The sequence below is a fragment of the Tachypleus tridentatus genome, chromosome 6 (genome assembly GCF_004210375.1).
Source record: "Tachypleus tridentatus isolate NWPU-2018 chromosome 6, ASM421037v1, whole genome shotgun sequence".
Classification (NCBI taxonomy): domain Eukaryota; kingdom Metazoa; phylum Arthropoda; class Merostomata; order Xiphosura; family Limulidae; genus Tachypleus; species Tachypleus tridentatus.
Window position 1 is genome coordinate 32966735 of NC_134830.1, and position 134889 is coordinate 33101623.

The 134889-nt window shown below is 34.4% G+C and overlaps 1 protein-coding gene across 3 annotated transcripts; it reads left to right on the plus strand.

The window, feature by feature from the left end:
- The first annotated feature begins 2826 nt into the window (after window positions 1-2826).
- On the plus strand, window positions 2827-112599 carry LOC143252207 (dachshund homolog 1-like). Of its 3 annotated transcripts, none has more exons than XM_076503980.1 (10): window positions 2828-3942; window positions 59380-59504; window positions 66320-66623; window positions 78427-78518; window positions 81520-81699; window positions 86047-86253; window positions 87105-87188; window positions 102905-103045; window positions 105955-106020; window positions 108666-112599. In XM_076503980.1, exons 1-10 carry the CDS (start codon window positions 3158-3160, stop codon window positions 108683-108685), a joined length of 2004 nt encoding a protein of 667 aa, XP_076360095.1. In that variant the 5' UTR covers window positions 2828-3157; the 3' UTR covers window positions 108686-112599. The 3 variants fall into 3 exon arrangements, with proteins under 3 accessions (XP_076360097.1, XP_076360095.1, XP_076360096.1); XM_076503981.1 differs by having other exon boundaries at window positions 59386-59504; XM_076503982.1 differs by lacking the exon at window positions 105955-106020 and having other exon boundaries at window positions 2827-3942.
- The last annotated feature ends 22290 nt before the right edge of the window (window positions 112600-134889 follow it).

A 134889-nucleotide genomic window follows, 5' to 3' on the forward strand; every position in this document is an offset into this window, starting at 1 on the left:
AAAGCCACAAAGGGCTATCTGCTCAGCCCACCGAGGGGAATCGAACCCTTGATTTTGGCGTTGTAAATCCGGAGACATACCGCTGTACTAGCGGGGGGCTTAATTACTACTGAGATTTCAATGTGTGTGGGTGTATATTTTTGTTGTTTCTCACACTGTGTATTCTAACAGACCAAAAATAAATTGACCGAAGATTGTACAACATGTGGGCCCCACTGGCAGTGAACAGTTAAAAAAAAAAACATGCAAGTATATGAGGGTTAAGATGGCTTTCTTTGTATGTGTAAGTATAAGATATCTATTTATGTAGAATAAAATATTTTCATTGAAACATTGTATGATCAGAAAACTAAAGCCTTAGAATAGTAATATGTTATTGACACCTTATGATCAAAGTCAGCTAACTGTTTAGATCAGAAGTCATAAATTAACGAAGTTCCTGAGTAACAGAGTGGTTACGATTAATTTATGCCATAAATCAAAACCAAAGCCTGTAGTCATAATAATGCATTGAATAATTAGATGAGTAATCTCCCTGTTAACGATAGTTTCGGCTATAATGTTTTATCATTTGGATATATCGTGCAAGACTTTCCTTATAAAAAGGTCTTTCACACATCCTTATAACATCCCAGACCCCACAATCGCAGATGGTTGAGTTTTAATACATGTGTGTGTCTGTATTAAATACTCGTTAAATACATTGAACGAGAAACGAACCAGTATTATCGTCTTTTTCTACGTGTACTATAGACGTGAAAGGAACAACCATTAACTGTAATATTTCTCTTCACTCTACTGCGGTCAGCATGGCCAGGTGGTTAATGTGGGTCGACTCGTAATCTGAGAGTCGCGGGTTCCAATCCCTCTCACATCAAACACTTCCGCCCTTTCAACCGTGGGGGCGTTATTATGTGACGGTCAATCCCACTATTCGTAGGTAAAAGAGTAGCCAAAGAGTTGGCGGTGGGTGGTGATGATTAGCTACCTTCCCTCTAGTTGGACACTGCCAAATGAGTGACTGCTAGATAACTCTCGTGTAGCCTTGTTCGAAATTACAAGAACAAATGATCATTCCACTGCACTTTATTGTTTCTTTATAATTCTGTAAACTTTCTAATTTTGTTCAGAATTTTTGTAAAAACTTATCAACCTTCAACGAAAATCAAGACACTTCCTTTTTCAACAACCAACATCACAGCGGTCTGTATTGTAGAGACAGTATAAAGATGGGTAAGCAGTTAATTAAAAGATTGTCTCATCATTGATGTTTTTATACATATGTTTTTGTTTTTCTTCTCTTTTTAGAAAGAAGAATATTGATTGCAGAACTAAGAATTTCGAAAACTAACTATTCATATGAGAAGTGTCTTCAGTTAATATTCATATGAGAAGTGTCTTCAGTTAATATACTCCTGTTTTTTACGAAATAATCTGTATTGTTCGAATACAGAAGTTCGATAATCATGATGTCAGTAACCACACGCTTCTGTCCTTATTAATCTGTGTTCTTTCGATATATACGTTGCTACTATTTGTCATTAGGCAAAAAGCTACACAAAGTGTAATCTGTGCTCTACCCACCACGGGTATCGAAACCCGGTTTCTAGTAGTATAAGTGAGCAGACGCGCCATAATGTGAGTGTTATATTATTATGGGATTAATAAGCCTACCATCGTTAATGGTTCACATTGTTTGAATATTGGCGTCAGATGATAAATCGATTCAGTATCTGTATTATTCTGTTTTTATTTGCATTATTTGAATACAGACGTCAAAAACTGTGTGATCTTTATCTGTAGTCTTCTATCTTTTGTGATCTACATTATTTCAATAGAGGTTCAAATGATCACGGGATCAGTGTGTGTTGGTTTTATTTTCGATGGAATGGTATACAATATTTGCATGTAAACGTAAATAGATTTTCCTAAACGAAACATTTTTTTTTCGTACGAATATATTTTATTTTACTTCTTTGTAAATAGGTAAGTTGCAAAAACAAAAACAAACAGTTTTCTGATGGCTGTAAATTTGAAATGAATGAGAGTGAATTCTTTTCAAAGCCAAACAAACGAACCTCCTGAAAGTTGAAATTTTATTTGTAAAAAAAATCTTATAAAACGGTAAGAGCTAAATTTAAATGTAAGCTAAATCAACTATGGGATCAAAGAAATTATAACAATAAAAAATCAGTAATTGAAATAAAGACAATATCGTTATGACAAACAGAAATAACAATAAAGAAATAATATCGTGGTCATATTTGAGTTCAAATATTTTGCCAAGAGATGTCGCTAAAGGCCTTATTAAGAAATTTTACAAGAATGCATGATTTGTTGCGTTTATAAAATTATAATTTCGATTTTATTTCTCTGATGGAACACATTATAATGTAATTCACTTTGAAGTAACAATTTTATGTTTTCTCTCTATAAATGGGTATACGGGTAAGTTTGTGTATCTGTGAACTACGTTTTTCTTATGTGTATATACATCAACTTAGAACTGCATTTATGCGATATAAAGGTCGTAGCTTACGAGAAATATGTATGTGTAAGGAAACTCATGTTTTAAAATGTGTTTGTTAAATTGTAGTTCGAGCAAAAATAAAAACATTCTCAGTGAAATGTTCCTTTCGAACCTGTAAAAATTGATTGGAAGTGAGACATATTGAGAGTAAGACTCAGTACAGTAACCAACATATAAAAGTGTCTATGACATTTTGTGTCAGATTTGCACCGTACATTACCAACTTAAAGTATGTATAAATACATTTATCTCTCTACATAAATCTCGCTATATGACGGAAAGTCTCTTGAACGAGTGCGCACATTGGTTGCAAACTGTGGGAGCGTGCCTCAGGCACATAAGGGCGTTAGCAAGCCTGTGCCGATGTCGAGGAAAGCTGTACTCCCAAGTTATAGTCTATCTGGGTGCTACAGCTTTATGCTGTGTCTTGGCGCTTAATCGCTAATTCGTGCAACGAATCAAGTTGCGTTGGCAGCCACAGGCTTTGACGTTTAAGAGCTGTGAGTGGTGGGGCACGAATGGATCAAGACTGAAGCTCGTGAGGTGTCTTTACATGCCCCAAGAAAATATTATGAGCTGCACGAGGTAAAGCTGTAAGTAAGATTGGTTAGGATATTGTATAATAAGATGGAGGTTACAGCCGGAACTGGAACTGCCTCTCTGCAAGAAGCCAAGCCTAATCCTTCAGAAAATAACATGAGATCAGAGACTTTTTGCACCGGTTCGGAAAGAGAAAGTCCACGAACTGGACATTCTTCCACTTCTCCTTCAGGACAAGGTCATCTCCACATACCAGGCGAGCCTCTCATGAGTCAGTTGAACGGAACTGGTTCTCCTGGCCAAGGGTCAGGCGCAGGCTCGTCCCCGAGTCCTCCCGGTTCCAATCTATTACCGGACCTAGCCACTCGTCAATTCACGCCTGCTTCTCTTGCCTCGACGGTGGCTGGTATGATAAGCGCAGGAGTCAAGTCGGGCGTTGAGATGAACCACACTTCTTCGGGGGTGTCTGTTCCTGGACTGCCCTGGTCCCTTATGCCTAGCAGTTACGGGTACGGCGGTAACCGACTGGAGCGACCGATACACACGGGTTCTCCGCCGGGGATTCCCGCAGATTCAGCCCACGAGTGTCGTCTGATCGATTATCGCGGAGCCAAAGTGGCCGCTTTTCGTGTGCAAAACGAATATCTTCTGTGTCTACCACAAGCTTTTGAACTGTTTCTGAAACACCTTGTCGGAGGGCTGCACACAGTTTACACCAAACTGAAACGGCTGGACATCACTCCTATTGTGTGTAACGTAGAACAGGTCAGAATCCTGCGAGGGCTGGGAGCAATCCAACCCGGCGTGAACCGTTGTAAGCTGTTGTCCTGCAAAGAGTTTGACATTCTCTACAAGGACTGCACCACAGCCAGGTAGGCCGTACTGAGCGAAAGTTCCATTGACTAGTTTTCACTTATCTATTTTTCTATTTTTAGTAGGATATTATTCCGTAGATTATTTAGTGAGGGTACATTGAACAAGCAAGAGTTTGCAATAGAAATAGCAGCTACCTACTTGTTAAACATAGATGTTAAGTAGTTACGACTGTTTTGCCTCAATAAAATGTTCGTCTTTATCCCATTCACAGTTTCAAGTTGTACGCGTTTTACTAAGTTTTTCAAATAGCTTAGTTGTACGGGAACCAATCGGCACAACTTTCACAAACAATTTAAAAAAAACATCATTGGTTCGAAGATAAATCATGTTCTTAATAAGTTTCAGTTTATACTTTTCTTTATTGAGTTATACGTTATGGTTAAAAATTGTTACACATGAACTCAAGAGTTTTCACCCTTAGTTATTTATTCTTATTTAAAATAAATTACGTGTTAAGCCTTTTCTAATAAATTATAACCTTTCAAAAGAACTGAATTATGGCAATAAAAACAGCTCTATAGTTTTAAGTGCTCCTTTGAGCTTTCAGTTGTGATATTCCAGTAATTTGTTTACTTTCTGTAAACATTTTGACAAGTGCTCTACTGTGTACAATGAAACAATGGCTTTTCTTGTAGTAGAAGTAATCAAAGAATGGTAGAATATGAAGACAAACTCATTAACTGTCACTGTAAATACTCAAAAATAGGCTTAACGTTTGTCATGGGTTCAGTAACTTAAAGCCAAGAACAACAATAAAACCTTTTCTTTATTATATTTTTAATTTTCTGTACACTTAATTATTTGTCATTTGACCTTACGTCTAGTCACTACTTATCCACCCATGTAGAATATTTTAAATTAAAAATGTGGTCACACAGAGAACGTAAGAAGAGAGACATATTTAGTTGTAATTAATGTAGAATTATATAACATAGGTATGTATTTTTTTAACTTATGCCACCAGAGTAACCGTGTTAAATCTATACAGCCTACACTTCTCTCAAGTGCTTTACAAGTATTTTTACTTTTGAACAATTTGACAACTCTATAATTTTAAATCGTACTTATTTCTCTGATTAATATTATTTTCATTCGATTTAATCTATTATTATTAGAACTCGTAAATTTCAGAATTACACAAACATATGAGATATTCTGTAGGTTATGTTGAAAGCCAGTGTTCAACAAAAAAAAAACTCACGGTAAAAAATACCGTTGTTTTCATTAGATATTTTCAAATGTCTGCAGTATGGTTGCTTTAAATGTTCATACTTGCTAGCCCCTGAAAAATGCATGTGTTTATTTTTCGAAAACAGACTATATTAAATTATCGTCAACAAAGTAAAATATGTAATGGAAAAGCACGTAGCCGTCCAACGATGAAAGTAAGAGATTATTTGTTTGTACAAAAATCCTTATTCTTGTCAAATGTTACTAAAATACAAAATATTATAACTATGTTGCTAAAGTTTTACTTCCTGAGCAACTGAAATACTATTTATTCGTAAAAATATCCAATGGACAATAAATACTGTAGTTTGGGTAACTTCGTGTAATGACTCTTATATAAACAACTTGGTATATGTAAGTTTATAAACATTGTGACAACTTTCATCACTGTAACTATGGACCTTATCTTTACATAAGAGCCACATGTAAACAGTGGTGTTGAAAGCTTTTAATAAATTAATAGCGGAATACTTAGCGAACTACTTTTCTCTTGCATATTTGATATGGAGGAGGAACATACGAATGATATAGTTGTTGAAGTGTTTTCTTAAGTGTTTATATGAGTACTTTGTGGAAAGTTTACTTGGTTTTGACTCTTTGTATCGTTTTTATTTTGTTTGTTAAACGAGTACGAACTTTGTTAAAAATTATGCCTCGCGTGTCAGTGATAGACCGTTTTCTCGGAGTACAGGCAGGGCTGAGGTGATCCTTTCTAATAAAGGGAAACAAACCTACAAGTAGTGCATAATCACTGAATCAGCCTGACACTACGAATGTATTTTTGCATAAAAAACATTCCCATGGAATACAAAAGAATAATTATTCTTTAAACCTCCAAGCGGTGAGAGTTGGCTATGATCTATCCCATGTTTACACGAGTAATGCCATTGGTTAGTGTTTAAACATGTAATGGTGAATCTTATCTTACAGACGCGATATAGGATTAATATAAACAGATCTAAAGTTACTTATCTGTTGATATACAATATAAGTATTATCACGATTCACCTTTCGGTTTGTTTAGTCCTAACTGATCGAGTATGATATTCGGTGAGGAGAGACCCATAACAAAATAACCTATGAGCAAACCCTTGTACTATACCTATTTACAAAGCCACTTGTTGAAATTAAGATTCTGTTTTTAACTCCTGATGCGTCTCCTGTTATTGTATTTATATAATAATTTATAATGTTACAGAACTTAACTACGTACAAGTAAAATAACTTGATTAATTCGTATGTGGAATAATGATTCATAACGTTATCAGAAAAATAATTTGTAAATATTGAAAATTCCACCCTAAAAACAAAACGAAATGTGATAGTTTATAAGAAAAGATAGTAAACAAATAATGAACCAAAGAGGTTGGAAGGTTCACTAAACATCGTGAAACAGATTTTACGTATTGTTTTTAAGATCTTCCCTAAGCACTTCTCATTGAGAAAATGAAAACATTAGGCTACAGTCACATAACTGGACATAATACGAGCGATTCTTCACTTTCTTTTGGAAAGGGTGCATTGTGATTATCGCAATATAGGTTAGATAGGACTTACATCGTGACGTTAGGTTTCTTTCAACACAGTGGAGGTAGGAATGTTTCGTTTTGCTTATCGATTAATCTATAAACCCTCGTTCGTTTTTCAAATATTGCAGTTATCTGAATCCCTGAGGATTTCACTTTCTTACCAAGTTCGGACGGTCTGCCTTTCAGTTCATAATTACGAACCTCAGCTATCTTTCAGCTCTGGCATCTATTAATAATTAATTTAAGTATTATAATTCTGCACAGACAACCTACTTTGAGCATATTGCACAGTTAAATAATATGCACTTCACATATGTACTTTCCACTGCATAACAGCTTAGAACTATTAGCATTACTTAATGTGTAAACTGACCCACTCTGATCGGATAGGTGTCCAAGCAAAACCTCAGTGATGAACAAATATAGATCAACAGATTTTAAACACAGTTCAACATATAACACTAGAAAACATGTATTCGTCATAAACATTTAACTTACAGATCATATCTGTTTCTGATGAAATATACGAAACTGTAGAGCCATGTTAAACGTTTAGTGTTTCAGTGAGAATGATGTAAAGGTCCTTCAAGTTTATCATTATGTAAACGAGGAGACGATAACAGGCTCAAACATAGGGTCTCTTTGTTACACTTTTACCATTAAGTCAGAGATAAATAACCTCTTACAATCATTCCAAACTGTTCCAACTACACGTGTTATATAAGGATAATAGTTTAGTTGTAGATATTTTATAATTACTTTTCCATATTACTCTAATCACGCACGTTGTATAATAGGATTTCCATACTGTGCTAAGCATACAGAGCACACTCATTTTCAAATTACAACAACAACAATTATAGTAATCATTCCATGCTATTATAACTAAACATACTCTATAATAATCATTACTTAATGTTCTAACTAATTTTTGCTTTGTAGAAGAGAATGGTTAATCTTGAGGAACAAAGTTTCAAATCTTGATTATAAAACTGCAGCCTATAATGAGTAACGCTACTTAACATTTACTTCGAATCTAATTCCAAATGTTAAATAGTTTAATTGTTTTATTTGACTAAGAAAGAAAGACAAACTGCTCCAACAAGAATATCAACACGATGCTTATATTCGTCAGAACCAGACCGGATCAGCCGACCGAGACCGGGCTTTTGAGTCACTCTATACACACGTGAAACACGTCGCTCTGCACGTGGCAGCATGCGCAAACACGCCAATAGCAGATCACTATACTAACATTGTTATGTGAAGCTAAACTGTCAGAGAGAAACTGACTTATATTAAGAATGGAACCTGACAAAAAAGAAGAAAGACAATAAAGAAACTACTTACAGAACACTCAGTGACTTGTTTATGTAGATATGCTTTGTTTTCATGTTCAGCTCTTGTTCCTCTAAAGCGTGTTCAATTTTACGCGTGTAGTTCCCCAACAATGTGGTTAAAGCTACGAAAGTCTCAGTGGCAGATGTTTTTATTGAAAGTGGAACATTTGTTGTTTGTAAAATAATTCTTGTAAAGGCATCACAAGGTGGCGTTTCTAATCGCTCATTAAAATTGTGCAGTTGACGAAAGCCATTTTTATTCTGATACTGCAGTTTCTCTCTGGTTTGGATATATTTTTAATTTAACATTGTACACTATTAGTGGACACCTGTACGTTTTGCAAGACTATAGAACTATAAATTAAGCACCCTCGCCACCCAAAAAAATTATAATTCCTAAGGCACTTTTTTCTATGGCTGTTTACCCCAACCTTCCATTCACCCAGCGGCACAGCGGTGTTTCTGTGGACTTACAACACTAGAAACCGGATTTCGATACTCGTAGTGAGCAGAGCACAGATAGTCCATTTTGGAGTTTTGACTTAATTTCAGACTATGGCCGTATACTTCTATTTGGAACAAGTACACTCTATTGTAGTTTGTTGTCGCGTATCAATACTGTTGTTTTTAATTATTTCTTACGGTCCTACCATTTATCTGTTTACTGAGCTCTTTCAGATAAGGTGTTTCATATTACATATTGTCTACGCACATTAGCAGCTGTGTTATATTTTCTCCACTATCAAATTTTCTCCATATTCGTTTTGTTAACGTTTTAATGTTTGCGATTCTTCTAGTTTTAACAATAATAAGTACTAGTTACTCGTCAATGCCATCCGTTACACGTTCTTTATTGTGTCTGTACATCTGGTAGCCAGTAATTGCCTACACACCCGAAAATCTGTCCCTAGATCGAAGGTACAGGATTAGGTTTACCTTACAAGACTTCGATTTCTTTCAGGTGTTTAGCTGCTAGGCATATTATATAATAATGGGAGAAATCAAGATCACTATTTATAAAGTTAAATGGTGTGACAATACGTTCATAGTAAGTATATCTTTCTAGGGTTATCGTTTTCTTTTGAAAGCTTAATACCGGTCTATTTTTTAACATCATCCAGATTTACCTTATAGACACCAGGGTTGGGTGGATACTCTAGTAGCTGTTACTTGGGGGCGCTTATGTTGTAAGAGGAGATTAATGAGGCGCTCTTTTCTTTTCTTTACAGGATAACTTATCACAAAAATTATGTTTTTTACAATGATATTATGCTTTGTTGATTCCTGTCGGTAGGTGGCAGTGAGGCAGGATATAAGAAAACCTGACGGATTGTTATTGGTTGTCTGGTTTGAGAGTTGGATCATATTTATCTCTCAATATACAGTAACTCAAAAGGTGTTCTGTAATTTATTAAGCCTCCAGAACACTTTACTGATTGTATTATAAAGTGTACGAATGGATTATATATTAAACCTTCTTTTATATGGAACAAATGTATTTTGATCGTGCGTTTTGCAAGAGGTGTACGTAAGCTAAACATGTCAACTAACAACGATCTTGCGTGTTTGCAAGAGGTACATTGTTTAAACACGTCAACTGACAGCAATCTTACATGTTTACAAGAGGTACATTGCCTAAACACGTCAACTGACAGCGATCTTACGTATTTACAAGAGGTTCATTGTCTAACACGTCAACTGTCAGCGTTGTTGCGTGTTTACAAAAGGTATATTGGTTAAACATGTCAACTTTAAAATTGCAAACTACATACAATGTAAGGAGTTAGAATAAGTGGTAAACAGTTTATTTTATATTTCACATCAGACAAAGCAATAACGAAAAATCGAATTTTTAAGGATAGTTCGAGTACAATTTATGGCGGCTGTTTAAAAGATGTACAAATAGAAATCAAGAAAGAAATTATATAAGTTGTTTATCTTTTCTGTTACCCCGCCTGTTGGATTGGTTCTAATTAATAACACGTGGTCTTGCCTTTTCTTCAGCTATCAAAGAATAGTACGAAGGCAACTCAATCGATCTGTCTTGCCCTGTAAAATAATAATTAGTTTTATTTTTGAGTCAATTATTTTAAGTTCATCAACTGAGCAGAAGATACTTTTTTCGTTTTTAATTAACCCTAACGATCCCTATGTTTTTTAATTGTTCTAATCACAAACTGATAGTTTCACCAATCGCTGTCAAGGTTAATTGAGTACACTGCTTCAAAGTCAAGTTAGTAATTAGTTTATATTACAAATTTCGCCTGCTAATATCTTGAACATATTCCGGAACGTCTGAGAACCGTTTACATGGTTGTAGGGGATGGGATTCGATCGTGTACTTATTAAAAAAAAACTGTAGCTGTGTTATATACAGATTAGATTTCAGATACAGTCACTACATAGTCTTATTTAGGACACTCCTGAAAACAGTAGCAGGTTAGCAGTAGAAACTAATTGCAAATTTGTATCTAATGAAAACAGTAACTAATTATTAATTAGACTTAGGTGGTCGTACAGCATACTAAACTTGTCAGTGGTTGGTATTAAATCGTCACAAATTTTCCACAAGCTCTTATATTCTTACATAAAAAAAAACATGATTTACTAATGTAAAGAACCATAGAGTGAAAATTTAACAAAATCAAGTATATATAATATGTTTTAATTAAACTGATTAACTATTTCATTAAGCCTCATTACTACATATTAATATAACATAGGTCAGTTCTCAACAAACCATAATAATTGACAGACCACCTGTTTAAGCGGAGAAAGAAAGGACTGACCGATATTGATTGAGCTGAACGTAACTGCCACTTCTAAGTTGGGCATTTTGACTCCAAAAATCAGTAGTGACTGTTAGTAAATTACAGGTCTGTTAACAAGAGCTCCACAGGCACTTGCACGTGCACAGCCCTCCGAAAAATTTATCGTTGCATTGTTGTGTTCTTCTCCCACACCCTCAAATATATTTTGATCTTTATTTTATATTTTTTACGAACCAGAAATATGAGCTTTTATGTGTAATTTTTCTGTAGAAAATTGCTGTCTGATAAGACTGAAATAAGAAGTTTAATACAGAAGTTGGGATTTTCATGAAGTGTGATTAATGTAGTTATCAAAGAACACCGTTAGGGTATCGCGTTAAACAACTTTTCATAACGCATTTCACAAAATGTAAAGACGAAGCCGAGAATTTTTTTTTTCTTAGGAATTTTCAATGAAAACAAAATAGTTTTCATGTATAAGATATTGTTGAAAATTTACATCATCAGAAAATTCGGGTTAAAAAAGTGTGAAAGAAGGGACAAGTTTTTTGTTGTTGTCGTTGTTTAGATTAAACGGGTAATTTATACGTGTATTCGGTAGCATTACAAGTTTATCCATGTAGAAAGGCTTAAGATAAAAGATATGTTGCATGCTTTAAAAGTTATTAGATGCATATCCTAACAAAGAGAGACAAAATGAAGTTTTCTAGATAATCACAACCCACGAATAAAAAACAAACAAACTAGAATTATAAAGTGAAGCATTGTTTTGGCGGCAACAATGTTTATGCAACAAATATTATTTATTTAAGACCAATATAAGTTTTATTGTTGTGCCAAATATAAGATATAAAAGATAACTAGCAAAATATTTGTTTGGACAGATGGCAGCACAATATTCCGTTTTGTCGGCTCACTTCGTCATAATTGTTCATTCTTCACTGTTGATGCATCATTTGTTGTTATGGCCTAGCGCGTTAAGGCGTGCTCTTCGTAATCTAAGGATCGCGGGTTCGCACCCGAGTCGCGCCAAAACATGCTCGCTCTCCCAGCCGTGGGGGCGTTATAATGTGACGGTCAATCCCACTATTCGTTGGTAAAAGAGTAGCCCAAGAGTTGGCGGTGGGTGGTGATGACTAGCTGCCTTCCCTCTAGTCTTACACTGCTAAATTAGGGACGGCTAACACAGATAGCCCTCGAGTTGCTTTGTGCGAAATTCCAAACACATTTGTTGCTATTTTGTCATAACGTGAAATAAAACTTTAGGAATATTTGATATGACCTTTTTACAATTAATTAAAATAATTATGTAATTTCTGCATTTTTATGCTTCTATTTAAGACAAGAATCTACTGAAGTCTTAGAATGCCATATTAACCCGCTACTGTAAGGAAATAATAAACAGAAATGATCTCTTGCGTGAATTAAAAATATTATAAATATAAGTTTGCGAGTCTCAAAAACTTTATGTTTCTTAATTCTAAATAATTAAAAGCATAATACGCGAAGTAGTAACACAGGCGGTTGGATATATTTCTACAAATCGAAAATGATAATGTATTTTAACGTTTTTCAAGTGACATTCTTAATAATAGATTTAAGCAATGTATTAAAAAAACACGAAAGTTTTGAGAAAATTATTTTTTAATAAACAATATACCCTCATTGGCACTGCGGAATATCTGAAGACTTGTAGCGCTAAAAATCCGTGTTTCGATATCTGTGATGGGCATAGCACAGATAGCTCATTGTGCAACTTTACGCTTAACTTTAAATAAATAAAACAAACGAAAATTTTAATTTAAGATTCAGAAGAAAAATTAATGACGGTTAGGAACTGAAAACAACAACAAAAAAAATAATTCTATAGACAGCTTAAAAGTGGTAGTAGGTACAAGTTCTGTTTTGGAAAGAAGCAGCAAACTTATGATGGTGGCTATCTTCTTCTAAGCTTGGTTTGGTTTGTTATGAATTTCGCGCAAAGCTACACTAGGGCTATTTGCGCTAGCCGTCCCTAATTTAGTAGTGTAAGACTAGAGGGAAGGCAGCTAGTTATCACCACCCACCGTCAACTCTTGGACTACTCTTGTACTAACGAAGAGTATGATTGACCATAACGTTATAACGCCCCCACGGCTAAAAGGGCGAGTATGTTTGTGCGACGGGAATTCGAACCCGTGACTTTCAGATTACGAGTCAAACGCCTTAACCACCTGGACATGTCAGGCTTCTACCAAGCTCGTAACTTTGTATTTAAAGTCTAAAATGTTTATTGCCTTTTTCTTTGCGTGATAAAATAACAAAATAAGATAATTCATTGATGAATGTCACATTGATATATTATTCTTTTCGGATTAATCTGATGAGCATAAACTGTCTCTGTAAGAGTATTAGTTACAAATACCAACAAATGCTTTTCTTTATTATGCTCTTCATCGCGATGTTTCCTCAATAACTTTGGACGTTTCTTATTCACACACACAGATAATTTTGTTCCATCTACTAAACATAGTTTGATCGGTATCTCTGATCTGTGTCCAGATAACGGCTTTGTTAAATAGTCAGTCTTGGAGGTAAATTTACGGGTTAGAAGACAAGTTAGTAGCAGCTTAGGCCGAGGCTTAGATGTCAATATCATTTTATAGATAAAGATGTCTTGTCCGACGGCCTTTTACTGCATTTTTCTTTTGATAGAATTCTATCTTCATCAGTGTGCATAACTTTAAAAAAAATTCAAATAAGAATGACAAACTGCATGAATTACCCTTTGCGTTCTTACAAAAAATAACCAGGCTTTAAAGATGTCTGATACGCGAGGCCGTGCAAGTCAGCGACCATATTATAGGTCTTTGTCTCTTTTGTGTGCATTGATGCATTGTCTCATGTCCTTTATGTCTATTACCGCTATTGTCATGCGTATTATCAAGAATTAAGGTCTTCGTGCTGTTTCCAAGGTGATGATAACTTGAATAATTCAAACGTCATATTTTCGGAAATATAGAAGATTTAACTATTTATATCGGAATTTTGTAAAAAGTCACATATAGATTAAATGCAAATTTGGAACTGGTGGGTTAGAGGTCAACAACACTCTCTGTTAACCCCTAGAGCAGGCCTATTTGATAGAATAACAGGATTTAACTGTCACTCTTATAGGGAACATTGGCCCCGGAGTGCGGAGCGCGTTTTAGTGGCAACTGTTTAAGCGCACTAATCACTAGACAATGACCCTGCATGGCCAGGTGATCAAGGCACTCGACTCGTAATTCGAGGGTTGCGGGCTCGAATCCCCGTCGCACCAAACATGTTCGCCCTTTCAGCCGTGTGGGCGCTATAATGTAACAGTCAATCCCACTATCCGTTGGTTAAAGAGTTGCTCAAGAGTTAGCAGTGGATGGTGATGACTAGCTGCATTTCATCTAGTCTTACACTGCTGAATTAGGGACGGCTAGCGCAGATAGCCCTCATATAACTTTGTGCGAAATTCAAGAAACAAACAGTAGACAATACCCAACCCAACATGCATCAGAAGAAGTAGACAGTCACACTCGCTGCATTTCTTCAAATTAAATTCGATATTATGCTTTTGTTTTTCTTTTGAAGGAGAATATTGAACAATTTTGATTATGATTTGATTTTTGTTTTTTACATTAGTTGCATTTCAGATAAAGTTTTGAATGTGTTAGCTACCTGTTTATTAAACAAGATAAAGTTGAATGACCGTCATTTTACTTGCATTAGAGCCTGTATGTCATATGGGCTAAATCGGCTTTCAAATACTGTGCTGGTCCGGCTTGGCCAGGTGGTTAAGGCACTCGACTCTTAATCTGAAGGTCGCGAGTTTGAATCCCCATCATATCAAACATGCTTGCCCTTTCACCTATCGGGGCGTTATAATGTAACATTCAATCTTACTATTCGTTGGTAAAAGAGTAGCCCAAGAGTTGACGGTGGATGGTGATGACTAGCTGCCTACCTTCTAGTCTTACACTGCTAAATTAGGGACGGGTAGCGCACATAGTTCTCGTGTAGCTTTGCGCGAAATTCAAAAACAAACAAAACAATATTATACCAAGCAGAAGCCTAAAACAAACACGTGATACTCTTTTTTGTCTTATATGTGATGATACAAAGCATTCGTCATATTTCGTAATTCTTTAAACATTATGATTCGAAAACTGTATGAATAAGTGTACTCAAAGGGGTTAAATAAAAACAACTTTCAATTGAAGTAAAGCATATATATATATATACGGACAAAGAGCAGAAAAATAGAAAGATGTATATTTTAACAGTAAGACAGGTAGATAGACAAATAAAATTATTCTCGCTCCATCAACATAGGCGTTTGTGTATAAGCAGCTTTTTTTTTAATTACCGCAAAGCTACACAATGGGCCACCTGCGCTTTGTCCAATGCGAGGGATCGAACATCGGAGTTTAGCGCTGTAAGTCCGTAAACTGAACGCAGATCCAATCGGGGCATGAAATAGTGTTAGATACTTGAAATGGCCCTCTTCCTCCAGTGGCTCAGTGGTATCGATACCCGTGGTAAGCAGAGCACGCAACGCAGTGCTAGCTCATTGCGTAACTTTGTTCTTAACAAGAAACAAATTAACACTAATAACAAGTTTAAAATCGAATTGCATTAAGTTCATACAATATATGATAATAAACAAGACAAGTGGGTTGTAACGGTTAAGAATGAAACATGTATGCTGATATTTAAATACATAATAATGTTCATTTTCAGCATAAAAGTAAGATTCACATACGTGGAACTTTCTAGCTTCTAAACAAATATAAGTTTTTCGGATGAAAAGAATTGTTTAATGATTTGATCAGAAATTCTTAATGAAATATCTTAACCCTAAAATTAGTGACGTAACCGCATCTCATGGAGCTCGTGGAATAAAATTATTACATGGGTCTCGTTAACCACTTTTATTCATCATTATTGTAGATTTCACAAGAGACTGGAAGGGATGGTGGTTACTGGCCCGAGGATTTAACCTGCTCAATAAAACAGATAGTTATACCCTTCCAAATTACAAACTTGTTTTTATACCGTTCATGAGATATGGGGTCCACATATTTAAATTCATGTTTTTCTCCTATTACTTGTGCAAGTAATCGACTAAATATATTGGATAAAATGACTATTTTACTTACATGAAATGCATAGAAACCCCCTGTAGCAATTAAAGTAACTAATTTATTAATGGTATTTGATTTTGCATTCTTTATGTATTACATATGTTATTAGAGAACCCATAACCATTAAATTCATGAATTCACAATCACCTATAATCAGTTTATAAAATGTGTTTAAAAATCTAGAGTCAGACTATAAATGCGTTACAGTCGGTGTACCGAATAAGAGAGACGTTCTAATATATCTATCTATCTCTAAAGCTTATCTCCAAATCTACTGTTTGAAATATTTTACTATGTACACGTTCTGGAGCATTAGTATAATGCAATTTCTATTTTGCTCTGTTGGGAATGAAGTGCACTAACTAATGCAAGTAAACACATTGAACTCTGGAACATTCTGTGTGTAGCCCTCGAACTTCAAATTTAGTATTGAGAGCGAGTTAAGATAAAAACCAAAACCAAAACCAAAACAATGTAAAGTTCGCAGTTGTGTCGCTAATTCTTCAATTTAAATATTATTCCAATGAGTTATTTAAGTTATAAAGAAATAAAGAGTATATCAAAATTATGTATGGCTATTACGTCTCAAGTCTTTGTTAACGTAGATAATATAAACGAATACATTTTTCTAGACGTAAATGTTAGGCATTAGTGCTATCATGTCATTGTAGGTGAGACGTGATGCTAAGAGGAAGTGAAAAGAATATTATATTTTAAAATGAACTGACTATTTTCATTTTCCTCTATACCCTGTCAAACACTAGTTCGAAATTTTCATCAATATCTCCTCTGATCAGGACATGATTTTATTAAAATAACGGTGAGATTCATTTGTCTCTTAACCGAGTAATTATAGGTGTTTGAAATTAAAAATTGTCTTTTTCGTTCAGTTTCAATTGCTGGTTGTTTATAGTTTACTTGTTTATGTTAACAGCCTGACGGTTTTGTCTAATGTTTATTTGCTTCTGTTTACGAAGTAGTTCCAGTTCGATCAGATTTCTAGTAGTTCCACACTCAGTATCTTCCACTATTTGTTCTGGACAATTTTCATATTTCTAACGTGAATAATTTTTGTTTAATATATTGGACAGCTGACCATTCAGTATCGACGAAACTATACCATGCTTTTTTCCATTTTCTCTGTAGGTGAACTACTATGTGACAATCCTTACTTTATTTGAAGTTTACCAATAAAATGAAATGGAACATTGAGTTGATACAACTCCCCCTTGCGGCGCATTCTTTCATTAGTGCTAGCTCTGACCACCCATCTAGGCAAGTATACCTTCATAACACAAAAGCCTCATGGTGAATAGAATGTCTCAACTACAAGTTTGCTTAAATGGCTCGTTGTTTTCCGATGTTGGGGGGTAGGGAGGGATGACGTGATATTACACCCGTCAAAGTTAACCATGTCTGGAGCATGTATGGCTCATCTACAAGCCTCCGCCTTCTGTCCACGCCTCCAACCCGAGATCGTGACTTCTTTTGCTTTCGGACAACGTGCTTAGCTGGGCCGTTGAAGGAGAAACTTATTCTGAAGATGCCAGAGAGATGCCCTGTAGCTTTCGGTTATTATAAGTTCAAAGATTGTCAGATCTTTCAGGTGCAAATTCAGAGACATCTTAGCTATATAAATATATGCTAAGCACATACGAATGATTAACAAAAAACACAGGGAACAGTTTGTGATTAGGTAGATTTATAATTTCAAAACATAAAACGTTATTTACGATGAAAACGAAAAAAGAAACATCTCAACTGTGTTTAAACTAATACGTGTTTCAGGAAAATAATATTCTAAATAATGTATTCAGATAAACCGTCACAACAAGTTATGTAACTAATATTGAAACAATATTGGAATCACACAATTAATTGCAAGCTTTCCTCACAAAACATTTAGGTTCTTGTACCTAGGGCCTCCCACTGGCACAGCGGTATGTCTGCGGACTTGCCACGCTAGAAACTGGGTTTTTATATTCGTGCTGGGCAGAACACAGATAGCCCATTGTGTGACTTTGGGCTTAACTTCCAATAAACAAATAAAAAACTTATATCTTGGAGTTACGATTAGAACAGAAACACCTTTCTCGAATAATGAATCAAGTTTAGTTCAAGGTACCAGAATGACGTGCAAATATTGGCCTCACGTATTGAGCAACATGTGTATAAGTATATACAGATATATTCAGAGCTGAAACGTCCACAAAATCTCTTTGTTCAGATTGAAAGATTCAAACAACCGAAAATTCTGACGATTAAGATCTACATTCTCAGACTTGTAAATGCAGGTGAGATGCAGGAGAGAAGAATGGGCACGCGCTACTCCATATTGAATAGTTTTTCACTACAAATAATTTCTCTCCTCGTTCGCCTGTCATTTCTCCCTCACACTTGTGTCTCACCTTCCACCATTTATAAGGCTAGAAGCACATGGTGAATTCATTTGTATCCATTTCTTATTCAGGAGATATGGTGTCTACCCATTTCTTATTCAGGGGATATGGTGTCTACCCATTTGTAATTCAGGAGATATAGTGTTTACCAATTTCTTATTCAGAGGATATGATGTCTATCCGTTTGTAATTCAGGGGATATGATGTCTATCCATTTGTAATTCAGGGGATATGGTGTCTACCCATTTCTTATTAAGGGAATATGATGTCTATCCATTTGTAATTCAGGAGATATGATGTTTATCCACTTCTCACTCAAGGGATACACTGTCTACCCATTTATAATTCAGGAGATATGACGTTTGCTCACTTCTCACTCAGAAGACATGTGTGTACAGATGAGGAGATAAGGTGTTTTTTTTTTCATTCCTCATTTGAGAAATATGGAGCATATAATTTTGGATTTACCGTGCTTATAATCCGACTAAACCTCAACCACTTTAAATAATAATTTTCCTCTATTCCATTCTGATTTCTTTACCTTTACAGCACTCGGAGACTTGCGTTTTACTAAGAAAAATAATATTTTATTGTGTATTAAAAGTTTTTCTTAAGCAAGTATCATACAACCGAAAAACTAAAGACAACTTTATCATTCTCACTTTCCACACACGCAACCATACTAACATTATGGTAATCCTAGCACTTATGTATTGTATTTATTATAACGTTGAGTGTACTTTTTATTCATCTTAAATTTCTTATCATTTTTATTGACCACTTAGGCCTTCAGCACTAAAAATCGGGTTGTGATACCTGCTATGCTGAATAATAAACAGATGAACCATTTAGAGAAAGTCTCTGCAATTGAAACATTAAATATTAAATTAAAAACACTAAATACTTTAAGCTAGCATCCTTGATACAAATAAAATATATAAAGCGTGTAAATACAAGTTGCACAGATTTTAAAACCTGTCATGATTCGCAGTAACAACAACGAATCATTGAATACTTACCACATTAATACTTATTATATTAAAAAAGTAATAAATTAATGGTAATTTATAAAAAAGCGATATTCCATGTCCCAAACTGTTCGTGAAATTATCTCCTCGTGTTCGATCTATTTGTTTGTTTTGGAATTTCGTGCAAAGCTACACAAGGGCTATCTGCACTAGTCGTCCCTAATTTAGCAGTGTAGGACAAGAGGGAAGGCAGCCAGTCATCACCACTCACCGCCAACTCTTGGGCTACTCTTTTACCAACGAATAGTGAGATTAACCGTTAAATTATAACGCCCCTACGGCTGAAAGGGTGAGCATGTTTGACGCGACGGGGATTCGAACCTGCGACCCTCAGAGTACGAGTCGAAGGCCTTAACTCACCTGGCCATGCCGGGCCAGTTCCATCTATTGGTCATGATTAAACACTTTTGTTTGACACCACAATCCCCCTTGTAACAAGCAAAAGACCAAAGTCAATTATAAACCACATTTACTGACAGCTTAACAGACCTCCACTAAACGGCTTTCCAGGCTATTTTTAAACAGACCGAAACTACAAAAACACATGCAAAGACAGACAAGTGGGGTTGACTTCCAATTTCTCTTTATCGTGAAATTATTTGTATATGTCTAGTTGATTGGAAACTTTAAACCTTTGTTTGTTATAATTTTTACCGTACCAGGATACATGCCCAACTTAGTCTTTTCTGAAACTTTTAACTTCACTCTGTGAACGAAGGTATTGGCTTAAAGTTGGGATTTCAGATCTATTTTACAGTCCTGAGCGCTTACCTTGAAGTACACTGAAGGTTTAACACTTACCTTGTAGCACACTGAAGGTTTAACACTTACCTTGTAGCACACTGAAGGTTTAACACTTACCTTGTAGCACACTGAAGGTTTAACACTTACCTTGTAGTACATTGAAGGTTTAACACTTACCTTGAAGCACACTGAAGGTTTAAAACTCACCTTATGATACACGGAACTTTTAAAGCTGAACTTTTAGTACACTGAAAATTTCTTTCTCCGAAATGTTTCCGTCAGTTCCAGTTATTGTTAGCTACTGCAAGTATAAGTTTATTAGTAATGTTGTTTTCCTGATAGCAGTAACAGCAACAGCTAGTAGTAGCAGCTAATAAAGGTTGCTTGCTCATCAGAAAAACACGAGAAATATCACGAGAGCTCATGAGAGTTTCTAATATACAATGTAATTTGACTACAACCAATCCGGTTGGTCTTTCTGGATTTTGAGACGCTCACAAGTTTCAGGATGTGTACCATTAGGAAAACGTTCAGAAAAACAACATTGGTAAAAGATTAATGATGAACTGTTTGTTTATTTTTATTGTTATTTTCCACTTACTTTAATGATTAACTTCATGTTTTTTACTTACCAAAAGATGACTGGAAAGCTCCCACCTCAAATCTATCGATCGATCAATATATCGCTGATAGAAACATTAAATGTACACTGGTGATTAAATGGTGAGATGACGAACTCATAACTCTAAAATCTGTGGTTCGAGTTCCCCGTGTCCCCGTTGATAAACAGAGCAGAGACAGCTCATTGTGTAACTTTGTGATTGTTTTCGTATATATTATTAAGAAACATCATGGCGCGCGTATCGCCCAGTCCCACCATCTATCGTAAATGAAATGGTAATTTCTATTCGTTATTAATGGGATCAGTAACAGATATTTTCGGCCCGGCATGGCCAGGTAGGTTAAGGCGTTCGACTCGTAATCCGAGGGTCGCGGGTTCGAATCTCGATCACACCAAACATGCTCGCCCTTTCAGCCGTGAAGACGTTATAATTTGACGATCAATCCCACTATTCATTGGTAAAAGAGTAGCCGAAGAGTTGGCAGTGGGTGGTGATGACTAGCTGCCTTCCCTCTAGTTTTACACTGCTAAATTAGGGACGGCTAACGCAGATAGCCCTTGAGTAGCTTTGTGCGAAATTCAAAAGACAAACAAACAAACAGATATTTATTCCGTATGAGAAAAAAGGAGTCCGTCCTTGATGTAAGTAGCAGACCAAAAAGGTGTAGCAAAGTTTTGGTACTATCGCCTAATGTTTCAAAGATAGAGTATTTCCGTGACCATTCTTAATTATGAAAACAGTTTCTGATTCGGAAATCCTTTATTAAAAGTAACCATATTTTTTTACGTTTTCGTACGGACTTATATAAATCTACGTAGAACGTATTGTCCAAAGACACCTTGTTTTTATTTAAACATTTGCCTTTATTAAGTAGTTATAGTTTGAAATATTGAGCACCTGGGGTTAGGGAACAGCTATCTGAAAACAAAAAGAAAATTCAATAAAGTAACAAGTTACCTATCTCATCCTCGATATTCTATATTGAAAAAAACACACAATTTATTCGTATTATTCATAGACATAGAGAAGTGTGTGCGTCTGTAAGCATATGACAACGACAAGGAAACTACGGCGAGTCTAATCAATATGCTGTTCGTGTTCAAAGTCTTTCACAATGTCAGGTTGATTTATAGTTTTACTGTTTCATGGAGTCTCCAAGTATAATTTTCATCAAACTATGAATCCCATCTAAGCTGAGGCGCGAGAACCCTTAATCCGTTTCGGCTATAATCGTCTGGGAAAGGTGAGCGCCAAAGGAGAACACTATAAAGACAATTATATAGCCTCATGGACTTAACAGCACAAATTTCAAAAAAGCACATCTGGGAAAAATTATACTATAGTTATATTAGAACGGACGCTCCCCGGTTTAAACTTAAGCCCCGCCTCGCTAAATATGTTATTTAGATGATTGTTGCTAATTAGCAACAAATCGATTTATTAGAGACCGTCACTAGTTGAGGAAAAAAAACAACCAACAACAACAAAATTACGTGTAATAAGTGTGTAAGGTTTCTTATTGTTGTATTTCATGTAAACAGGAAATAATAATATTAAGTAACATTCTGTAAAAAAAGAACTCTATTTATATAAGAAATTACTGATGTGTACAGTAGAACTCTGATCGCTAAATGATTTGTTAATTCTTAAAATAAATAATTTTGTACACTTCAATGTCCAGTATATATAAAATCAACAACCAAAACATGACCTCAGGATATTATCCCGACGTTCACACACTTGTGTCCATGTGAACATTATTTGTACAAGTGTAGTTAGCCAACCTTCTATTCATTGTTATTCTCAGTAATACAACATTAACGACATCAACGCTTCTTTAGCAGTTTTCCAAGAGATGTCAGCACCTCTTGAGAAGGACGATAGTGACAGTGTACGTGATGGTCTTGTAATGACACCTGTTGTTGGTCTGTTGGTTATGTAACGAAAATAGAGAAAGGTTCGTGGATCGTATTCCTTATCTGTTACTTAGTGTCAAATCTAATGCTTATGTGTAATTTTCACGAGCACAGTGAGGGAAGGGGATCTAATTTTTTTCACAGTGGAAATATTGACCCCTATGAGCTTTTCAAACTACTGGACAACAAGGTTTGACCACAAGTGAGAGAGGTAGTCATTACGGCCGAAAATATCAATAACAGCGAGGTTCTCCACGAGAGGAAACGATGCAATCAAATCTTTTTATAAGTGAAAACGTAAAGAAAATTGTATTTAACAGCTATACTCGTTAACAGGTAATTTTCAGTAGATAGTTTGCTGTGATTGGAAGTTAGTATTAATGACGTCAAGTAAGTATATCTAGACAAAAACGTCTCTTTATAACACATTTCAATAACGAAATTAATATCTAATAAACATCAGAGACGACTGATACATATACAAATGTCCTCCTTTCCTTTCAAACATGGAGGTTCTTGAGTAATATAAATTATAGTATGATAAATATTTACTTCAAACTACTTAGACGAAAACACGAATCATGTTTTACTTTATGAACATACTGCAGCGTAAAAATGTACATATAAATATAAAGTCATCATATGATCGAAATTCGTAAAGGTTTGTATGATCCATGGTCGCTAATCTGTTTTGTTTCCATAAAGATCATCTCCGGACGGCTTCGAAGGATCATAAATATATTTTCGAAAATAAATTCTTATGAAAAATGAATTAGTTGATCTGAAGCAGATTCTCTCTAATTAACCCCTTGATCGGTTCTCTATTTCTTTTTCGAATAAAGTTTTCCTACTTAAGGTTTTTAATCTGTCTTTGTGCGGGTTATTGTGTTGATTCTTTACCATCATGACCCTTGGGTTATATGTACAACAAATGAAATGTACCCGTTGGTCACCTCGGTAAGTTTTACCTTACACATACCTCTTGCAATGATGCAGGTATAGCTGATTCTTCAAGTTGGTTTTCTTAGATAGTCTACCTTTAGAGCTAGTGATCTTGAAATCGAACTAATATTACTGTGTTTGGAGATATTTATATTATCCGATTAGATTATAGAAGAACTTAGATAAAACAGGATTGGGCGTTTAATCTCGTACCCACGCTTAAACGAGAAACATGCGACGATCACACAACACTAAATATTTTGGTCGTTTAGAAATGTTACAACATCTCAAAAGGACATATATTCTAAAATAAGTTTCCACTTTAATTAGTTCTATAACTCTCACTCATTGTTTTAGTAACGCAAGTACAGGATAACGACAACTGTTTCATCTGATTTGTTTTGATTCTATAGAGTACTGACGTAATCTTAAGGTCAAGGTCAAACAAAGGGTGAGATCTGACCTTTTCCCACTTCTCGATATATATATATATATATTGCAGATAAGAAAGACTGAAAGAAGCGCTAGTGACAACACTATATGAAAGGTTAGTTCACTGATACGCCCCCAGATAATTCACTGTCATAATACAAAAATTATATAACAGACAATAGAAATTAACATAAAAAATTATGGAATGTCACCCTGATTTTTATTCATTAATGAAGGTTCCTCTATTTTCTCAGCATTTTGTTTCTCTCAATTACATAATTGATGTATATCATTGTAATCTATATTCACTGAATTTAGATAAATATGTTCTACCTGAGATGCTTTTATAACCATGTCTTCACCAGTTAATTGTATACTTCTACTATTAATTTGTAAAGGCACAGAACCGGAACCGGTGAAGTATGAGATTTTTCAGTAATTCATTATCTCAGAAAAACAGGCATATTAAAGTAGTCTGGATATCGAATGATAAAATCTTTAACATTTCCAGTTTTTCCCTGAAACAGAAAGGTCCACCTTTTGAAAGCGCTCGAGTTATAAGGTTTTTATCTCCAATGGTGGAAACCGACGAAGCGGAATGATTTTCAGTGTAATAGCTGTGATTAGATATCACAATAATGGTATTATTTACGCTTCACTATTATAAGACCAGTATTTTAATAATTAATACCAACGTGCGATACGCGCAAACTACCTGCTTAGACCGAAACTAAAAATGTTAATAAATATAGTTAATACTACGCTGCACTTGTGTTTACTCTGTTTAAGGCTTAAAGCCATGTGTCTGGAAATCTCAACTGCAACATTAATAAGCTTGTAAATGCATAACATTGGAGCAGGCGTGGTGTGAAAGTTCTTACGTTAAAAAAACAACAACATATTAAACATTCCAGTAGCTTACATCTGTATTTGGAAAGAAGTGTTAACGATTGTATTGTGGTGTTTCGCCTCACAGTAAAAGTGTTAATAGTTTTAACATTTTCAGCTTCCCTTCTTTTTCTCTTCCTATTTCGCTTCACTTTGTAAACTAAGACAGTCGTGACATTAAAATATATAAGCACAGAAAATGAGCAACTTTGCAAACCAAGTAGATGCAAACCACTGAAAAGTATTTGCTTATCAGGCGTGAAAGAAACAAGCCTCGAATACAAAAATAATTATATTTTCAAACGAAAACAAACACATGAAACTTCTGTTGCTGTCACATTCCATACATTTTTCTGCCAATACTTATATTTGTAATTAATTTACGAAAAATTATAATAGCTTATAATGAACTTCAACAAGGATTTTGAAAACAACAACAACACTGTTTAATATTAATTTCCTCGGAAAAAAAACTTAGGAGTTTTTTGTTGTTTTATGGGAAATATACACTTTTATATAAAAATTATGAATTAGCATACATAATGAAGTTTAGTTTCGTAGACGTATTCTACCCTTCAACAACAAAAACATGAATTTGACATTAATTGAAATATTTATTACGTATCCTGATCTTTGAATTGATTATTAATAACATGCATAAATATTCGAGACGTCTGACTAAGTGACTAATATTTTATAAACATAAATGGCTTTTTATCATATTTAAATAATAATTAGGCCTTACATTTAAAATGAGAAAGAAAAATCGAATATAAAAATTGATATAACATTCACAATTTTTTTTGTGCTCGTATATACTTGCCAATTTCAGTCTTAGTTTCATCGTGTCCTTAATATAGAGATCTAATGTAATTCTTGATGACGAGAAACCCACTTGAACCCACTTCTCAACCCGAAGATGACCTAGGAAAGTCGAAACGTTGTTCTCTACTTATCAATAAAAGTGTTAATACCCATACCAGTCGTTCTGAAATACAGATCTAATGTAATGTTCTGCACATTCTTGAATGTATGTACATGTTCATCATATATATATACATATACGACTTTTGAGAGTAGAAAAGCAGATAAATACAGACATAAACATTTCTTGAAGATCTGGATTGTAGCAACAAGAATAATCAGCAAAATAGCGCGTTTTAACAGCTGCAACAAGGAAAGCAATAATACGAAGTGTTGCTTTTAACTTTAACCACAAACAGTTTAGTGTTTTAGCCTATTGAATCTCTGGCTATGCAAATGCAATTGGACGGCTTAATGTCAGTTTGAAAATATCAATAATATATTTATGTTATTCGTAACACATTTAAACTGTGTGTATATATATAAACAAATAAAGCGTAATTATTTTAAATTAGTCGCTACGGTAGACCTAAAGTATAAACAATAAGCAGACGGATTCAGATATATGAAGTAGAAACAACGACTTTCAGAGACAGCTTTACGCGAAATTCAACAAAACAAATATTCATGATGTTTTTTGTTATACATGGCCCCTAATAACAAAGTACTTCACATGAAGTTTGCACAAACACCTACCCCAATTTTACCAGTAAATTGGTTAAATCTGACGGTAATTTTAAAATTAACAATTTAATTTGATATTTGAAACTATACAATACTTTCATACCATTCGCAACGCTCACAAAAAAGGTGAAACGTAACTATTCGTGTATATTTATGGTCAATTTCACTGGTGAGGATTAAAAAAGAGGTGAATTAACACATAAAAACATTACCAAATTTGTAATAAAAATGGTGTGTTAAACGGCGATAAAAAACAGAATTAGAACCACGCCGTCTTTCACCCAGTCCAGTTACTTGATATATGGATAACTAAATGCAAAGCTACTGAAGAATAGATAAAATGTATATGGTGTATCTATATAAATATAATAGCACTGCCTGTTGTCTGTCCATGTTACTACATCGTAGGGTGTGGATGAATCTTCATCAAATATAATATGCGGGGATTTATACAAAGTTCCAGATTTTCGTATTCCGTTTTGTGGTTTTATTGGTTTTTTGCCTTTTTTAGCACTACAACGTTCCGTATACCAAATTTGGTATTGATATTCATTAGATCCAGGGGGAGATACACACATATCTTCAGTTTTGCAGTTTTATGGGCATTTTTGCATTTTTTTACCGCTACCTCAACTACCGTTTATGGACCTTCAAATTTAGCACAAAGGTCTTTTGGGTTCGTGCGGAGGTTCACATTATTTTGTATTTGTAGCTTGTATTGCTGTTTTTGCATTTTCTTATCATACTTTAAATCCTCCGGATGGATCTTCATCAAATTTGGGACGGAGGTTCATTGAATCCACTGAGAGATACGTAAAAATTTACAGTTTTGCATTTTGAGGTTTTCATGGACGTTTTTACTTCTCTCCGTGTAGATGAACCTTCTCCAAATTTAGTAAGGAGGTTCAGTCATTGGATACAAGGAAAGCCGCACATGAATGTTCAGTTTTGCGGTTTTTATAGGTGTATTGTGTTTTTTTACAATTACGTACGTGTGAAGCAGTTTTTGATGCACTAAAATAAGTTTTCATTAATCATGATTTACATAATTTACATCAAGGAGACGTGTACTCCACCAAGTTTTATTTTCGGTTCCTTTTTCCCTTTAAAGTATAGCGGTAAGTCTACGGAGTTACAACGCTAAAATCAGCGGTTCGATTCCCATCGTTGGACTTAGCAGATAGCCCTCTGTGGCTTTGCTGTAAGAAAACACACACACACACACACACTTTTCCCTTTAAGACTGTTTTAATAAGAGCGTTGCATTACAAACGCTTGTTTGTTTAAAATTTCACGCAAAGCTACTCGAAGGCTATCTGCGCTAATCGTCCCTAATCTAGCAGTGTAAGACTAGAGGAAAGGCAGCTAGTCATCACCACCCACCGCCAACTCTTGGGCTATTCTTTTACCAATGAATAGTGGAATTGACCTTCACTTTATAATGCCCCCACGGCTGAAAGGGTGAGCATGTTTGTTGCGACGGGGATGCGAACCCGCGACCCTCGGATTACGAATCGAACACGCTTGGCCCGCATTACAAAAGCCAGAAGTGCGTTTCCAGTGGTAAATTCTCTTTTAAAATTTTGATACGAACACGATCAGTTGTAATTATTCCTAATGGTACATCATCTTAAATACTAAGACACATCTATGGTATATTTATATTGATATTTGGTTAAATGTTATTCAGTTTATTTAAGCATGTTTTTGTATCCTATGACGGCTTTATCTATAAATTTAAAGCTCAACCAGAATTAAATTAATATTAATAATTCTAAAAAACACACAAATGAAAGTAAAAGCAGATATGCCATATTAATCACACTACATCTGCTACATCCAGTGCCGTGAAGGCTTTTCGCCCAGTACCAGAACTAATCAGACAGACTGGGATATGACAAAGGCAGCAGTGATCTATATCTTATAGTAACGTAACTTTATTTAAGTTTCTACAAATGGATCAAATGCACAAATGTTATAGTTATTGCAACGATATAAAAAAATATTCACTTAAATTATATTTCGTAATTTGCAGCAATGTTAGTGAAGTAGAAGATCAAGAATACACTCTCATTCTTCCCACGAATTGGGAAGCAACGTTTCTAAGATTTTATGATAAAGTGTGACTTTTAAGTCACTATTACCAGCCAGGAGCTCTCGAAAGCTTAGTACATTCCTCTAAGTCATTAGGTCCAGCATGGCCAGGATGTTAAGGCACTCTCAACCTGTAATCTGAGGGTCGTGGGTTCGAATCCCCGTCACACCAAACATGCTCGTCGTTTCAGCCGTGGAGTCGTTATAAATGTACGGTCAATCCTACTATTTGTTGGTAAAAGGGTAGTCCAAGAGTTGGCAGTGGGTGGTGATGACTAGCTGCCTTCAAACATGGCGCAGATAGCCCTCGTGTAGCTTTGCTCAAGACAAATTAATGGGTCTTAAATCACACTCTAAGCCAACATCTTCATTCGCAGAGCGAAGTTAAAAGTTTCAGAAAAGACAAAGTTGGGCATGTATCCTGGTACGGTAAAAATGATAACAAACAAAGGTTTAAAGCTGTCCTAATTTCACATTCTCCCAACTACAATTAGAAATGTACGAATTATTTCACGATAAAGAGAAACTGGAAGTCAACCCCACTCGTCTGTCTGCGCTTGTGTTTTTGTAGTTTCAGTCTGTTTAAAAATAGCCTGGAAAGCCATTTAGTGGAGGTCTGTTAAGCTGTCAGTAAATGTGGTTTACAATTGAGTTTGGTCCGTTGCTAGTTACAAGGGGGATTGTGGTGTCAAACAAAAGTGTTTAATCATGACCAATAGATGGAACACGAGGAGTTAGCTTCACGAGCAGCTCGGGACATGGAATACCGCTTTTATAAATTACCATTATTCTTTTCGTCTATTGAAAATCTGTAAGGCGTCACACTTCATACGTGTTCTGAGAGTACAAGATATAAAGCATACTTGTGTATTCAAAGAACATAAGACGTCACACGATATAGCTGATCATACTCTCTGAGGCGTTGGCATATTTTCCTGAAAAAGGCCAATGTACATTTCTGTGTTTAGATTATCAACACCACTATATGTCTCCTTTGAAAATCTCCAAAGACGTTACTACACATACATGTTCAGAACTACACACTCCTCCAGTGCATTAAAATGTATCTTTTGAAAATCGATGAGTGAACGGTAATAAAACAACGGTTCTTTAAAGCATATTTTGGTGACTAAACATGAAAACCATCCTGTAAGATTAACACATTTTAACAGTGTTGTTTCAATGGAATAATCTGTGAGACTCATATTTCTAACTCCCATCATCTGATAGCTGTTCATCGATTCAGAGTTTCTGGTGTGATAAATTGTCTTCATAGTTTTTCAAACCATGTATTATTGACATTCCTTAATGTATTTCACTAATTTACTATATTTCTACAGTTATAACTAATTCAGCTATATAACATTTTAAACTAAAATATGCGCCTTGTTAAATTGTGTATGGTTTAGTTGGACCAATGTGTTATGTGTTATCTATAGACTTGGCAGTAACACTTACATATTACGGGTTTTATATGCGAGTGAGAGTACCAGTTGGACACTACACCCGTTACATTATTTCATATATCTGTTATCGACAGTTTTAGCTTTTTAGGATTCAGCGTAGCAGTCTTCAAAAACTGTTATGAATTGTGTTTTGTGTATGATTCAACAAATGCTGGTGTTAGTTATCAACAGTTGCAACTTGATATTTTAAAAACATTATTGTTTGTTTTTTCATAATCTCGGCGTTCAGGAAACAGTAATTTTCAGATCGCGTTTTAATCGAAGTCCAATTAAACTTCTTGAATAATTACATTTAGACCAATCTTATTATTTGTTACTAATGACGTTCGGTGAAAGAATCGTTTTAGTTTAATTTGACTTCACTCTTTGTCTGTTTGTGACAACACGATCCCTGTAACGTGAATGCTAACTAAACCAAACAAAAGAACATTTAAATTAAAGTTGGAACATTTTGTGTGGAACTAACTCCTCAAAGGTATAAGAGAAATGTTCGACATCTTTCCCAGAAAGAAAACAGCAACAGGGAATAAATAAAAATTTAGGATTGATTAAGTTGTTCTGGCAGATAGTCAACAGAGATAACACTTTCTCGTCGATCATTTTGTACAGTCGGTTCTTCTTTCGTTGCAACAGATAGGTCAACGCCGACTGTATTAGTGAACGTCTTTCATCCTGAGAAATAGACCTTTAGAAAATGATATCTGACATCAATGTCAACAACGTCTGCCTGCACGCTGTTCCCGCCGTTTTCAGGGCTTCCTCTCTGCCAGTGGTCCTACTTTGTTCACAGCAACAGCAAGACCTGGCGTTATACTTTGACAGATTCAGATATATCTTCATCTATCTTGAAAATGTACCATAGCTTTCTCTCTTTGGTTGGCTTGTCAGATCGTTTTGGTCCAGACGGACTTACAGTTGTATTCTGTATTAGCTCTACAAATGGATGCTTAAACTAAACACTTCCAGGACAAACAGTTTTTATATATATACACATAGGAGATGTGGCCTTTGGAATTATCAATAGGCCGCTCTAGTAACCCTTCCCAAAGGTTACAGTTTCGAGCAATCGCTCAAAATCTGACAGCTCTCGGAACTTGAACGAGAACTAAAGATCTTTCAACACGAATGTTGTCTCGGACTTGTTTGAGAAACGGTTCAAGCTTGTGGGGAAGGGAGGAGGTCTATATTAAGTACACAATGTCTTTCGTGAGTACTTATCAAGCCTTTTTTTATTACAGAGTTTTTCATATGTTGTGATTTTTTTGTATATATCTTCATATAGGACAGCGTTAGCCCTACTCACTAAACTCTGACATTTAGAAAATTTTGACTTATTTTGTTTGTTTACCATAGTGTTTTTTTTTCTTCACATAGTCAATTTAAAAAAAGAAAGAAAGAAAAACCGAAACTTTACTGTCACTCGATATGTAATCGATGACTTCTGTATAGGCGTAACTTATTTCAAATGTTTACACAAGATTATATATTCGTGGTTTCGATTATTAGGCTGCTGTTTATTTGTATACATGCAAATGCTATTAAGACTATGTGCCATCAACCATAATTTTGGACTACTAATCAGAGGGTCTCTTATCACCTACCATTGACACTAAAGGAATGACTGTTGTTCTTATAATGCACCCACAGTTTGAATTCCTGTAAATATTTTATGTCATCCCACAGATTCAAAGTCAAAATCGGAACGCCATTTCCGAAAACCAGATCTCCACGGTTGGAAAACATCCGAATTTCTTTTAGTTAATTCTAAGTTACTTTTATTGTTAGCATGTCGACTGTCTTTGAAGAAAATAGGTTCCAATATTTCAGGTGGTTTAAAATTATGTCTCAGTTTGGTAGACTTTGAAGTTATTTTTAAGACAAAGTTTGAATGTGTAATTAGAAGGTTGTGCTTGAACAATGTGGCAAATTTATGACTGATCTGCATTGTTGTTGATAATGGGACTAACAATCAGGAACTCGGTAATACCAAACACCTTGTTCATGTCAACTTCATCGATTCTTCTTTAGAATATAGTGGATATCGTGAAGTAAGTTACTTTACTTACCATATTTTACAGCACATAAACCAAAAAAATATCTCCGTATTGAAATTATTTTATATTATTAGCGAGTTCTACTATCACCTTAATCCAGTAAGATTCGAAATTTGCCGCTAAATCTGTACATAAAACTGTTGCGTACTGGCTATTAGTTTATGAACCTTAACTTTCCTAAAACATGAAATACGCTTTACTCTTCCATCATGTTTATTTCGAAGAAGTTTCGCCTGATAGAACTGATTAAAACTGATTCGAATGTGCTTATGTAATCGTTCATTCATTGATTGGTGCGTTAATTTAATCGAGTATTACTTAAACCACTTAGTATGTTACATTTATTTTACAAGACAGGCAGTTCGAACTATGGAATAATAATAATAAAAACACTTACCGAGTGGCATGAATATCATGGTTTATTATACATTTATATATTGTTTCATTTCGAGTAACAACTTCATTATTTGAAGATACAGATACGTAAACATGCTACCACCCAAACACAAACATGTGTTTACTTACATATAATTTTGTATACAGTTTATTAAAATCTAACTTTACGATTATTAGAAAACGCGACACTACATCCGTTATGCTACAAAACCGATGGTACAAGTTGTTCTGGGAGAGAAAACTAAAAAATAAAAGTTTTTATTATGTCACATGTTAATTGTGCCATAGACTTTTTTGTTCTCCTAATCGTATGTTGGCCAGTTAGTAAAATCCTCTAAGAACCAGTTCATTCGCAGTTTAAAAGAAACGGTCATTGCATTCTCATTTGGTTTATAGTTAATATACTTTAAAGACAATAAGGATTGTTTGTTTATTTGTTTTGAAATTAAGCACAAAGCTACACAATGGACTCTCTGTGCTCTGTCCACCATGGCTATCAAAACCCGGTTTCTAGCGGTGTGAGATCGTAGACATACCACTGTGCCACTTGGGGGCGACCATAACTAACTTAATTATTGTCACATAGGAAAAATTTAAACCTTATTGTACATCGTTAACAGTCTGTCTCCTCGAATCTCTATCATTAATTCATTCATCCGTCCACTAGCCTGTGTGTCTGATTTCATTTTTCTGTCTTTAGGCCCGGCATGGCCAAGTGTGTTAAGGCGTTCGACTCGTAATCCAAGGGTCGCGGGTTCAAATCCCGGTCGCACCAAACATGCTCGTCCTTTCAGCCGTGGGGGCGTTATAATGTTACGGTCAATCCCACTATTCGTTAGTAAAAGAGTAGCCCAAGAGTTGGCGGTGGGTGGTGATGACTAGCTGCCTTCCCTCTAGTCTTACACTGCTAAATTAGGGACTGCTAGCGCAGATAGCCCTCGAGTAGCTTTGTGCGAAATTCAAAACAAAACAAACTTTTCTGTCAATAACTTACTTATTTAGAATTCAAAAATGAAACTTCCTTAGATTTTATAAATGGAACGAAGCAGATCACGTGTACTACACAAGTATAATTAAAAAACCTTGGATAGTTTTATTTTATTTACTTGTTTCGAGCAGTAGTTAACAGTGACATATCTAGAGAATCGCTCAGTAGAGCACATACCTCTACCACGTAGCGTAGATCGTATAAGGTAATTAAAAAAAAGCAAATATCTCAGTATGTCCGTTATTATCAACGGACACGTATCGCTTTTAACAGGACAATGGAAAATAATGTTCTGAATATATCCATCAAGTTTCTTCAAATTCTGATCATTTTTGACTGAGTTATAGAACAGAAATTGTGTGTGAAATTGATTCCCATGTTAATAGATATGGATTTTTTGGAATTTCGTGACCTTGCCCCTTGACCCATAAATTGGGTCCGTGTCAAAACGGATTCCAACTTTCATCAAAATCCATTCAGCCGTTTCGAGAAATTGTGCTGAGAAACACACATACAGAGGTGAGAACATAACATCCATCACGTTTGATGGCACAGGTAACAATCACAATGTTGTAACATTACGTTCAGTAACGGTCTCTAAGTTCTATGCCAAGTGATTTACTACCGTATACACTGGTTACTGTGTTAGAACCTCAGCAGGTAATCATTAGATCTGATATTGTGTTAACATTTATGGCTTTAAATGTGTTATTAGCTATTGCCGAGTCTCGTAATAGCAGATATCCTATTGTTTTTTTCTTTTTCAATTTATTTATTTCACTTTTAATTTATTTTCATATTTTCTTTTGGAGTGTGTTAATGCATAACACATGTGTAAGGAAGTTTTGAGATATGTTTAATTTAATCAGCAATCTAAAGTAAAAACAAAAAAAACGCAATGTAAACAATTAAGTGAGGGAAAATAATGGAAGCTGTAATTATAGAGTAAATATTAAAGACGAATCTTGAGAACCGACAGCTGTAGCTAGTATATTATACGCTATAGCTTATATACTTCGATAATTGAAAACTAGCTCAGACTGAGAGTATATATAAGTTTTGTTATACTTCTGTATTATAAGATATCAAATACCACCGAGACGAAACATTTAGTGTCCATTATATATGCATGTTGTTGAGCCACCTATCTCGTTTTAACAGTTTATATTCATTACACATGGATAACCTGATATTTTCCTGGTATTCCTTGTTTATAACGTACTTTTCAACACGTTGTTTTTTATAGGTAGTCGTGATGCACAAAGTTAAAGAGGTTGTTACACACACGCAACCAATGAATAAAACTAGTGTTGTGCACAGAATGTCGAACAGGAATAAATTGGAGTTATGCATAGATTATCAAACTACACCACATTGCCAAATAACTCTCAGAACGTAGTGTTAGGACTTGCGGGAAACGGTTTACGAGCAACGTTTGACCGTATAAACTGGATGTCGAAGACGAGGGTTGTTACGGATGGGACACCTGCCCATAAAAGGAAAACCTTTTTATTCAATATCTGTTCCCTTAACCAAGCTCTTGTTAACAATGGAAATAAGAGTTTATCTGAAATTACGTACATTCGCATATGTCAATTTTAAAAGACAAAAAAAAAGTCTTATGAACATTCTAGTTTATTTAATAATCCAGAAGTTATTTGATACCACTTTTAATTTCTGTAACTGAGTAATATAACAGAAATAACGAGACAGATTTTTTTCTTAATTCGTTATATCCATTCTCTCGTCGTGCGCAATACATTTTGTTTTTGATTTGAATTTCTCGCAAAGCTACACGAGGACTAACTGCGCTAGCCGTCCTCAATTTAGTAGCATAAAGGCTACTTTTTTACCAAAAAATAATGGGATTAATCGTAACATTACAAATTCTTCACGGCTACAAGAGCGAGTATTTATGATGTGACAGGGATTCGAGCCCCGGATCCTCAGATTACGAGTCAAGCGCCACAACCATCTTGCCATGGCGGGTCACAACATTTGTTCCACTGACAGTACTAGTGAGGGGTAGATACATGATGCATAATTTGCTTAAGGGTTAAGTTTCGGGTTACGATTTCAAGATCTCTCTGAACATATACACCCATGAAGCTGTTACAATAATTAATATGGAGCTAAACGTTGTATAACTAAGCTAGAAATCCCTTATTTATTTTTTATCAGGTGGTCGTTTTCGTTTCCTTAGTTACAGAAATAGGTGAACTTTCTTATTGGTGCCGGAAACAAATAAAGCTTTTATGAGCGAATTTAAAGGTTCTGCCATATTTCTTCGGGAAGAAAAAGTGCAAGTTGTTTTCTCTCCTTTGCACTGTGCTTAACAGGTTTTAAGGTCGCCTGTTTAAAATTGCTCGATTTCGATTTGTTTGGAATTTCATGCAAAGCTACACGAGGGCTATCTGGGCTAGCTGTCCCTAATTTAGCAGTGTAAGACTAGAAAAAAGGCAGCCAGTCATCACCACCCACCGCGAACTTTTAGGCTATTCTTTTACCAACGAATGGTGGGAATTGATCACTCCATTATAACGCCTCCACGAGTGAAAGGGCGAGCGTGTTTGGTGGACCCCGTAACCCTCCGATCGAGAACCAAGCCATGCTAGATATCACTAGATTGCTTTGTGTTACTACTAACCAAATTCATTTAGCTTTACCTAAACTATCACGACGAAACTAAGGTTGTAACCTACTAGTTGCTACCAATTGCGGCCAGTGTAAAGTTGGACTTTTACTCGTTTCCAATTATAGACAACGTAAACTTCAACTTTAACTGACTTGTTCCCAACTGCCGTGGATGTAAACTTGGATTTTAACTGACTCGACCCCAGTTATGGTCAGTGTAAACTTGAACTTTCCCTGACTAGACACTCCTATTTGTGGTCTTGTCAACTTGGGCTTTAGCTGACTAGTCGCTCGCACTAGTTGTCAAGTAATTTTGGACTATAATTGACTATTCGTTTCCATGTACGGTCAGTTTCAACGTAGACTATCTCTGATAGCAATACAATATTCAAAACGCTCGTTAATAACAAACATTTCAAGCTGATTTACGATATCACGTACCGAATAAAAGAGGCTGTTAACGAAACAATTAAAAAACAAGTAAGTTAAATACAACATGTTTTGCCTACACATGTACGTGTTGAAGATGCTTTATTCCTTCAAAGATGAAATCAAATCTTTCATCTTATTCCTAAAATAGCTTCATTTAAATTACTTTTAATAGACTAATCTGCGAAACAAGAAATATTTTTTAATCATGCAACATGTGCAGTTGTGTCATACACAATTTGGTTCTGTGTCTATCTATCTATATATTTATACGGCACTGGTATTTTGACTCTAGTAGGATGTTCCGAATGAGGCGTTCTTGCTTATATTACCCACTAAATAAACCCTAACTCTGGAAAATGTTTAATTCCCATACGATGAGTGCTCTCAGTTATTACTCACAAAGGCGTCCAGTCCAATAAACACTACGTCACGTGAGTCTTAAGCGTATGATGTCATCACACCGGAAATAGAGCCATCAGTGATCAAGCAACAGTCGGAAGTGGTTACATTTCAGCCACTCAGGAAAGCTTGCAGATGTAAAAACTTGTCTTCCCTTATCCACACACATAAATATATTTACTTGCTCTAGAAAATTCAGTGCTTGATCTGCGGCTGTTATCCTGGACCCAATCAACATCAGCCGTTGTAATGCGGCTGTTATCCTAGACCCAATCAACATCAGCCGTTGTAAAAACTTTTGATTAAATTAATTTTTTATTATTTTCTTGGTTTTTATGACATTTTTGAGAATTTCGTATTGTTAGCGTGTTTCAGTTCTTTTTTCATAGCAATGTCCACAAATATGTATCCATCAGTTCATCTTTATATACATATATTTATATTAAAAAATGGCGTGTGTGACTCTCATTTCCCTCCCACCAACCATGCTCTCCCTTTCAGCCGTGGGGGCGTTATAAAGTGAAGGCCAATCTCACTATTCGTTAGCAAAAGAGTAGCTCAAGAGTTGGCGATGAGTGGCAATGTCTAGCTGCCTTCTCTCTTTTGTTTCACTACTAAATTAGGAACGGCTAGCACATATAGCCCTCGTGCAGCTTCCAAACAAACTAAATGTAAACAAATACGACCACTATAATAATAGATTCATATAATTTAGTCATTAAATGTATTATATAATAGGAATAATAAAAGAGTTCACTCGAAATTTCGAAAGAAGTACAGTTTTGCTAAGTTAGTGTATTCTGTATAATCTACCATTATACGCACACACCTATACGTAGATTAAAGCATCTAACTTTTATTAAAGTATTTTAATATAAAAATTACTTTATATTTGTCTGACATGTTTAAATAAACTTTGCATTCTACAGGTGTTTTGAATCTGAAAACAAAACACTCATTTTTCCCGTTTGTTAAGAAACCGTATTTTATAAATAATAACTGTGACGTTCTGTTATACTTGTTTGCTGTTGAATTTCGCGCAAAACAACACGAAGTCTATCTGCGCTAGCCGTCGTTAATTTAGCAGTGTAAGACTAAAGGAGAGGCAACTGGTCATCACCATCCAACTCTTGTGCTATTCTTTTATCAACGAATAGTAGGATTGACTGTAACATTATAATGCCCCGACGAGCGAAAGAGAGGACATGTTTGATCCCACGGGGATTCGAACCCGCGACCCTCAGATTACGAGTCGAGCGTCTTAACTACCTGGCCATTCCGGGTTATTTTATTATGTAAGAACTAACAATAACTGGAGATAAACATTTTTTTTCTTGTTTTTTTTTTGGGGGGGGGTATCTCTAGTTTAGGAAGAAGTTGATATTTCTGTTTACACTTAAATATTCCCCTCCAAATTTTACAACCTCTAGATTTTTATTGACGCATATTGCTGGTATGATCAGATGCTTTTACGTTCGATCTTACTATATGACCCTGATGGCGAAGCTAACCTTAACAAACACTAGGATGTGAAACTTTTTCGCATATAAACTTAAAAGATAAATTGTTTTTTAATTCAGCTCAGAAACCTTGTTTATTATGGTACAACAAATGGATGTTCATCCTTTCACATTGCCTGAATAAATAAAATCACTTGTTCTGGCTGTACAGAGATTCTAATTTACGTTGTTAATAAAGATAATTACACGTTATAGACGTAGATAACCTTGTCTTTATCACCTAAAATGTTACACGAGAAAACGTTTACGTGTCCCATCTATTAAACAAATTCATAACAACTTCAATTCTCGATTCATTCATGATCTGTTTATACAGTATTGTCGGATAGAATACACTGTTTTGTTACAACTACCACGAAGCATACCAGGTTACAATATATTTCGATTATTTATTCAAACTAATATTCAAGTGTAGTTTTTTTTTGTTATTTATATTTTTAGCTGTAACATACCGACTCCTCTCCTCGTGACTTAGCGGTAAGCCCAAGGACTTACAACTTTGATTTTTCTTTAAAGGATAGAGATAATTACTATATGGACCTGTCAGGCATCAGAAGGAAATGTATATTACGCTATTTTTCCTTGTATAACTTTACGAACATGCATATCGTGAGAACGGCAATTTCCCACGTATGGTTATGTCATATAACTTTTCCGAGTCAAAGAATAAGTCAATAACTAATAATTTTACTAGCTATCTGGAAAAAAACATTTGATGACACGAAGGTTGTGACTTTTTTTTTCCCCCACTCCCTTTTTGTGCGTCTCCTGAGTTTAGGCCTACTGAGTTGCCATCTAGGTGTCTCCAGGGTTTAAAAACAAGCTCAGTCAAAGCAACAGTTACTGCACGCGCGGCAGATGGTAACCAAGGTCTAAAAGGCTGAGACGTGTTCCTGCCCTCCTGGCGGGCTTACACCTGCGTTAAGCCGCGGAGAAAGAATATAAAGTCAGCGAGTGTGCGAACTTCACATTTTAAAGATGTTATCTGAAGAGAGTTGGTTACATTTGAAACAACACTCGAACTGAAGTTAGTTTTCGGAACACAAGTAAGCGCTGTGATACCTTTTCAAGTACTTAGCGACGTATATATATATATAGAGAGAAAAAACACAACAACTAATTATTTCTTCTTCGTGCAACAGCAAATATGTGTTTTGTGTGATAAAAATAAAATAATATCTTGTCTGTTTTATTGTTGAACAGTCTCTATAAACATTAGCTATTGTTAAACACATTTACATTCAGTTTATAATTTCAAAGCTATGTCTTTGTTTGTACTCCTTGAAAGGTTGTCTGATATTTAACACTAATAACAAGCTACTTCTCATGATACTAAACTGTAACAAATTACTTATACGAAATATTGGTCATAACATTCTCTGCGGAAAACGCCTTATGATTATATTAAGCACAGTAAACCTTATATCGGAAATATAGCTGAACATTTATTCTTACTTTAAAATGGAGTGTTTACTACATGTGACAACCAGTCACGGACAAGTAGAATTTGAACATGGAGAAACGCTAACGTTATACATGTTGTAGAAATTGTTTTTGATTCACAGTATTAAAACAGCTCTGTGGATTAAATAAAATTATATATTGAACTGACATTCTGATTTGTATTTCTGTACATATATGAACTGACATTCTGATTTGTATTTCTGTACATGTATGAACTGACATTCTGATTTGTATTTCTGTACATGTATGAACTGACATTCTGATTTGTATTTTTGTACATGTATGAACTGACATTCTGATTTGTATTTTTGTACATGTATAAACTGGCATTCTGATCTGTATTTTTGTACATGTATGAACTGACATTCTGATTTGTATTTTTGTACATGTATGAACTGACATTCTGATTTGTATTTTTGTACATGTATGAACTGACATTCTGATTTGTATTTTTGTACATGTATAAACTGGCATTCTGATCTGTATTTTTGTACATGCAGGATCTGCTTTAAGTACCTGAATCTGTAATAGATTTATTTAGGTTTCCATTTGCGATTTTTCATAATCTGTTCATGTTATCAACCGAATATCAATTTTATGATTCATAGAATCCAACTTATTCCGTAAATCACAAGAGGTTGGTAGTAATTAAATACCACAACAATCTTTTAGTAATCTTCCATCTAGTAGTTTTGTCTTTTGGTTGTCTTTAACGGTTAATTTTTATCTAATCTGTACTAATAATTTCTCTGACTACCTCTAACAGTTATTTTATTCTTAAGCTAAGACCTGACATTCCACCTGACATTCCATTTAATGAGCTGAAAATGAAAGCAAAAATTAAAGACATATGAAAATCAAACACACCATCTATTAGAGCAAAAAATTATCTACCAAATGACATGAAATATTTTGCGAAAGCGTTTCGTTTATGAATATATTTTTTAACTTGAAAAAACACTCACGAATTATTCCTCAACCCAATAAATTTAACAATAGGATTGTATGAGACAACGGAATACTTGGACGCGTTCAATCGTTTAAAAAAGAAAAAAAAAACTACACCAACACATTGCGATGTGTATTCACACATGTGTGTATACTTTTTAATGTCATGGTCGATGCCGAAACTGTCTCTTCAATTGTTTTTGACTAGTTGTTTTTTTTTTGTTTAATAGCATCAATCCATGCAACGTTGTTTAAATTGGGCGACAGTTAGACGTGTTAGGCTTAACACCTGTTTGATTGTATTAGCGTTTCACTGTTGATTAAGTGTTATAGTCAAGCTGGCAAGAGCGATTGAATTTGTACTATAATTCATTTGAAAATAAAATAAAAACAACAACGCCTAATTACCTATTGCAATATTCATTGAAATGCTTAGAAATTTCTCATATTTTTGTCGTTGTATTTGGCACATTAGATGGGAAAAGCGCAGGTGACTTCAATGGCGTCCAGATAGTGATAGTTTCGATGTGTAAAACATGCGTAACGAAGGGTAAAATAGAAACGTCCGTTAAACTTACGAATAAGTAGAAACATCAACATTTAATTTTTAGTAATAAAGTACAAAAGTTTGGAACGGTTTAAATGTGTCTTCTGTCATGGTTGAAATTCAACGTTTCTGACGTATAATCCATACATATTCCTTATGTTACAATTTGAGTGATGCACGCCTTTTGGTGGTAAAAATCTTTAGATCATTCAAAACACCACAGAATGACCCTCGATAACAACTACCAAGTAGCTGGTGTGCGTAGATCAACAAGTAGCTGGAGTGGGTAGATCAACAAGTAGCTGGTGTGAGTAGATCAACAAGTAGCTGGTGTTAGTAGATCAACAAGTAGCTAGTGTTAGTAGATCAACAAGTAGCTGGAGTGAGTAGATCAACAAGTAAATGGTGTGAGTAGATCAACAAGTAGCTGGTGTTAGTAGATCAACAAGTAGTTGGTGTTAGTAGATCAACAAGTAGCTGGAGTAGGTAGATCAACAAGTAGCTGGTGTGAGTAGATCAACAAGTAGCTGGTGTTAGTAGATCAACAAGTAGCTGGTGTTAGTAGATCAACAAGTAGCTGGAGTGGGTAGATCAACAAGTAGCTGGTGTTAGTAGATCAACAAGTAGCTGGTGTTAGTAGATCAACAAGTAGTTGTACTGGGTAGATCAACAAGTAGCTGGTGTGAGTAGATCAACAAGTAGCTGGTGTTAGTAGATCAACAAGTAGCTGGTGTTAGTAGATCAACAAGTAGCTGGAGTGGGTAGATCAACAAGTAGCTGGTGTTAGTAGATCAACAAGTAGCTGGAGTGGGTAGATCAACAAGTAGCTGGTGTGAGTAGATCAACAAGTAGCTGGTGTTAGTAGATCAACAAGTAGCTGGTGTTAGTAGATCAACAAGTAGCTGGAGTGGGTAGATCAACAAGTAGCTGGTGTTAGTAGATCAACAAGTAGCTGGTGTGAGTAGATCAACAAGTAGCTGGTGTGAGTAGATCAACAAGTAGCTGGTGTGAGTAGATCAAATTTGCTGCTGTTGGTTGAACTTCAGATGCCGATTCTACTGACGAACCCTAGCAAAAGTTGTTGTAAATCTTCTGGTGGTATTACATACGCGGAGCGAACCGGTGCGGACATTTATACCGAGGATTGACCCCGAATTTCAACTACTGCATTTTTTTCTTCACGATATACTTTTTTTTTTTTTACATTTCTCTTATCAGTTTCTGGATTAGGTTCACGTTAATCAATAAGATAAGCTGACGTTAACCAATAAGATAAGCTGACGTTAATCAATATGATAAGCAGTATGTATAACAGTACTACCCCCTTTTTATTATTTTTTTAATAAATTCATCAGCATAGTCCAATTTTGTAGGCTTAAGAACATTTCGGATTCAGGGACTCCCGCTGTTAAGACAAAAAATACACACTAAAAAAACAGATGGTATCAGTGCTTGTCAACCACTAAAGAAATGTATTGCAATGCTGTCACCACTGTTAACAAGACAGGTACGAGGCCGGACAGCGGAGTAACACCCTGTAACCACCGGGACTCCTTCAATTAGATGTCATCTGGTTGGTGACTGCAGTGTTAGTTGTATACACTAAAACACTAAGAACACTGGTGTTGATAAAAAAACTTTAGAGTCGTTGGTGTACGGTGATGTATACATAGGAATAAATATATAGAGAACAGAGAGCATGCGGATCAAACTTTTGTTTTGGGATAAAAGAAGTAATACGTTTTGAAAAGGTTTTAAAAAAATCGTACTTACCTGTTTTACCCGTAAAAGAAACTTTTGTCCTCATGTTAGAAGTTCTGCCTTTAATTTAATTCAGAGAGAGTTCAGACTTAGCTCTTTTCACGTCCGATGTACAAATAAAATAAAAACCTGTTTGTTTATTTTATACGAGGGCTATCTGCGCTAATCGTCCCTAATTTAGCAGTGCATAACCAGATGGAATGCAGCTAATCATCACCACCCACCGACAACTCTTGGACTACTCGTATACCAACGAATGGTGGGCTTCACCGAACATTATAACGCCCTCCCGGTTGAAACGGCGTACATATTTGGTGTGACAAGGATTCGAACCCAGGACTCTCACATTACGAGCCGAGCGCCCTAACCACCTGTTATGTGTTACGTTTGGCCTAGACTGGATGCGGTAGTAATGGACATACAGTCATGCGATGTAAGTCTTAAGTTATTAAAAAGCAACAACATGTTTCTGTTCCTTATGGTGGAATTGTGACCTGTCAATGAATCGGCATCGAAAATAATCCGAAATGAACGGTACGTTTTACTCTATGATGAAATGAGGCGTCACGTGGCGCGAGGAGGAGTGAGTGAGAAGGTGACGTATGATGAAACGAGAATTTTTCGGTACTGCTAGAAATAGCAAGTTAAACACATCTTACAAAGTTAAGCGAAATAAAACAGTAAAAGTTATATGCGCTGATTTATATAGGTGAATAGATTTCGTGAATACATCCAAGATGGTTTATTTAAAAGTTTAAACGTGAATTTTAAGTTCCACTGAGAAGTATCAGAATCCAGTGTAAACTGTAAATTTATCAGCAGATTAGACATCACTTATAAATATCGTGTACTCACTAAGTTCACCAACGGATAGCTATCACATAAACGTTAGACTGTACCATTAAATGTTATTTTACCAGAAAATTAGATATCACATATACACATTAGAATATAGTGTACTTGTAGCATGACTTAGGGACTATAGATTTCACACACACGTTAGACTATAGTCTACATGTAACGTGACCTAAGGATTAGATATCTCATATACAGATTAGATTATAGTGTACATGTAACGTGACCTAAGGATTAGAATCTCATATAGGATTAGATTATAGTGTACATGTAACGTGATCTAAGGATTAAATATCTCATATACAGGTTAGATTATAGTGTACATGTAACGTGATCTAAGGATTAGATATCCCTTATACACACTAGACTTTAGGCTACATGCAACGCGACCGAAGGATTAGACATCTCATATAGGATTAGACTATGGTCTACGTATAGCGTGACCTAAGGATTAGATATCTCACATAAGATTAGATTATAGTCTACGCATAGCGTGACCTAAGAATTAGAATCTCATATAGGATTGGATTATAGTCTACGTATAGCGTGACCTAAGGATTAGATATCCCACATAGGATTACATTATAGTCTACGTATAGCGTGACCTAAGGATTAGATATCCCACATATGATTACATTATAGTCTACGTATAGCGTGACCTAAGGATTAGATATCTCACATAGGATTAGATTATAGTCTACGTATAGCGTGACCTAAGGATTAGATATCTCACATAGGATTACATTATAGTCTACGTATAGCGTGACCTAAGGATTAGATATCTCACATAGGATTACATTATAGTCTACGTATAGCGTGACCTAAGGATTAGATATCTCACATAGGATTAGATTATAGTCTACGTATAGCGTGTCCTAAGGATTAGATATCTCATATATACATTAGAATAGTGTACATGTAATGTGATCTAAAGATTAAATATAACATTTACATATTAGACTCGTTTTCGTGTAAAGTGACCTTACGATTAGATATCGTTTATACACATTAAGCTATAGTGTGCACTATAATTTTACCAGTGTTATTACATGCACACAAAAACTGTAACATGTACTGTAATTTTTCTAACGGGCATTAGATATCATATAAACCTTTAACTACCAGTGAACATATTATATATTCCATAAAAATTAAGATATAGGGTATAAAATTCGTTTATTTACGATTATCGGTTGTTATACGATTTTTTTAGACATATTCTGAAACTTGGTCACGTGAACGAAAATAGCAAATCAACGGAAAGCTAGTAGTTTTATATAATCGACCTTGTGATATGGCACCAACAATACAGCCGTCTTTCAGGCTGTTTCCACACGCAAGCGCTAAGTAATCAACCATCCATTTATATGTAAAAACCCCTCATTTATAATGGCGCAGCAAAAGTTCATTGTTATGACTTCCTCACACATGAATCACACACAGACTACTACACACGTACGCAATGTGTAACATTTTCAACCATGAAATATATTTTGGTCGTGTTAAACTGTCTTTGTTGTAGTAATGCAAAGTGTTGATTTTAATTAGCTATAGAAGAAAACCTGAGTAATAACCCATATGGGATTATGGATTTATTTGTGGCTTCAGATTATAGAATACTTATGTTGTTATCTTTATTCCATACTTTACTATATAAATTAGTTTAATATATCCAGTTGATGACATTATGTATCAATAGGTTCCATGTGAACTTTGTGTGTTAACAAAATGTAATCATTTCCATAATTTTTAGTGTCATGAAAATTTCTAATTTAACTACCCATATAATCAATATAGTTATATTTTTTAGTTGAAATTGGCATTTTTAGACGTAATTTGTACATATACATTTATATATATTTTAACGAGCTCGAAGAAAAAAATGTCCACAAGTTGCCTTAAGTGTAAGTTTTAGCACAGTTGCAGTGAGGTGGTGTAGTTAAATTTTATTGTTTTTAGCGCAAAGCTACACAGTGAAGTATATACGTTCCCTGAATCCCGGGGAATCGAACCATGTATCTTAGCATTGTAGGTTCAAGTCACATTTAATGTTTCTAGTAGTAATCTGTTGAAATGTGGATAATAATACAGTTGTCATAGTTAGTTTCTAGGAAGGTCAAAAGCGGGACGACAGAGGAGCCATGATGGATCAGTATCGCCATAAATATTCCAGACCTTCTAGTGACGCAGCGATAATTCTGCAGATTTATAGCGTTAGAAACCGAGCTTCGATACCTGTGGTAGGCACAGTATAGTATAGATAACTCATCGTATAGCTCTGTGCTTACCTGCAAATAATTAAACAAAGGAAAGTGATTCAGTTTAGAATGACGTAATCATTCTGTATGACATTTTATCTTCTTCTTCCTTGGGCAGACCCGTTTAACTAGTGTTGTGTATACGGGGAAAGCTGTTGTTCAGATTAAGGGCTGAAAAATAAATGAACAGAGAAACCTTAGTATCTTACCATAGTTAGTTTAGTACCTCTCGGTTTTGTAATAAGAGTTTTATCAGAAAATGTTGTTTATAATTTTATGGAAATATTTCATTACTAGATATCTTTCATACGTGTACTAAATAATTATTGTTTGTGTACATGCATTGCTACAATTATCAGGCTGGTAAGCTTTAGTTTTTGTTTTTTAAGTGATTGTGTAACTTGAAATATATTAATATGGCTAAATTACGATTCTTACCTGGCAAACTACTGGTGCATGTTTAAATTTGACTGTCAAACATTGATGTTTCTGTAAAATTGGTTATCATAAATCAGCAATTACCTATAACATTCGAGAGATGGCGCTGGAGACCAGTTAATGCTGATAAAACATTTGCCTAATTTTTTCTTTTCTAATTTTGCGCTTTCCGCCAAATGCAATAAAATAGTTTTTTTTCTACGAAATAAATGTTAACGAATATTCACATTCTCTTTTAGTGAGGGGTTATTCAATAAGTTGAAATTTAATTTAAGTCTTGTAATGGAGAGACCCGTGTTTTTATGTCACACAAAACCCTATATTTTGTTATGAATTTTCGCGCCTCCTGTCCATGCCGGACTACACAAGTTTATTTGTTACAAAAATATTCTGAAAAAATGACCTTTCTGTAATTAATCAGCATCGCAGTACGTAATCCAATGAGATAAATATTTTTTTATTACTTATAGTATATTAGGATTGTTCTCTTTGTTTGTAAATATAGAGCTGCTTAATGGATTACCTGCACTGTGCCTATTTCAGAGATCGAACCCAAAACATTAGTAAGGCACCAGAAGCATTTTATATCAGGACGATTCTACTCTGAAAAATCACAATTCAAAATCAAAATAAATGATGTAAAAATGTTTCCAATTTTGCTTTCGTGAATACTTTAACAGAAAAAGAATAATATAAAAAATGATCAAGTCTGAGTTTTTAATCAGGAGATAAAATTATCACCTTATTACACGGCTCTTCCAAATATAATATTTTTTTTAGTGCTATCTTGCTTTTCACTGAGATGCTGTAAGTAGTTTGTTGTTGAATAGTGTATATCACTTCTGCCGCCTTACAGTATACGTTTTCTTTCTGCTGGTAACGTTACAAACGTCTGTTTGGAAATTTTGGAATTTAAACTAACTCGAGTGAGTCTGCAAAACGAGGCTTAGAGAGTACGAACAAGTTACTATTTTAGAATTTTAGAAACTTCTTCTCAGAATCGCACATGATGAAAACCAACACGAATATGGTAAGTTGAACACCTGTGTGTAGACATTTATACGTTTATGCAATTATTTTTTCATAATTACTCGAAAACCAACAGTAATTTCGTTAATTTTAAAATTATTTTTCAAACTTAAGTTTTCGGTTAGACTAGATGTTACTTTGAATAACGTAGAATGCCGTTTACTGTCGAATGACTGAAGTTATATTTTCAGAAGTAACACAAAGTAGTTCTGAGAATATAACAAGTAAACATTTGAAGTCTAGAGGAATTAGATAACATTATAAAGAATTGTACTGTAATTAGCGCAGACATTGCCTTATTATACGACATATATTTTGTCTCCCAAACAAAGATTTATGTCAACTGTATATAACACGATTGTTATAACAATACAAGTACAGAACTTTTGTGTGTTTTTAAAAGTCCCAATGATGTGCGATTTTTCAATTCAGAATTGTGTTTACATGCATTGTTATATCTTTAAATCCAATTTTTATTACTTGTATGCAGGTTATATAAAATTCAAGATATTTATTGAGTATGAGTTAGCACAGTTTTAGTTGTTCTGTCAGTCCACATAATGTTGTTTTTTAACTCGAACTTGTGTTGTAACCATTCATATATCAGACTTGTGTTCCACAAAGCCAAGTATGGTCTATTTTAATTCATATGTTTATCCGTTTAGGGGTCATTGATTAAGTATTCTTATTCTAATGTGTTATTTAATGAAGTAGTAAAACAAACAAATGAAATCTAACGCAATAAACGTTTCACTAACTTTTACAACCTCCTTAGTAGGCCTAGTGTTAAAAGTGACGTGTTTTATCCCTTATTCTTGGTTAAATGTTTGATGAAATGTAAACTCTTAGAGCATTTTAGAAAGATAAATGGTTAGATGGACAGACAGACAAAGTCTCCTGAGGAACTGCAGCATTGTGATAAGCATGAGGTACAAGAAAATAGCTGTATGTTAAAGAAACATATGGGAGTTGAATGTGTGCGGTCATCTGAAACAAGTAATAAAACCTAAATGAAGCCAACACTGTTAACCGAAGTAAGTTAAGAATACATTGTTAACTGTAGTAATTTAAGTATATACTGTTAACTAGACTATGTTAAGTATACATTGTTAACTGGAGTAATTTAAGTATATACTGTTAACTGGAGTAAGTTAAGTATACATTGTTAACTAGAGTATGTTAAGTATGCATTGTTAACTGAAGTAATTTAAGTATATACTGTTAACTAGACTATGTTAAGTATACATTGTTAACTGGAGTAAATTAAGTATATATTGTTAACTGGAGTAATTTAAGTAGATACTGTTAACTGGAGTAAGTTAAGTATATACTCTTAACTTGAGTAATTTAACTGTATATTGTTAACTTGAGTAATTTAACTGTATATTGTTAACTGGAGTAAATTAAGTATATATTGTTAACTGGAGTAATTTAAGTAGATACTGTTAACTGGAGTAAGTTAAGTATATACTCTTAACTTGAGTAATTTAACTGTATATTGTTAACTTGAGTAATTTAACTGTATATTGTTAACTGGAGTAAATTAAGTATATATTGTTAACTGGAGTAATTTAAATATATACTGTTAACTGGAGTAAGTTAGCTAAGTATATATTGAAGGTGGCAGAGTTTGATTTACATTTTGTATATACATATCGAACCAATAAAGAATAACTCGAATGAGGGATATATGAAAGTATACTGAATTTAAAAGAATTGGACTCGAATGAGGGATATATGAAAGTATACTGAACTTAAAAGAACTGGACTCGAATGAGGGATATATGAAAGTATACTGAATTTAAAAGAATTGGACTCGAATGAGGGATATATGAAAGTATACTGAACTTAAAAGAACTGGACTCGAATGAGAGAAAATACCGAACCTAGTGAAACTGTTCTTATATAAACTAGTTCAATAAATATCAGAGTTAGCAGAAGTGGACTCGTTAAGTTGGGTAAACATGTAGTGGTTTAAGAAATGTTAACTTTGTGAATTACAGACATTGATGACAGAAGAATTTAAAAAAATGAAAATAAAAAGTTAAACGGAACAAGAAACGAACTTATGTAAGTGGAATATTCGTTATTTTTCCAACACAAATGTTATTGTTGTAACGTCGGTAGTCTTTCCACAAATCAGGTTTAGAAAGTAAGTTTCATCTTTAGAAGCAGCACATTTATGATTCATTTCTCGGTCGAATTTACATTACGTAGAATATCACAAAATTTAAGTGTGCGTTATGTTATTGACAGATATCTAGAAATTTCTTTATTGACTACGTATTACGATTACAAATGTTGATAGGAACAGGTGGTTTTGGCTCATCACCAGAGTCGACTGCTGAAAAGTGTTAAATGAGAAGGCGATATCATGATATTGATGCTGTAAATTGAGTATCGGTCGATGGGTTTAAACATGTTTACGTGTTACTCATTTTATGTCAACTGGTCGGTCACGTTATTTCACATGATTGGTGTTTCCACCTATGGGTAACATGAATATCTGCCTCAATCGGCACATTAGTCCTTCTTCTCACTTGTTTGATATATTTTTGTTTTCAGTTCAGTTTGTTTTGAAGTCAAACGCAAAGCTACACATGTGAACTATCTGTGCTCTGCCCACTCCAGTATCTAGCGCTGTAAGTCTGCAGACATACGGCGGTGCCGCTGGGAAGTTTTTAGCTTGCATGAAACTCTGGCTTTCGAAGGTTTCAACTGACCACGTTTTGACGGCGTGGTTTTTATGGTACTCACAAAACGGTATTCAAACGTTCGTTGTCAATCGGTGGGTTAGCTGTAAGTTTACAAACTTAGAACACTAAAATCCGAGGCTCGATTTCCTCTGTTGGACAGAGCGCAAATAACTTATTGTACGGCTTTTTACAAAAGCAAACAAACAAACAAAAACTCACCTTATGTTTTCCTTATTTAAATAATCTAGCAGCCATGACAATGACAAAACATTATTCAAAAACAGATCTCCTCTTAGCTAATATATGTATAATTCAAAATTATCTGGTTATCATGAGATTAACAAAATATTTTTCGCAACCTCGTCTCTTTTTGTGTAATATTTGTATTACTTAGAACTTATATTAGATCTAAAATCTGATTATTTGTCTGTGTGTTTTGGATTATTATGTTAACCATTATGAACATATTTATTTTGAAAAACGATCTTCATATGATATGTTCCAAAAATTTCTCACGTTCACATATGAGCTGTATAGAATTAACTAAGCCTCTATTTATATAAATATATCTCATACTGGGAGCTAAACATTTGTGGTAAAGTCGAAAACATACTGGGTTATAAGTTTTTAGAAGAACAATTATCTTAAAATATTCATTCAGATCAGGTCCGTAAGAAACATAATACATGAACTTTGCATCTTTTCTATTTGTTGAGGGCCCGGCATGGCAAAGCGTGTTAAGGCGTTCGACACGTAATCCGAAGGTCGTGGGTTCGAATCCCGGTCGCAACAAACATGCTCGCCCTCCCAGCCGTGGGGGCGTTATAAAGTTACGGTCAATCCCACTACTCGTTGGTAAAAGAGTAGCCCAAGAGATGGCGGTGGGTGGTGATAACTAGCTGCCATCCCTCTAGTCTTACACTGCCAAATTAGGGACGGCTAGCGCACATAGCCCTCGAGTAGCTTTGCGCGAAATTCAAAACCAAATTCTATTTTTTGTTTGCTATATACTGTCCTCCGTTCAGCAATTACTGATTTATTGAAAAAAATCATACACTCGTATTGAAATCTCCCAGTGTGCATGCTGGACCTTCAAAACTATTTCAATTTCAATACACTTTTCATAATAAGATGCCATATGCCGAATCTTTTTAAAGTGAGTGTTATATTATTGTCAGTTTTATTTAACCTGTATCTGAACAAACATTAAGATAAGACTTATTAACGTACTGGTGATGAGTACTTTTTCCGAGTGGTATGGAGTTGTGGTTTATGTATTCTGCTGAATTGCATTTTGCTAGTTTTATCGTATTACAACCGTCAATTTGTAATGCTGTTTCTGAAAGCATGGCTTGAAAACGCACTAGTATATGTTCCGATCTTGTCCTGCTATCACTGTTTCACTAGTATATGTTCTGATCTTGTCCTGCTATTACTGTTTTACTAGTATATGTTCCGATCTTGTTCTGCTATCACTGTTTCACTAGTATATGTTCCGATCTTGGCCTGCTATCACTGTTTCACTAGTATATGTTCCGATCTTGTCCTGCTATCACTGTTTCACTAGTATATGTTCCGATCTTGTCCTGCTATCACTGTTTCACTAGTATATGTTCTGATCTTGTCCTGCTATTACTGTTTTACTAGTATATGTTCCGATCTTGTTCTGCTATCACTGTTTCACTAGTATATGTTCCGATCTTGGCCTGCTATCACTGTTTCACTAGTATATGTTCCGATCATGTTCTGCTATTACTGTTTCACTAGTATATGTTCCGATCTTGTCCTGCTATCACTGTTTCACTAGTATATGTTCCGATCTTGTTCTGCTATTACTGTTTCACTAGTATATGTTCCAATCTTGTTCTGCTATCACTGTTTCACTAGTATATGTTCCGATCTTGTCCTTCTATCACTGTTTATTTCCCTCTCCATTTTTATGTATGTCTCTACGGATATCCTTGTGCACGTATAAGGCTAACCGAACACATATTTGTAGTAAACTTGCTCACACCTATGTGCAGGACCCGTGGGTTGTGGTAAGAGAGTTCGACCCTTGATTTATCACACTCAACTTCACCTCCATCTCACAGACCAATCAAATTGTCTTCAAGCTTCAGGTTAACGTTTCTGTGTCTCACTAAATATATTGTTGTAAATATATAAATAAATGTGCATACTCATACCATATATATATATATATATATAACTAAACACACAAAAATGAAAGAAATATTCTAGATTTGTTTTCACGTTGGCCATCGATTTGGTGGTAACCTGAGCTGTACCATATCCAACACACATGTTAAACGGTCAGGTGAGCCACCCCTAAGGTTCCGTAATTTAAAGCGGCTGATGAAAGGGGGGAACCAGTCAGTAGCACCAGCCGCTTACACAGTTACTCTAATAGCGTAATTGACTGTTGCAATTATAAAACATTAAGTCTTAAAGATGGGAGTATTCAGAGACTGGAACATTGGATCTTCAAAGTTGCAGCCTGGCAAGCTAATCACTAGTTACGCCATACACTTGTGCACCGAATTACTTACGTGTTTATTAGCGATCGCTGTAGTGCGTTACACCTTTAGACATAGTTGATGTCAATCAGATGTCGTTATAATAAGTTCTAAGGATTTTTTCTCTTATTTTCTGTTAGGTTTTATTTCTGGTAATTAACCTGAACCATCGTTGGAAATTTGAGATTATTCAGAACGCCTGTTGTATAAGATTTAAGATTATTCAGAACGTCTGTTGTATAAGGTTTAAGATTATTCAGAACGCCTGTTGTATAAGGTTTAAGATTATTCAGAACGTCTGTTGTATAAGGTTTATTCTCTCGACTGTGTTTTTATTTTCATATTTTTTCCCCTTTTTTTTAAGGGCATTTTTTACTTCTCATTGTAATTCCAAATTAGGTTTACTTATGTTACGTGAATGGTAAATACGTCACTCGTACTTGGTTATTATACACACGCATAGATTATACATCGAACATAAACACCTCTCTTCTATGATCTTTATTGACAACACTACATACAACACTGCTCATTTAATAAAATGTTTTCAACTGAATAGTAAGGTTGTGTACAATGTTACTTTCTCGTTGCACCAATGTTCTCTTCAGTAAAGTTTCACTCTGAAATCACTGTCTTTTGCTATGCGTTTTAGAACTCTTCTTACAGTGAGAACATGTTTTCCTATTCCAGCCCTTCGCGTGTGTGTGTGTTTTATCCTCAGCGTTACCGGTGCAGTCAGCCTGTTGTATTAAGCCATGAGTCATAAATGAAAAGAGCAGTCTCCCCTTTTTAGTTTCGGATTATTTCAGCATCGTCCTAACAACGCAACTCATTATGACAGTCTGCGTTGTTTCCTCGACATGTTCGTAAAGAAAACGGGTACCTAATGCCTGTGAACTTACTTTGATAAGTGTTCAAAATAAGTGGTACTAATTAAATAATGTTTCAGTATTGCTCTCTGCTTTTTCTTGTTATTGTTTTGATTAGAAAAAACTTCAAACTGTTCTGTCGTTCCTGAAATCTGAGTCATGACTAGAGAGTTTCTACGGTATTGATTTTTTACTTTCGGTCTTACGAAAAAAAAGGGGGGACATCACATAATAAACACAATATGAGATATTTCGCTTTAATTTATGAGCACTTATGAACCAATGACATTGTTATACTGTTGTTTCAGTAATTAATATTTTACTGTTTTGAATTATCATCGAGGTATCCCTATTAAGACTTAGAATGTAATAAAAGATAATCAACTGATCACTGCAATGATGAGAGGCTTAACTTTAAGGCCTAGTATGTAAAAGGGCAGATAAAGTGGGTAATTTGTGGTTGGTTAAAGAAAAGAGATGACGTCGTGTAAAGTTAAAAAAAAAAGAGATGACGTTGTGTAAAGTTAAAAAAAGAGATGGCGTTGTGTAAAGTTAAAAAAAAAACTTTACTGGTAAATATTTCAATAAGACAAAAATAGGTTGCGATAAAAGGTAGGAAAGGCGAGAGCGAAAAATCAAACGATTTAAATTAAATGTAATTCAAGAAATACAATTTTGTATTTAAAGAGGTAAAGCTTTGATTTAAAATGAATCAAGACTGCTGTACGGAAACGCAATCAAACTAACGCGAACCGAATTATGACATAGAAGTAAATCGTCGACATAACTTCACTAGCAAGTCTTAGCTTTTAAAATTCACGTCCCTTCTATAACTATCCAACCACACTGTACTACAAAATTCAAAACCAAGTCTATGCAGTCGTTAAATAACTTCATTTCTTATGGCGATGTTGACTGTAATTTTACTAACTACCCCATAAAACTGTAAATAACTTTCCTGAACGACTCTTACAATAGAGATTAACATCCACTGTCAGCATAAGGAATACTCTGGTTATGGAGTCGAACTTGAGTAAGATTTAAAAGTTGTAGCTTCACATTAAAGATGATATATATTCTAAGACAGACGCGTGATATTTGATATCTATACAACCGTAAGGTGTTCAAATAAGGATGGTTGGAATTAGTCTTGAATATTAAAATGTTTCATACTCGTTGTTAAACGATTGTTTGTTAAAGACAATATTTTAAAGAAAGTTTAAAAAGCAAACGAAACATCAAAAGCACTAAAAGCTTATTTTACTTTATAAGTTACATTAATCATAAAGCTCCTTCAGTTATCAGAAACTCTAGTAATAATAGGAACTGCTTAAAAACTGCTCTGATGATGTTAGTGCTAGGTTTTTCATAGAAATAAAGTAAGACAGAACCTCAATAGTAAATAAATTGAAGACGGACAAAAACAGTGTTTGTATTCGAAACGGCATCTTGAGTTACAAGTGAGTAACAAACTTATTCGCAATCGGACGTTTCGCTATATTCTCAAAATAAAACTAAAATAATAATAGGAAAGACAACTATGAACAAATTACGTCAAATGACACTATATTGCAGTTGATTTAATTTAAACAAATTTGACAAATTTTAAAACCCTCTTTGAAAACGACTACCCCTTTCTTCACCAAGGTTTAAACTATAAGTGCAGACAAATTATTAAAACAAACAGTAGTTATAAAAGCTCTTATGAAAACAAATGAATAAGTTTCGAGCTACAATATATAAACTGAGAGGAATGATAAAAAAAATAATCTTCAGTTAACTTGTTTTTAAAACAAAAAGGTTTTGTTTCTTGCGGCAATTTGGATGTTATTACAATGAATAAAAGACCATAAAACTCAAGCTGTTGATTTCTACATCTCATAAGCCACCGCAACGTGACCCAACTGATAAAGACAAGAACTTATCAGGCACGATCTTGCTAGGTCCTTGTAAAGATAGTGAGCTAGTCGTCGTAATGAAGATGTCATTATTCCCGACGATGTCCCAGCCGTAGTGCAGAGTAAGAAGTCCGCTTCCTTTCTCTTAAGTGTCGAGAAGTCTCGTGCAGTCTGCCGTGATGAGAGCACGCCATCTGTGTCGTACCTCTTATCTCCCCATTGTTTTCCGAATCGAACTTTATGCGCGCAAATATATACATATCCACTACGAACGAGAGAATTTTGTTTTATATCTGGCATTTATTGCTTGCTATCTGGATTTTAACTTGCGCTTGACTTCACAGCTTCAAACTATATTTAATCTCGTAAAGGGCTTGTTACTGAATTTGCTCCAGCAGTGTTTAATAGAAGTCGTTATCACTGACCATTAAATTCCCGAAGTTACCCAACCATACTTCTGGCTGAGCTTTGGTTATCGTGGTGAGCAAGCGATAGTTGGCAAGCACGTGGATCTAGATATTTTGATGATATGGACATAGTCTCCAAGTGTAGAATGCTAGTATATATTTCAACAACGCAAGTACATTTTCAACTTATGTGTTTCACTTATATGTGAAAATAATGAACATGAGAGAAGAATGGAAAGTTTCTAAGTGACTTGATTGAGTATATTGAGTGAATGGCACAAGTTTGTTTACACAGTTAGTACACGTTATTCAAGACAAGACTGATTGACAGAACTTAACTGGTAAATAAGTACAAATAACTGAGAGACAGAAATTTTCTGATTGGCAAACTAAGTACACGTGATTGAGTCACAAAAAATGTCTAACTGCCAGATATGGTTCACATAATTAAACGACAGAAGTTTTCTAACTAAGAGAGTAAGTTCAGACTAGGCATACGTGTCTGAACGACTGAAATTTCTTATCTGACAGATTAAGTACACATGACTGAAAAACAATAAATTATCAACTAGCAAACTAAGGACACCTGAGTTTTCTAACTGACAGACTAAAAACGGATCTGTTCAATAAATTTACTAACTGACATACGAAGTACACATGACTGAAGAACAAATGTATCCTAACTGACAGACTAAAAACAGATCTGTTCAATAAATTTACTAACTGACATACGAAGTACACATGACTGAATAACAAATGTATCCTAACTGACAGACTAAAAACGGATCTGTTCGATAAATTTACTGACATACGAAGTACACATGTCTGAAGAACAAATGTATGCTAACTGACAGATTAAGAACGCGATTGCATAATAAATGTTTATTAAACTGGTAGGCTAAAAACGTGAATATGCAACAGTAGTTTTCTAACTGATAAACTAAGTACACATGAGTGAACAACAAATGTTTTCTAAAGGACAGCATGAGAAGAATTATATAACATAAGTTTTCAAATTGAAAGACACGAATGAACAACAAAAGTTTCTCGCTCTCCACAAGATTACATTACTAAGCGACAAAAGCCCCTTTTGTAACAATAACCTTTATATTTTGAGTGAATTCGAATTTGTTTTGATATGTTATCAAATAATCATTAAAACTACGTGAGAATATCTTTTTCAAACTCTTGGAACAGATGAAAGATTACGTTAAAACTTTATGAGTATACAAGACACAAAATGAAGATTCCATTACAACTTTCTGTGTATACAAGACACAAAAAGATTCCATTGCAACTTTATGAGTATACAAGACACAAAACGAAGATTCCATTACAACTTTCTGTGTATACAAGACACAAAACGAAGATTCCATTGCAACTTTCTGTGTATACAAGACACAAAACGAAGATTCAGTTACAACTTTCTGTGTATACAAGACATAAAACGAAGATTCCATTACAACTTTCTGTGTATACAAGACACAAAACAAAGATTCCATTACAACTTTCTGTGTATACAAGGAACAAATAAAATATTACATTACAACCTCTTCTATACACAAGAAACAAAATGAAGATTCTATTACAAGTTTTAAGTATGCAAGGAACAAGCCAATGATTACATTACAACTGTTTGTGTATACAAGAAACAAAATAATTATTTTGTTACAACTTTGTGTGTGTACAAAAAACAAATCAAAGATATCATTACAACTTACCTCCTCAAAACAATAAACGTTAGAAACATGTTTAAAAATCTTTTTATCACAAGCAAAATCACAATCATAAAAATAGCACCATTAATCTCTTATTCCTTATATTTTGGGCTCGGCATGGACAGGTGGTTAAGGCACTCGACTTGTAATCTGAGGGTCGCGGGTTCGAATTCCTATCGCACCAAACATGCTCGCCATTTCAGCCGTGGGGGCGTTCTAATGTGAAGGCCAATCATACTATTCGTTGGTAAAAGAGTAGTGAAAGAGGTGGCAGTGGGTGGTGATGACTAGCTGCCTTCCCTCTAGTCTTACACTGCTAAATTAGGGACAGCTAACGCAGATAGCCCTCGAGTAGCTTTGCACGAAATTCAAACCAAACCTTATATTTTGGAATAATGCTTTAATTGTGAAACCAAAATCAGAACATAATTTTCACTCTTTATAATTTTTTTTTCAATTACATAAATTGCCAAATACTTTAAACGCTAGGGGTATAAAAATATAAAAATATTGTTATTTCTTAAAATTCTCTCATACGTTGACAGTTATGTTTTATTTTGATATAATGTTATTACACGAATATAAGTTAATAAGCAACTTTTAAACTGATTTTACCTTTGCATTGTTAAAAGCGAGTTTTCATGCTTCGTCCTTCACAGCCTGCTTCAGGGGTTAGTACTAATTACCTTAATTTGTTTGTTTGTCTGTTTGTTTTTTAATTTCGCGCAAAGCTACACGAGACTATCTGCGCTAGCCGTCCCTAATTTAGCAGTGTAAGACTAGATGGAAGGCACCTAGTGATCACCAAACACCGCCAACTCTTTGGCTACTTTTTTACCAACGAATAGTGGGATTGACGGTAACGTTATAACGTCTCTATGGCTGAAAGGGCGAGCATGTTTTGTATGAAGGAGATTCGAACCCACGACCTTCGGATTACCACCTTAATTTTATCACAGTTCTATCTGTTTTTTAAATACGGTTTATTGAGAAAAAGTTTAAGCTTTCGCTCACGTTCATTAGGTTTGACTATCGATATTGTGGTGATGATTGTGAGATGCATAATAACAACCTTGAACCGTAAGACTTGTCTTAAGTTCAAACGAATTTAGGGCTAATGACCTTCTCCTCCGATTTTTGTTCATTTAATCGCTGTACGAATCATGAAATTTTTATAGAACAATTTAAACTTTAATTTAATTCAAGTCTTTGTGATGTTGCTTTTTACTTCATTTCCCCTAGAAAATTCGAAACAAACAACGTGCTATTTGAATTTTGGCGCTACACGTGGAAAATATAATCATAATAATACAGTTGAATCGTATTGTAACTGTTGGTTGGCAGGAAAACCCTGGTTGACATTTCATGTGAACTAGTGGTAACTCTAACACGTTCTCACAAGTATTGTTGTTACAAGCTGATATTTATTACCATGCCCTCTCTGTCAGGGGTGGAAAATCCCCTGTGTTGTTCGACGTAACGGGTTTTCTGACTATCCAGTTGCAGGCCGGGGAGACCACCTAAGAGAGCTTCGATGGTCAGTATGTCCACCTCACCGGACAACCTGATGAAGAAAGCAAGGTTGGAGATGGACTATCAGGCCTATGAAAACGGACACATAACGGGTGAGTTGTTAAAACCTATTCTTAAGTAAATTTCTCTAAAAATATACATATTACACTGTTACATTAATTTGCTCTGCTTACGTAATTTAAGGCTTTCCATTTTCAAGATAATCCCAAAGTGGCAAGTGTTTGATATTCAACATTTGTTCTATTCAGAAATCTTAGAGACACAGGTCAGAAGAATCGGTTACCTAAAGTCCTGACAGACAGCAACGCTAAGATCGGCATTATGAAATTTAAGTTTAAAATATCATTAAAATTGCTGTATTCATGATACTAAAAAAGATATAAATAAGTATGGGTCAAAATTAGTCAATCACAGAATAAGAAAACGAAAAATAGGAGTTCTTTTGGTCAAAATAAGTCAGTTAGAGAACAAAAAAACACAAAAAACCCGAACTCTTTCGGATGTCAGACTTTCCTTCTTCACTGTTGAAATTTGTTATATAGAACAAAATTCAAATCTTATACTGTAGACTTGTTATCTATTATCTTCGTTATATATGGTCTAATTCGTATTAAAGTAAATACATTTCATTATATTGCTTTCGGTTCAATACTTGTAACGGAAATTCCTGCAAAAGTCCAGATATGCTTGTATTTTTTAGAATCTGTTGATTTGTGGTAACCAAAGCAGTATTTTGTGTTTACCTTGATATCGATATAAAACATGATTCAAACACAGTTGAAAAGAACTTCAATAAATATCTCGTACGTAGGCTGGTATTACCTAGATGGTTTTCATGGGTATAGTTAAACGGATCAATAGATGTTTTAACACATGGAAATATTGTTAACAGCGAGGATACCCAACTGATGAAGCCACGTATTCGAATAGTTATAGCTAAAGTACTTTGAACAGCACATTTAACTATCCATACTCATTACTGGGTATATTTTTGGTACGTTTCTAGTTCTGCTCTCTTTAAGTAGTCTGCTTTAATCAAAACTCGTTATTGTTGTTATACACTATACTCGTTGAAAAAAAAATCTATTTTTGGTTAAGGGACACAGATGGTTAGAAAACCTCGTGAAAAGAAGGTCGCATGCCCCAGATCTTGCTAATTAAAGAAGTTATACTTCCAAAACTAAGACAGAATGCTTCCAATTCACATATTTTCAGTCACCCCCCACTGTTACTATAATTGTTGACTTGTAATTGTGAATGTAGCAGAAGTTCACAGAAAATACCTTAGTATGTACTGTAAGAAAGATGAGATTTGTAAATAAAATTTATTCCTAAAACAGTGTGGAAGCAAAAACTATAAATCAAAAATTCAAAATTAATAATTTCTAAAATTAAATTGACGTAAGAAATGCAAGGGATTATTTGTTGCTAGGCGCAGAGTTACACGTTATTACTACTGCTAAATGTTATCTTATAGTTTTAACCTTAATTAAGAAGAATATAACTTTTAAAACAGTTTGAAAACAAACCACACATTACCTTATCTCTCACTCTTTTTTCCAATATTTTCTGCCTGGTGTTATTGAAATGTAAAATTTTCTAATCTGTGCACCAGGGAACCCTCTAAAACTTGAAATCTAATCTGAAAGAATAATGCACACGTATAGTATTACAAGTCATTTTCGTGCTTCTATATACAGTTGGGAGTAAACATAAACGCATCGATTAGTCTGCTTAGTATAAATCCGCCAATCTTGACAGTAATTTTTAAAATTAAGGCAAACGTGGCAGAAAGCGATAAGATTGAAACTTCGAACATTGAAGAAGGATTTGAAAAGGCATGTTGGTGATTTTTCATTGTCGTAACTAATAAAGTCGAACAGTGGAGTTACGTCTCATTGAACAAGTTACGTCTCATTGTAAACTCTCTTCCAGACAGAGTGTATTCTTACAAACCTCTGTTTCCAGAAGTAATTTGAGTACGGTTGAAAGAAAGTGTATCCCATCGTACACGGTGTTTGACTGTTGCTCGTGCAGTCCGACCTAAAATGGTGTTACCTCTTAGAATGAGAAGATAACCCACATTTACAATGTATGGTTAAGTGAAAAGAATTACGTGTTATTCATACAATACCACAGTTTCCTTGATAATAAACCAAGAATATTTATGTTGCGAGTCAATAAGATTAATGTTTAAATAATTTAAAGGAATTTTTAATACACTTGAAAATACAATAATGTTTTTCTTTAATCTTAAATATAAATTATTTGACTACACTATATTATTTACTTCTTTACCACGAAAATACTTCGACTGCGATTCATTTACATTTAAATTTCTGTAATTTAAAACGTTTATGTTCTCTTCTATATGTAGCCTATTATAATGTACTTTTTTTAGGAAATATATCCGGACGAAAAAGTTATTTCCTTGTTAAGAAGTTCGTATCTATATCTTTATAAGATTACCTTCTTATGTAGCATTTTAAATATTTAGAATTATAATCAAAATTCATTTTTGTTTGGAACTACAGTTGTGACTCCGGAGATGCCAGAAGCGTCAGGATTTATTCTAATCTTTTTTAAACAACAAAAAGTTAAAGTGTCTTTATAGCATGGCTGTTTTATAAACTGAAAACATAAATAATACAATTGATTTTAAATAGATATAATTTCTCTCATTAAACAAAGAAATTATATTAAACTTATTATATCCTTCTTAGTAAAGAAGGACACATGGTAACTATGAAAGTGAAATTTTTAAGAAAATAATTACTTTAGGAAAAGGAAATAATTACTTCCAACTCTTATATTTTACCTTTTTTTCATACGCCAGATTTGTTAACAGATGTTGAAATTAATTTTAAATATTCTTTAATACCTGTTTGATAAAAATACAGTCCCTTAAGAGCCTGGGTCGTCTGTGATTATTTAATAAGAGAAGTTTGTTTGAAATATCTAATGATTCATCTGCTGGCTGTCACTAAATGGTCCATCTTCAAATTGTTCCTGGTTGGAACAAAAACACATCAAAACGGTTATCTGATACATTTTCTAAGAGCTGTTTTAGTTGGCTCCTTACGAGATCTTGTGTTTGTTCAGGGTCCTGAGCGTTTATTACTGTTTAAACAGAAAAGCTCGAGCTATTCTCTTCCATACTTGAACTTTAAAAAAATGTTTCATATTTATATGATCTTATGCAAACAGTGATGTAGGAAGGAGCTGGTTAGACATGCAGATTTTATAATGAGAGATTGAAAGTATAAGAAGGTGCTAAAAGCAGCTCCCTCGCTGCCCAGAAAATTAATATGATGCTATAATTTACAGTTGCTATACAAGTCAAATACGTGAAATGCATGTAAGGATTATCATGTATTTTTTATGTAAATCTGTTCAAAGAAAAAAGAAATAAATTAATATACTTTTTTTTAGGGATTAATTATGTCAGGTATTAGATATTATTCATTTGCTCAGTTTCTCTTAAAATTAGTTTTTATGCATTACTTTCAAGCAGTCTATGGGCGTTCAAGCTGTAGTTTCTATTCTTGATGGCCTGACATGGCCAGGTGGGTTAAGGTGTTCGACTCGTAATCTGAGGGTCGCGGGTTTGAATCCCCGTCACACCAAACATGCTCGCTCTTTCAGCCGTGGAAGCGTTATAACATGACGGTCAATCCCACTATTTGTTGGTAAAAGAGTAGCCCAAGAGTTAGCGGTGGGTGGTGATGACTAGCTGTCTTCCCTCTAACCTTACACTGCTAAGTTAAAAACGGCTAGCGCAGATAGCCGTCGTGTAGCTTTGCACGAAATTCAAAACAAACAAACAAACTATTCTTGATATTGTAGGCTAAAGCTACAACTTTGAAAATTTCACACCGATTTGAAGTCCAGCGCAACGCGATAATTTCAAAACCAATTTTGAGGATAATTTGATAGAAGACAGAAATGTCGACTTGTCCAGTTATTGTCATTTGTTATCAACTACGTGAGAAAATACGAGTTTAGGGTTTCAGTTTTTAAGATTACCTTTGAGCAACATTAGGTGTTTGTATGACTTAGTTGTAAGTTAGCAAAATTGTCGCTGTTCCAGATTGGGACGTATGTTCGTATGAAGCTGCCAAATGTACTGTATCTCGGATTCTAACATAGACGAACAAAACGTATTTATCAGAAGAAGGAAGATCAGACATTAAAAAGTTGCGAGTAGACAAAACGGAAGAACGATTAGCAATGGGTGCGAAACTTTCAGCCCTTCTTCTTGCAAGGCGATTTAGGACTCTAACAAAATCAGTGAAATACAACATATTTATCAAATATTAGCTGGAGTACCCGTCTCTCGGATGAGTGAAAAATAAAAACTCATTTGTAGCAAATGATAGGAAATTGTGCTTCTATTTTGTTAAGATAATAAACATTAAAGTGCACCAAAACTACATAAAGTTACCAGTGCTGAAAAGAAAGACACACTGTTTTTAAAAACTCTATCAGTTTGAAATAAGATGGGGTCCAAACCCCTTATGCCCTTCTTCATATCATCCTCTATCACTCTGTCAAGCTGCCCCGGCATGGCCAGGTGGGTTAAGGCGTTCGACTCGTAATCTGAGGGTCGCGGGTTCGAATCCCCGTCACACCAAACATGCTTGTCCTTTCAGCCGTGGGGGCATTATAATGTTACTGTCAATCCCACTATTCGTTGATAAAAGAGTAGCGCAAGAGTTGGCGGTGGGTGGTGATGACTAGCTGCCTTCCCTCTAGTCTTGCACTGCAAAATTAGGGACGGGTAGCGCAGATAGCTCTCGTGTAGCTTTGCGCGAAATTCAAAAACAAAAAACAACAAGGATGAAGACGAGGATGAGGTCTGCGCATGCTCTCTCTACCAAAAGAGACGTAGTATATTTGTTTCCGGCTACAATTTGAAGGAAATGGAAAAGCTAAATTTAATTAGAAATCAAACCATAGGTGTCCACTATGACTCTCTACGCGCCACTTAAGTTTGTACTCATCAGAATATTATGCGAGAGAAAAGCTTATATATATATAAATAAAATAATATAGAATGTTGATTATAAATTTTTGTTGGGCCACTTATCCCTGTGACACGTGCAAGGTTCTTACCCTGATGTCAGAATAAACAAATAGCCTGAGACTGAGATCGGTTTAGCGCGCTGATGTAGAAGACATGATTGCAATACATATGAAATATCTGCTAGTTGGTGCTTTATAGGCATAATTATTCTTTTCTTGTCGGCTGTATATTACTGAAAGCTTTAATTGAAGCGCTGGCCTTAATAAGGGTTTTACAACTGTACTCTGCTATTAAAATTCACGTTGGACCAATAAGATCGTTAAACGTGCATTGAAGGTCTGCTCGTAATTAACGGACATTTGAATCGTTCAAACAAACAGGTCGCTCGGGTAAAACTAAAAAAATGCACCGTATTCTGTTTATCAGAGTGAATAAGTACACCCACGTTTATGTATGTAGCGCTGTTATCGGGGAGGCAAGGAATGTCTGTGGCGCCCTCTTCTTTACAACGTCCAGAAGTACTTGATGGCATAACTTATAAATTATATTTATTGCTGCCTTGTTTCATGAGTATGGCGTGGTTTATGAACCCTATTTACTAGACCAATGCCGTTTTTATCAAATAAAACGTCTGATTTTTTTTAATTACACAAACAAAGCGTACATTCAAAGGTAGACAAACATTTTGCTGATGCTTATGAACTGCAATTGGAAAGACAAAGAAAAAAATGTTGGAATCTTTTTGCTGCTTTCTCAATATTATGCTCTGCGTCTTTCTTTACTAAATAACAGTACCGCGGTGACTTTCTCGAAATATAACACGCACACACAAACACTTGTGACGAGTTGTGATGTAATTATATTGTAACTCACGACTCAGTGAAAAGGTGGCATATATCGTGTTGACACATGGCATTAAACTCTGAGTGTTTCAAACCTTTCAATGTGTCTTAATTTTCACCGTGCCCATTGTAAAAACAAAACAAAACTGGGTGGATTAGACCAGTGGTTTTCAACCTGTATGCTGTGGAACTCTAAAGTTTCGTAAAGTGTCACCTGCTGTTCCTCATAAACATAACAGGTAACAGCTTTTTGTTTTTGCTCTTTTTAATTACTAAGTGTTAACCTATTAGGAACCATATGAGTCAATTAATATTCAGACTCTCAATATAATTACGTGCACAAAGAAACAAAATGAAAAATATTTGTATGTATATAAATATCTGCATTCATGATGAAGGAAGAATATAGGCTTGGTTCTTGAATTTTGCGCAAAGCTACACGAGCGCTATCTGCAGTGTAAGACTAGAGGGAAGGCAACTAGTCATCACCACCAACCGCCAACCCTTGGGCTACTCTTTTACCAACGAATTGTGGGATTGACTTTCACTTTATAACGCTCCAACGGCTGAAAGGGTGTTTGGTGGGATGGGGATTCGAATCTGCGGCCCTCGGATTACGAGGCGAGTACCTTAACTATCTGATCATGCCGGACATAAGTCGGAAGAAGACAAGTTTTCTAATGATGGTTGAAAATCCGGTTAAGTGTTGGAGTTTGGTGACAGAAGGAACGAAGTAAGAGGGTCCCATGACTTCTCAAAGTTTAAAAATCACTGAGTTATGTTATCAAATGTACACAAAGTAACATCAATTAAAATAAAAGGTCAGTAATAACAAATTAGCATAACGTGTACTTATAATACTGCGGTTGTTGTTGTACAAATCCACAATTTTTATTTCTTCTCCATCTTCTACACGGTCTTTTTCTAAAAAAAAAAAATTTCGTTTCAGGATCATATGTAATAAAATTAAAATGTATTATCATTTTAAAGATTTTCTTATTTTAAAGCTATAACGTTCCTGAAATCACTTTCTTTATAGGAGACCATTTGGACAAGGCGACGTTACTTCATAATGGATACAATCCCCACATGGTGGCGCAAGCTGCTGCAGCGGCAGCGGCGGCGGCAGCAGCAGCAACTGGAGCGCCTCCGCACATCAACACACTACCCTTCATGGCACTAAACCACCAGGTGTCACACCATAATATGCTTCCTAGCACATTATCTTCATCCTTCACAGTTCCATCTAGTCACTCTCATTTACACGGACTTTCTCAACGAAGTGAGGGCGCTGGCGTCAAGGATAAGGCCGGACATGTTTCTGACATCCATTCCTCAAACAGGTCAGTTGTTTTGTTTTCTCAGTTTTGTTAGAATTATATCGGTAAATTATCTTTCATCAAAGTTATGATGGCGTTTCGAGGTTTCAGTAATTTAAAAACTTTATTTCTCTAATAAAAAATGTCCAAATAATTCCATTTCTTGGAACTTTATACGATTTTATCGAGCATTTCAAGAAACTATTTAAACTTATCTCGCAGCAGTATAGAAGTACAAAAAGTTTCAATATGTTACATGACCAGGTTATTAAGGCGCTCGACTTGTAATCCGAGGGTCCCGGGTTCGAATCCCGGTCGCACCAAACGTGCTCGCCCTTTCAGCCGTGGAGGCATTATAATGTAACGGTCAATCCCACTATTCGTTAGTAAAAGAGTAGCCCAACAGTTGGCGGTGGGTGGTGATGACTAGCTGCCTTCCCTCTAGTCTTACACTGCTAAATGAGGGACGGCTAGCGCACATAGCCCTCGAGTAGCTTTGCGCGAAATTCAAAAAACAAACAAATTTTGTTCAATAAACCTCAGTTTTTACATGTCCCCACAGGAAAAAATCTAATTGGGACAAGTCTTTATATAAAGGTCAGTATCGTAAAGGGTTTATTATCTGGAAAATGAAAGAAAGAAATTAGAAGAAATGAATCGTTAACAAATTTATTTAAATTCTAAATAAAAGTCCTCTTTATGTTATTTTACAGATTGTTTATATGTTATATACAAGTAAAGTTATGTAAGATTCAAACTGCATAAGGACACTTTACGGATTTTCTGTTCATATTACTGATTTTCATAATAATTCTGACAACAGTTTAAATAAACATTGCTACTTACATAAGCACAAGTAACCTTTTGAAACCACATTTGATTCAACGTTTTTATGAGTGACATTATCTGAACTTTTAGAAACTCTTTCCCTGAAGTGGATCATTAATTTTCTGCCTTTCTCTCTTTCGGTTTCCTTCTTTTTGGCACGTCTACAAAAGTTATCTATCACCTCAGATTTAATATTCTTTTGTCCATGACTTCAATAATCTCTTGAACGACAAATGTAATGGGCCTTTACTCTTATTGCAGTCAAATCCATTATTATAATTTCTACATAGTGACTATTACATTTGTGGGCGTAACTAACGTTAGCTGCTATTAAATACATAGATTTCGCGCTAAATTGGTATGGAATATTCAGATCTGCACCCTTTATCGCTATTCACGTGAATGACCTGAATTTATTTGTTTTTAACTAATTGAAATAGTTTAGATAAACGAAAAAAAATGTTTTTGTGATCGCTTTTATTAAAGTACATACATATGTTGAAGGATAGGAACAAAACGGTCTGGATAAGCACTGAATAAATTTTGGTGGCGTTTATCACAGTTATAGATTGATTGTAAGAACGTATTTATAGTTAAAATAGATAAACTGGTAACTTCGTAGTGAAACTTGCGCCCAAGGGAAACATACATAGATGGAAGGCATGGGATTTTTTTTTTCCTCTTAAAGAGGTCCGGCATGGCCAGGTGGTTAAGGCACTTGATTCGTAATCCGAGAGTCACGGGTTCGAATCCCCGTCACACCAAACGTGCTCGCCCTTTCAGACGTAGGAGCGTTATAATGTCACAGTCAGTCCCACTATTCGTTGGTAAAAGGATAGCCCACGAGTTAGCTGTGGGAGATGATGACTAGCTGCTTCTCTAGTCTTACACTGCTAAATTAGGGACAACTAGAGCATATAGCGCCCTCGTGTAGCTTTGTGCGAAATTCAAAACAATCCTTTTTACACAATGATATTTATTTCTCTTTGGGGGTGATATTGTCTCAATAAAATTGTTTCTTTTGTTACAAGAACTTTATATCAAGGGATGAATTTTCCAGTGTTTTACGATAAGATTGGGATTCTAAGTGTTAGTAGTAGGTATTATTTTCTGTACGTATATCATGATAGTTTGGTTTTTGAATTTCACCCAAAGCTACACGAGGACGTTTTGCCCTAGCCCTCTCTAATTTAGGAGTGTAAGACCAGAGAGAAGGCAGCTAGTCGTCACCTTCCACTGCCAACTTTTGGTCTACTCTTTTACCAACGAATAGTAGGATTGACCGTTACATTATAGGTCCACCTACAGCTGAAAAGGCGAGTCTTTTTTTGTGTTATATGGATTCGAACCAGCTACCCTTAGATTGTGAGTCAAGTGCTCTACCCAACTGGCCATAGTGGGCCGCTACGTCATGGTTGTAAAAATCACTTAGGGTTAAAAGAGATTTGGTTAATCGTAATTAAACAAAATCTCAATGGGACACTAGATGTTTCTACAGATGGAGATATATAACGTTTATTGTGCGTATGGACAGCTGGACAAGTAGGTAGTAAATAGTTATTTAACTGACAAGTGAATGGTATCACCTTATTCTGGTTTTAACAAAATGTTATTGGACGAATGTGCCTCAGAAACCGTTGTGAAAAGTGACTACTGTCTGAAGAAACTTCGACTTAATAAAGAATTAGCATCGAAGGTGATGGAGTTTAGTTACACTGCACAACAAAGGTTTTGCTTCTTGAACACTGTTGGGTGTTCCTTATGGATTTTTGTCTGCTGATCACGAAAATCACATTCAGATTTACACATCACCTACCGTTTCATCGAAATCTTCAGTTTTGCTACAATGGAAAAACGATATCAGGGCAACTGGAATCCGTCAATGTTTGCTGACTACTGTTGAACTCTGCAACGTGATGCACCGGACATTGAATGCAAACGAAAATCAGGAGCAAAACACTTTTAATTATGTTTAACTTTATAGCGTATTAGAAACATAAACGCAATTAAATACGTTATTACCGGTAAACAGTTAACTGTCTATTTCTCGGAGTTCCTACGTGATGAAGCAAAACCAAAACTATATTCGTGCATACCCACCAGGTACCTGGTCACAATCAGCAAAAACTTTTCAAAAAAATTGTTGTGCAGTGAATTTTATCAGTTTGGAAAGCTCATTATCACAGTAAATTTTGCCTACGCTAAAGTACGTGTGTTTTTACGATTCAAATTCTGTAGCACAGGTGTACGTGTAACAAACAAAAACAAACAAACCAATACACTTTGTTGTGTGTGCGTGGAAGCGAAGGGAAGGTTTCGCGTTTTAACTTAAGACGATAATTCATGTGATAAAGATGACAGTAGCTCTTCACTTTTAAAACTTAAGTGATTTTAATGAAATATTCATTTGAACATAACATGAGACATCTTATCCCATTAAATAATGTTGGAAATAATTAGAAGTTGCATTTATGGAGATATGAATAAATATGTATTTGCCTCCACTATTTAAACTGTTACTGCTTGCAAAGATAAATATTTAGACGAAAGTGTGAATACTTTTATAATTAACATCAATTGAAGTAAAGGTTAAAGGAAACATCGACATTGCTATTAGTAACTATGGAAACAGAGTAGTAGATAGCTTTGTTTAGATCGATCAGTAGGCAAACTTAATAAATATTTATTTAATAGAGAGGGTTTTAGTTTGCAACGACAATATATTTATATGTGCCTACTATGATTTATATATACTAAAAGTAATTCTTTATGTATAAACGCATTTCCTGCCTCAAAACAGTATTTAGTATATTGCTGTTGCTACGAATGAATTACTAATGCAAGTTCTGTGCTATGTTCGTAGTAACAGAATGGGCTTGAAGATTAGTGAAACGAAACTGGATGCATATTAAATATCAGTGAGAAACGTCAGAAAGTAGAGCATAAATACGTATTTTGAAGATTTCTCACCACTTGGGTGTGGATGGAAACGTTAAAGATTTTCAAATTTAAATTTTACCGTTATTTCACAAGGTGAACATTAATTTTAATAAGTTAATCTTTGTAAGAGGCTGCTGGTATATTTTCTAATTGGCCACTGTTGTACGTTTATTCAATAAAAGCAGATATTGACACAAGGGGTGTCAGAGCCTTTCTTTTACTTCAAGAAGTTAGAACTCAGTATGTTATCAAAACACTCTTTATTCTTCATATGAAGTTACGACGTACTGTGTGCTATTAACAGGAGAGATAATTTAACGATTTTTCACCTACTGTAGCTCAGGATGTTTGGTTTGGTTTTCTTTTTTAATTTCGCGCAAGGCTGAACGAGAGCTATCTGCGCTAGCTGTCCCTAATTTATTAATATACGACTAGAGGAAAGGCAGCTAGCCATCACTACCTACTGCCAATTCTAGGGCTACTCTTTTATCGACGCATAGTAGGATTATTTGTAACATCATGACACCTCACAGCTGAAAGTGCGAGTATATTTGGTGGGATAAGGATTCGAATCCACGACCTTAAGATTGCGAATCGAGCGGCTTGACCACTTGGTCATGCCATACCGAACGATTAAACCCTTATGTATGTGTTAAACATAGCCATTTTTAGTTGTCCTAGTTTTCTATCTGCGGACAAATGGAAGACAACCAATCAAGCTCTCATCTCGTGAAACAATTAGTCATAACTATATAATGCAATTGTCACTTATAATAAGTACAATCATTTTTAAAAACCTATAAAGACAATTAGGCATCGATATAAACGCAACCTAGTTAGCTATAGTAATCTGGAAACTTTTAATGCTAGAAAACTTATTGAAACAAGACAAAACTATAAAAATTGAATTACTTAAAACTTATAAAATATTTATCCCTACTTTTGTGAATCATTGCAATTATGTTAATTTGAGCCAAAGTGGAATTAAATTTTTAAACATTTTAAACCCAATTTTCGTAGTTTTGAGTCTCTTATTTAAATGCGTTTTGTAGCAATAAAACTTTCTATATTACTATAGCTAGCTAGTTTACGTATATATTGATCCATACTTGTCTTTATAAAATTAAATTTTTATTACACTCGTTTGTTTTATTTTTATTAGCTATATCTTTGTGCGCCAGCAATACCGATCGTGGGGTACGCGGAAACCCGATTCGATTGTATTGTTCATCAGAATTTACCAACCTACCCTCAAATTTAATTATGACCAAAGTAGCGCATCGTCTGTTTTATATATCTATCTATCTCTTTATATATCTAAACATACTAATATTCCTTTCGGTACAAGAAACGAATCATTGGAACCGAAGACCGAAGACCTTTGCGAAAGAATTAGAGTGATAAGATTCTTCATATTTTCTCCACGTTTGTCTGGAAAAGTCAGTTACATACTTAGTTAGAAATAGTGAAATTTTGATTCACTCCACAAACACGTATATAGTGATTTAGACGGTTTTTATAAGAACAATTAGCTTCAGTTCTGCTCAGCCAACACCGTAAAATAGTCATTGTTATTTTCAGACATTTTAAAGAATGGCTGCCATTTTATTTCAATAAGATCCGTACTGTCAAGCAGTACCATACTTAATGACGTACCCAAGGCTTCATTGTAAGTGCTAGTAAGGTACTTTTGTTTATTTGGTTTGTTTTGAATTTCGCGCAAAGCTACAAGAGGGCTATCTGCGCTAGCCGTCCCTCATTTAACAATGTAAGACTAGAGAGAAGGCAGCTAGTCATTACCACCCACCGCCAACTCTTGGGATAGTCATTTACAAACGAATAGTGGTATTGACCGTCACATTATAACACCCCCATAGCTGAAAGAGCGAGTATGTTCGGTGTGACGGGGATTTGAACCCGCGACCCTCGTATTACGAGTCTAGCGCCTTAACCACAAGACAATACGGAGCTCGGCATTTTCGTATTCCCGGTCTGATGGGTTAATCACAAAAGATAGAAACATTTCTTATAGAATATAATTCTTCCTTATTCGTGTTGTAGTTTGAGATATGTAAAAGTGTTTTACTACCATGTGATAATTTAACTTAGTTGGAAAAGCACTTGTACGAAATGCGAGACATTTCTTGCTTCATTCTAACCTGAGAATCTGAAAAACAAAACCTCCGCATTTCCTACAACATTGGTTTGCCAAAGGAAAGTGTCAACAAAATAAAAATCGTTCGATATTTACCGTTCTTTTAATATAATATTCCATCTCTTACTTTGATCGTTTTGTAAAATTTGATTTAACCGTCCAGCGCTTCTTGGAGTCCGATTTTTTTTTAAAGATGAGTTAACGTTAGATAAACAGTTTCAAAAAAGTTATCTGTAGAAGACAGAATAATCTATCACATATTTGAACGGTTCTTTTAACTGTACTTTCAAAAACACCAGATAATTTAGAGAAAAGTGATAGTACATAATCAGAACTAATTCAAAAGAGAAAAACACTGTTGTTTACAAAGTTAGCACGTGTTGAAACAACATAAGTTTATAAATGCAATTAACATTTATCCTCCTTATTTTATTTTTTCCAAATTCTGAAACAAACACACGTCACGGTGAAATTATGACGTTTTATATCTGTACCATTTTCATATCGCTCATAAAGAAACTTATTCGCATTCGACAGATGGGTCGAAAAAAACCGATCAAACAAATAAAAAAGACCAGTTTGCAGTTGAACTTCTGGTAGAATTTTTATCTGCTTGCCAGTTAATATAAGCCGGCGGAATGATGGATTACAGTCAGGACCTAGTCGACAACAAAAAGGGAATTCAACTCAGCAAAGACATTAATCATCGGAGTGGCACTTCGTGAGACTGAAGCGTTTCTATTGGTCGGTTTGTATTTTACAGCGCTCCCAAGTGTCAGGCTGGCTTAATTACTCGAAACTGCAAAGACGGATCATCATGAAATCGTGCAAATATACCCAGTCACCCTTGGCCGGTTATGAACTACGAAAATGCATTAATAGAAGGCACTGCTGTCATTTTAGTAATATGAACTTCTCGGATGACTTTTTTTTCCCCCTTGAAATTTTAAACTTTTAGTGCTAATTCCTTCACCATCACAGTTATCCCTAAAACCTGATGAAGGATTGATATGTAAATATGAAGATTATCTTGGAATATACACCCACCCTTTTAAACTTTCCCTGTACTTAATGTTTTTTCGTATCATTAAGCCTTTCATTTATGTCACACTGCCATACGTCATTAAATAAAAGAGCAATGTCCAGTTTCCACACGTAAGTAACAGTTAAAATGCCGCGAGATTGGGAAAAAAATGGATCTTGCAACTCCTCCTAGAAAATAAACTTTATCATTTGTTTTTCTTTTCCGCTTCTGTTTGTCTTTCTTTAGAAAAAACGTCTAAAGAGTGCAATGTTTCTAATAACCAAACAGGGTTTTAACCTAAAAGTAGTCATTACAAAAAATGTAAGAAAACATACAATATTCTGATCTCGAACTCCTTTGAAACAAGAACAGAGCAAACTGGAAAATATTTTACCAGCTTCATTAGATTGATGACACAAGGTCGACTCGATCAATAAGCATTACCATAAACCTAAGGTTGTCTAATGAATTGGTAGTGTTCCAAAGTATGTAGTGGAAAGACGTCTCGCCCTCGTGCCATTTCCTAATTGTTTACAAATAACGAAATAAGTGTCAATTAGATACTGCTACAATATAAAACTGCGTAGAGTTGATACATGTTGTGCTAAATATACTTTTATAATTTGTGTGTTTTTTAATAGTTTATCACAATTAAAAACAGTTATGTTAAGGTGAAATGCATATCTACTGTCTTGTTGTCGAGTGCTACTGAAAATGTTTTAAGGTTGTTGTTGTTGAAATAAATGCTTTGTAGCTGTTAAAATAACGTACAAAGTTATATCGTTACTGGAAGGTTATGAACATATGAAATTGTCAGGGTTGCGGTATGGTTTGTTACGTCGATATGATAGTATGTTATGGGATATCTATATCATCGTATGTTTTGAAATGTTTAGATGATAATATCTTAGGGAATGTCAAGATAGTATGTTTTGGGATATGTAGATACATAGATGATACTATGTGTGTTATATCAATGTTTAAGTTATAAAACATTACTGTCAATATGTTTAATTTTTACCGGCATAATATATGGTTTACTGTCTTCTGGATAGTAATTAATACGTAATATAAATTTTATGAAATAAATTGAGATTCGTTACAATATTAAAAATAACAAAAATGTATGAGTTTATTTTTTGTGGTTGTGAAGTACCACGTGATTTTCGTTGTTTCATTAAGTAATTTAAACATTTCTAGTTTTCAATCATTGTACAGTATTTTTGAAAAAAAAAAACCCAACAAAATTTAAATTGTTCATTAATTTTTAAAACCTTTTTGCTGACAGTGACAGTGTTATTTAACCCAATAAACATTATATGGTATTCACGATTTCGATTCGAATCATGAGTAATTATTAAAATCTTAGTCACAGTGAACCTCGGATCCAAGTCTTGTAATGTAGTCTACAATCTTAGAGTTACAACAAACTTTATGGATAAGATTTATCCAGGTGGTAAAAGTGCTCGACTGGCAATCTGAGGGTAGCGGATTCGAATCCCCGTCACACCAAACATACTTACCCTTTCATCCGTGTGGGGCGTTATAAAATTACAGTCAATCCCACTATTCGTTGGTAAAAGAGTAGTCCAAGAATTAGCGATGGATAGTGATGACTAGCTAGCTGCCTTCCCGCTAGTCTTACACTGTTACATTAGGGACGGCTAGCACAGAAATTTGCACAAAATTAAAAAAACAAAAACAAAACAAATATTCTTCAGAATTTGTAAGACTTCACATACAAGTTGGTGAACACTTTGTAATTAAAACTTATGGTTTGGGCTAGAAGTTACAAACGAAAACGCAAAAACTTTCTTTATTTCAGTTTAGACTTCAAAAGTATATATAAGAAAAACAGCCAGAAAAGTTTGTTAAGTATTCATTATTATAACAGAAGCGACAGGTAGATTAACAGCCTAGTCAGAACTAGAAAGGTCTCGAAAGCAGGATCTGTAATCTGATCCTTAACCTCAAGAATCGACTATATTGATAGTCCAGTCTGCTTGCGAACTCAAGACTGGATGATTTTCATGAGTAGAGCATTTAAACTTGTTTCATTAGGTATACTTCAAGGTTATAACGAACATATACATTTTAACTGACCTACGTTCTACAATAATAATATATATCTCACACGATCTGCGTATGTTTTCTTTACAATTAATCATTAGAAAAAAAAATAATGGATTTAAGGGGAAGTTTCATCCTTTCATTTATTTTGCGATAGTCAACATGTTGTTAGTTAAATTAAATAAATCTGATAAGAAATACGAACAAATCTGAGCTATATTTTAATCAAATTGAGAAGGTCAGTATACGACACTTCGTTGCATTAATTATAAATAATGTTGTATATGTCATACCTGGACGTTCTGTTAATTTTTATTAAAGTTCAGTATCTTTTATCCCACTCAGAGTCACAGCAAAATTCTGCGAGCTTATACTGCAAGAAACTGGGTTTCGATACCCATGGTGGGCAGGACACATCCGTTTATATAACTTTGTGTGCAATAACAATCCCTGTGTTTTAAATACGTACCATTTGAAGATAACCATTGTCCAGAAATTTTAAACTCTATTAACAATTAATGACAGTCATTCTATGTTTATAAAAAATATCCTTATGTTTCATATGTAAATATTTCCAGTATGCAATAGAAAATTTGAAAGAAGACAAAATATTGATATGTTTTCTCGGAATTTTTTCTGTTTCTCTTAACATGTTAATTTTTGTTTACTACAGTAAAGGTACAGTAGAAACATTTTTGAGTTTTATATCCTACCACATTTCAAAATTATTTTACCTAAGGCTATTTTATCAGAACAGTCACAACTTTGAGATTAGTATACACGTGCATGTTCAAGTTAGGACCATCAGCTTAATATCGTGTTTACTCAGTCTCGTAAAAACGTTCATTGGTCTAGACCAGTCAGATAAAAATAATTAAAAATCTTACAACAAGATATCAACACTATATATTAACAGTCAGTCTAGTCAATAATAGCGTGTATGAAATTACATGTAAGTTTTAATTTATCTCCTTTATATTAGGATCTCGTGAATACAGGACTGACATCACCACAAAGTAATTATTGTCTGTGATATTATAATTCTTAAACATGACAAAGCGTTATTGAAATGCATTTCTGCTTTTATTTTCAATTAGCTAAGGCCCAGACAAGGCTTAACAAGAGCTGTTCAGAAGGTGCTTGTGTGTTATAATTAATTGTTAATTAAATAGCATCTTTCTTTCGTCTGTATACTGTGATGACACAATGGTGCATTTTTTTCTGTACTTTTCAGCTCCATAGAACTGAAATATAATAAAAATCTATGTTTTCAAATGCTAGTGTACTTTAACAGTTATCTCTCTTAAAGACATGTTATGATACTATTACTTTTTGTACAATCATAACACTATTATGTATTACTAGCCGCGACCCGCAAAACGTTTGCTGTAGTTTTTATGTCGTTTGCTTGAATATTCTATTATTTTAGCAAACGTCATTCTGGTATATTTGGAGAAAAATAATTACGCAGTTAGACTAACAAACTCACATGGCTGTAGTTTTATTCAATAAAACTACACTTCAAGTAAAAAATAATAATAAAGTAATGGTGTTTATAACAATGTACAGAGTATAAAATAGTTACGAGTGTTCAGTGTATAACACGGTGTTACAATTTGTAAGTAAGTCGAAGGAATAAACGAAAAATAAAACCCGTAGTCATTCAAACGTCATTCTGGTATATTTGGAGAAAAATAATTACGCAGTTAGACTAACAAACTCACATGGCTGTAGTTTTATTCAATAAAACTACACTTCAAGTAAAAAATAATAATAAAGTAATGGTGTTTATAACAATGTACAGAGTATAAAATGGTTACGAGTGTTCAGTGTATAACACGGTGTTACAATTTGTAAGTAAGTCGAAGGAATAAACGAAAAATAAAACCCGTAGTAAAGAAGAAAGTAGCTAAAGGGTGTTTATAACAGTCTATGAAACGAAAACTGAAATTTAATTATTGAAATGTAAATGTAAAGTTTTAACGAAGGGAAACTTAGTTGAGTATGCAGAAACGTCTGAATGTGTGTTCACAAAGTTATAAGCATACGGTTTTGAACGAACTGCGCATGCGTATTATAGACCTAAATAAATCGAGAAAGCTTATAGAAATTGCATTCAGTAAAATTTCCATCTCTTTAGAAAATTACAGGCAAGTTAAATGTTTTTTGTGTAAAACACTTTGCAAATAAAAAAACATTGAAATCGAAGCCAGTCGTAACTTGATGACACCGACATCGTGCCCTCGTGTACCATACACGTTGCATTAAAAAGTCTGGCTAAGCAAAAAATACGTAAGGTGATTCTGAATAGAAAAGCCAATATGCAATCTAGACTCCTCGGACAAATGTTTTCCTAACGATATGTAGCGTTTGATCGAGAAATTTACTAGAAAAGTTCCGGTCAGACAAACTAAGCGTATCATTTATGTAGACAGATGCTAATATATATATATATATATATATATGTGTTTGTATACTGTGCCCACTCACTTAAGTCACAAGCTATATAAACAAATATATTGTTGACCACTTCTATGGTGTCATTCTTTATATTATTAGATATATTAATATTATATTGTTTAGACAGACTATAATGTAATTTATTATTCATATACAAGCAATTAATTTAATAAGAATACATATGATTAACTATTTTCATTATTCCGGATATTCTTGTGACATATACGTATGGATATGCTTATTTATAACAATGTTATAGGATCCTTTTTTCAGCACGGAAGGCGCAGGTACTTACGTTTTTGATCAAGGTTGTTAGAAAATAAACTCACATATACTGTGTCTAATTTTAGAATTCGAGACGAGCGCTCTGATGTAACTGGTGGAAAAAACAAACATTACAACAACGAAAGCCAGAGGACGAAAGAAGCAACCTTCTTAAACGGTAAGCGCATTGTTGTAGTATATTTAGTAAAAATCCTAATTTAAAGAAACGGGTTAACCGGAAATATTCCAAAACGAGCTGAAACTGTGTGATTGTCGCTCATGTGTACGTCTCTACGGGTAGATCTTCCAAATGATATATTTATAAAATTACGAGTTCAACGCGAGTGAAGCAAAATAGCAAAAGTGAGTTTTATGAAGTGTGTAGTTTTGTTTTTTTTAATGTCGCGCAAAGCTACACGAGGACTATCTGCGCTAGCCTTCTCTAATTTAGCAGTGTAAGACTAAACGGAAGGCAGCTAGTCATCACAGTTCACCGCCAACTCTTGGGCTACTCTTTTACCAACGAATAGTGGGATTGACCGTCACATTATAACGCCCCCACGGCTGGAAGGGCGAGCATGTTTGGTGCGACGAGGATTCGAACCCACGACCCTCGGATTACGAGTCGAACGCCTTAATCCACCTGGCCATGCAGGGCTTCATATTTTATTATATTATTTTTTTCAGTTCTCCAAGGAAGTGTGTAGAACTAGTTTGGTCATTATAAAAATGTTAAGAATGTTTGAAGGTGTTTTTCTTTCCCCAAATCTTCTCCAAGCTTCCAAAAACTTCGGGAAACATACTTAAATACGTTATGTAAACATAGTTGATTAACTTACCATTGTTAATATATTCTTGCTACTATTAGAGCGACATCACCAATACAGCTTCCTCAGATTCCGCTGGAAACTTTGTTAAGATAACATAATTTGAGTAGCCCAGCATGACCAGGTGGTTAGAGTGCTCGGTTTGCAACCTGTAAGTTGCAGGTTTGAATCCCACTCGTACCAAACATGCTTACCCTTTCAACCGTGGAGGCGTTATAAAATGATGGTTAATCCTACAATTGATAAAAAAAAGAAAGAGTAACCCAAGCTGTGTGGATATTATAATGTTAATTCAATCCCACTATGCGTTGATAAAAAATAGCCCAAGAATTGACAGTGGGTGGTATCAACTATTTGCTTTCCTCTAGCCTTTTACTGGTAAATTAGGGACGGTTAGCGCAAACAGCCATCGTGTAGCTGTTCACGAAATTCAAAACAAAGAAATACTGTCAAAACTCTCTTGAAATTTTATTCGTATTAAAAATTGTTTCAGAAACTAGTTTAGACCTCTCGCGTCATTTTGTTTCAATTATACAAACATTCACTGATACAAACAACGCAGCAGATATATCAATCATAATTTGTGACTACCAGTCTCGAAGACACATGTTATGTTAACTGCACCGTATTTTAATTGGAGATGATGAATGTTACTAAGGGTCATTGTGACACATTGAAACATGAAAGTACGTGAACTATGCAATCAGTAATTTTAGTTACTTCAACCCCTATAATAACAAAACTTATACAATAATGTGCTCTCTATCCTTCATCTTAACCCTCTGGGAGCTAAAATAATTACTATTTGTGTACAATTGTTTCATTCTAACACCTTTATCCTTTTTCCAATGAAAGACAGTTGAAAGCTATTTAACTTAGTGTTAAGATTGAACGCTTGTTCACTGGTAATAAAGTTTGTAATATGAATCATGTTAGTACCATATATAACACAGCCATGTTCCAACTAAACCATCACAACTCGATAAAGGAAAGTTGATGTTAGGTGATGTTTTTTAAAGTAACTTTATGTATATAGTGAACAGCTTGGTGTTAGAAAATGTTGTCCATAGTAACCAAACACATATAGTAGACAGCGAATTTTATCCAAAATAATTTATAGAGGCGCTATACAGCTAAATGGTAGAAAATGTTATCCAAAGTAACTTTATACATTTAGTAGTCAGATTGGTGTTATCCAAAGTAGCTTTATACATTTAGTAGTCAGATTGGTGTTATCCAAAGTAGCTTTATACATTTAGTAGTCAGATTGGTGTTATCCAAAGTAGCTTTATACATTTAGTAGTCAGATTGGTGTTATCCAAAGTAGCTTTATACATTTAGTAGACAGGTTGGTGTTATCCAAAACAACTTTACACATCTAGTGGTCAAATTGATGTTACCCAAGGTTTATACATTTAATAGACAGCTTGATGTTATCCAAAGTAACGTTATACATTTATTAGACAGCTTGGTGTCATACAAAGTAACTTTATACATTTAGTAGACAGGTTGGTGTTATCCAAAGTAACGTTATACATTTATTAGACAGCTTGGTGTCATACAAAATAACTTTATACATTTAGTAGACAGGTTGGTGTTATCCAAAGTAACGTTATACATTTATTAGACAGCTTGGTGTCATACAAAATAACTTTATACATTTATTAGACAGCTTGGTGTCATACAAAATAACTTTATACATTTAGTAGACAGGTTGATGCTATCCGAAGTAACTTTACACATCTAGTGGTCAGCTTGGTGTTATCAAAAGTAACTTTATTCGTTTAGTAGACAGCTTGATGTTATTAAAAGTAACTTTACACATCTAGTGGTCAGGTTGGTGTTATCCAAAGTAACTTTATTCATTTAGTAGACAGCTTGATGTTATTAAAAGTAACTTTACAGATCTAGTGGTCAGGTTGGTGTTATCCAAAGTAACTTTATTCATTTAGTAGACAGCTTGATGTTATTAAAAGTAACTTTACAGATCTAGTGGTCAGGTTGGTGTTATCCAAAGTAACTTTATTCATTTAGTAGACAACTTAATATTATTCAAAGTATCTTTATACATTTAACAGACAGCGTGATGTTATACAAAGTAACTTTACACATCTGTAGATGTATGGACACTTGGTGCTAGGGATTGTTATCCAAAGCAACTTTTGTAAGAGACAGCTAGATATAACATGTATAAGCTTTAGTTCGGTATTTTATTCTATCATTTTTGTAAAAACAAGTAAAAACCGAACATTTCCAGGTTTTGTATTCGTCGTATAGTGATGTGCTTTCTAAATATAGTTTTTACAGTAAAGTTACACACGTACTGTATATATTTGACAACTGCTTTGATAGGTGTTGCTACCAACGGCCAAAGTCCAGCCCTAAATCTATCTCAAAACAGCAGCAGACTCGGAATTATGGGAACGAATCATGTAGGCGGTGATCATAGCGGAAGTGACTTAACGTATAATGACCTCGGTGACTATGATGATAATGACACGGATTTGGATGAAGACGACGACCGAGAACAAGGTAATTCGTTAGGACTAGAAGTAGAAATCCATAATTTGGTGTGACTTATGCTTGGACTGTTTAACAAACTACACATTTTACTAGTGTCGTAACTGTCCTGATGTAACACTTTCACAAGTACATTACATAAGAGTTAAAAACCTACAGTCCTAAAGAACGAACTATACAGTCAATTAATATAAGAAAAACATGTTCTGTTTATGACATTATTAATTATACTTTAATGGTGAGTGACAGTTATGTAGCGCCCGGCATGGCCAGGTGGGTTAAGGCGTTCGACTCGTAATCTGAGGGTCGCGGGTTCGAATGCCTGTCGCACCAAACATGCTCGCCCTTTCAGCCGTGGGGGCGTTATAATGTGACGGTCAATCCCACTATTCGTTGGTAAAAGAGTAGCCCAAAGTTGGCGGTGGTAGTGATGATTAGCTACCTTCCCTCTAGTCTTACACTGCTAAAATAGGGACGACTAGCGCAGATAGCCCTCAAGTAGTTTTGCGCGAAATTCAAAACCAAACAAGACAGTTATAGTGGATGATATATACATTCATATGTATATAGACAGAGGGCTAAAGCTAAAAGATACAATAAAACTTAAATAAACACAAAGATTTTCCATATTTTTTGTACCATGTATACATAACTTGTCTAATAACTAATATCTTCTACTCACTGACGCATGTTGAAATATAAATAGTTCTTTGATAAATTTATATCGCTAACACCTAACAAAAATAAATATCTGTGTTTTCTCGCTAACTTTTCCACCGATAGAACATTTCTATACTATCTTATTACTGTACTTATTTGTGTGTTGATTTGATTGTCAAGTTTGTTTACTCGTAGTTACATTTGAGATTATGTATTTTGAAGACAACATGACAGACATTGGTGAACTGGTAGTGTTACTGAAATATATATAAATATCAGTAGAAAGCATAGAAGTATAAGCAGACGTTTAACGAGTTATATAACAGAAACTAAACAGTTTGAATAACAAGTCTGGTTCAGTAATAGCAGGGGATAAACAGTTTAGATAACAAGACTAGAGCAGTATACAGCAGGGGCTGAACAGTTTGGATAACATATATGAGTCAGTATGCAACAGCGACTGATTAGTTTGGATAACAAATGCGAGTCAGTATATAACAGGGGCTAAAGAGTTTGGATAACATATATGAGTCAGTATACAACAGCGACTGATAAGTTTGGATAACAAATACGAGTCAGTATATAACAGGGGCTAAACAGTTTGGATAACAAATATGAGTAAGTATACAAAGCGACTGAATAGTTTGGATAACAAATATGAGTCAGTATGCAACAGCGACTGAATAGTTTGGATAACAAATATGAGTCAGTATACAACAGCGACTGAATAGTTTGGATAACAAATATGAGTCAGTATACAACAGCGACTGATAAGTTTGGATAACAAATACGAGTCAGTATATAACAGGGGCTAAACAGCTTGGATAACAAACATGAGTAAGTATACAAAGCGACTGAATAGTTTGGATAACAAATATGAGTCAGTATGCAACAGCGACTGAATAGTTTGGATAACAAATATGAGTCAGTATACAACAGCGACTGAATAGTTTGGATAACAAATATGAGTCAGTATGCAACAGCGACTGATTAGTTTGGATAGCAAATACGAGTCAGTATATAACAGGGGCTAAAGAGTTTAAATATCAAATACGAGTCAGTATACAACAGCGACTGAATAGTTTGGATAACAAATATGAATCAGTATATCACAGGGGCTAAACAGTTTGGATAACAAATATGAGTCAGTATACAACAGCGACTGAATAGTTTGGATAACAAATATGAGTCAGTATGTAACAGGGGCTAAACAGTTTGGATAACAAATATGAGTCAGTATACAACAGCGACTGAATAATTTGGATAACAAATATGAGTCAGTATATAACAGGGGCTAAACAGTTTGGAAAAAAAAGACTAGATCAGAGTATACAGCAGGAGCTTATCAGTTTGGATAGCAAGTCTGAGTCAATTTACAGCAGCGACTGAATAGTTTGGATAACAAGTCTGAGTCAATGTATAACAAAGCTGGATAACATTTCTGTATCTTTAACTATCAGGACAAAACAGTATGGATAATAAGTCAGGATCTGTAGTTAGCAAGGACTCCACAGTTGAAATAATACTTCTATATCTAACAGAGGGCTAAACAGTGGGTAATAATTCTGTACATGTACTCAAGTTTTAAATGGTCGATGTAACTCTTCTGTATCTGTACTTAACAAAATATAACACCTCGTGTCTATGGGTAGTATGGATTCAAGCAGTATGGATGGTCATCTGTATTACTAGAAAGCTGACGTCTAATGGATAACAAATAATAATTTTCACAAAGAAGCAGAACAAATCGCTGTTGATGTCGTTATTGAATAAGTTTGACAGGAGGCAATATTAAACGTTGAAATAATGAAATTAAATTTCTTTATTACAATACTTCAATATTCGTGACAGGTTACCGTTTGAAGGACCAATGCTCTTAAGTTGATTCCAATGAGATGTTCTATACATTTGAACTTCGTTACTTGTTACCCTTCTGGTGTTACTATTCACGATGTGTTTACTGGTTTCATCACTGTGACAGGTTATCTTTCTGGTGTTAATATTCACGATGTGTTTACTGGTTTCATCACTGTGACAGATTATCCTTCTGGTGTTAATATTCACGATGTGTTTACTGGTTTCATCACTGTGACAGGTTATCCTTCTGGTGTTAATATTCACGATGTGTTTACTGGTTTCATCACTGTGGCAGGTTATCCTTCTGGTGTTACTATTCACGATGTGTTTACTGGTTTCATCACTGTGACAGGTTATCTATCCTTCTGGTGTTAATATTCACGATGTGTTTACTGGTTTCATCACTGTGACAGGTTATCCTTCTGGTGTTGTCTTCGTGAAATGTTATAGGTTATCGATCTGTTCTCGTTTTTTCGATAGTTTTCAGTTCATATTATTATAATAAATGCTGAAAAGTATTCATATTGGGGCATTAAGTAATAATAATTGCATGTATATATTTAGTTAACGCTTTGTTTTAGTAAATCTTGGCATCTTATTTTACAGAGGAGTGGATAAGTGTAACTGTTACACAACATTGTTCGTTGTATAATGTCACTTAATAATTCATGTTGATAGGAGAGTAGTTAAGTGTAACTGCTGCACAACATTGTTCGTTGTATAATGTCACTTAAAAATTCATGTTGATAGGTGAGTGGATAAGTGTAACTGTTACACAACATTGTTCGTTGTATAATGTCACTTAATAATTCATGTTGATAGGAGAGTAGTTAAGTGTAACTGCTGCACAACATTGTTCGTTGTATAATGTCACTTAATAATTCATGTTGATAGGAGAGTGGATAAGTGTAACTGCTACACAACATTGTTCGTTGTATAATGTCACTTAATAATTCATGTTGATAGGAGAGTGGATAAGTGTAACTGCTACACAACATTGTTCGTTGTATAATGTCACTTAATAATTCATGTTGATAGGAGAGTAGTTAAGTGTAACTGCTGCACAACATTGTTCGTTGTATAATGTCACTTAAAAATTCATGTTGATAGGAGAGTGGATAAGTGTAACTGCTACACAACATTGTTCGTTGTATAATGTCACTTAAAAATTCATGTTGATAGGTGAGTGGATAAGTGTAACTGTTACACAACATTGTTCGTTGTATAATGTCACTTAATAATTCATGTTGATAGGAGAGTAGTTAAGTGTAACTGCTGCACAACATTGTTCGTTGTATAATGTCACTTAATAATTCATGTTGATAGGAGAGTGGATAAGTGTAACTGCTACACAACATTGTTCGTTGTATAATGTCACTTAATAATTCATGTTGATAGGAGAGTGGATAAGTGTAACTGCTACACAACATTGTTCGTTGTATAATGTCACTTAATAATTCATGTTGATAGGAGAGTAGTTAAGTGTAACTGCTGCACAACATTGTTCGTTGTATAATGTCACTTAATAATTCATGTTGATAGGAGAGTGGATAAGTGTAACTGCTACACAACATTGTTCGTTGTATAATGTCACTTAATAATTCATGTTGATAGGAGAGTGGATAAGTGTAACTGCTACACAACATTGTTCGTTGTATAATGTCACTTAATAATTCATGTTGATAGGAGAGTGGATAAGTGTAACTGCTACACAACATTGTTCGTTGTATAATGTCACTTAATAATTCATGTTGATAGGAAAGTGGATAGGTGTAACTGCTACACAACATTGTTCGTTTTTACAAGGCCATTTGATGTTGAGTTTTTTGGTTTTGCTTCTAGATTACAGTGACAACGCTGATGTCAGCAGTACTGCGAATACAGATAGATTTGCAAACAACCAAGGATTACTATTCCAGAACAATGGAGCGACAACAATGGGACAAGCAGTGTTTTCAATAGAAACGTTGCTAAGAAACATTCAAGGTCTTTTAAAAATGGCTGCAGATAACGCCAGGCATCAAGAACGTCAACTGAACTTAGAGAAAGGTCAGTATTATATATATATATATATATACACAAAGTGTTACAAAAGAAATTGTATTTAATAATGTATATTAAGTTATATCTATTTATTAAGACCATGACTGAAGAAAGAAATGCAAAACAACAGTCTATACCAAAAGTATCACACTGTGAGGTAGGCCAGTGTACTTTGTAAGTTAATACGTTTCGCAGACAAACAAAATACAGATTAAAAAAAAGAACTCCACCCGAACATGATATTTTTGTGAAACCAAAGCCAAGTCCCAGAAGTAAAAACATTCCTCAAGTAGACGCAATACCAAAACTACACGAATAAAATAAAACATTTTTTCTTCCTATCAAGTAGTTTTTTATTTTTTACGTAAAGACATCTAGTTCAATCAAAGTTAACTTTGGTAAAATTGAAACAAGACTGACATCTTTATTTTTTCCCGGCAGTCACATGAATATTGAACAAACTCAATTATTAAGTAGAAACTAGGAGTTTCGTGCAACTTGGAAACTAAGAGAAATGTCACGAGTTGTGACTACTGAATGTGACTGACTTTTATTAGATAGGTAACAGTATTAATCTGTTAAATGTTAAGCTTAGAAAAGACCGATAGAACTAAACACAGTTTAAAACACTTAATCCAACAGTACTGTTCTTTTCCTCCATTATTCGGTATTACGAAACAAAAGGTTCTGATGTGTATTCTTTCCTGAAGCTATTAGAATTTCAAACAAAATTAAAAACAAATAATCAAAATGTCAAAACTCTTTCACATTTTTTGTAGAAGTTACGCTAGTTTTATCATAATTTGTACATTTCATATTATGAGACGAAACCGAAATCTAAATTGTCTCTTTCACAGTCGAGTTGCGTGTGGAAGCCACTAGAGAGCGCGAGCTTCGTGAAAACCTGGAGAAACAACTTTTGGAAGAGCAGAGGGCTAGAAGTGAGTAAACACCCACCAATCACGTGCAATTTAAATAACTGTTACGATATTGAGTTGAATAAGATAAGTGTGGATGAATTTAAGCCAAAGAAAGTCGAATACCTTAATTAATATTAGACTTATCGATTGTCCACTAATATCTGTACACAGTATAATCAGATTCTGTTTAAAATGTAAGAATGGGATCCATGATTAAAGTTAACAATACGGTAAGGATCCCATTATTATAGTCGTAAGTTTGTGGTCAGTTTCTTAAAATTAATGTACGAAAAAATTATGACAAACTTCTCAGAGTTTTCAGTTTTTTACCACAAATGACAACATTATATCCATCACATATTTTGTCTTATAATTCCAGTTTCTATAAGATTTGTTCTGATAATAAACTTACTGTTAACTTTAATTGTTGATCTAAACCAGTTAAAGTTTTTATCTTAAAGAAACATATTAAATGATAAGCGTCATGCAAAAACAAAACAAAACGAATTAATTAAATATTAGTCAGTAATGTTAAATAACGAAACCTAAACCAAACTTTTCTGCTATGGATGTGTACTTTTTTTTTTTTTTGCAAGATACCACCTATGATACTCAAACTATCGACTGACACATTAACTCTAGAGTTAGCTTGTAACCATCAAAGACACTTAACTTAAGTCAGCGACTTTTGAATCAAAACTTAATTTATACAATATTTACTCTGGAAAGTACATAAAAAAGTTCTAAGCAACAAATCTGTATCTATAAGACACAAGTTCTAATTATAGTAGACGTTCTATGGTATTTTTCATCCAAGTTTGTTTAGTGAAAAGTTTTGATATATGGTAGAAATGTCAACTTTTTATAATAACCTGTTTTATATTTTTAATATGCAAACAATGACGAGTACAACTTTTAAAATTGGTTGTTGTATTTTGTCTAACAAAACGTTTTAAGGTTCTATTCTAAAAGAAGTTACAGTGCAGAAACAATAATTTATGTAATACCAAGTAGAAGATAAAACATCAGCATTACTTAGAAAGTTGAAAAAATATGAATTTCAAATGTTGAGTGATAAGGCTTACAGTGATGTTGTGATGTGGTTTACAAAAGTAGGGTGATACTGCTTACAGTGATGTAGTGATGTGGTTTGCAAAGTAGGATGATACTGCTTACAGTGATGTAGTGATGTGGTTTACAAAGTAGGGTGATACTGCTTACAGTGATGTAGTGATGTGGTTTACAAAAGTAGGATGATACTGCTTACAGTGATGTAGTGATGTGGTTTACAAAAGTAGGGTGATACTGCTTACAGTGATGTAGTGATGTGGTTTACAAAGTAGGGTGATACTGCTTACAGTGATGTAGTGATGTGGTTTACAAAGTAGGGTGATACTGCTTACAGTGATGTAGTGATGTGGTTTACAAAGTAGGGTGATACTGCTTACAGTGATGTAGTGATGTGGTTTACAAAGTAGTAGGGTGATACTGCTTACAGTGGTGTAGTGATGTGGTTTACAAAGTAGGATGATACTGCTTACAGTGATGTAGTGATGTGGTTTACAAAAGTAGGATGATACTGCTTACAGTGATGTAGTGATGTGGTTTACAAAGTAGGGTGATACTGCTTACAGTGATGTAGTGATGTGGTTTACAAAAGTAGGGTGATACTGCTTACAGTGATGTAGTGATGTGGTTTACAAAGTAGGGTGATACTGCTTACAGTGGTGTAGTGATGTGGTTTACAAAGTAGGATGATACTGCTTACAGTGATGTAGTGATGTGGTTTACAAAAGTAGGGTGATACTGCTTACAGTGGTGTAGTGATGTGGTTTACAAAAGTAGGATGATACTGCTTACAGTGATGTAGTGATGTGGTTTACAAAAGTAGGATGATACTGCTTACAGTGATGTAGTGATGTGGTTTACAAAAGTAGGGTGATACTGCTTACAGTGATGTAGTGATGTGGTTTACAAAGTAGGGTGATACTGCTTACAGTGATGTAGTGATGTGGTTTACAAAAGTAGGATGATACTGCTTACAGTGATGTAGTGATGTGGTTTACAAAGTAGGATGATACTGCTTACAGTGATGTAGTGATGTGGTTTACAAAAGTAGGGTGATACTGCTTACAGTGGTGTAGTGATGTGGTTTACAAAAGTAGGATGATACTGCTTACAGTGATGTAGTGATGTGGTTTACAAAGTAGGGTGATACTGCTTACAGTGATGTAGTGATGTGGTTTACAAAGTAGGGTGATACTGCTTACAGTGATGTAGTGATGTGGTTTACAAAAGTAGGATGATACTGCTTACAGTGATGTAGTGATGTGGTTTACAAAAGTAGGATGATACTGCTTACAGTGATGTAGTGATGTGGTTTACAAAGTAGGGTGATACTGCTTACAGTGATGTAGTGATGTGGTTTACAAAGTAGGGTGATACTGCTTACAGTGATGTAGTGATGTGGTTTACAAAGTAGGATGATACTGCTTACAGTGATGTAGTGATGTGGTTTACAAAGTAGGGTGATACTGCTTACAGTGATGTAGTGATGTGGTTTACAAAGTAGGATGATACTGCTTACAGTGATGTAGTGATGTGGTTTACAAAGTAGGGTGATACTGCTTACAGTGATGTAGTGATGTGGTTTACAAAAGTAGGGTGATACTGCTTACAATGATGTAGTGATGTGGTTTACAAAGTAGGGTGATACTGCTTACAGTGATGTAGTGATGTGGTTTACAAAAGTAGGGTGATACTGCTTACAGTGGTGTAGTGATGTGGTTTACAAAAGTAGGGTGATACTGCTTACAGTGATGTGGTGATGTGGTTTACAAAAGTAGGCTGATACTGCTTACAGTGGTGTAGTGATGTGGTTTACAAAAGTAGGGTGATACTGCTTACAGTGATGTGGTGATGTGGTTTACAAAAGTAGGGAGATACTGCTTACAGTGATGTAGTGATGTGGTTTACAAAAGTAGGATGATACTGCTTACAGTGATGTAGTGATGTGGTTTACAAAAGTAGGGTGATACTGCTTACAGTGGTGTAGTGATGTGGTTTACAAAAGTAGGATGATACTGCTTACAGTGATGTAGTGATGTGGTTTACAAAAGTAGGGTGATACTGCTTACAGTGGTGTAGTGATGTGGTTTACAAAAGTAGGATGATACTGCTAACAGTGATGTAGTGATGGGGTTTACAAAGTAGGGTGATACTGCTTACAGTGATGTAGTGATGTGGTTTACAAAGTAGGGTGATACTGCTTACAGTGATGTAGTGATGTGGTTTACAAAAGTAGGATGATACTGCTTACAGTGATGTAGTGATGTGGTTTACAAAAGTAGGGTGATACTGCTTACAGTGATGTAGTGATGTGGTTTACAAAAGTAGGGTGATACTGCTTACAGTGATGTAGTGATGTGGTTTACAAAGTAGGGTGATACTGCTTACAGTGATGTAGTGATGTGGTTTACAAAAGTAGGGTGATACTGCTTACAATGATGTAGTGATGTGGTTTACAAAGTAGGGTGATACTGCTTACAGTGATGTAGTGATGTGGTTTACAAAAGTAGGGTGATACTGCTTACAGTGGTGTAGTGATGTGGTTTACAAAAGTAGGGTGATACTGCTTACAGTGATGTGGTGATGTGGTTTACAAAAGTAGAGTGATACTGCTTACAGTGATGTGGTGATGAGGTTTACAAAAGTAGGATGATACTGCTTACAGTGATGTGGTGATGTGGTTTACAAAAGTAGGGTGATGCGGCTTACAGTGATAGAGTTATGTGGCTTACAAAAGTAAGGTGATTCAACACAAAATCTTATTGAAGTGTTTTACATAGATGAATTTCAAAAATATGCTCAACTACATTTTACATGCTCTTTAAGTTTCTGAAGCACTTTCTATTTAAGGTGTAAAACATAGGACAGTTAGGCTTTGTGAGTTGTTTTCTTGAAGCGCATCTATTTCTTTTAGTGCAAAGCGATACAATGGAATATTTGCACTGTGTCTGTTTCGAATATCAGTCTCTAACTATAGCGTGTGCTTATGCGTATCTGTTAAGTATAAATTTTATAAATATACATGAAGTTAATAGTATTGTCTGGAGAGGGCGTATTGTAGCGATAAATACGGTTTTTACTAAACCAGACGTGAATGTATAGCACGGATAAGTTGAATACATTTGTCGAAAACATGTTTCAGTCACAAGATAAGATTCAGCCTTTTGTTATCATGATATGTACTGTATACTGCTGTGAATGTAGTTTGCAATAGCATCAAGAGTAGATTTGTATTACTTCAGATGAGGTTAATTGTTCCGTTAGGAGTATACGTGAAAGAAAATAAGGTTAATGGTTCCGTTAGTGCAAATTTTATATTACTTCATATGTGTTAATTATTCCGTTAAAAGTAAGCGTGAAAGAGAATTAAGTTAATAGTTTTGTCAGTACTAGGTTTATATTACTTCAGATGAGCAGCCCGGTATAGTCAGGTGGTTAAGGTAGCCGAATCGTAATCTGAGGGTCACGGGTTCGAATCTCCATTTCACCAAGCATGCTCGCTCTTTCAGGTGTTGGTAAAAGAGTAGCTCAGAAGTTGGTGGTGGGTGGTAATGACTAGCTGCCTTCCCTCTAATCTTACACTGCTAAATTAGTGACGGCTAGCGCAGATTGCCCTCGTGTAGTTTTGCGCGAAATTCAAAATAAACCAAACTAAAACTTTAGATAAACTTAAGTGCTCTGGTAGGAGTAAACGTGAAAGAGAGTAAAGTTAATAGTTTTGTCAGGAATAGGTTTATGAAGTAATGGACGAAATTAGTAGCTCCTTTAGGAGAAACCCATGTTGTAACAGATGAGGTTAATAGTTCCGCAAAGGAAAGACTTATGAGGTAGTGGACGGGATTTCTAATTTTGTCAGAAGTAATATATGTGACAAAACATGAGGTTAAAATTCCTTCTAGGATATTCATGAGAACGTATATGAAATGAGGTAAGTACATCTTTCAGGTTTACAAATATTTGGTAACAGACAGTGTTAACAGTTTCTCAGAAGTACATGTATGTAACAGTGTGTGAGTTTGGATATCAGGAGTTCGTTATATATGACCATGAATAACAGTGCTGAAAATATGTCTGTGTAGCCGTGATATTCAGGAGTGGACACATACAATTATGAAAGTTCATAATTTTGAAAGATTTGGAAAGCAACAAGTAGTATTCCTACGGATTACAATCAGAATTACAGTTTCATCATTCACTTCACTTGAAAATTATTCATAAAATCTTGCAATATATTAATTAGTAAATAAGTACCAAGAACGGAGATGTGGTACCTTCGTCATGGCTCAAAACGACAAACTTGTGGAATGACATTTGTAACTGAGAGTAGGCCTCATCGACTCGATAACAATGAAACATTCCTTATAACAACTTGCAAAACTGTGACTTTACTCACTCACTTCAGTTATTCCGAGAAAAAACAAACCTGAGAGAACGAATTTTTATAAGACTATGCCTCGAAGCAACGTTTCGAGACACGGTGTCTGACAACAACACTGGATGCACGTACGCTTGCTGTCTGCTGCACGGGACCGCCTGACCATGAACAACATTTTGCGGTCTTTTGTTAATTTAAACGGCGGAAAACAGGAAAGTCCAGCCTGAACCTGGCAGATTGGCGCGGGTTTCTTTCATGTGTCCTCTAAGCCAACAGCATGAGTTGCTATTGTGTGGGGAGCCCGAAGCAAGCCAATTCGACATGTTTTGACTGCATTACCAAGGCCAGACCTGACATATAGTGACTGTTGCGTGAAGAGAGAGAATTCACCACGTGTACGTTTCTAAACTTACCTTAAAGATAACCGTAAAAAACAAACAAACAAAGACTTGAATTGAATATTATTTCGATTTACATATTTGGACTAAAAACTCAGTTCAAGAATTATCATATTCTATGCAGAGTTTCATATGGAATGTTTGTGTTGGAGTAAGTCCACTCTATGGTATCGATATGCCATGTCTACCGCGGAGAAATTCAGCCAGTATTTCAAGAGTTGTAATTTCCTAAACCTTACCACTGTCTCACCGGGGAACGAAATACTAGTGTTATAATATATTGGATTTGATTTACAAAAATACAAATGATCCAACACAAGTATGAATATATATACACTGTACGCTCGAAACAAAGAAATTAAACAATCTTTATAGGATTTTAAATAACTCATAGATGATATAAATACCACTATAAGTGTTTGTAACATTGTTTATTAGTAATACTTATAAGTGTTTATAGCGGTATCAAAATCACTTATCAGCAATTTATAATTATAGTACGTAAAGCTTGATTCTTAACGTAAACCAGTACTGGTATAATTTTTATTTATACGTTTGTTTGTTATTAAACACAAACTACATAATGGATTATCTGTGATCTGCCCGCCATGGGTATTGAAACCCAATTTCTAGCGTTGTACCACAGGGGACCTTATTTATAAGTAAAGCATATATTAATAAAATAGTTTAATATTGATTTTGTACAACATTGTAATAAAGCAGCTATAAAATTGTTGCATCTTAATGTAGATAGTGTTTCAGCGCAAAACTACATAATGAGCTATCGTCTACCGCGGGAATCAAACCCTGATTTTGAGATTGCAAATCCAAAAACTTAGTTTCTTACTCACGATTCTACATTCTAACAGCTTTGGTTTTTACGTAGAATCAGTTGCAGTTTTTAAGAATGGTTGATATGTTGGGTTTGTGGCAAATTCACAACCACTTTCTGTGCAACGCCGCTTCTGAGAATCGGAAGGGTATTTTATTGCACAATGGTAAAGATATGTAAAATTAAAAAAAAAAAAAAACGGCTATCTGTAATACAGTGCTTAACGTCAGCAAGAGTAGATTAGCTCAACCATATGAGAACGTACGACCATCTACTCATCTTTCCATTACCCAGAGAAGTGCCGCTACAAGTTCGCAGGAAAATCCCCTCCCGCCCAGAAATCGTTTGTTAACAAGATGTCCAGCACGTGCTGAGTACAGGCTAATTTATATAGATCTTGTCTTTGTGAAGAAGTTTAAACCACTAACGTGCAAGTTGCTTCTCGGACGCATGGTGGCAGGAATTGTGTGAACAATATTTTGTTTGTTCAACTACAACAAAAAAGGGACGATTTGCTACCGATCACGAGTCGACCATGGCTTTCAAATACGTTCATACAGATGATAAATAAAGAGTATTTCGCTGGTTTTATACATGTCGCATATTTCTCGTATAATGGAAAATTTAAACTTCACAGGGTACATGTACCGGGTGAAGAAAAGTCGAAGTGTAGATACTAACAATAGAACACACTGACACTGAGTATAGGATTGGTTTGAATTTCGTGCAAAGCTACTGGAGGGCTATCTGCGCTAGCCGTTCCTAACTTAACAGTGTAAGATTAGAGGGAAGGCAGCTAGTCATCACCACCCACCGACAACTCTTGGGCTACTCTTTTACTAACGACTAGTGGGATTAACCGTCATATTATAACGCCCCCACGGCTAAAAGGGCGAGCATGTTTGGTGTTATGGGGATTCGAACCTGCGACTCTCAGATTACGAGACGAGTGCTTTAACCATCTGACCATTCCGGGCCCAAAAATAACATTTGATATGTAATGTATAAAAGGGAATTAGAGATATTTCATTTAATATTTATTACAAGAGTAGTATTGTAATATTTATTGGCATCTGTTTCTTTAGAACGAATAGCAGCATAGTGTATCATCCCTTATAACAAGATTATATAAATACGATGAAACTCTATGTATATTAAGGAAATTATATCGAAAAACAAGACTTAAATAAAACTAGTAATTTCAATATGTCCCCCAGTTGGACAGCAACACATTTACGGACTTACAAAGCTTAAACTTAAGGCTCGATTCACCTCGGTGGATAAAGTACATGGAATCGGTATTATACTATTTATGAAAAACAAAAACACCTAATATTTTTGCTATAACAGAATCGTATCAAACTAGTTAAAATATGAGAAACATTTATTTCTATTATGTATTAAGCAGAGATCTAGAATAAAGCCTATTTTAAGTGCTATAGATGTAATTTTAAATTCAACATTTTAACACCAGCACTGTGAAGATTAGTGTATTCACATAAAACAGTTGGCCTAGCCTATATCGTTAAATAGTGTCTTAACACTTATGATTATGTCAAGTGTACCTATAACGTCTCAAATAGTGTCTTAACACTTACAATTACGTCAAGTGTACCTATAACGTCTCAAATAGTGTGTCAACACTTACACTTATGTCAAGTGTACCTATAACGTCTCAAATAGTGTCTTAACACTTACAATTATGTCAAGTGTACCTATAACGTCTCAAATAGTATCTTAACACTTACAATTACGTCAAGTGTACCTATAACGTCTCAAATAGTGTCTTAACACTTACAATTACGTCAAGTGTACCTATAACGTCTCAAATAGTGTCTTAACACTTACAATTATGTTAAGTGTAACTATAACGTCTCAAATAGTGTCTTAACACTTACAATTATGTCAAGTGTACCTATAACGTCTCAAATAGTGTCTTAACACTTACACTTATGTCAAGTGTACCTATAACGTCTCAAATAGTGTCTTAACACTTACAATTATGTCAAGTGTACCTATAACGTCTCAAATAGTGTCTTAACACTTACAATTACGTCAAGTGTACCTATAACGTCTCAAATAGTGTCTTAACACTTACAATTATGTCAAGTGTAATTGATGTTCTTTTCAATTCATTGTTTCTTTTACACCGAGATAATTGGGTGGATATTTTTTGAAGTTTAGTATACTTATTACTGATTTTCATGCGAAATAATACCTATAACCGGTAATAAAGTTCACTTTAAGTACAAGGTGACAAAAACAAGTTATGAAAAAAAAAAAAAAAATGATTTTTTTCTAATTAAGCACCTTACAAATGGAATAGAAGGAAAAGAATGTTGTGAATTACTTTTAATAAGTATAGAAAGTCTTTTATATTAATACTGCTGCCCAGCATGGACAGATTGAGGAGCTCCACTCGTAATCTGAGGGTCGCGGATTCGAATTTCCGTTGCACCAAACATGCTCGCCCTTTCAGCCGTGTGGGCGCTATAATGTAACAGTCAATCCCACTATCCGTTGGTTAAAGAGTTGCTCAAGAGTTAGCAGTGGATGGTGATGACTAGCTGCCTTCTCTCTAGTCTTCTTACACTGCTAAATTAGGGACGACTAGCGCAGATAGCCCTCGGGAAGCTTTGCGCGAAATCCAAGAAAACAAACAAACTAATTATTCAAGCCAAATTTTTTTTCCTTTGAATGTAGTTTTAAAATTTCATATTATGTGTAATGGTTGAAGGAATATGATAAAACAGTTTATTGTAAGTAACACTAAGAAGGTATTTAGAAAGAAACGTAACTTTATTTTTACGAACGTCAGACATTAAATCACAACCAGTGAACATACATGTATGGTGTTGAGGATATGAGAAATCAAATATTATTTCTCAACGTTGTCCTTCCAGTCTTGGTGGATACTTTGTGAATGTTTGCTTACTGCATCATTAAAATACATGCTACTCATTTTACACGTGCTTAAAAACTCAGTTACGTGAAAGTTTTGTCCACGCTGGCTTTCTCTGAAAGGGCAGAAAGAAGTGGACGTAACATGAACGTTAGATCTATATTTGAATGGGGAAGAGTTATCCGTCCAAATTTCCTAATTACAGTCGTTATGCAATAGTCAACATGAGGCTGACACAATCACATATAACACCAGCAGTAGGCGGATACTGGCCTTTTATCGATGTCATTTGTCGTCAGGTGTTTACTGAGTGATGTCCATCGTATGAAGAAGAACGTCCCATCTCTTTATCAACGATAAAATCAGGGGTTCGATTTCCATCGGTGGACTCAGCAGATAGCTCGATGTGGCTTTGCTATAAGAAAACACACACTTTATTAACATCTTTTGTACTCTGGAAGTAATATATTACAATAACACCTGCTTGTTATTTTAAGTGTAAAAGAAATAGATGGTTCTAGGCTGTAGTTGCACCTCTTATTTGAAGAACGGTAAGATCTGTGAACTAGAAGACATGATTTTCTCAATGGACGCAGAACAAAGTCGTAAATATGTTTACACATGAGTAACAACATTTTTACCGCAAACTGTCACGAAACGAAGAGTATTGTCAACTCACACTTTTATATCACAACACAATTTGTCATTTCGTGTTCAAAGCATGTTACAAAATTAAAACTGCAATACTCCTTGTAAGTGAAAGGTATTTATATCATTAGGTACAGCTCTATATTTTCACAAACTGTAAGTTATTTTATGAGCAACTTGCTTAAGAAGTACATATCTTATTGTTATCTTAAAAGATATAATAGTATTTGAGTCTCACTGATAATTTCTCCTCGTGTCAGTGCTAAGTTTACGTTACTTAAAGGCTAAAATCCAGGGTTCGATCGCCGTCGCATGCGGCTGGTCTATCGTATAACTTTACGCTGAAACAATCGTCCATTTTCTAATGTCATGGAGCATTAATACAAAAGCAACAATCGGAATTTTTGTTACTTCTAAATAATTTTGACATATTTTGTAAACAAAATCAAGCACGACTAAGTTATATTAAATTTATACTGCTATTTTCAAACGTAAACCATATTTATGATGGAATCACTGATCGTACACTAATCTCCGTCACCTATGCATCAAAGTTTATTTGATGAGATCACATTATGAAACTTTGTAAAACATAACAAAATGAGATCACATTATGAAACTTTTGATCCTCATAAGACATAAACTTTTTTTTTTTTTTTGAAAGAATCTTGGAAGAACCTTGTATATGAACGACTTCGCGATTTTACTGAATCTAGCTACTTGAAAATATTACATAAATATCCGTTTGAAACAGTAGTCTGAATTCATAATTTTTTAGCTTCGTCCAGTCGAATCTTTCATTTGGGGACTAGTGAGGTTTTGGAGACTGTTGTAATAAGTTAAATGGACAGAATGGTTCAAAATTAATATCCTAGTTTAAACTTTTGAAACTGTAATATAGGGGTCCACAACTAAGAACTCAGTTATATTTACTGACTCTCAGGATTCACTTTAAAATTGATAAGAACATGTAATTGATAAGTTTGAGAGTAAAGTGTGAAAACATTTTCACGAGTAATTTACGAGTATGTTCAGGCTTATGCCTACATACAAATATATATATTTATTTCAAACATATAAAGACAGATACATTATTTTTCGTATCTGTAGTAATGGTTTACTATTAGACTAGTTTTCAAATTCTTTGTGCCTTAACTTCAGAAGTTAAAAAGTAAATATCTTTCTTTTTCACTAAACTTTATACAAAACACTTTCAAGTTTGCTTTAAATATTTATTTTAAGTTTCGATATTATCTTTATGTAGTAAACTTTAAGTCTTTTGTTTCACAAGTTCTCGGATAATTCTTCACGATTTTAAGAATTGTCACTACGAGCTACTGTTTACATAAGAAAGGAACGTCAAAACCTTCTACGTTATATGTGCTTAACGAATGCGTATTGCTACAGCAAAGAATCCGCACGTGCTCTCTAGGGAGAGATTTGAGTAGACGAGAACACCAATAGCTTCCATTCGATATCATACAATATTTTTCAACGACTTCATATTTAGTTGATTTGACTTAATGTTATTACAGGGTAAATAGACAACAAAAACGTATTACTCTTTCAAATGTGTAGTAATGTTATCTAAAGACAAATGTTACGTTGTCATCATTATCATCTTCTGGCGTGGGATTTAGGAGAGCAGCCAAGGAATAATAACACGTTTTGTACTGTATATATATATATATATATTTGTGTGTGTGTGTGTGCCCATTTTTACGAAAAACGTTATGTGTAATAATCCAGAAAAAAAACCCGTCTCTTGTTATAATACCATATCGTCCCTTTCTGCAAACAGGTTATAAGAGCTGTCTGTTCGACATCATCGTGAATTGTTCTTCCCCAGAGTCCGAACAGTAAAAAGTTAAAAATGAAATATTCACCACAATCGCTGTCAGCCTCCAAAATCTTTACCAAATTGCTTCTCAACCGGGGTTTCCACGGCGTTACCCTGTTTGTTCTCAAAATTTATAAGTGGCATAATTTGTAAAGGCAAGGCACGTTTTTCGTTTGTCTGGTCCGCTTCAAATTTCATTCCAGTCTTCCTCTGAGGACGAGAAGGACTGTAAAATGCTAATACAAACATGATTGAGTCTCGTAAATAAAAATATAGTTTCGATTGAGGTGGTCGACGCCGAAAGCGAGCAACAGTCGTTGCCACAACCGTCGGAGCGGGCTCGGACTGTGATTTAGGCTCACTATAAATGTCTAAAGGAAGAATTTTCAAGTCGACTCCCTTGGTTAGGAGGCTCATTATCCTGGTGCTCCACTCCCTGTTCTTTGCATAATTTATCGGGCAAAGCTTGTGGCTTCGGGCTTAATGATTGTCGGTCGTACATAGAGGAAGAGCTTAGTTCCAATGACAGCTCTCAAACACGATCTCACTTTGCCTGTGTTTCCATTATGCACGATGACATTCCACGTGGCGGTTATCAGAAATTGGATATTCAACTTCTGCTTCTTCGAACTCCCCCACTAGCTTTCTTCTGTCGCTTGACATCACTAAGTTGCAATTGTTGAACTTTTATGCATTATATAATAAGTCTGTGAATAACTATTCTTAGGTTTAATGCAGTTAACAAGAAGGAGAGACTGGTATACCATCGATAACAACGTGGCGTTATCTTTCGAATAACCAAAAATCTCTAAAATTGTTCATGGAAAACAAAACATCTCTGACTGATATATTGTGATTCTGACGCGCAATCAAAGTTTATTTGGTCTCAGTTAATTTGATCACTGATATATCATATATCCAGTTAGAAAGGATAGATGTGCTAAACGACATCTTGATTTATGTGAGATAGTTTTTCACAAATGTTTCTTGTGCTTCTATTGTTGGTGTAGGTCATGAGATATCTTTGAAAATTACCATCTATGCCCTGAACCGTTTAATACGTGTGCTTTATGATGTGAAGTTTGGTAGGTCTAAATGAGGAATGACATCAAATTTGTCCAAAAACTTGAGGTTTGGGCGTGAGGGCTACCGAAGCATTGTCCCAGTTTAACCTTCATGCCGTAAGAAGACATATAAAAGAAGCCGAAATGGCATTCTCAGACTCTGTATTAAAAATAAGAAAATACAAACAAGATATAGCCACTTACACCAAACATGCTCGCCCTTTCAGCCGTGGGGGCGTTATAATGTGACGGTCAATCCCACTATTCGTTGGGAAAACAGCAGCCCAAGAGTTGGCGGTGGGTGGTGATGACTAGCTGCCTTCCCTCTTGTCTTACACTGCTAAATTAGGGACGGCTAGCACAGATAGCCCTCGAGTAGCTTTGTGCGAAATTCAAAACAAACAAACACTTACACCAAGAAATTGAGAAACATACGCGTCTTCTTTACGTTTGCCCCGAAATAGCTATCCCATCAGAATTACTTTAACTTCTCTACTCAAAACACCACTAACAAAAATAATCGAAGTTATTCTTTCAAACTTAACTATCTGTATTGCGGTGAACAACTTAAAATCAAAGGCTTATTTAATTCAATCCATTTATAAATTACTCAAATCTGTATTTCTTTAAAGGCTATTTATAAGTTGAGGCAACGTTCACGTGGGTTATTATGTTAACAAGTTTATTGTGTAGTTACGGATTGACCATGTTTCATGCTGACTTTTATTTGAGTAAATATTAATCTCAAGTCAAACTGTCTCTTTAAGAAATACTGTACACCAAGTAATTAATAGGTGATAATCTACAAATATACATATCAATGTGAAGATAAAGAAAAACAGTGCATTAACCAAGATATAATTAGAACATTATGGATCCCAAGAGACATATCAAAACAGTACATTCTAGTCAAGTTGTATACCAAACAAAAACCTTGTTTAAACAGAACGTAATCAAGATACACAGGAAAAACTAATAAGACACGTGTTAAGAAATTAACAAAGAAGCTTGTGTAAACACATTGTAAACCAAAATACAGGTGAAACTATAACGTGAAATAAGAGCCACACTGAAACAATATATAATTCAAAATATTGTGCAACAGAGACATACCAAAACTGATTGTTAGCTGTAAGTTTACCCAAACAAAGTGTTAGTTAGGAATTATGCCAAACAAAAACAACAAAAGAGTGTAATCTATTAGGCATAAAAAAAACGGTGCATGTCAAGAGATATAACCAAACCATAACATACCAAAAAGCATGACAAAACAGAATGTTTGTCAAGAGGCATAATAAAACAGAACGCTAGCACAAGAGGTGTAACGAAACAGTATGTATGCCGAGAGGCATAATAAAACAGTCTTAGGAATGAGGCACAACAAAACAGATTATAAACAGAGATTTATCTAGACAGATAATAAATCGAGAGTCATAATAAAACATTGTTGAGTTAAAAAAAAACGACGAAAATAAGCAAACTTAATAAAAGAAGGAAAATTTCAATATTTAATAATTAGTGAAACCAAAATTGAGATTTGTGGGCAAGAAAAACCGTGGTGTCGTTTCTTTTACTAGAGACACAAATTAACACAAATGACCACATAAGTAACTATAACAATATTGTATCTAGTTTTAAAATCCTGTAGGATCTCAGTTTTGATTTTTCCAAAAAAATGTGAATCTATTACATGAGCAAGTTCTTCAATTGAGTGTAATGAATTAATATACATTCACATTTAAGCCTAATTATTTCTGTTTAATTGTATTCAGTGACGTACTAATTTAAGCTACAGTAATATTAATATACATTCACATTTAAGCCTAATTATTTCTGTTTACTTGTATTCAGTGACGTACTAATTTAAGCTACAATAATACAGGTGTTACCTTTAATTATACTAATCGTAATGCATTCTTTAATAGTATAGTAAAATACATATTAGTCTGTGAAACCATATCAATAATATGGGCTGTAATGGATCTTGCTTAATAATGGATTATTTTCAGTAATGCACAACTAACTGGCTCAATCTCAACAGTACACACTTTAATGAATCATTTTCTGCAGCATATGTTATAATAAATTATCGTTAATAATAAATTATATAATGAATTATCTTCAGTAATAAACAAGAAATTGAATCAACCCCAACAGTACATATTTCAATGGACCATTTTCTTCGTCATGCACTCTAATGGAACATCCTTTACGTTAATAAACATTATAATGAATTATGTTGAGCAATACGCAGTGAATTAGATCTGTTTCAACAGTAATCACTCTAATGGATCATTTTCTAGAGCATACGTTCTAACGGATCATCCTTAATAATATTAGACGTCTTTTCAGTAATAAACGTCCCAGTGAACCATTCCCAATAATAGACGTAATTTAGTGCGTCAGTTTCTCTTCCTTAGATCAGTTATTTGATAGTTAAAAGTAGTTTCGCTTAGTTATTAACTAGTAACACCGTGCTAAGTAAATTAATCCGGACTGATAGTGATCTATTTTAGTGATTTGGATCAAAAGAATCTTATCAAGTTAAGTCTTAATTCTTTAAAATAAGATGACGTAACCATCTTCAGTAAGGTTCTTGATTACTTTCAGTTATTTACCAAAAACGGTTACGAAGAGAAAAACGCTCGCGCAGAAGAGTTCAAGAGCAGTTAGAAGTGGAAGCTAAAAAACGTTCTCATTATGAAGATGCCCTAAGGAGTTCCTCTGCAGAAACTCTACGTTTGTTGAACGGTAAGATAGTTGACGTAATCACTTTGAGCAGTCCTTATTAATACTTACTTAATTTAGTCTTCTCCCATTGATGTTGTGGCCGGTTTACACGCTGCAGGTTCATGAAGACTGGCTAAACAGCTCTTCGTAATATTGAGGAGGTTAACAAAAGAAAATAGCAAGTGATTATACATGATGTTGAAATAAATAACGATTTTTTTTGTAAATAGGTAATCTTTACCCTAATTGCCGTAACAGTTGTTAGGAAACAGTCCAATTTAAATATTGTGTGTGTGTTTTCTTACAGCAAAGCCACATTGGGCTATCTGCTGACTCCACCGAGGGGAATCGAACCCCTAATTTAACGTTGTAAATCCGTAGACTTACCGCTGTACTCGCGGGTGACAATTTAAATAGTCTCAGCCACAACTCTGTCTGTCTTATCGCTGCAGAGCAATGGTATTGTTCGAAAGACCTCTCCGGCACTAAATATATATACACAGCGGATATAGTGTGGTTGACGCATTATTGTACACTTATCTTCACTTTCACTATACTTATTTTAAGGAGATCAAGCTCTTTGTCGTTTTGTTATGGAATTCAAGTCATATTTTTTTTAAAAATAAAATACTTATTGCCAGTGGAATTACACGAACAACAATCTAACCAAAATTTTGGCAACTTTTATTTTAGAGATATTACAGTTAATAATTAATAGAGCAATTAATTGTAGTCACTAAAATAAAATCTAAACTCGCTCTCAATCCATCTGTTTATTTGTCCGTCAGATTTCTTCTTCTCTGTCTATTTTTTATTTACTTAACTGTTTGTCTGTCTGTCCATCCTTTCTCCGTCATCCATCTATGTGTTTATTTAAAGCCAGCAGTTTTCTATATTAAAGTTGAAATACCTGTTCAATAACATTATTTACTCATTCGTGTTTATTTAATAGCTCACGTATAAGTAAGCACATTTATAACTATCCGTCTTCACGTGCCTCTAATTATGATCTTTTTATAAGTGCTTTTTTTTGAGTTTTCATAAATTAAAATCGATTTTCCTTTAAATTGTTTTTTTGTACTTGAAATTTCTTTTTACAAATATAATATTATATGATTTGTGAATTTCTTAACCGAACTGTGATTCTTGACTTTGATTCAACAGTTTAAGAATGGAAAAGGTAATTCGAACAGCTTGTGACACTGATGACTGACTGCCTCGGCGTAGCGCAGTCGACACTTGAAAATGATTTGATTTATGCGCCGTGAACTAATTCTTTTTTTCCGGTTTTCTCGCGCGGTTCGTCGGTGTATCACCTGCATCTGGAATTCATCCCTCATATAAAGAAGGCTCATTTGAACGGGATAGCTAATGGAATTTTCACCTTGTCAGCTAGCAAAGTGTTCTGTTTCCCCGATGACACGCAAATAGAATTTGCATACAGTAAAATGATTGTCTACCAATTAAATGGTAAAGCAGGAAGGTCAAGGTGTATAGGACTATACATTTAGTAGAGGCAATATACAAAACATTAACCACATTCAGAAGAAACTATTCAATGTATAGGACTATACATTTAGTAGAGGCAATATACAAAACATTAACCACATTCAGAAGAAACTATTCAATGTATAGGACTATACATTTAGTAGAGGCAACATACAAAACATTAACCACATTCAGAAGAAACTATTCAATGTATAGGACTATACATTTAGTAGAGGCAACATACAAAACATTAACCACATTCAGAAGAAACTATTCAATGTATAGGACTATACATTTAGTAGAGGCAATATACAAAACATTAACCACATTCAGAAGAAACTATTCAATGTATGGGACTATACATTTAGTAGAGGCAATATACAAAACATTAACCACATTCAGAAGAAACTATTCAATGTATATACATTTAGGACTATACATTTAGTAGAGGCAACATACAAAACATTAACCACATTCAGAAGAAACTATTCAATGTATAGGACTATACATTTAGTAGAGGCAATATACAAAACATTAACCACATTCAGAAGAAACTATTCAATGTATAGGACTATACATTTAGTAGAGGCAACATACAAAACATTAACCACATTCAGAAGAAACTATTCAATGTATAGGACTATACATTTAGTAGAGGCAATATACAAAACATTAACCACATTCAGAAGAAACTATTCAATGTCTGTAAAACGTTTTTTTTCTTCATTATATTCTACCCACTACTTAGTTTTTCGCGGGTTTAGTTAGTTATGTAGACGTGAACGGAGGTATATTTCTGTCTATTCTGTTACGAAGTTGGCGAATATGTTGTTGTTTTTCGTAGTTAAGTTGGTTGAACTTGCGCGCGAGTTTGCATGAAATACAACTTGTTAGAGATCACCAGGTATATATCTGATCCTCTGCGTCTTAAAAGCAAATGTGTGTGTGTGTGTTTTTCTTGTAGCAAAGCCACAGTGGGCTATCCACCGAAGGGAATCTAATCCCTGATTTTAGCGTGGTAAATCCGTAGACTTACCGCTGTACCAGAGTGGGACCGAAAACAAATGATGAACCCACCATCATGGAAGACCATTTTGTTTGTGTGTGTGCGTTGTTTCTTGTTACATACTTTTTGGAGTCGTCTCCATTTGTATGTACGACTGAGTGAAGACCGTCGTCATGTGGTAATTTCATTCCGATGTTCTAATGCGAGATATACATAATAATGTGTGGTTATAAACTCAGGATCGTGTAACTGTAATTGTGGGAGAAGAAAAAATATCCAGAGTTCGTGTGGGAAATTTGTGTGAAAAGGAAAAGTCGCTGAAAAAACAATAAGCAAGCTGTCTATCTCTCTGTGTGTCTACCTACCTACCTATCTGTCTATTTATTCTGTTACTCTGTCTATAAGGATTTCATCAATTTTAGCTCGTCTTTTGTAGAATCACTTGTGGAAGAGCTGGAAAAAGAGAGACATAACCGAACTGAAAGTGAGAGAAAGAACCAAGGTAATACTAAATTTCAATAATGCTATATTTTAACAATATTCTATTTTTTTTTTAATTTTGATATCTCGAGAACTAATTACTGTTACTAGGTGGCAGCAACGCCGATTTTGTCTCTGAGCAGGGAAGATTGTTTTTTTTAATTTCGCGTGAAACTACACGAGGGCTATATGCGCTAGCCGTTTCTAATTTAGCAGTGTAAGACTAGAGGGAAGGCAGCTAGTCATCAACACCCACCATCGACTCTTGGGCTACTCCTTTACCAACGAATGGTGGGATTGACTGTCATATTATAACGCTCCCACGGCTGAAAGGCCGAGCATTTTTGGTGTGACAAGGATTCGAACCCGCGATCCTCAGAGTACGAGTCGAGCGCCTTAACCACCTGGCCATGCCGGGCAAGTGCACGGAAAGGATAGTTCGTACTTTCGTGAAGCGAGCGGAATCATGGTTCTTTTGATGTAATGTTACTTTAAAAAGTTTTTCGATAATATAATTTTTTTTGTTAAAGTATTGGCGATTACATTTCCCAGAATTCAAAGTATATTTGTGTTTATATCACACGAATATTAGATGCATAATTAACGGCACAATAGTCAGAATGACAAATGCTAAAAACAAAAGTTAAATAGTTTATAATTTATACAAACGTATTTTGCAAGGTATCTCTCTCTACATTTAGGCTAATTGTGAAGTCACTCTTTGAAAGTGATTTTATTTATTGAACTAAGTTTCACTTAATTTACTAACTTTTCCATAAATTTCTGTTTCTATATTTCTTCTATACGTTTTCTCAATAATAACATTTTTTACCAATACTTCTACCTTTTCTGAATGGTTCGCATACAATATTTGCTTTAACCATTTTTTAACCTCTTTCCTATTCTGTTTTATAAATTTATAAGGTGCTTTTATGTTATGATGTACAAATTTAAACTGGTTATAATAATAACTGTGCCAAATTTGTACGGGTTGGAAAGTGGGGGGGGTACGCTTGAAAGAATAAACATAACGAAAATAAATATAGTAAAGAAGAAAGAGAAATACTGATGGAAAGAAGAATAAACGGTAACAATGTGTCTGCTGATGAGTTAAAAACAGATCTCTACTGAGAAAGCCACAAAATGAGTAACACAGAATAAGAATGAAGTTAAGACAGATAGAGAGAGTACAACGAAGGAGTGACACACTGTAAGAACAAAGAAAACACACATACTGCGAAGATACTAAAGGAGTGATGGGGGTAAACAAAGAGAACAAGAAAAAAATTAGAGCGAGAAATAATTAGGAATGAAATACGGAGAGAGACAGAATGGGAGTAAACCAAAGTAAAAAATGGAGTGAGAGAGAAAGTATGGAAAAATAATAAAGTGAGAATAGACAGAGAGTAAACAAGAAAATAATGTACAAGATAAAAATTGTGAACAAAGATAAAAGAACAGAAAAGATTAAACGAACGAAACAGAAAGGTAAAAGGAAGATAGCAGGTGGTACAGAATTAAGTAAGGTCTAGATTTAAAGAGAGAAAGAAATATAGATGGAGGTTTTAACAAAAAGATGAGAGAAAGACGTCTAGTGTTGATTTACTACAATGAATACATATAAGTTATAGGATCGTTGACTGAAGGACATACAAAGATATCCATGGCATGGGAACCTCCCACAAGGAGATGCAATCCTTACGATATATAGGGTAATATGGATAAAAAGGCAGGAAAATAGCGGCGTAGGGGCTGCCATATTGTACACATTAATCATAGCTTTGAAAAGGTAAAACTTGACAAACGAACCAGCATCCAGTGTCTACAGGGAAAGAGAGCCTAACTTGTTATATATTTCTCAGCAAATGACTAATGACATACATATACTGGCAGATAGATATACGTGTATGTGTACCTACGTGAGACGAACGTGTTCTTTAGAAGAGAGTCTTAAATTAAGTCCGACAGCGAAGGTACCTTTCTTTGCCTTCAGGATAAAGATAAGATGACGCACATATTTTGGTGTTCGCTGTCTCGTTTTAAAACAAGACCAAATGATGCCGATATGTTTCTCATGAAAGAAAATCCAGTTTACACACGAGACGAAAGAAAAAAAATCACTTGACGGACTCTCGCAGTTGATGGAGAAGTGGACGGTTAACAATTATGTGCCGATTAAACATCTACCACAAATAATGTGACATATGACGAAATGTTTCTTTTTTTTTTGTCCTTTTTCCTTTTCTATGTTGTTCCATCATATATTCATATCAGTGACATATAATAAAACTAATAATGGTCATTTACGTGTATAGTACTTAGAATAACATTCACCCCTAGAGTAATAGGGGCTACTTTGTGTAATCAGTTAGATGTAATTAAGACAAGATGGCGAGTCAAGTACAAGTATTAAGATGATGAGTAGTTTTCCAAGATGAAACTAGAAAGTTGAGATTATTTTCTGACGTAGACAGTATTGCTGTAAACTTTAATGGAAACGGAATCATGTGAAATGTGGTATAACAAATAAATGTTTTTTTAAGTAAAATATCTTAAATATAAAGGATTATTTGAAACTGCAAATTGCACGTGTTTTATAGCAGGCATACTTGTCTTTAAACAAGCTAATTGTTTTTCAACTCATTTTATCATTTATGCTTATTGCAGATTGTCAGATGTCGCTATGAAAAAGAAGGAGGAATATTAGAGTCACTTTGATTGGTTGGTATCTTAAGGTTTGTCACGTGTTACTAGTGCTTCTCCTTGCAGTGACTGGAAGCGCGAACAAACATTACACGAAGGACAACTTGGTCACTAGAAGAAGTCAAATACAACGGAAAACTGCAAATCTTTTATCGGGTAGATCACACCTTACCAGGTTGATTTTGTTGTAGTGTTGGTTCCTTTTCTTCTGCGTAGTAAAAACGGCTTTCATAGCCTCAAATAGGATCACGTGGCGACACAGCAGAAAGCTAGAATAACTTGTCTTACTGTTCATTGTTCACTGTTCGTATGTTCTATTTTATTGTGTCTTGACCTTTCAATTTGATTAAGTAATACATTTTACTGTAGTCAATAAACACGTAATTGTTGTCGGCTGAGCATACCTATTTGTATTAAGAGGATGTACAATATTGAGTTTGATGTTAAAAAAAGAATTTAGAAATGACAGATCAAAAACGAGTAATCTGTTAGATTTGGTATTCTAAAATAACACTCATATTAATTATAACGACCCTTGTACTATTGTCAAGAGTTTTTGTGCTACATGAGGTTACAGAGAACTGTCATACTTACTGGAGCTAAAATTCTGTTGTTTGTGCTAATTTAGCTGCTGTTTGTTTGATAATCACACGTAAGACTTTTATATCTGCTTTTCTCGTATTCACGGTACTTCCACACTAATGTAAGCAAGCCATAAAGTCAACAGTCAATCAGAGAATTCCGAGCTGTAAGTAATTCATTATATCACAACATATAAAAGCATTTTCGTAAAATTCATTTATTGCATCGGTTGGCAAGTACTTATAAGAAATGTTTATAATATAAAATTCACATGTTTACAATAAAGAGATTAGAAACCTGAAGCATACAGGTAAAATGAACATTTCCCGAAATTTGAAACAAGAAGACGAAAGTCATACTTGTTATTTGGACATAAAATAGTCAAACATGACTAGTCAAAAACCAAAATAAGAGAAAATAACAGATACGGTTTTAAAATAGTGTGCTGGGGTTCTTGTACCTTGAGCAAGTTGCTCTATCCAATTTGTTCTGTTGAAGATGTAATAAAAGAAAGATAACCGATGTTACGCAAAATGTAAAGTTTTCAAAAGCTTTATTTAACGTTTTCGTTACTTCTATCAGAAAAAAAAATGAGTTATTAAAAATGTTCAAAGTCTTGGCTATTCCTTTGATTGATATAAAAACATCAGAGCACATGAACGTGACAAGATCCGGTCGAGGTCTAACGATTACATTCTCTAACCCGGACACGTATCATTCATCACTGTCGAGTGTTTCGCTTTTAAAAATAGAAGAAAAATACCAAGGCCTAAAAGGCATAGATAAAGTGTAATCATCTTGATGATTATAAACTCCATAAATACCGTTCAAGGGAGTTTTCTGAGCTTTCTCAATATTTTAAGGGTACTAGCGCCCCCTCTCGGTAATATGACTGACATAACCTAAAATTTTAAGATGACCCTAAAGGCTAAAAAGAAAAAAAAAACTAACTTACATTTTAGATAAAAAATCAAGTTTGGTAATCTATCTAAGGTTGTTTATAGACAAAAGATGGTAACAAGGAAAGTTAAAGTAAACTTAATTGCAATATATTGATTGTTTTCACCTTAAACCTTGTTTGTACGACTGAGTTTGATCTGCGCGTAATGTCATTTAAATCAGAGTGTAATAGCTAATTCAAGAACTGATGCGGTTGATATGTTAAGCCGTAGCCAATGATATAAATAGTTGGCTTTAAACAGCTAATTCAGTGATTGAGTAAATGTTTTCATCTTAAAGGTTTGTTGAAAAAACAAAGAAAACAATGATTTGTTGCTGTATTCTAGAGGGACCAATCCAAGACGTGTATTTTATTCGTCATCGTCTATCCATGTAGAGCCGAATTTACAATAAAGCAGTCAACGTAGTATTTTGAAGGGCTGTTTATTATTTTTATATCAACTTCTACAGTGTTTCATTTTCATTCTTGTGCTTTAAATAATACTGCTCAATGCCTAAATGTTTTAGTGTTTATTCTAGGCTACCTTCGTTTGTTATATATAAAAATGTGATATGTTTCCCAACTCACCAAGTCAAATTAATAACGAACTCAGTACTTACTGTAGTTTTTTCTACTTACTTCTTTGGCTCATTTTAGACCATCACGTAGGTCACGTAGATTTAAGAGCTGAGTGTAGGACGAATATATGACGCAGTTTGTTGGACAGTGGATGAATAAGAAATGACGTTTTATAAAATAAGCGTTAAGTTGTACGTGTATCTTTAAAAAGTAAGCTTCTAGGCTAAATATTAATGTTCAGGCTTGTAGTTTTTGCCTGTGGTCCCCCTGTAAATAAGCTAACGGTAAAAACAAATTAATGTAATATGTAGTATAGTGTATTGTTGAGCACTGTTTCACCAGGTTTTGAGTTGTTTGTGTGCCAAACCACTGCATTTCGGTATTGTTTTTAAACCATTGTTTTAGTGATTTCGTAACCAACAATGCTGGAACATCGTGATTGTTTCCATTACTTTGTTAGATTTCACAACCACTACTCGACTTATTTGACTGTTGTTTTATTTTGTGCCAGATTGATTTGAAACAAAGTTTGGCTATTTCAGTGCGATATATTCAACATCGGAAACGTTATCTGTTTACACGGTTTCTAGTATATAAACTGTCAGTCAGTTTCGTGTGTGTTGCTTTCAGTTCAAACGTAACTAGTTAAACAAAAGATTTCGTGCGTTCAAAACAAACGAACCACAGATTGTATCTCACAAAATATATAGTTATATGCTTTTCAATCTCTTACTGGGATACTGATCTCTCCTTACATTTGTTATTTTTAATACGAAAACGATAAATTATTGAGAAGAAAAAAATTAGGTGTAACCAGTGCTAAGTGTGCTTGAACGAGTAATTCAAGTTGATTTTCCGTTATATTTGCATCTTAAAAGTTTCTTCTGATGGTTAAGTGATTACGTATCCAGGTGAAGCACCTTGTCATTCGACGGATCCTATTCTTATGGGCGGATTTAAGATTGTCGTGCAAACAGCGTTAGAATTAACATACAGGGTTGGAAAAATCCCGGTCAAACACGATTACTTTCTGCCCTACCTGATACAGCAGTCACACCCTGAAGACACACCCAAAGAGCAGGTAATGTTCCAGAGTGTTGGTATCACACCGGCCTCGTAGCTGTCGGAAATCGTGATAGGAGTTACAAACATCAAGAGTCCAACTGGACTTTCTTCGAATAGTGTGTGAAATCGATTTAAAAAGTACATATCTTTTTTTTTTAATTGATATATATGTATGGTTCCTCTGTGTGTTTGAGACTTCGCTTATCTTTTAATAATTTTCTTACAAAAAATTATTATTGTTGTTCCGTTAATTAAGTATTCGCATTATTGATGTATTAATTACGTATTTGTATTATTGATGTGTTAATTACGTGTTTGTATTGTTGATTCTTAGTTACGTATTTGTTAAGGCACATTCAACTGCTGAAAAGAAATTACGCTTTAGGTCTGAGTGTCAAAATAAACAGTAATAAAACTTGGATGGCAAGATGGAATGTATATTTTACATGTAAATTTACAATACTGAAAAGAGAAAAAAAAATGATAGTGCTTTGTTTAATAACTAAGGGAAAGATTTGGTGGAATAATTGTTTATCCTTTTATGTAATTGTATTGTAAATCATACTTTACACTACCGTTCGCTTAACTATCTGTGTATTTGTTAGGTGCTGAGTGACCTGATTAGAGATCATGTTTGTGAACATTTAGAGTCATTTACGTGTTTACTGTAGCACATCCGTATTTTTTGTTTGATTTTACAGCACGTAATGTGACATTTTAAAATAAAGTTTGTTCATTATTTAGCAAGTGCGCATGTTTGGACTTGACTCTTATAATTTAAAGATTTTATTTTGAATTTCTAGTAGAGCGATCCACAAACTGCTGGTGGAGCACTAGGCCATTGTTAAAGATTTATAGTGATAAAGAAAATGCTGGTTAGTGTCATAACACGGACATTTCCAAAACTACGCAAATGATTTTGTTTGCACTAAAATTTGGGGATAACACCTTTCGAAAAATCGAAAAAACAAAATATAAAAGTTACTTAATTCGTTTTTAACAAATCTTATTAATTGTTAATGATAACTAAATTATTGATTGAAAACACAAAACTAACTAGTGGAACCAACCAATCGTAGTCAGATAATACTAAACAACCATACCGACAATACGTACTAATAATACTAAACAACCATACCGAACAATACGTACTAAGTTTATCCTTTCTACTTAAAATGGAAACCATCTCTTCTTCGGATAGCATGACAATGATGGATTCTCTGTTCTCCACCCCACTGTGCCCAACCCTCGCCTTCCCCGAGAATTACCAATGGTGTACATAGGCACAATAACTGTTGTGATCTATAGCAGAAAAACTAATTTGTTAAGACATGCGAAAATGTATATTTATAGATTTTTTGACGTAAGATAATGAATTATTGATTTCTTTAATAATTTTTATATTGCGGATACTAATTTCAGTATTAGTGCGGAGAGAAATAACTTTTTCATTCTTACTTATACTCTCGTTCCACGCAACTGAAGCTCCGCCTTCAAAATATCTGCAAAAATATACGCATTCGTACCTTTCGTTCAAAGACTTCTATAGGGAATTAAACAGACGAGAAAATCACTTTTACTGGTTTAATTATCATAAAAAAAAATCCTATAACCCTATGATCCTTTTTCCTTCAACAGCAAACTGGGTTATACGGTTTTATCCTTTTATATTAAGACTTCTTGAACCTGATATCATAAATACATATATATATGGGCACATATTTAAAGACAGTGCAAGAGTTATATCAGAATTAACATCTTAAATGGCATTATACAACAACTTCTGAATATTAACAATGTTTTTTTTACAACTGTAATTAAACAACGAGACCGAGAAATAACTCGTATCGAACATGAGATCAATTAGAAACAAAAATAAACATTGCGATAACACATCAGGAACAAAGAAATCTTTACAGTATCCGATGAAGCTGCGAGATGAAATATTATTGGCTGAACAAAAGAGATTACTTCATGTACTTATTCGAGAACACAAGAAACGTATTTACTCCTTCTAAACTTGGAATATTTCTATTGTTACTTAGCAACGATGTTTAAAAAGAAACAAAGGGACGCACCTGCACTAAGCATAAATAAAAAAAATAATTAATTACATTTTAAAAATTAAAAAAGTGATCCAGTACACTTCAATCGCATCTATGAAAGGACTGAAGTCGTCTTCTTTACAACCCGCTAGGTGTATCTTTAAGCTTTTAAATAAAATTCCCTTGTTTTTATGACAATTCGAATTGTTACAAAATGCCGTGTATATAGTTCTAAAGTTATAAAGAGATTCTGTTGAACACCAGCGAACTTTATTTGTATTTTTTTCTCACGATGTTATGAATCTCACCGACTCTTCCAAACCCGGATTCATAGCTGAACATTTCAGGATAGTGGAATACAATTTAACCTTATTTTTTAAAATTATGTTGATCATCTTTCTACTTTTAAATTTAGAGATGATTTAAAGTTAGCCTAACAACTGCAAAATGGAAAATTTCATTGCAAAGTATTTTTAAGTAAAATTTCTTTAGTAAATCTATAACTTTCGAATTTTATTTATAAGTCAACAACTCATTTATATTCTAAGTCTTGGGAACGGAAATAAAGTCATAAAACTTAACAAATGCATTACATTGTATCACATTGTAAATTGCATTACACTGTATCACGTGGTGTGTTGAGTTTTAACACAGACGTCATACTACATCATCAAATATTATAAACCATTCATTGAATTATATTCATCTCAAAGGATTGCGCAAAAATTTGTTTTAACAAATATAAATTTCGGAAATGAAATGTTATGGTGACAAATACAGCGAGATGTTTTGAATCAGCAAAGTAAATATTAATTTAGTAAAACATTTCATAAATTAAGGAGGGTTTACGATTAAAGGGTTTCAAATGAAAACAATATTTCACGAAGACATTTCATAAGGTTCTAAAATATTTAAGTTTGATATTTTAATTCGTGACAATCTATAGAAAAATGACCGAAAGAAAAGACCAAATAGAAAACTATTTTGTGGATTCTAATGTAAGCGGTTAGGTAATATGGAATATAATGCAGCTTCGTGTGTGAACAGCTGTTAACAAAAGATATAACAGCTTTTTGTTAAGCAGTTAGCTAAAACGAGGCACAAAGCAGTTTCTAGTGTGGAAATTAGTTAAAAGGAACTGCAGCTCTTTTTAGTATAAACAATAATTACCAGGAGGTATAAAGAGGCTTAATAACAGTTCACAGAAAATATGGTGTAATTTCGTAGCGTAAATAGTTAAGATAGCAGAAAGTAGTTTTAGCTTCAACGTAAATAATTAGTCAATAAATATACTGTGTTTTTTTAAACGTGAATAATTCTTTAGTAACAGTAATGTGTAGCTTATAGTGCGAACAGTTATCGAGTGAGAAGTGTTTTAAAGGTTTTAAACGAAGAAGATTTGCAAACAGCTAGAAGATAATAGTCTAATATTTGTGGGGAATACCTTTTGGTTTGTTTCTCACATCTATTTTATTTTTTTCATTTTGGATTGAAAGTTAGATGCGTGTAAAGATGTACTTTTTGTCTCTCACAAGTTACTGCCCCAGAGGCCTTTTGTTCAATAACAAATCTTTTTATCAAGATTCAACAGTGAGAACTAAAAATTCTCTTTAAAACTTCGTTTACATGTGCAGTATTATATTTCACACAGCGAAAGTCCGAAAGCACAATAAATATTGTTTAGCTTACAGAGTGAATCTTTTGTTTCGTTAAAGCAGGAAATCAATTCGTAGTGTGAACAGTACTTTGCAGAAAGTACTGTACGGTTTACTGTTTGAAAAGAGAAAACAGCATTTAAGTCACAGAGTGATCCGTTAGTTATAAAACATATTACCTACGTTATAGTATGGATATGCCTACATAAGATATTATACGACTCGTAGCGCGAACAGCTAATTAACCCTAATGGTTTTGCAAGCTATAATTCACAGTCACAACATACTTGCAGTATGACGATTATGATAACCACAGCATCTGTTGTAAACAATCCTTAAGGTACTTTTTCGTCTCTAAATGACTTATATTCGAATACAGTTTTTGTTTTTAAACATGAAATCCTGGCCAACGTAAGACCTAATTTCCCGGATGTTATGAAGTTACTGAGTAAATTGATGGTTAGAATTGTTCAACCAGAACTACACTGTTACCACGCCCTTGGCCGTAGTTTATACCTGGTTTATTCCACGGGGATCACTCTCGTGTAGCAGTGAGGTGTGTCTTCGCAGCACGAGCCAGAAATAATATTACTCACAATTACACAAGAGGATGAGAGCCCATAAAAGGAAAGCTTCTACCAAATCAGACACAAATAACATACCATTTTATTCTGCTTTGAGGTTGAACCTTTTGAAGTTCAGGATAATGCTAGCACCCACCCTATCATAACCTCCTGATGATTAATTCAGGTCACAACTACATTGAAGCCAATAATTATGGAAGAGTTTTCATTGGTGGACAGCTAGAGGAACTTCTTAGCTGCTTTCTGCAAGCCTTTGTTTTAACGGAGTGAAGGCCAGGGGGGAGCCCAACATTCGAATTTGATTGGACAAATTTACGAGACCACACCACAGAGTGTTTATAATGGGCGTCCAAGGATCCTAGTTCAGACACACCTGTTAAGCGAGGTCCTAATTAGTGAAGAGACTATAAAGACAGAAGCAAATAAGCACTAAAAATGAAAATAACCAATCAAACCACAGTTAATTATTTTTCATGTGTGTTTAGGGATCGTATATTATTTTGTTAGGTGTGAATTCGTGAGCGATTTTTGAATTGGTGCGTTAAAGAGATGGGCAAAATAAAGTTTTGGAGGCAAAACACAAACACATTTTGAGATCAAAGACTTGGTCTGCTATAGATATTTTAATAAAAGTTGCCATAATTAAGTTTAAGAATAAATACAGCAAAATAATGAAAATATAAGTTAATGTAATCAGCTATTAACAGCCATAATTAACAAATCATCTTAAACTAATTTTTGTATTTAGATTATAGATTATTTATTAGTGATTCAAACGCGAAAAACACAAAACATATTTTTAAAATATTTGTTTAACCCAAATTATCCGAGAGCATTATTGGTAGCTGTTATAACTTAGTTAAATTGATGGAACGGTCACAATTACAAGTGACGATTCCAAATTGTTATAACACAATATTGTATATAAAATTTCATTTACGATAAAATATGAAGAAATCCTTTCCTCGCTTCAAAGAGAAACTTCATTTGGTAAAAATACAGGACATTCAACAATTTTTCTTTTCATTCTGGTCCAGATACGATTTATCAAAATATCTCTTTTACAATTGCTTTCGAACTATAGTATTTTGAAGTATTATAAAGAACTTTGGAAGTTTTTTTACCTGAAAAAACTAAAACGTGAAATGGTTTGAAAAAACAAACAAACTAGATTTCTTTCCATCTGAACACGAGATTATTTTGGGAATAAATGGGCATCATAAAATTATTTATTCAGCTTGGTTTATCTAATGCTTGGATAGTTTGCTTGTTTTGAATTTCGCGCACAGCTACTCGATGGCTATCTGCGCTACCCGTCCCTAATTTAGCAGTGTAAAACTAGAGGGAAGGCTGCTAGTCATCACCACCCACCGCCAACTCTTGGGCTACTCTTTTTCAACGAATAGTGGGATTGACAGTCACATTATAACTTCCCCACGGCTGAAAAGGCGAGCATGTTTGGTGCGATCGTGATGCGAACCCGCGACCCTCGCATTACGAGTCGAACGTCTTAACACGCTTGGCCATGCCGGACCTGCTTGGATAGTAACAAACTATCTTCTATTTAAGAGTCACGATTTAAACTCGAAAATCTGGTAAAATATTAAAAACCAATAGGACGTAAAATGACGTTTCGGAGTTGCTTCTACCTCTTAGCGTCCAACCCAATCGAAGAGTTCTGGTGTTGTACGAAAGGCAATGACTTGTGGGACACAAAAGATATAATCGAATCGCTGTTTTTACATGTTTCTGATCTTGAATTAAAAAATGGACAAATTAAGCTGTAAACGGAAAAGAATCTTTAATTCACATTTTTATTATCACAAACTTTAGGCCTATAGATGTTTTTTTATTTTGTTCAAAATTTAATAATAATTTATTTTAACTGCTGTATGTTTAGAACAACACTTTTATTATTTTACAAATCTTCACATTATTGAAACCAACAATGACGTATTTTAATTATATTTAAATCTAAAAACCATTGTAAAAATTGGACTGAAAAACTATGACTGATCTATGTTTTTCTAAAGAGTGAATAACAAGTAAACAAAGTCTGAAACAAGAAAATAAGTTATTTACTAAAATATTAGAAAAACCCGCATATAACACTGAGGTTCACACACTGAGATCAGTTATCAAAACAGCTATGCACTGTTTCTGCAGATGTAAGATTTATGTGATAAATATTTAATTGGTAATTTAAATAGTGTTTACTTTCACGATTATAAGTCGTACGTTACAATCGGTAAATTTGGAGAATATACGATAGATATTATGCAGAAGTGAAATATAACGTAACAGACTGATTTAAAAACTGACTCCATATATGTTACAACAGCTCCTAATAAAAATATCCTTAACAATAAAATATTAAATTATTTCAGAAGTTCATAAATGATAAGATATGTCACCAAAACAAAATGTCAGTTTAGTTCAGACTGATTTACAGTAAAAATACAACATTTAATTTAGAATACTGTACCTTAACATCGTATTAATTAATTCAAGATTTAGGATACTCTGCAATAACAGGTCCTCATTTAATTCAGAATACTCTACCTTAACAACACATTAATTAATTCAAGATTTAGGATATTCCACAATAACAGGTCCTCATTGAATTCAAAATACTCTACATTAACAACACATTAATTAATTCAAGTTTTAGGATACTCTGCGATAATAGGTCCTCATTTAATTCAGAATACTCTATACTAATAAGACAATAGTTAATTCGAATTATTACACAGAAACAAGACAACAGTTAATTTAGTATACCTCACAATAACAATATCATAATTTATTCAGAATCCTCTACATTTACAATAAGACAATTGATTCAGAATATTCAACACTTAAGAGATATCAGTTTTTGTCGATGCTTTTTATTAACAATATGCCAATTAATTTCACATACGTTATGCAACAAGATATGTTTTATTTATTTATTTCTGAATACTCTTCGATATTAGATATATATGTTTTTTATAATTCTGGAAAACTTGCACTCGCAATAAACCTTCCTTTTTTAGAGTGAACTGCTCATTCCTTTGTAACTATGAACATAAATTTTATCGGTTTTTTTCTTTAATTTGCTACAACAATTGTATACGAATATTGATAACATAGAATGTTTAAAAATACTGTATTTGTGAAGGGTAAATTATTGTATAAATATACCATTCCTCATAATATTACGTGAGTGCCTGAAAATCAACTTAAAATCACGTTAAACGTCTGGAACTGATTCTCTATTCTGGTTTCTTAATACTATTGTACCATTGATACCATTAACACCATTGAAAGTTTCTTTTATGTAGAACTGACATTTTCAATCATTAAGTATCATATACCCATCTTAAAGTAAAATAAAAATAGTTCAAGATGGCGAAATTAACGACACGTACGATCACGAAAGTCTAACATTCTTTTAAAGATGTTTACCACCCGTCTTATTATCATTCTTATTAAAGTTACATTGAACCAGTACTACAACAGTTACGCTTCTAGAGTCGACGTAAAGTTCAAAGCATCTCGTTTCAGCGCGCATTATAAACAGGCAATTATAGAAAATACCGACCATAATTATTTACGTAGCCCTGAGAATAACTTGATTTGGATACTTGACTCTTTCTGCAAGATGGATGCATGGTCCACTAAGAATGCAGTGTTTAGATATATTAGTTTAATTATTAAGCATATATTAATGTGGTTATCTCAGCTGTGAGAAGTTTAAAAACGCACTGAGAACAAGGTGCACAGCTTATTTAAATTAGACATAACACAGAGCAGATTCGCTGAATAACAAACGAACTATTGTTCTAGGGTTAACGCTCCTTATAAAAATAACGTATGCGATTTTTTTTTTAAAAAGTCATTCTTTCTTTTTCCTAATTTACTTAAGTAATTCATTTTAAGAATAAAGTACCCAGTGTTACTGTAATCGAAACCATAGTATTTATATAAAAAAACAACAACAAATAACGTTATCATAAACCAACGTTTTATTCTTTAACATAATTTACAAATAAACAATTAAAATATTCTGCGTAATTTACGAAACGTGAAAGAATATATATATAATTTTAGACATATATCACATCTTATACTATTGAATGGAACTGTATTATTGTTAATAAGTTCGTCTGTATTAAGTTTATGAAATTACAGCCTTAAGATCAGGGATTCATTTCCCTGTTATGGACAGAGGCCTTTTTTACACGGTTGCTCTAAAAACAAACAAATGAACATAGAAACAGTAATTAAGTTATAGCTGTTCTTTCCTTGTATATTCTTTGTTTGCAATTAAATAAAAAACTACACAATAGGCGATCTGTACTCTGCCCACCACGGATATCGAAACTTGCTCCCCACGGGTGTGAGATCGTAGACATCCCGCTATGCCCCTGGGGGAGGGCTACTCGATATGTAATGCACAAAGCTAGGGTAGTTTTAGTCTGGACATTTGTGACAGATACTTATCATAAAACTCGGAATAATATTTCTTGTTTTATCCAACGTGACCATTTCAATTTTTGTGATAAAACTGTGAAAGGCTTATTTTAATTAAAACAGCAAATCATTAACTTGTTGACTGCCAAGTATTTCAGCTGCTACAATACAACTCTAATCTTCTTCATTTTGTAACTTTTTGTGACGTCATTTTGGATCGAAAGTGAAACAATTTGTAAGTAGATCAAATGCATGTATGGTTCTGATATCTAGCGTTGAAGTTAGGTATTATTGAGAACGAATTAACTCGTCCGTGGCACTGTGTTACTGATCGGCTTGTACGAGTTATCTCGTCTACGGCACTGAACAGGTTAAACAAACAAACCACACCGAGTTTTGGTTCACGAAGGTACATACATATCAAAGTTTTTATTGTATTAACACTACAGTAAGTTTCACAAACTGGGCGTTAAATCCATGTAACTAAACAATTAGAGAGAGGAAATGACTGTGTCATACGAAGAGACTGTACAGCTACGGATAAAGCTGTGTAATAGGCGACCAGTTATTCAAAGAGGAAAGACGATTAAAGGAAAGTTTACATATAAATTAAGGAAAGTTCGAGCTAACGAATATAGTTTTAAATCGTTGTGGTCTGATAAATTCATAGACGTATTGAAGTGTGTTAGGTTAAGCTAAATATAGTTATTTATATCTTATACTAACTATGATAATTAGGTGATCTCTACTGGAGTGGTAATGTTGAAATCACACGGGGATCACGTTTTGTTTGGCTTTAGGGTTTATTCCAACAATTAATTATTAATTTTGTAACTCACTAAAAAACTTGATACGTACTTTAAAGTACATAAAATTATTTGCTACAGTCCTAATGGTTCGTATTTACTTATAATGGCAATAATAATAACAAGCATAACTTATGAAGGTCATTTTTTTCATCGTCTGTGGACTCTGCTCGAATGTCAGTTCAGTTCATTGTGAAGCAGTTCGTTTGGTAAGAAACAAAAGTCAAAATGACAGAAGAGCTTACTGACATGTCGTTAGTGAGCTTGGTAAAAGAAACAAAAGTCAAAATGACAGAAGAGCTTACTGACATGTCGTTAGTGAGCTTGGTAAAAGAAACAAAAGTCAAAATGACAGAAGAGCTTACTGACATGTCGTTAGTGAGCTTGGTAAAAGAAACAAAAGTCAAAATGACAGAAGAGCTTACTGACATGTCGTTAGTGAGCTTGGTAAAAGAAACAAAAGTCAAAATGACAGAAGAGCTTACTGACATGTCGTTAGTGAGCTTGGTGAAAGAAACAAAAGTCAAAATGACAGAAGAGCTTACTGACATGTCGTTAGTGAGCTTGGTAAAAGAAACAAAAGTCAAAATGACAGAAGAGCTTACTGACATGTCGTTAGTGAGCTTGGTGAAAGAAACAAAAGTCAAAATGACAGAAGAGCTTACTGACATGTCGTTAGTGAGCTTGGTAAAAAAACAAAAGTCAAAATGACAGAAGAGCTTACTGACATGTCGTTAGTGAGCTTGGTAAAAGAAACAAAAGTCAAAATGAAAGAAGAGCTTACTGACATGTCGTTAGTGAGCTTGGTAAAAGAAACAAAAGTCAAAATGACAGAAGAGCTTACTGACATGTCGTTAGTGAGCTTGGTGAAAGAAACAAAAGTCAAAATGACAGAAGAGCTTACTGACATGTCGTTAGTGAGCTTGGTGAAAGAAACAAAAGTCAAAATGACAGAAGAGCTTACTGACATGTCGTTAGTGAGCTTGGTAAAAAAAACAAAAGTCAAAATGACAAAAGAGCTCACTGACATGTCGTTAGTGAGCTTGGTGAAAGAAACAAAAGTCAAAATGACAGAAGAGCTTACTGACATGTCGTTAGTGAGCTTGGTGAAAGAAACAAAAGTCAAAATGACAGAAGAGCTTACTGACATGTCGTTAGTGAGCTTGGTAAAAGAAACAAAAGTCAAAATGAAAGAAGAGCTTACTGACATGTCGTTAGTGAGCTTGGTAAAAGAAACAAAAGTCAAAATGACAGAAGAGCTTACTGACATGTCGTTAGTGAGCTTGGTAAAAGAAACAAAAGTCAAAATGACAGAAGAGCTTACTGACATGTCGTTAGTGAGCTTGGTAAAAGAAACAAAAGTCAAAATGAAAGAAGAGCTTACTGACATGTCGTTAGTGAGCTTGGTGAAAGAAACAAAAGTCAAAATAACAGAAGAGTTTACTGACATGTCGTTAGTGAGCTTGGTAAAAGAAACAAAAGTCAAAATGACAGAGAGCCTACTGACATGTCGTTAGTGAGCTTGGTAAAAGAAACAAAAGTCAAAATGACAGAGAGCTTACTGACATGTCGTTAGTGAGCTTGGTAAAAGAAACAAAAGTCAAAATGACAGAAGAGCTTACTGACATGTCGTTAGTAAGCTTGGTAAAGAAACAAAAGTCAAAATGACAGAGAGCTTACTGACATGTCGTTAGTGAGCTTGGTAAAAGAAACAAATTATTAAGTTTTATTTTTCTCGCAGTTTCAAGTTCAAAGTTTTCTGTTAAAACTTTTATTTTTCAAAAATCATAACTGATGCCCTGGTGTCAAATATACCCATTATTATTATTCACCTGATAACTTTTGAACTTCATTTAAACGAGAGAAATATTTAATAATAATAAGGCTGTACGACAGGCCCTAATAAAACAGAGTGTGAATATTACGAATTATATCAGAGAAAGCGTGAATATTAAAAGCTTTGAAGATTTCTTTAACAACGACCGTATTTTGTTTTCCAGTTAACAGCTGAATACAAGTGTAGTGTTTTAATATCTGGTACTTTTACTGTGGATGGCAGTACACTGTAAATTTATTTTATTTTCAGTTTATGCTCTTTGTTTGTCGTTGCTGTTGTTTAGCAAAAGGAGTGTGTGTCTGTGTGTGGAGTTAAGCACAAGGCTACCCAAAGGGCTAACTGTGCTCTGCCAACCACAGGTATCGAAACCGAAATTTTAGCGTTTTAAATCGTCGGACTTAGCTCGAGGTCACTGGAGAACTTATGAGAAGAAAATTGCTAGCAATTAATGAAACTAGAATGATAAGCGAATCTGTTATAAGATATAAACTATAGTTTTATGAAGTTATTTTCATAAAATTATAATTAGGTAACTTTGATTCATCGATAAAAAAGTAAATATATTTCAGATTAAACAAAAGAAGTGCAGATAGCCCCGTGTAGCTTTGCGCGAAATTAAAAAACAAACAAACAAACGCAAGAGAAATGTAACATAGACATCAATGTGGAAAACATTATCATTAATTTCGTAACACATTTAATTTCATGATTGTGTTGTGTACTTTGCTTAAAAACGTGTTTAAGTTAAGGTTTGTTTTACCTTTCTTGTTATAAAAGGTGGTAAGTATTGTAATATATAGTTTTTACCTGTTCCGGTCTGTTTGTCTCACTGACAAAATATGTCCCTAACATTTTAAACTAAATCCTAAATGCAAATTAGTTTTTTTTTTAAAAAAAAAAAATATGGTGTTTCCGTGTTTTCACAGAGTTCAATATCACAATTGTGAACCTTGGAAAACAAATCACATTCTGAAATTATTTCTTAAGAAACGAAAAAAGGTTATTATTTGATTATAGCTGCATTAATATTATTTAATTTAAAGCAAATTAAGTTATTGCACAAGGTTTAATATCAATGTTTGATCTATATACGATAAAAATGTTTTTATTTAAAACATAATTTCGATGTATGTTAATGTTCAGAGTTGTATAATAATTATAACATTGAAACTTTGTCGTATCTTAAGATCAGGCATGATATGAACTATTTCAAGTGCTTAATGAAGACAACCGTTCTATTATTTGTTGTTTTTTTATTAGTCACTAACGCAGAACATTTGATTTTGCAACCTTGATTTAAAGTAAAATTACTCTAAAATGTGAGAAGAAAATTTCAAACGTTTGTCTTTCTGCTAATAGTTTTAAACTACAACAAACAATATTAGTATACTTTAGGATACATATTTGAATGCGTTCTAACCAGATTTTCTGTACAACGATGTATTAAAAACAGTTTTGTGTTTAAATAAAGTGTAAAACTTTCCTATTTGAAATGTTGTAGTGAAAGGTAAAATAGTAAACACATGTTTATAATAACGTGTTTTTACTTCCTACTAAAGACTGAGTTAGAACACAATGGATTTCTTTAATAGTTAAATTCAAATATTCTATCGTATTCCTAACTTTAATTGTTATGTATACATAGTTCAACTTGTACTAAATAAATAATTTAAAGAAAGAATACTGACCATGTTTTCTTTTCTATCACTCTGGTAATTTTCAAGATAAATTGAATGATATTTTGTGGCTTTTGAAATGTCAAACGGAAGAAAAGGATCAGTTTGACAGAGAAAAATAGAAAACTGTTTCTATATTTGTATAAAACAATACACACATATAAACGTATTATACATACACGTATCAATGTACAGTGTGTCTGAAAAGTAATATACAAAATATGAAGTTGAATAACTTTATTGTTATTTGAGATAACAACAAAAATTGAACATAAATACAAGTAGTAGGTTTGTGTGCTTTGTTTTGTTCTTGTTTCTTTGATGAAGGAACTGTTACTGGAAATGTATATCTCCACGTGCTGCAAGAATTCTTTATTTCATAACTTCGAGAAACTCCTAACTTGTTACAAAGAGTTATCTTTCAATACGATGATGCACCACCCCACTCTGCTCAAATTGTTAAAGTGTTTTCAAACAAACTTTCCCGGAGCGTTGAATAGGAAGGTGGGGAGGGCCTATCAAACGGCCCTCCCGTAAGACTTAACAGGGAGCACGAATGTGTCGAAACTAGTTTATCTAAATTCAAACCTTCTAATAGCTTTTTCCATTTAATATAGTCACCCAGTATCCCAGTGGTAAGCTATATGGTTTATATACTAAAAAAACTGGGGCTAGATACTCGTAGCATTATAGTAAAAAGGATAAGTCCTGGATTTAGTGTAATAGAAGAAAACGGTTACATCTAGACAATGATGGGGTCAGGTCAGATTAGAGCAAAAACATGGTACTAATTATTTTTAATTAGTATAAAACCACTCATAAAATGAAAGTAAAACTCAAGCGCTTTTACCTGTTTATGACAATATTAAAATCTGTTTATTTAGCCTATAGAACCATCCCATATATCATTAAAACAGATAATATTATATTTTGCAATTTATTGATGATTGGAATTTGGGACATTTTCGTGAATTGTATGATGGTTTGGTTTGAATTAAGCACAAAGCTACACAAAGGACCAACTATCTGTGCTCTGCCCACTACAGTATCGGAACTCGGTTTTTATCGGTTTGAGTCCGCTGCCATACCGCTGTGCCACTAGGGGATTGTAGGATGGAATGCAGAACTCTAGTTAATAGAAAGAAGGTAGATGTGGGATTTGCGAGTTCATAAATAGTATTGAACTGATCTATTAAATGTGGCCTAAATTAGCGGCAAAGAAGTAAAATTTATAGAATAAAATAGCGAATAACTTTATAATACAAATATAAATTTTAAAATACATAGCATTAGAAATAAAAAAAATTCCCTCATAAGGTAAATAATTCCATAATTCGGAAACTGTATAACATTAAATGAACATCATAAACAAAGTTTCCAGTTTGTTTGGAACTTTGCTTAAAGCTACACGAGGGCTATCTGCATTAGCCGTCCCTAACTTAGCAGTGTAAGATAAGAGTGAAGGCAGCTAGTCATCACCACCCACCGCCAACTTTTGCCAACGAATAGTGGGATTGACTGTTACATTATAACGCCTCCACGGCTGAAAAGGCTTGCATGTTTGTTGTGACGGGTCTTGAACCTCGACCCTCGATTTACGAATCGAGTGTCTTAACCACCTGGCCACGCCGGGTCTTACTTATAAGGACCAGTTTAATTAAAATATTACAGTTATTTATGTCTTTCTCGTGGAAATTTCCGCTCAGAATGTGATAAAGATCTTTGTGACATTGTTCGGTTAAGTGTCTGTTGCTGAGGTACTTTTTATCTTAAAACAACCATACGATTGAAACGATCGTTGAAGACGAAGGTTCCATGTTTGCCATTCATAATCATTCTTATTTTACCGTAAAGACGAAAATGAATAAATTACTATACATTAATTTTAAACTACAACTCCATAATTTCATTATACCTGTTCTTTGACTTTCCAAATTTCAGTGTTGCCTAATATTAACAGGCAAGTTAGAAGGAATATGGAAATAAAATAATTACAATGATATGGTTTTAACACATACTTTAGTTAACGAATAAACTTATACTATTTTTCTATTCAATGAACCTGTTCAACCGTAAAACAGGTCTACTATTTACTACCTACGCGACACTATAGTAATAAGGCAAACAAACGAAATTAATATTTTGAGAAGTTTCCTAATAGTAAAAATAAACACAAAAAATTATGATGTTTTTGTGCAAGTGCCTTGGCTGAAAAAACAAGAGAAAATGAGTGTTCTAAATATTTAATTACGTAGGTTGTGTGTAGGAAACTACGAAAGCCATTTGTAAACTGTTTTCCTGTTGTGTGTGTGTGCTTTTCTTATAGCAAAGCCACATTAGGCTATCTGTTGAGTCTACCGAGAGGAATCGAACCCCTGTCTTGTTATGTGAGAGGTTTACATGTAAAATATCACTAACGACTCTTCGTGAATTTAAATGAACATAAGAATGTACGACGATATTTCTATTCTCTAATGCAACTTCTTTTTGGTTAAAAGAATAATCGAATTTAAACTGCATTAAGTGTTGTTGTATCATACAATTTGAAAGTGTGTTTTTGTATTTTTCTTATAGCAAAGCCACATAGGGCTATCTGCTCAGCCCACCGAAGGGAATCGAACCCCTGATTTTAGCGTTGTAAATCCGGAGACATACCGCTGTACTAGCGGGGGGCCAATTTGAAGGCCAGATCTGGTTCCATTTTAGAGTTTGAATTAGCTTCGAATTATGTACAAATTGGCCAAATTTTCTCCGGAAAACAATGATAACGTTTGATTTAAAGCTATAATGCTACACATGAAAACTTCTTGTTAATATTAGGGGTAAAACAAGTCCAGGAATGCATAACAGTAGAATCTGGAAAATAAAGTTGCATATCTCAGTGAAATATACCCCTGTATAATTTTTTTTCCATTAAATTCACAGCACATATCATATAAAAGACGTACAGCATACACAAAACTGATATTGACCAATTTAGACATTAACATTTATGAATTCATCATATGGGTTTATTGTTCACAAAGCTTGTAAGTTACATCTCATTAATGGACATTTTCTATGTCTTTGTCGGTCCAAACCTTCTTTGTTACCATAGCAACCAGCTGAGTGAGACATTAATTCACATAAGTACAGGATCTGCTTTTCACTTCAATATCACTTACAGCCTTTTTAACAACCAGTTAAAATGGTGGCTTCTCTTCTTTTGTCTGCTTAACGAAGGAAATAAACTCTAGAAAACGACTTCCCTGTACATGTGCGGGAACAGTGATGGTAGTTTGGCCTCTTTACCTAAACAAAACATAACACTTATTGTCATACACCTAATGCATAAATTTCGAAATTAGATTTTCCACATGAATAGAGAGAACTTATTAAAGAAGTTTGCGTGCGTTAGAAAGAGACTATGATTTTACAAGGTGGTTTATATGTCTACTAAAATATGGCTGGCTTTATGATCAAACAATAACACAGGTCCCTCCGTAGTATACGTTGTGGAACGTGATGAAGTTTTTAATGTAGCTCCCTTCGTATTAACCAGCGCTCACTTGCTCTGCGCCACTTACATATTTTGCAACGGCAATAATTCATGCTGCTATCATAGGTGAAACAGCTACCACTTTCACGCTTCTGTAACTAGTAGGGAATGTATCTCTATTCAGATACATACAGGTTGTTCTTTTAAATTTGTATACAGTTTCTATATGTTGATAATCATGTCTATGTCGATATAATTTGACAAGGTCGAAAACATGCGCCAATTCTTTTATACAAGTAAGCAGATACATACATCAACTGTAGAAAGCATATATCACTTCGTTAATTGGCCTATGTCCACTTCCTGTGTGTTTGCAGAACGGTAGTTAGAGGAAACCTCTCTCAAAGGGTGACATAGGAACTTGTACAAATTGATATCAGTCTATGGATATCTCTCTCGTGTGTATATTATTTGCAATATTTAGTGACATACGTAACTTTCAGCTATAAAATACTACCATAGGTTCTTAGACTGATTTTAAAAATGCAGTATAATATAAATATCACAAACTAGTTACAAAACAACATTTCGGTGCCTTCATTTGTTATTGCACAGTTTATTTTGAGAAGTACCTTTTCGGTTTAATATTCTAGTACTGTAATGTTGTCAAATAGTATTCATGTAAGAGCTCAAGTGAGGCCTCGATCCAGAATTCAACAAAGACTATGAGACACATTCTCTTAGACCCAGAGCTTTATCAACAAATTTAAGAGCTATGAATTTATGTTACCACATGTTGCTTTCAAAATATATCTCCTTAGGAGTAAACTTTCTCATAACGTTGATTACTGACATACACACTTAGGAGAAGTATATAGTTCTGTTTCGTGATCCCAGCAAACACCATTAAATTTACATCTTCACGTCAGTCTGTCTTTCGATCGATATTTATTTAGCTATTTTTACAACATTTTAGAAGCTAATAATAAGTTTTTTAGGAGAGCAATTTCCATGCACTAACTATAGCATCATTAGCAGTAGTTTAATATCATTAGCAAAACGTTCGTTTAATAGAATGAAGTAACTTTTCTTCATTACTTTTTGGTTGACGTAATCTTGGTATTTTTTTTTCTGAATTTTGAAAGATTGAAGATGTGATAAACTTCCTATGTTTGATTTAGTTATTCATGGCAAACACGAGTGCTACTGACCAATCAAAATGAAATATGACATGTAAGACAAAATCTCATTGGCTGGATTAGGAATACATAAAAAGTATTGTTGACAGCTAGTATAAGAATTTTTTTTTTTTTACAGAAAATAAAACTAGTCAGGAAATGAAGTGGAAGAGAATTGTGATGAACTGGGTTAGTCCATACACCATGTCAAATAACTCTTACAATGTTCACGTACATATTGGTTGGTTGACCCCAAAGAATATGCTTTGTTGACCATCTGGCAGCCAGTAGAGAACTGTTAAGGCTCTTTCGAAGAGCACATCTCCGTGAATGATGGGCGTAAACCAAGACAAGACTGACATCATTGAGAGCTCTTTTCCAAGCTACCTCAATTGTTACGACATTAACTTTAAAAGACTGGTTCCTAGTTGAATGCACTGTTTCGATTAGGGCCCAGAGATCCAAAAAAAACTTATTTGAGAACACACTATGACATCACGTTCGGCCTCCTTAAACAGAAGTAAACATAGAAGAAAGAGAAAGAGGCTGGTTGCAAGCACATGTCTTGAGGCTATAATGCATGTTGAAAACATTTAGGCTTACAACAACATTGATTTAAATACAGAGGAATATAACTTACATCAATCTTATATGTTTCATGTGACTGGAAAATTAGGTTCAGAGTTTGTGCTTTAATAACCATAGTAAAGAACTCTGTGAACTAAACTAGTGGGAAAACTTCTTGATCAAATACCAAATATTTCAAAAATTAAAGGAAAAATGATAAAATATATAAAATGTCAGTGGTACCTGAAAAGTTTTGAATGTACTGTTATCTACATAATACATTAACAAAAAACAAAGTAACAACAATCCATCAGAGGTCACCCCTCCACACACTCTTAGAGAAACAGAAAAGTATGATTTAAATAGCTTTTTATATTCATATATATCTATAGAAACAAAGAGTTCAAGTTAACTGCGCATGTATGTCATGACTTCCACTAAATCTGTACAAAACTTCGTGTTACCCGATCGAGCAGCAGTATATTTACAGAATAACAACATTAAAATCCTGAGTTCGATGCGTCGGGGTGGACACAGCAGATAACCCATTGTGGTTTTGTTCTAAAACAAATAAACCAAAAGTTCATAAGTAAGCACAAATATTAGAAATCTGCAGAACAGTAATTGTGCTTCTACAAATCTGAAGCTTCAATCCATTAAAATATTTTCTTTCTAATATTCCAATTTCCGAGCATGACCAGGTGATTAAGGCACTCGACTCGTAATCCGAAGGTCGTGGGTTTAAATCTCCATCAGAACAAACATGCTCGCTCTTTTAGCCGTGGGTGCGTTATAATGTTACTGTAAATTCCACTATTTGTTGGTAAAAGAGTAGCCCAAAAGTTGGCGGTGGGTGGTGATGACTAGGTGCCTTCCCTGTAGTCTTACACTATTAAATAAGGGACGGCTAGCGCAGATAGATCTCGTGTAGCTTTGCGCGAAATTAAACAAACAAAAAATATTCCAATAATGAAACAGACCACTGTAAACTTCTAACTGTAATGTCTATGTTTTCTTACAACGTTACTGTAAGATTATGAAACTTAATTATATTTCTTATCTTTAATTTTATACTAAAAGTCTATTCTTGACCTCCAATAACCCCAGTTTGTATCTACTGCCTCCTCATTACTTTGCCTTATTGACTAGAATAGATACTTTTTTTTTTGAGAGGGGTAAATCATTGGCTCAATACTCACATGGGAGGTATATCTATCAAGGACCTTTAAGTGGTATCTTATTGGTGACTTTGGAAAGGATGTTTTGATTGTCATTCCACTTTTCTAAAAACTAAGGTTAGGCTTGACAGTACAACTGAAATATGAGAGAAAAACATTCACACTCTATCTGTTTTGGTAGAGCCAGTTATAGTTATTGTTTTCAGTTAAACTGATCCACTAATAAAATGTGGCATTCATAAATTTCCCATTAAAACTAGAAAATCTGACTTAAATACCTCTACAGTACTCATCAGATAAATATATTTCTATTCTATGTTTACTCCGTTTATCACTATTGCCACCTTTGCTTTTTTCACCGTTCATTTAACCAGTCTGCGATCCTCCTGTTATTGCGGAGGTAACCTACAAAAGCATAATTTTTATTCAGAAATACTGCTCGCCCTTTCAGCCGTGACGGTCAATCCCACTATTCTTTGGTAAAAGTTGGCGGTGAGTGGTGATAACTAGCTGACTTTCTTCTAGTCTTACATTGATAAATTAGTGACGGCTAGCGCAGATAGAACTCGTATAGCTTTGCGCGAAATTAAAAAAAACCAAAAAAACGATTTCTAATAAGAGGTTCGCGGGTTCGAATCCTCGTCGCACCAAACATGATCGTCCTTTCAGCCATGAGGGCGTGTAAAGTGATGATCAATCCCGCTATTTGTTGGTGAAAGAGTAGCCCAAGAGTTGGCGGTGGGTGGTGATGACGAGCTACCTTCCCTCTAGTCTTACCCCACTCAATTAGGAAAGGTAATGACTGATAGCCCTCGTGTAGCTTTACGCAAAATTCAGTAAAGAAACAAACTGAATAGCTGAATTTAAAAACCGGTTTCATTACCATTGCTCGACTGGCTGAATTTTACTACAATTTTTGTACATTCCAAAAGGAACGTGCATGTTTTTAATTTTTCAGCTTAAATAAGACAGTTATTTAACTTCTCTGTCAGACAACACAGCTCAATACACAATACCAGTATTTTATTTATTTCTTTTAAGAGTGATTTCAAAATTTTAAGTTCCTGAAGAGCTAATCTACTTTTTACTTATTTATATATTTTTGTTTATGGAGGTTTCTGATAAATGGTTTATGTACACTGAGGAACAATAAGGAACATAATCAGCCACTGAACTAACGCGAAATTGGAAAAGTTGATATTTAGTGTTTGTTAACGCATGAGTGTTCTATACAAGAAGAAAAGACACATAAAACCAGGAAGGATATACAAAACAAAAAACGCTATTTTAAACCTGATCGAATAATATAGGTTAAATTTAAATAGTGGTGTAGTTTCCTACGTTTTTGCTCACAAAAATAAAAAATAATGTTTGTTTTTTTCTAAAACTGTAACATTTTCCTCTCATCAAACACCTTCGTATTTTCTTTTTATTACAATCACTCGTAATATTCTTTTAACTTCAAAATAATGGAGCCAGTTCAGAGAGAATTGTGGGCGTTACTCACCCACGCGTATTTTCAAGATTCCGTATCAAAAGTTGTTCTTGTCCGCCTGTGTCGACAGTTGTAGACGTACAGATTAAATCTTTGCATCTTTTTCAAGTCGATACAACTTATTATTTCGTCTAATATTTCTGAGTTGTTGGAACTTTCAACGAAACGACAATTATAAACGTTTTCCATGTTCTTGGTCCTGACAATGCCACTAAATTACGGCCATGTAATTCTTCTTTGACTATAATAAATTTCAAGCAGAGCTTTGGGTCTGAAGGAACCCTCTACAGCTGTCCGTTGAAGTGGAAAAATTCGGTCTTTAAAACGTTTCGCCTCAACTTCATCAGGTTAGGTCCGTTCTTTCTCTTACCGTACAAAGAAGTATTCCGTGGTAATTTGTTTAGACTGTGACAGCCAATCAGGTAGTTTCTCAAACTACTCATAGAATACAGAAACACATAGCACAAAATAAACATAAAACAGTTTTGTACTTTTGTGTATCCGTATGTTTACCTTTCCATATTTATTATGTTTGTCTGTGTGGGTGTAATAAGTTTGATGTATAAGAGTGACTGATTGCGAGCTAACACTGTTTGTTATTTCCCATTATGACACATTAATTCCATTAAAAACCTAAAACAAGACAAAAACATAAAAATTCTAAAACCAGATAAAGGAAACGCTATAGTCATAATGAACACGAATGAATACATCCAAAAAATGAATAACATCCTATCAGACACTAACAAATTTAAACCAATACACACAAATCCAACAAAGACACACGAGACGCAACTGAACAAATTACTACTACAGGTGAAAAAAGCCAACACAATTTCACAAACACTTTATTCCTACCTATGTAAAACCGACTCACGCACACCGCAAATATACGGCATCCCCAAACCTCATAAACCAGATTGTCCATTGCGACCAATAATGTCCACATATGAATCGTTTAATTACAATCTTGGTAAATACATAGCATGGGCATTCTCCAAATATGTAACATCAGCCAGCTCATTCATCAAAGACTCTTTTAATTTCAAGTCTAATCTAAATCAACTTAATCATAAAGCCTTAATGGCCAGTTTCGATGTTATATCCCTCTTTACAGAAGTTCCACCCACTGAAGCCTGCAAGATAGCCTTAGAACTCTATATCCGAGACCCTAACCCAACTATAGACATTCCCAGTAACCAGTTAGCAACCCTCATAGAATTCACCACGATAAAGACAAACTTCATGTTCAACAACCAAAACTATATACAAACAAATGGCCTGAGCATGGGCAACCCAGTTTCACCAGTTCTAGCCAATATTTTTATGACACAAGTTGAAACACAAGCAATTAACACAGCATTACATCCACCACTATACTGGTACAGATATGTAGATGACACGGTTGCGGGATTCAAATCTACAGAACACATACTTAATTTTTTCAATCACATTAACTCTATACATCCCAACATTAACTTCACATGTGAACAGGAAGAAAGCAATCAAATATCATTTCTTAACCTCAAAATTACAAGAACCAACACACAATTCAAAACAGAAATCCACCGAAAAATCACCCATACTGGACTATACATTCCTTGGGACTCAGCACATGAAACAAAACAAAAACTCAACATACTAAGAAACCAAATAAACACAGCCACAAAACTATGCTCACTAGATAAAATTAACGATGAATTAGACAAAATAAAACAATACCAAGTTTATTCAAAAACAGACACAAAACTGAGGTCTATACTATGTAAAAACTACACTGACAAACACCACACCAACATTATTTACAAAATACAATGTGATAACTGCCACGACTTCTAGATTGGAGAAACAAGTAGAAAAATGGAAACCAGATTCAAAGAACATAAAAAGTGACCTTCACACGTTTTCAAACACTGAAGTCAAATAAACACAACATAACCATAGAAAACACTCAAATACTAAATAAAGAAACAAACATAAACAAACCCAAAATTAAAGAAGCCTTACTTATACAACAACTTAAACCCAAAATAAACCGATATAAAAGAACGCCTTTATACCTATATTA

What these genes read in the sequence shown, in the direction of transcription:
- LOC143252207 (XM_076503980.1), top strand. Translation starts at nt 3,158, where the DNA reads ATGGAGGTTACAGCCGGAACTGGAACTGCCTCTCTGCAAGAAGCCAAG. An exon ending in AAGGACTGCACCACAGCCAG is followed by an intron (nt 3,943 to 59,379) that starts GTAGGCCGTACT and finishes CTGACTATCCAG; the next exon opens with TTGCAGGCCGGGGAGACCAC. An exon ending in TCAACTGAACTTAGAGAAAG is followed by an intron (nt 86,254 to 87,104) that starts GTCAGTATTATA and finishes TCTCTTTCACAG; the next exon opens with TCGAGTTGCGTGTGGAAGCC.